This window comes from Columba livia, chromosome 1 (genome assembly GCF_036013475.1).
Source record: "Columba livia isolate bColLiv1 breed racing homer chromosome 1, bColLiv1.pat.W.v2, whole genome shotgun sequence".
In the NCBI taxonomy this organism is placed as follows: Eukaryota; Metazoa; Chordata; class Aves; order Columbiformes; family Columbidae; genus Columba; species Columba livia.
In genome coordinates, this window is record NC_088602.1 from 132,890,203 (window position 1) to 133,034,381 (window position 144,179).

Below are 144,179 nucleotides of genomic sequence, written 5' to 3' on the forward strand. Positions count from 1 at the left end.
TGCGCCAAGCGCAGGGCCCAGCACGTGGCCTTGTTAAACCACATACAACTGGCCTCAGCCCAACGATCCCCCCGGTCCAGATCCCTCTGCATGGCCTTCCAGCCGATCAACACTCCCAGCCAATTTGGTGTCGTCTGCCAACTTACTAAGGGTGCCCTCAATCCCCTCATCCAGATCATTGATAAAGAGATTCAACAGAACTGGTCCCAACAGTGAGCTCTGGGGAGCGCCACTTGTGACCGGCCGCCAACTGGATTTGGTTCCGTTCACCACAACTCGTTGGGCCCGGCCAGCCAGCCAGTTCTTTATCCATTGCCGAGTACACCCACCACGAGGCCACGAGCTGCCAGCTTCTCCAGGAGAATGCTGTGGGATACAGTGTCAAAGGCCTTACCGAAGGCTTAAGTCCACGAGATCCACAGCTTTTCCCTCATCTAGTAGGTGGGTCATCTTGTCAAAGAATGAGATCAGGTGGGTCAAACAGGACCGGCCTTTCATAAAGCCATGTTGACTGGTCCTGATCACTGGATTTTCTCGTAAGTGCCGTGTGATGTCACTCAGGATGATCTGCTCCGTGACCCTCCCCAGCACCGAGGTTTGACCGACAGGTCTGTAGTTCCCCGGATCCTCCTTCCAGCCCTTCTTGGGAGATGGGCGTGAAGTTTGCCAACTTCCAGTCAACTGGGACCTCCCCAGTTAGCCAGGAGTGCTGATAGGTAATGGGAAATGGCCAAGTGACCCCTTCTGCCAGCTCCCTCAGCACTCTTGGCTGTATCCCATCTGGTCCCATAGACTAGCGGGTGTCCAAGTGGGGCTTCATTCTGCTCGCCATGCCTGCCTTCTGGCTCAGGGGGCTGGGAACCTGGAACACAGCTGTTCTGACTATGAAAGACTGAGGCAAAGAAGGCATTTGGTAGCTCAGCCTTTTCCTCATCTTCTGGCACCATGTTTCCCCCCACATTCATCAGGGGATTTAGGTTCTCCTTAGCCCTCCTCTTCTTGCTAATATCTTTCTAAAAACATTTCTTGTTGCCTTTCACAGCGGTGGGCAGGCGCAGCTCTAGTCAGTCTTCGGCCCTCCTAATTTTCTGCATGCATAACCTCACAGGATTCTTGTGTTCCTCTTGAGTAGCCTGCCCCTCCTTCCAAACGTTATACATTCTCTTTTTATGCCGAAGCTCCAGCCGCAGCTCCCTGTTCAGCCACGCCGGCCTTCTTCCCCGCTGGCCTGCCTTCCGGCACACGGGGACAGCCTGCTCCTGCGCCTCTAAGATGACCTTCTTGAAGAGAGACCAGCCTTCCTGGACTCCTTTATCCCTCAGAACTGCCTCCCAAGGGATTCTGCCAACCAGCCTTCAAAACAGGTCAAAGGCTGCCCTTTGGAAGTCCAGAGCAGCACTTCTGCTGACCACCCTTCTAACTTCTCCAAGGACAGAAAACTCAATCATTTCGTGATCACTATACCCTAGGGGATTTCCGGTCGACGTGCTGCCCGCGCGTCCTTCTCCGTTTACAAGCAACAGATCCAACGTGGCTCCTTCCCTGGTAGGCTCACTAGCCAGCTGTGTCAGGAAGTTGTCTTCCACGCGCTGCAGGGGCCTCCTGGACTGCTTCCTTTCTGCTGTTTTGTATTTTCAGCAGACACCTGGTAGGTTGAATTCCCCCATAAGCACAAGGGCTAGTGGTTGGGAGACTTGTCCTAGCTAGCCACAAAATATTTCATCTGCCTCTTCGTCCTGCTTGGGTGGTCTGTAAGAGAGCCCCACCAGGATGTTCTGCCTTGTTGCTCCCAGGTCCTTGGGGCCTGGAGGTGGGAGTGGGTTCGGGCGGAGGTGCACCCTCGCTCTCCTGGCTAGTATGAAGGTGAAGGACAAAAGCTTCTCATGGCTAGTCCTCAAGCAGAGGAACTAAGTCATACTCCTGTCAAACCCAAGTATGTGGCACTTCTCCTCAAGTGGGTAGAGTTCCTCAGACTTCTCTGGCTGGGCGTATCCACAAGTATCTGCTAGAACGGGCATCGGAGTTTTAGCAAAGTCAGGTCATAGTATGGGAGAGTGAAGGGGTGTCTACGTGTGTGCGTATGGGTAGGGGAGAGGCAGGTGGACAGTCCTTTCGAGCACGCTGGTTTTGGAAGGTATTTAAAAACGATGACCTGTGCACATTCCAACGTATTTGATCCTCACACAGCGGTCAAACTCTGAGGCTCGGTATTCAGTCAGGCATTGACCAAAATGGTGTTCTAGAAAGGTGTGACCAACAGAGATGGCAGGAACCACTCCAGCACTAGGAGAATGTAGATTTGGATTGCTGTTTTTCAGCTGGCCTCTGTCCAGTCAGGCAGCAAAAAGCTTCGCGAAGAAAGCCTAAGGTGCCCAAGAAACTTCCAGGATGGTGCCCTGGCGTCCGTCAGGAACCAGAGAGCCCTGAAATCGCGTGGGAGTCCAGCACCCTGATCATGCGGGCATGGTGTACTTAGTACTGTTAGCGACATGAGTACACCTCCCTGCAAAGGCATGAGTGGGACCATCTCACTACCTGGTTAGGTCTCCAGGGTACAGTGACAGCTACTGGCCCTGAGGTAAGATCGCAAGTTTGGAATCCAGAAATTCCTAGGCTTCAGTGCTGTTTCTAGGAGAATTTGACTCCCTTTAAAAAAATGTTATCCAGTTATTGATGTTGCAGCCTTCAAAAGCCACCCAGAATGTAAGGCAGCAGCAAAGCAGCAAGGTGGGCATGGGAATGGAAAGTTTCCAAAAGGGGCCTCCTAGTCAAAGACAGGGACCAGGAGGTGTCACAGGAGGGCAGACGCAGTCAGCCATGTGTCAAGTAAGCTTGGACAAAAGCATTTTTATTCTTTTCTTGTAATTTATTGTCCGGTTATGGAGGTGTGGAGGATGGGAGTGGGGAGCCGTCCGGGAGCTCCTGCGACGCTGGTTGCCGCCGTGTCACGCACGGGAGCCTGGATGGCTGGGGAACAGACGATGCCTGTGGTAGGTGGAGCCAGCGCCATGGATGGATGGTTATTGAGGTGGGTCCACCTCCATGGGCTCCTCGCTGTCCTGTGGTGGCTGAACAGGCAGTGGCCTCATGCCATAGTCTGGCGGATCCACCTCCATGGGCTCCACGTCGTCCTTTGGTGGGATGTCACACCGCGTCCTCAGCAGATGGACACGCCGCGACGCCATGCTGTTCCCCTGCCTGTCCACAGCTGCACGCTGCGTGGCGTCGTTGGCGTGAGCGCGGGCAATGGCTCTCATTGCACGAGGGGGAATGTTCCTCTTCCTCCTCTGCTCCTTTGCCTTCCTCAGGCTCCCGGGAGGTCCCAGTCGCACGATGCGTCTCTCGCGTGTCCTCCTCCAGGGTGGGCAGCCATCCACCTTGCTGCTCGGGATGCTGCCTGGCAGGCAGACACGCTTGGGCTGCACGCCGCCGGTCGCTGGTGGTCCCACAGCCATGTGCTGCATGCCAGAGATCAAAGATGTAATGTCCTTTGTGGTCGTGGCATGCGGGGTGATGTTGCTCTGCCTCCCCCTCGTCCTCCTCCTCTGCTGCCTCGGCTTCCTCCTCCGGGGACGTGTCTTGCTCCTCCATGGTAGCGGGGAGCGGCTTTGTGGCTTCCCGCGCCAAGCTGGGCAGCCACTCGCCTGGCTGCTCCCGCTGCTGCCCGGCAGGCAGACACGTTTGGGCTCCACACCGTTCGCTGGTGGGCCCAGAGTCATGCTCTGCATGCCATCGATGAGAGAAGCGAGATCGATGGCTCTCGCGGCACCAGGTCCGACGTTGCTCCCGGTGGGAGGTGCCGTGCTCCCCTGTGGTGCCGGGAAGCGGCTCTGTGGCGTCCCACCCTGAGGTGGGCAGCCAGCCGCCTGGTTGCTCAGCGTCCTCTTCCTTCCAAGCATGCTTGGCGTCCGAGGGCCTCGCACTGTGGGCCAGCTGCCAGGGCCCCCGCTTTTATAGGGCCGCAACAATGGGCAGTGAGGTGGCTGGTGACAGGCATGATGTCACCATGGTGGTGATTGTGACGTCAGAGGTGGCAGGTGTGGGCGCGGGGGCCTGTGTCCTGAAAGATGCCTGAATGTGGGAGAAGGAGGAGTGTGTTTGGGTCTGAGGGCCCCTCTCCTGGGGCTTGTTCCTGCCTGTCGTGGTTCTTGCCCAAGAGAAAGGCTGCCCCGTGGGCACAGGGACTGCCCGCCACCTCGCCTCATGAGCCCCTGGGCTCCATCCCCTTCTCATTCCGTGAATGGGATAGTCTTGACGAGATGGTGGCAGAACGTTCCAGGAGGGTTGGGGTTCCTCAGGGACCCCCCGTTGACCTTACACCCTGCAAGTGGCACGGCCCCCTGCACTCACCAGTGGCTGAGAGGGAGCAAAGCATCCAGAGATCCCCCCGGTGGGAACGGGGGGCCCAGCCGCCTGCACACGGTCTCCCAGCGCTCCATAAAGGAATTGCTGACTGCCAAGTGTTGCGTGGACTCTTCTTCCCTGGGGATCCCTTGGCCCTGCCCCCAGGGCATGGCCACACGCCACCTCCTGTGCTCCGAGCCCGGGGGAAAGGGGAGCAGAGGGCCTGGTGTCCTTTGGGCTGTTGCGCCGGCCCAACACGAGGAGCCTGTGGGAGGCCACCAAGAGAGGTCATGGAATTGTAGAATCCTAGAATTGTTTAGGTTGGAAGAGCCCCTCAGGGTCGTTGAGTGCAACCATACCCCAACTCGGGTACTAAACCGTGTCCCTAAGAACCTCATCCAGATGCCTTTTAAACAGCCCCAGGGATGGTGAGTCCACCACCTCCCTGGGCAGCCTTTCCCAGTGCCTGAGAACCCTTTCCCTGTAGAATTTTTTTTCTGCTATTCCATGTAAACCTCCCCTGGTGCAACTTGAGTCCATTTCCTCTTGTCCTATCACTTGCTGCTTGGGAGAAGAGACCAACACCCTCCATGCTACAACCTCCTTTCAGGGAGTTGTAGACAGCAATGAGGTCTCCCCTCAGCCTCCTTTTCTCCAGGACTAACAGCCCCAGTTCCCTCAGCTGCTCCTCATCAGACTTGTGCTCCAGGCCCCTCATCAGCTTTGTTGCCCTTCTCTGAACTCTCTCCAGCACCTCGATGTCCTTCTTGTAGTGAGGGGCCCAAAACGGAACACAGGGTTTAAGGTGGGGCCTCACCAGCACCGAGTACAGGGGGACAATCGCTTCCCTAGTCCTGCTGACCACACTGTTCCGGATACAAGGCGGGATGCTGCTGGTGCCTTTGACCACCGGGGCACAGGGCTGGCTCATGTTCAGCCGGCTGTCAATCAGCACCCCCAGCTCCCTTTCTACCAGGCAGCTTTCCAGCCCCTCTTCCCGGAGCCTGTAGCGCTGCCTGGGGTTATGCGCCAAGCGCAGGGCCCAGCACGTGGCCTTGTTAAACCACATACAACTGGCCTCAGCCCAACGATCCCCCCGGTCCAGATCCCTCTGCATGGCCTTCCAGCCGATCAACACTCCCAGCCAATTTGGTGTCATCTGCCAACTTACTAAGGGTGCCCTCAATCCCCTCATCCAGATCATTGATAAAGAGATTCAACAGAACTGGTCCCAACAGTGAGCTCTGGGGAGCGCCACTTGTGACCGGCCGCCAACTGGATTTGGTTCCGTTCACCACAACTCGTTGGGCCCGGCCAGCCAGCCAGTTCTTTATCCATTGCCGAGTACACCCACCACGAGGCCACGAGCTGCCAGCTTCTCCAGGAGAATGCTGTGGGATACAGTGTCAAAGGCCTTACCGAAGGCTTAAGTCCACGAGATCCACAGCTTTTCCCTCATCTAGTAGGTGGGTCATCTTGTCAAAGAATGAGATCAGGTGGGTCAAACAGGACCGGCCTTTCATAAAGCCATGTTGACTGGTCCTGATCACTGGATTTTCTCGTAAGTGCCGTGTGATGTCACTCAGGATGATCTGCTCCGTGACCCTCCCCAGCACCGAGGTTTGACCGACAGGTCTGTAGTTTCCCCGGATCCTCCTCCCAGCCCTTCTTGGGAGATGGGCGTGAAGTTTGCCAACTTCCAGTCAACTGGGACCTCCCCAGTTAGCCAGGAGTGCTGATAGGTAATGGGAAATGGCCAAGTGACCCCTTCTGCCAGCTCCCTCAGCACTCTTGGCTGTATCCCATCTGGTCCCATAGACTAGCGGGTGTCCAAGTGGGGCTTCATTCTGCTCGCCATGCCTGCCTTCTGGCTCAGGGGGCTGGGAACCTGGAACACAGCTGTTCTGACTATGAAAGACTGAGGCAAAGAAGGCATTTGGTAGCTCAGCCTTTTCCTCATCTTCTGGCACCATGTTTCCCCCCACATTCATCAGGGGATTTAGGTTCTCCTTAGCCCTCCTCTTCTTGCTAATATCTTTCTAGAAACATTTCTTGTTGCCTTTCACAGCGGTGGGCAGGCGCAGCTCTAGTCAGTCTTTGGCCCTCCTAATTTTCTGCATGCATAACCTCACAGGATTCTTGTGTTCCTCTTGAGTAGCCTGCCCCTCCTTCCAAACGTTATACATTCTCTTTTTATGCCGAAGCTCCAGCCGCAGCTCCCTGTTCAGCCACGCCGGCCTTCTTCCCCGCTGGCCCGCCTTCCGGCACACGGGGACAGCCTGCTCCTGCGCCTCTAAGATGACCTTCTTGAAGAGAGACCAGCCTTCCTGGACTCCTTTATCCCTCAGAACTGCCTCCCAAGGGATTCTGCCAACCAGCCTTCAAAACAGGTCAAAGGCTGCCCTTTGGAAGTCCAGAGCAGCACTTCTGCTGACCACCCTTCTAACTTCTCCAAGGACAGAAAACTCAATCATTTCGTGATCACTATACCCTAGGGGATTTCCGGTCGACGTGCTGCCCGCGTGCCCTTCTCCGTTTACAAGCAACAGATCCAACGTGGCTCCTTCCCTGGTAGGCTCACTAGCCAGCTGTGTCAGGAAGTTGTCTTCCACGCGCTGCAGGGGCCTCCTGGACTGCTTCCTTTCTGCTGTTTTGTATTTTCAGCAGACACCTGGTAGGTTGAATTCCCCCATAAGCACAAGGGCTAGTGGTTGGGAGACTTGTCCTAGCTAGCCACAAAATATTTCATCTGCCTCTTCGTCCTGCTTGGGTGGTCTGTAAGAGAGCCCCACCAGGATGTTCTGCCTTGTTGCTCCCAGGTCCTTGGGGCCTGGAGGTGGGAGTGGGTTCGGGCGGAGGTGCACCCTCGCTCTCCTGGCTAGTATGAAGGTGAAGGACAAAAGCTTCTCATGGCTAGTCCTCAAGCAGAGGAACTAAGTCATACTCCTGTCAAACCCAAGTATGTGGCACTTCTCCTCAAGTGGGTAGAGTTCCTCAGACTTCTCTGGCTGGGCGTATCCACAAGTATCTGCTAGAACGGGCATCGGAGTTTTAGCAAAGTCAGGTCATAGTATGGGAGAGTGAAGGGGTGTCTACGTGTGTGCGTATGGGTAGGGGAGAGGCAGGTGGACAGTCCTTTCGAGCACGCTGGTTTTGGAAGGTATTTAAAAACGATGACCTGTGCACATTCCAACGTATTTGATCCTCACACAGCGGTCAAACTCTGAGGCTCGGTATTCAGTCAGGCATTGACCAAAATGGTGTTCTAGAAAGGTGTGACCGACAGAGATGGCAGGAACCACTCCAGCACTAGGAGAATGTAGATTTGGATTGCTGTTTTTCAGCTGGCCTCTGTCCAGTCAGGCAGCAAAAAGCTTCGCGAAGAAAGCCTAAGGTGCCCAAGAAACTTCCAGGATGGTGCCCTGGCGTCCGTCAGGAACCAGAGAGCCCTGAAATCGCGTGGGAGTCCAGCACCCTGATCATGCGGGCATGGTGTACTTAGTACTGTTAGCGACATGAGTACACCTCCCTGCAAAGGCATGAGTGGGACCATCTCACTACCTGGTTAGGTCTCCAGGGTACAGTGACAGCTACTGGCCCTGAGGTAAGATCGCAAGTTTGGAATCCAGAAATTCCTAGGCTTCAGTGCTGTTTCTAGGAGAATTTGACTCCCTTTAAAAAAATGTTATCCAGTTATTGATGTTGCAGCCTTCAAAAGCCACCCAGAATGTAAGGCAGCAGCAAAGCAGCAAGGTGGGCATGGGAATGGAAAGTTTCCAAAAGGGGCCTCCTAGTCAAAGACAGGGACCAGGAGGTGTCACAGGAGGGCAGACGCAGTCAGCCGTGTGTCAAGTAAGCTTGGACAAAAGCATTTTTATTCTTTTCTTGTAATTTATTGTCCGGTTATGGAGGTGTGGAGGATGGGAGTGGGGAGCCGTCCGGGAGCTCCTGCGACGCTGGTTGCCGCCGTGTCACGCACGGGAGCCTGGATGGCTGGGGAACAGACGATGCCTGTGGTAGGTGGAGCCAGCGCCATGGATGGATGGTTACTGAGGTGGGTCCACCTCCATGGGCTCCTCGCTGTCCTGTGGTGGCTGAACAGGCAGTGGCCTCATGCCATAGTCTGGCGGATCCACCTCCATGGGCTCCACGTCGTCCTTTGGTGGGATGTCACACCGCGTCCTCAGCAGATGGACACGCCGCGGCCCCATGCTGTTCCCCTGCCTGTCCACAGCTGCACGCTGCGTGGCGTCGTTAGCGTGAGCGCGGGCAATGGCTCTCATTGCACGAGGGGGAATGTTCCTCTTCCTCCTCTGCTCCTTTGCCTTCCTCAGGCTCCCGGGAGGTCCCAGTCGCACGATGCGTCTCTCGCGTGTCCTCCTCCAGGGTGGGCAGCCATCCACCTTGCTGCTCGGGATGCTGCCTGGCAGGCAGACACGCTTGGGCTGCACGCCGCCGGTCGCTGGTGGTCCCACAGCCATGTGCTGCATGCCAGAGATCAAAGATGTAATGTCCTTTGTGGTCGTGGCATGCGGGGTGATGTTGCTCTGCCTCCCCCTCGTCCTCCTCCTCTGCTGCCTCGGCTTCCTCCTCCGGGGACGTGTCTTGCTCCTCCATGGTAGCGGGGAGCGGCTTTGTGGCTTCCCGCGCCAAGCTGGGCAGCCACTCGCCTGGCTGCTCCCGCTGCTGCCCGGCAGGCAGACACGTTTGGGCTCCACACCGTTCGCTGGTGGGCCCAGAGTCATGCTCTGCATGCCATCGATGAGAGAAGCGAGATCGATGGCTCTCGCGGCACCAGGTCCGACGTTGCTCCCGGTGGGAGGTGCCGTGCTCCCCTGTGGTGCCGGGAAGCGGCTCTGTGGCGTCCCACCCTGAGGTGGGCAGCCAGCCGCCTGGTTGCTCAGCGTCCTCTTCCTTCCAAGCATGCTTGGCGTCCGAGGGCCTCGCACTGTGGGCCAGCTGCCAGGGCCCCCGCTTTTATAGGGCCGCAACAATGGGCAGTGAGGTGGCTGGTGACAGGCATGATGTCACCATGGTGGTGATTGTGACGTCAGAGGTGGCAGGTGTGGGCGCGGGGGCCTGTGTCCTGAAAGATGCCTGAATGTGGGAGAAGGAGGAGTGTGTTTGGGTCTGAGGGCCCCTCTCCTGGGGCTTGTTCCTGCCTGTCGTGGTTCTTGCCCAAGAGAAAGGCTGCCCCGTGGGCACAGGGACTGCCCGCCACCTCGCCTCATGAGCCCCTGGGCTCCATCCCCTTCTCATTCCGTGAATGGGATAGTCTTGACGAGATGGTGGCAGAACGTTCCAGGAGGGTTGGGGTTCCTCAGGGACCCCCCGTTGACCTTACACCCTGCAAGTGGCACGGCCCCCTGCACTCACCAGTGGCTGAGAGGGAGCAAAGCATCCAGAGATCCCCCCGGTGGGAACGGGGGGCCCAGCCGCCTGCACACGGTCTCCCAGCGCTCCATAAAGGAATTGCTGACTGCCAAGTGTTGCGTGGACTCTTCTTCCCTGGGGATCCCTTGGCCCTGCCCCCAGGGCATGGCCACACGCCACCTCCTGTGCTCCGAGCCCGGGGGAAAGGGGAGCAGAGGGCCTGGTGTCCTTTGGGCTGTTGCGCCGGCCCAACACGAGGAGCCTGTGGGAGGCCACCAAGAGAGGTCATGGAATTGTAGAATCCTAGAATTGTTTAGGTTGGAAGAGCCCCTCAGGGTCGTTGAGTGCAACCATACCCCAACTCGGGTACTAAACCGTGTCCCTAAGAACCTCATCCAGATGCCTTTTAAACAGCCCCAGGGATGGTGAGTCCACCACCTCCCTGGGCAGCCTTTCCCAGTGCCTGAGAACCCTTTCCCTGTAGAATTTTTTTTCTGCTATTCCATGTAAACCTCCCCTGGTGCAACTTGAGTCCATTTCCTCTTGTCCTATCACTTGCTGCTTGGGAGAAGAGACCAACACCCTCCATGCTACAACCTCCTTTCAGGGAGTTGTAGACAGCAATGAGGTCTCCCCTCAGCCTCCTTTTCTCCAGGACTAACAGCCCCAGTTCCCTCAGCTGCTCCTCATCAGACTTGTGCTCCAGGCCCCTCATCAGCTTTGTTGCCCTTCTCTGAACTCTCTCCAGCACCTCGATGTCCTTCTTGTAGTGAGGGGCCCAAAACGGAACACAGGGTTTAAGGTGGGGCCTCACCAGCACCGAGTACAGGGGGACAATCGCTTCCCTAGTCCTGCTGACCACACTGTTCCGGATACAAGGCGGGATGCTGCTGGTGCCTTTGACCACCGGGGCACAGGGCTGGCTCATGTTCAGCCGGCTGTCAATCAGCACCCCCAGCTCCCTTTCTACCAGGCAGCTTTCCAGCCCCTCTTCCCGGAGCCTGTAGCGCTGCCTGGGGTTATGCGCCAAGCGCAGGGCCCAGCACGTGGCCTTGTTAAACCACATACAACTGGCCTCAGCCCAACGATCCCCCCGGTCCAGATCCCTCTGCATGGCCTTCCAGCCGATCAACACTCCCAGCCAATTTGGTGTCGTCTGCCAACTTACTAAGGGTGCCCTCAATCCCCTCATCCAGATCATTGATAAAGAGATTCAACAGAACTGGTCCCAACAGTGAGCTCTGGGGAGCGCCACTTGTGACCGGCCGCCAACTGGATTTGGTTCCGTTCACCACAACTCGTTGGGCCCGGCCAGCCAGCCAGTTCTTTATCCATTGCCGAGTACACCCACCACGAGGCCACGAGCTGCCAGCTTCTCCAGGAGAATGCTGTGGGATACAGTGTCAAAGGCCTTACCGAAGGCTTAAGTCCACGAGATCCACAGCTTTTCCCTCATCTAGTAGGTGGGTCATCTTGTCAAAGAATGAGATCAGGTGGGTCAAACAGGACCGGCCTTTCATAAAGCCATGTTGACTGGTCCTGATCACTGGATTTTCTCGTAAGTGCCGTGTGATGTCACTCAGGATGATCTGCTCCGTGACCCTCCCCAGCACCGAGGTTTGACCGACAGGTCTGTAGTTCCCCGGATCCTCCTTCCAGCCCTTCTTGGGAGATGGGCGTGAAGTTTGCCAACTTCCAGTCAACTGGGACCTCCCCAGTTAGCCAGGAGTGCTGATAGGTAATGGGAAATGGCCAAGTGACCCCTTCTGCCAGCTCCCTCAGCACTCTTGGCTGTATCCCATCTGGTCCCATAGACTAGCGGGTGTCCAAGTGGGGCTTCATTCTGCTCGCCATGCCTGCCTTCTGGCTCAGGGGGCTGGGAACCTGGAACACAGCTGTTCTGACTATGAAAGACTGAGGCAAAGAAGGCATTTGGTAGCTCAGCCTTTTCCTCATCTTCTGGCACCATGTTTCCCCCCACATTCATCAGGGGATTTAGGTTCTCCTTAGCCCTCCTCTTCTTGCTAATATCTTTCTAAAAACATTTCTTGTTGCCTTTCACAGCGGTGGGCAGGCGCAGCTCTAGTCAGTCTTCGGCCCTCCTAATTTTCTGCATGCATAACCTCACAGGATTCTTGTGTTCCTCTTGAGTAGCCTGCCCCTCCTTCCAAACGTTATACATTCTCTTTTTATGCCGAAGCTCCAGCCGCAGCTCCCTGTTCAGCCACGCCGGCCTTCTTCCCCGCTGGCCTGCCTTCCGGCACACGGGGACAGCCTGCTCCTGCGCCTCTAAGATGACCTTCTTGAAGAGAGACCAGCCTTCCTGGACTCCTTTATCCCTCAGAACTGCCTCCCAAGGGATTCTGCCAACCAGCCTTCAAAACAGGTCAAAGGCTGCCCTTTGGAAGTCCAGAGCAGCACTTCTGCTGACCACCCTTCTAACTTCTCCAAGGACAGAAAACTCAATCATTTCGTGATCACTATACCCTAGGGGATTTCCGGTCGACGTGCTGCCCGCGCGTCCTTCTCCGTTTACAAGCAACAGATCCAACGTGGCTCCTTCCCTGGTAGGCTCACTAGCCAGCTGTGTCAGGAAGTTGTCTTCCACGCGCTGCAGGGGCCTCCTGGACTGCTTCCTTTCTGCTGTTTTGTATTTTCAGCAGACACCTGGTAGGTTGAATTCCCCCATAAGCACAAGGGCTAGTGGTTGGGAGACTTGTCCTAGCTAGCCACAAAATATTTCATCTGCCTCTTCGTCCTGCTTGGGTGGTCTGTAAGAGAGCCCCACCAGGATGTTCTGCCTTGTTGCTCCCAGGTCCTTGGGGCCTGGAGGTGGGAGTGGGTTCGGGCGGAGGTGCACCCTCGCTCTCCTGGCTAGTATGAAGGTGAAGGACAAAAGCTTCTCATGGCTAGTCCTCAAGCAGAGGAACTAAGTCATACTCCTGTCAAACCCAAGTATGTGGCACTTCTCCTCAAGTGGGTAGAGTTCCTCAGACTTCTCTGGCTGGGCGTATCCACAAGTATCTGCTAGAACGGGCATCGGAGTTTTAGCAAAGTCAGGTCATAGTATGGGAGAGTGAAGGGGTGTCTACGTGTGTGCGTATGGGTAGGGGAGAGGCAGGTGGACAGTCCTTTCGAGCACGCTGGTTTTGGAAGGTATTTAAAAACGATGACCTGTGCACATTCCAACGTATTTGATCCTCACACAGCGGTCAAACTCTGAGGCTCGGTATTCAGTCAGGCATTGACCAAAATGGTGTTCTAGAAAGGTGTGACCAACAGAGATGGCAGGAACCACTCCAGCACTAGGAGAATGTAGATTTGGATTGCTGTTTTTCAGCTGGCCTCTGTCCAGTCAGGCAGCAAAAAGCTTCGCGAAGAAAGCCTAAGGTGCCCAAGAAACTTCCAGGATGGTGCCCTGGCGTCCGTCAGGAACCAGAGAGCCCTGAAATCGCGTGGGAGTCCAGCACCCTGATCATGCGGGCATGGTGTACTTAGTACTGTTAGCGACATGAGTACACCTCCCTGCAAAGGCATGAGTGGGACCATCTCACTACCTGGTTAGGTCTCCAGGGTACAGTGACAGCTACTGGCCCTGAGGTAAGATCGCAAGTTTGGAATCCAGAAATTCCTAGGCTTCAGTGCTGTTTCTAGGAGAATTTGACTCCCTTTAAAAAAATGTTATCCAGTTATTGATGTTGCAGCCTTCAAAAGCCACCCAGAATGTAAGGCAGCAGCAAAGCAGCAAGGTGGGCATGGGAATGGAAAGTTTCCAAAAGGGGCCTCCTAGTCAAAGACAGGGACCAGGAGGTGTCACAGGAGGGCAGACGCAGTCAGCCATGTGTCAAGTAAGCTTGGACAAAAGCATTTTTATTCTTTTCTTGTAATTTATTGTCCGGTTATGGAGGTGTGGAGGATGGGAGTGGGGAGCCGTCCGGGAGCTCCTGCGACGCTGGTTGCCGCCGTGTCACGCACGGGAGCCTGGATGGCTGGGGAACAGACGATGCCTGTGGTAGGTGGAGCCAGCGCCATGGATGGATGGTTATTGAGGTGGGTCCACCTCCATGGGCTCCTCGCTGTCCTGTGGTGGCTGAACAGGCAGTGGCCTCATGCCATAGTCTGGCGGATCCACCTCCATGGGCTCCACGTCGTCCTTTGGTGGGATGTCACACCGCGTCCTCAGCAGATGGACACGCCGCGACGCCATGCTGTTCCCCTGCCTGTCCACAGCTGCACGCTGCGTGGCGTCGTTGGCGTGAGCGCGGGCAATGGCTCTCATTGCACGAGGGGGAATGTTCCTCTTCCTCCTCTGCTCCTTTGCCTTCCTCAGGCTCCCGGGAGGTCCCAGTCGCACGATGCGTCTCTCGCGTGTCCTCCTCCAGGGTGGGCAGCCATCCACCTTGCTGCTCGGGATGCTGCCTGGCAGGCAGACACGCTTGGGCTGCACGCCGCCGGTCGCTGGTGGTCCCACAGCCATGTGCTGCATGCCAGAGATCAAAGATGTAATGTCCTTTGTGGTCGTGGCATGCGGGGTGATGTTGCTCTGCCTCCCCCTCGTCCTCCTCCTCTGCTGCCTCGGCTTCCTCCTCCGGGGACGTGTCTTGCTCCTCCATGGTAGCGGGGAGCGGCTTTGTGGCTTCCCGCGCCAAGCTGGGCAGCCACTCGCCTGGCTGCTCCCGCTGCTGCCCGGCAGGCAGACACGTTTGGGCTCCACACCGTTCGCTGGTGGGCCCAGAGTCATGCTCTGCATGCCATCGATGAGAGAAGCGAGATCGATGGCTCTCGCGGCACCAGGTCCGACGTTGCTCCCGGTGGGAGGTGCCGTGCTCCCCTGTGGTGCCGGGAAGCGGCTCTGTGGCGTCCCACCCTGAGGTGGGCAGCCAGCCGCCTGGTTGCTCAGCGTCCTCTTCCTTCCAAGCATGCTTGGCGTCCGAGGGCCTCGCACTGTGGGCCAGCTGCCAGGGCCCCCGCTTTTATAGGGCCGCAACAATGGGCAGTGAGGTGGCTGGTGACAGGCATGATGTCACCATGGTGGTGATTGTGACGTCAGAGGTGGCAGGTGTGGGCGCGGGGGCCTGTGTCCTGAAAGATGCCTGAATGTGGGAGAAGGAGGAGTGTGTTTGGGTCTGAGGGCCCCTCTCCTGGGGCTTGTTCCTGCCTGTCGTGGTTCTTGCCCAAGAGAAAGGCTGCCCCGTGGGCACAGGGACTGCCCGCCACCTCGCCTCATGAGCCCCTGGGCTCCATCCCCTTCTCATTCCGTGAATGGGATAGTCTTGACGAGATGGTGGCAGAACGTTCCAGGAGGGTTGGGGTTCCTCAGGGACCCCCCGTTGACCTTACACCCTGCAAGTGGCACGGCCCCCTGCACTCACCAGTGGCTGAGAGGGAGCAAAGCATCCAGAGATCCCCCCGGTGGGAACGGGGGGCCCAGCCGCCTGCACACGGTCTCCCAGCGCTCCATAAAGGAATTGCTGACTGCCAAGTGTTGCGTGGACTCTTCTTCCCTGGGGATCCCTTGGCCCTGCCCCCAGGGCATGGCCACACGCCACCTCCTGTGCTCCGAGCCCGGGGGAAAGGGGAGCAGAGGGCCTGGTGTCCTTTGGGCTGTTGCGCCGGCCCAACACGAGGAGCCTGTGGGAGGCCACCAAGAGAGGTCATGGAATTGTAGAATCCTAGAATTGTTTAGGTTGGAAGAGCCCCTCAGGGTCGTTGAGTGCAACCATACCCCAACTCGGGTACTAAACCGTGTCCCTAAGAACCTCATCCAGATGCCTTTTAAACAGCCCCAGGGATGGTGAGTCCACCACCTCCCTGGGCAGCCTTTCCCAGTGCCTGAGAACCCTTTCCCTGTAGAATTTTTTTTCTGCTATTCCATGTAAACCTCCCCTGGTGCAACTTGAGTCCATTTCCTCTTGTCCTATCACTTGCTGCTTGGGAGAAGAGACCAACACCCTCCATGCTACAACCTCCTTTCAGGGAGTTGTAGACAGCAATGAGGTCTCCCCTCAGCCTCCTTTTCTCCAGGACTAACAGCCCCAGTTCCCTCAGCTGCTCCTCATCAGACTTGTGCTCCAGGCCCCTCATCAGCTTTGTTGCCCTTCTCTGAACTCTCTCCAGCACCTCGATGTCCTTCTTGTAGTGAGGGGCCCAAAACGGAACACAGGGTTTAAGGTGGGGCCTCACCAGCACCGAGTACAGGGGGACAATCGCTTCCCTAGTCCTGCTGACCACACTGTTCCGGATACAAGGCGGGATGCTGCTGGTGCCTTTGACCACCGGGGCACAGGGCTGGCTCATGTTCAGCCGGCTGTCAATCAGCACCCCCAGCTCCCTTTCTACCAGGCAGCTTTCCAGCCCCTCTTCCCGGAGCCTGTAGCGCTGCCTGGGGTTATGCGCCAAGCGCAGGGCCCAGCACGTGGCCTTGTTAAACCACATACAACTGGCCTCAGCCCAACGATCCCCCCGGTCCAGATCCCTCTGCATGGCCTTCCAGCCGATCAACACTCCCAGCCAATTTGGTGTCGTCTGCCAACTTACTAAGGGTGCCCTCAATCCCCTCATCCAGATCATTGATAAAGAGATTCAACAGAACTGGTCCCAACAGTGAGCTCTGGGGAGCGCCACTTGTGACCGGCCGCCAACTGGATTTGGTTCCGTTCACCACAACTCGTTGGGCCCGGCCAGCCAGCCAGTTCTTTATCCATTGCCGAGTACACCCACCACGAGGCCACGAGCTGCCAGCTTCTCCAGGAGAATGCTGTGGGATACAGTGTCAAAGGCCTTACCGAAGGCTTAAGTCCACGAGATCCACAGCTTTTCCCTCATCTAGTAGGTGGGTCATCTTGTCAAAGAATGAGATCAGGTGGGTCAAACAGGACCGGCCTTTCATAAAGCCATGTTGACTGGTCCTGATCACTGGATTTTCTCGTAAGTGCCGTGTGATGTCACTCAGGATGATCTGCTCCGTGACCCTCCCCAGCACCGAGGTTTGACCGACAGGTCTGTAGTTTCCCCGGATCCTCCTCCCAGCCCTTCTTGGGAGATGGGCGTGAAGTTTGCCAACTTCCAGTCAACTGGGACCTCCCCAGTTAGCCAGGAGTGCTGATAGGTAATGGGAAATGGCCAAGTGACCCCTTCTGCCAGCTCCCTCAGCACTCTTGGCTGTATCCCATCTGGTCCCATAGACTAGCGGGTGTCCAAGTGGGGCTTCATTCTGCTCGCCATGCCTGCCTTCTGGCTCAGGGGGCTGGGAACCTGGAACACAGCTGTTCTGACTATGAAAGACTGAGGCAAAGAAGGCATTTGGTAGCTCAGCCTTTTCCTCATCTTCTGGCACCATGTTTCCCCCCACATTCATCAGGGGATTTAGGTTCTCCTTAGCCCTCCTCTTCTTGCTAATATCTTTCTAGAAACATTTCTTGTTGCCTTTCACAGCGGTGGGCAGGCGCAGCTCTAGTCAGTCTTTGGCCCTCCTAATTTTCTGCATGCATAACCTCACAGGATTCTTGTGTTCCTCTTGAGTAGCCTGCCCCTCCTTCCAAACGTTATACATTCTCTTTTTATGCCGAAGCTCCAGCCGCAGCTCCCTGTTCAGCCACGCCGGCCTTCTTCCCCGCTGGCCCGCCTTCCGGCACACGGGGACAGCCTGCTCCTGCGCCTCTAAGATGACCTTCTTGAAGAGAGACCAGCCTTCCTGGACTCCTTTATCCCTCAGAACTGCCTCCCAAGGGATTCTGCCAACCAGCCTTCAAAACAGGTCAAAGGCTGCCCTTTGGAAGTCCAGAGCAGCACTTCTGCTGACCACCCTTCTAACTTCTCCAAGGACAGAAAACTCAATCATTTCGTGATCACTATACCCTAGGGGATTTCCGGTCGACGTGCTGCCCGCGTGCCCTTCTCCGTTTACAAGCAACAGATCCAACGTGGCTCCTTCCCTGGTAGGCTCACTAGCCAGCTGTGTCAGGAAGTTGTCTTCCACGCGCTGCAGGGGCCTCCTGGACTGCTTCCTTTCTGCTGTTTTGTATTTTCAGCAGACACCTGGTAGGTTGAATTCCCCCATAAGCACAAGGGCTAGTGGTTGGGAGACTTGTCCTAGCTAGCCACAAAATATTTCATCTGCCTCTTCGTCCTGCTTGGGTGGTCTGTAAGAGAGCCCCACCAGGATGTTCTGCCTTGTTGCTCCCAGGTCCTTGGGGCCTGCAGGTGGGAGTGGGTTCGGGCGGAGGTGCACCCTCGCTCTCCTGGCTAGTATGAAGGTGAAGGACAAAAGCTTCTCATGGCTAGTCCTCAAGCAGAGGAACTAAGTCATACTCCTGTCAAACCCAAGTATGTGGCACTTCTCCTCAAGTGGGTAGAGTTCCTCAGACTTCTCTGGCTGGGCGTATCCACAAGTATCTGCTAGAACGGGCATCGGAGTTTTAGCAAAGTCAGGTCATAGTATGGGAGAGTGAAGGGGTGTCTACGTGTGTGCGTATGGGTAGGGGAGAGGCAGGTGGACAGTCCTTTCGAGCACGCTGGTTTTGGAAGGTATTTAAAAACGATGACCTGTGCACATTCCAACGTATTTGATCCTCACACAGCGGTCAAACTCTGAGGCTCGGTATTCAGTCAGGCATTGACCAAAATGGTGTTCTAGAAAGGTGTGACCGACAGAGATGGCAGGAACCACTCCAGCACTAGGAGAATGTAGATTTGGATTGCTGTTTTTCAGCTGGCCTCTGTCCAGTCAGGCAGCAAAAAGCTTCGCGAAGAAAGCCTAAGGTGCCCAAGAAACTTCCAGGATGGTGCCCTGGCGTCCGTCAGGAACCAGAGAGCCCTGAAATCGCGTGGGAGTCCAGCACCCTGATCATGCGGGCATGGTGTACTTAGTACTGTTAGCGACATGAGTACACCTCCCTGCAAAGGCATGAGTGGGACCATCTCACTACCTGGTTAGGTCTCCAGGGTACAGTGACAGCTACTGGCCCTGAGGTAAGATCGCAAGTTTGGAATCCAGAAATTCCTAGGCTTCAGTGCTGTTTCTAGGAGAATTTGACTCCCTTTAAAAAAATGTTATCCAGTTATTGATGTTGCAGCCTTCAAAAGCCACCCAGAATGTAAGGCAGCAGCAAAGCAGCAAGGTGGGCATGGGAATGGAAAGTTTCCAAAAGGGGCCTCCTAGTCAAAGACAGGGACCAGGAGGTGTCACAGGAGGGCAGACGCAGTCAGCCGTGTGTCAAGTAAGCTTGGACAAAAGCATTTTTATTCTTTTCTTGTAATTTATTGTCCGGTTATGGAGGTGTGGAGGATGGGAGTGGGGAGCCGTCCGGGAGCTCCTGCGACGCTGGTTGCCGCCGTGTCACGCACGGGAGCCTGGATGGCTGGGGAACAGACGATGCCTGTGGTAGGTGGAGCCAGCGCCATGGATGGATGGTTATTGAGGTGGGTCCACCTCCATGGGCTCCTCGCTGTCCTGTGGTGGCTGAACAGGCAGTGGCCTCATGCCATAGTCTGGCGGATCCACCTCCATGGGCTCCACGTCGTCCTTTGGTGGGATGTCACACCGGGTCCTCAGCAGATGGACACGCCGCGGCCCCATGCTGTTCCCCTGCCTGTCCACAGCTGCACGCTGCGTGGCGTCGTTGGCGTGAGCGCGGGCAATGGCTCTCATTGCACGAGGGGGAATGTTCCTCTTCCTCCTCTGCTCCTTTGCCTTCCTCAGGCTCCCGGGAGGTCCCAGTCGCACGATGCGTCTCTCGCGTGTCCTCCTCCAGGGTGGGCAGCCATCCACCTTGCTGCTCGGGATGCTGCCTGGCAGGCAGACACGCTTGGGCTGCACGCCGCCGGTCGCTGGTGGTCCCACAGCCATGTGCTGCATGCCAGAGATCAAAAATGTAATGTCCTTTGTGGTCGTGGCATGCGGGGTGATGTTGCTCTGCCTCCCCCTCGTCCTCCTCCTCTGCTGCCTCGGCTTCCTCCTCTGGGGACGTGTCTTGCTCCTCCACGGTAGCGGGGAGCGGCTTTGTGGCTTCCCGCGCCAAGCTGGGCAGCCACTCGCCTGGCTGCTCCCGCTGCTGCCCGGCAGGCAGACACGTTTGCGCTCCACACCGTTCGCTGGTGGGCCCAGAGTCATGCTCTGCATGCCATCGATGAGAGAAGCGAGATCGATGGCTCTCGCGGCACCAGGTCCGACGTTGCTCCCGGTGGGAGGTGCCGTGCTCCCCTGTGGTGCCGGGAAGCGGCTCTGTGGCGTCCCACCCTGAGGTGGGCAGCCAGCCGCCTGGTTGCTCAGCGTCCTCTTCCTTCCAAGCATGCTTGGCATCCGAGGGCCTCGCACTGTGGGCCAGCTGCCACGGCCCCCGCTTTTATAGGGCCGCAACAATGGGCAGTGAGGTGGCTGGTGACAGGCATGATGTCACCATGGTGGTGATTGTGACGTCAGAGGTGGCAGGTGTGGGCGCGGGGGCCTGTGTCCTGAAAGATGCCTGAATGTGGGAGAAGGAGGAGTGTGTTTGGGTCTGAGGGCCCCTCTCCTGGGGCTTGTTCCTGCCTGTCGTGGTTCTTGCCCAAGAGAAAGGCTGCCCCGTGGGCACAGGGACTGCCCGCCACCTCGCCTCATGAGCCCCTGGGCTCCATCCCCTTCTCATTCCGTGAATGGGATAGTCTTGACGAGATGGTGGCAGAACGTTCCAGGAGGGTTGGGGTTCCTCAGGGACCCCCCGTTGACCTTACACCCTGCAAGTGGCACGGCCCCCTGCACTCACCAGTGGCTGAGAGGGAGCAAAGCATCCAGAGATCCCCCCGGTGGGAACGGGGGGCCCAGCCGCCTGCACACGGTCTCCCAGCGCTCCATAAAGGAATTGCTGACTGCCAAGTGTTGCGTGGACTCTTCTTCCCTGGGGATCCCTTGGCCCTGCCCCCAGGGCATGGCCACACGCCACCTCCTGTGCTCCGAGCCCGGGGGAAAGGGGAGCAGAGGGCCTGGTGTCCTTTGGGCTGTTGCGCCGGCCCAACACGAGGAGCCTGTGGGAGGCCACCAAGAGAGGTCATGGAATTGTAGAATCCTAGAATTGTTTAGGTTGGAAGAGCCCCTTAGGGTCGTTGAGTGCAACCATACCCCAACTCGGGTACTAAACCGTGTCCCTAAGAACCTCATCCAGATGCCTTTTAAACAGCCCCAGGGATGGTGAGTCCACCACCTCCCTGGGCAGCCTTTCCCAGTGCCTGAGAACCCTTTCCCTGTAGAATTTTTTTTCTGCTATTCCATGTAAACCTCCCCTGGTGCAACTTGAGTCCATTTCCTCTTGTCCTATCACTTGCTGCTTGGGAGAAGAGACCAACACCCTCCATGCTACAACCTCCTTTCAGGGAGTTGTAGACAGCAATGAGGTCTCCCCTCAGCCTCCTTTTCTCCAGGACTAACAGCCCCAGTTCCCTCAGCTGCTCCTCATCAGACTTGTGCTCCAGGCCCCTCATCAGCTTTGTTGCCCTTCTCTGAACTCTCTCCAGCACCTCGATGTCCTTCTTGTAGTGAGGGGCCCAAAACGGAACACAGGGTTTAAGGTGGGGCCTCACCAGCACCGAGTACAGGGGGACAATCGCTTCCCTAGTCCTGCTGACCACACTGTTCCGGATACAAGGCGGGATGCTGCTGGTGCCTTTGACCACCGGGGCACAGGGCTGGCTCATGTTCAGCCGGCTGTCAATCAGCACCCCCAGCTCCCTTTCTACCAGGCAGCTTTCCAGCCCCTCTTCCCGGAGCCTGTAGCGCTGCCTGGGGTTATGCGCCAAGCGCAGGGCCCAGCACGTGGCCTTGTTAAACCACATACAACTGGCCTCAGCCCAACGATCCCCCCGGTCCAGATCCCTCTGCATGGCCTTCCAGCCGATCAACACTCCCAGCCAATTTGGTGTCGTCTGCCAACTTACTAAGGGTGCCCTCAATCCCCTCATCCAGATCATTGATAAAGAGATTCAACAAAACTGGTCCCAACAGTGAGCTCTGGGTTTTCTCGTATGTGCCGTGTGATGTCACTCAGGATGATCTGCTCCATGACCCTCCCCAGCCCTGACGTTAGACTGACATGTCTGTAGTTCCCCGGATCCTCCTTCCAGCCCTTCTTGGAGATGGGTGTGAAGTTTGCCAACTTCCAGTCAACCGGGACTTCCCGAGTTAGCCAGGAGTGCTGACAGATAATGGGAAGTATCCAAGTGATCCTTTCCACCAGCTCCCTCAGCACTCTTGGATGTATCCCATCTGGTCCCACAGATTAGAGTGCAGAATGACTGGAAGATGTCTTTCAATTCCAAGAGAGAATCTAGCCTGTCCAGCCTTAGCTTTTGTGCTAAGGCATGTTTGCAACCTGAAACAGGAACACTGCACCCTTGTAGCGCACCTGTCCTTATTGCTGTTGCTGTGGCAATTAGCTGTCCTTGATGGCACATGGGTGCACTTGGTTAGTGCATATATAAGATCTTACCTTTCTTTAAGCTAATTCTGTTTGTAGTATGTATGCATTATAATGCTGGGAAATCATATGAGGCTTCATCCTGTTGAAACTACTATCAAGCGGAGTTTTGCATTTATTAATAACTTCAATGAAAACCATTCTGGTCCCTTAACATTGTTCACTGTAATCTTTGGTAAGCTCTGACGGGTAAGAGAAGAAAAACAATTTTTGAGATCTGCTTTTAAAAACCTTTAAGACATGCGATTAACAATTTAATGTATTTTGCTTGCTGTTTAAGTGAATTACCTCATCTTTCCCCACGTTCTTGCCCGGGTGACTCCCGCCTGGGCAGCCCCGTGTACCAGACGGGACCACGAGAGGGCACCCGGGACCCACCGCTGGCTTTTTCATGGTTAACTCCAAAGCAACTGACGAACTTCAGCTGCTTTATCTCATCCTTCTGCAGGTGAGGGATGAACCACAGGTATGCACATCCGCATCTCTGCTTGCTAGTATCAGCGGTTTGTTCCCTGAAAAACACATAGGCAACCAGAATTGAATGGTCCAACTGCCTGTTCTTGCACTTGTCAGAGCATAAGAGCAATGATTTTCTAGTTGAGTCGGGAAGCTCAGAGAAATATTCAAGCTTGCTAAAGCTAAAAATGAAGTGAGACTGTATTGCTTTGAAGTTCCAAGTTTAAATGATTATTCTTGTCTTACTGGACAAACTTTAGTGATTTGCGCAAGGTACTGCCATACATACCATTGATTATGGCAATCATTCTCTAACTCCTAGTTTGGGTCATAAATTTATAAAAAATAGTCTTAGAAGCAGGCATCTCTCAAGAGAAGACGTAAATCAGGTAATACCAATCTTCTGCATTTTCCCTTCTTTTTGCCTTGGCTGAAATCACAAGCCATTGAAAATGGCTACTGCTGGAAGTAGAAAAAAAAATGTTGGAAAGGTTAGCGAGATTATAACATGATTCTTCCAGGTCCCCTAATGTCTTGGAAAGGAATGGATGGAATCTCATATTAGCTGCCTAAAAGCTGTAGTCCAACTAAGTCATCAGTGTGCTGTGTGTCACAGAAAGAGACACCTAGAAATCCATTCTTCCTGTCTATCTTGAAATAGTCTTCTACAATGAGAAGAATTGCTCCTTGATTTTTTTTTTTTTTGATCTCTTCCTGGGAATCATAGAAAAAGCCTAGGAGCCTGAGTTTTAGGTGGCTTATCTGGCCAAGATGAATGTAAAATGAGAGGACCATAAGTGGCTAGAAATATGTAGGTGAAGAGAATCAAGGATTCTTGTTATCTCCCCAACATTACTAACCTTGTCATGCCATGCCTAGCAGGTCTGTGAAAGCTTCATGAAGTGATGTTTATTTGGCTGATACCATTTAATATTTAAATTCTGGGACTCTCCTCAGTGTAAACATATAGTTTGCAGTTTGATTTTTATAGAAGAGGATGGGTCTCAACAAAAGAATAAATACTACATCATGAATAAGATACCCGTTTTTACTTTTTCTTTTTTTTTTTTTGTTTGTGTTTTGTTTGTTTGGTTTTTGTTTTGTTTTTGTTTTGCTTTTGTTTTTTGTTTTGTTTTGTTTTGTTTTCTTGTTTTGCTAGAAGTTTTTGGGGAAAAAAAAAGTGACAGTGATTTTAAAGCTGTGGGAGAGTTCACAGCTTCAGAAATAGGAAGCTAAGCTTTGAGGCTGTGTTGAGCCTGCAGAAACACTATACAGGAGTTAAGAAGACAGTGAATGTATTCCATGGCCTGAAGGCAAGACTGACACTAAACTTTCTACGCATTTCTTTGACTGTGAGTTCCCTGGGCAAAGCCTGTCTCTTTCTTTGTGTTATATAAAGATTCAGACAGTATGAGAGGAAACCCAACAAGACTGAGACTGTTTGTGGTCTTGAAATAGGGGTGATTAATGGCAAACCACATAGATAACTGGTATGCTCTCCAACACTATAGCGTCATAGTCATCTTGTCCTGGGTTAGGCACAAAATGATTTTCATTAATATAGGGAGATTTATATACAGTGTTGGTCACTTTTTAAGTACCAGCTTCTAAAACCACAGGACCAGACAATTCTAAAATGTCAAAAGTCAAGCAGGCTTGGCTAAGTGGGGATTTTCTAGAACTACAGAGAAAAAGGAAAGCATATGGTCAGTGGAAGCAAGGTCAGGCATCATGGGAGGATTAGAGATGCTGCTTGCCACTGTACAGAGGAAATTCATGTGGCCAAAGCTCAATTAGAGTTGGAGCTGGCCAGTACTTTGAGGGACAATAAAAAGGTTATTTTTAAAAATATGTTAATGGCAAAAGACAAGCCAGATATTACACTGGCCCATTACCTGATGAGCATAGTCACCTCAAAAATAGGGACATAGACAAAGCTGACATGTTTAATGCTTTCTTTGCTTCCGTCTTCAACAATGAAGATGGGCTCTGGGGTCCCTAGAGCCATGGGCTAGAGAACTATGGCTGCATGAATGACAAACTCCAAATAAATCTTGAACCCATGCAGGATTTGCTATGCCAGCTAGATCCCTATAAGTCAATGAGGCCTGATGAGACTCATCTGAGGTTCCTTAAAGAGGTGGCTGATATCATACTGAGACCTGTTTCCATGATTTTTCAGTGCTCCTGGGAGTCTTGAGAGGTCCCAGTTGACTGGAAGCTGGAAAACATCCCAGTCTTCAGGAAGGGCAACAGGAATGACCCTGGCAACCACAGGCCTGTCAGTGTCAGTTCTGTGCCTGATGAAAATATGGAGAAGTTTATTCTGAAACTTATTGAAAAACACCAGAATGACAACGCAGTTACTGGTCCCAGTCAGCACAGGTTCATGAGGGCAAAGTCTTGCTTCACCAACTTAATTTCATTCTGCAACAAGGTTGCCCACCTAGTTGACCAAGGGGAGCCTGTTGATGTGATCTTTTTGGATTTCAGTAAATCCTTCGATATTGTCTCTCACAGTATTGTCCACGCAATGCAGTAGGTGAGCAATTGGTTGATGGGCTGGGCTCAAGAGGTTCAGGTAAATGGAGTTATGCTGGACTGGCGACCAGTCACTAGCAGAGCTCTGCAGCCATCTATATTATGGTGAGCACTCTTCAATGTCTTCATAAATGACTTGGATACAGAACTGAAGAGAATACTAAGTAAGTTCACCGATGACACAAAACTGGGAGGAGCTGTTGAAAAACTCAAAGGCAGAGAGGCCCTGCAGAGGGATCTGGACAACTTGGAGAACAGGGCGATCACCAACCACATGAAGTTCAACAAGAGCAAGTGCCGGATTTTGCACCTGGGACACAGCAACCCTGGCTGTATATAAAGACTGGGGGATGAGATGCTGGAGACCAGCTCTGCAGAGAGGGATCTGTGGGTTCTGGTCGATGGCAAGTTGACCATGAGCCAACAGTGTCCCTGGCAGCCAAGAGGCCCAACCGTGTCCTGGGGTGCATCCAGCACAGCATTGCCAGCCGGGTGAGGAAGGTGATTGTCCCGCTCTGCTCTGAACTGGTGCAGCCTCACCTGGAGCACTGTGTGCAGTTCTGTGTAAAAGGATAAAAAGGATATAAAGCTACTGGGGAGTGTCCAGAATGGGTCTACGAAGCTGGTGAAGGGTTTAGAGGAGAAGCCATATGAGGAGGAGCTAAAGTCACTTGGTTTGTTCAGCCTGGAGGAGACTGAGGGGAGACTTCATGGCGGCTACAGCTTCCTCAGAAGGGGAGGAGGAAGAGTAGACACTGATCTCTTCTCTCTGGTGACCAATGATAGAACCCGAGGGAATGGCAGGAAGATGTACCAGGGGAGGTTTAGGTTGGACATTATGGTGGTGGAGCACTGGAACAGCCTCCCCAGGAAGGTGGTCATGGCCTCAAGCCTGACAGCATTCAGTAAGTGATTGGACAATGCCCTCAGACACATGGTGTGAATTTTGAGGTTGTCCTGTGCAGGGACAGGAGTTGGACTTGATGATCCTTTTGGGTCCCTTCCAATCAGGATATTCTATGATTCTACAAAAAAAGCAATTAATATGCATAGAAAGTGCGTAATTATAAAAATATGGACAGATTACAGTTTTGTTTTCCTTCTGGAAGTTGGACGTTTTGAGACAAACATCTAGCCTTTAATCATGTTTTCATAAATTTTCAAGACACAAGATTCAAGAGATCTCTGATCACATTTTAGTTCATCATATCCTTTCTGTAGTAGTTTTAAAGAAGTTTTCTTTTTTTCTTTTTAACCTACTGCTTGGTTTATTTTCTTCATGTGCAAAATGAAGATAACTGTTTTTCAGGGGTGATTTGAGGGTAAAATCCATTAATGATTATGAGACATTCATATTAAAGTTCTGAGGACCATATAAGTACTGAGATGTCAAGAAATATTAAACAACCTGCTGCAAATGTCTCTGCTTTTTTCGGTGTGGTTCATTAGTGTGCACTCAGAGATGACCTTAGTGTTGCTGGTGGCACTCTTTCAGATCCTGTTTGGAATGACTCACTGTTCTAGGAATATGGAAAGTTTCCCAGAGTGCATTTATACTCTAGTGTCTTAGACTTCAGGAGATGGATCTGATCAGGAAGACTGTCAGAGATGACTGAATGTACTTAGAATGGGTGGACTATTCTCCTGTGCTTTGGAACATCATCTGATGCTTTTTTTAATAAAATAAATTTAAAAAAAATGTTGGCTGTGCCTGGTAGCAAGGAAAATACAGATTGTTTTTATGTTGCTGATGATGTATCTTCAGAGGATTACACATGCCAGTTGCCAGTTGCTTGACTTCAAGGAAAAATTTTTTTTTTATCTAAAATAATTTTACTTTTTTCCAGTATTTCTGTTCTCTCTTTGCTACTTTAGATGTGGCCCTAAGCCTTACAATTCAAATCTGAGCTCCAAGTTCTTAAAATTTGAGTGAAGAAGTAGGTTTTTCACATGGGTTGTTTTCAAAATTGGCATCTCCTCCTTCCCCCAGCCAGGTTCTTTTCTTCTCCAGGGAAGTTTACAAGTCCATGTTTTTCCCATGGCATGCTGTCACTGTGGAAATTAATATGTCATAAACCTGACATTATGACTTCAGATTCAGAGGAAACAGACTGCCAAAAACAAACAGAATTTTGTTGAGTATACAATTGTGTTGGAGACAGATGAATGAAACCTGAACTGACAATGCAGAATGTAAAATCTAATGGGAATTTTCCCAGAACTGGAAAGAGGGCAACTCAGGTTGTGGTCTGCAGATTCTGAAGGTCTTGGAAGTGGCAGACCACATCACAGTTATCTGCTGTCTATGAGTTTATTTAGAAAAAAAGAGAAGTTAAACAGATATGAGTGGCACCTGAAATTTTAATTTCAAAATGAAAAGCACGAATAGTGGGATCTGTTTTCTTATTTGAATTGCCATTTTGCTTCCTAGATTCTCATTTTCTCTTTTTGCTTTCCCCCCCCCCCCCCCCCCCAATGACTGAAAGTCTTCAGTAATTTGCTTGGGAGAAAAACTTTGCAAAAAATGACAGAAGTGCTCATATCTGCCTGCAAATAAAGGTATTACGAATCATTTGGTCTGGAAATGAACAACCTAATCTGGAATAAAGGTAAATATCTGATCTAAGGATCAACATTAACTATTTCACTGCTGGTCGAAACAGTAAAGAAGAGAAAGATGATCAGTGGAGGAAAATATGCATGAGTCCTTATCTTCATGCAGCCAGTGAAAAATACTTACAAGACTGAGTAGATAGCTTTTCTGAGTTCTGATTATTATTGCTTTATTGAACATGGAGAAAGAAAAGGGAAAAATATTAGTTAAGTTTGTTGTAACCTTTGGACCAATTAATTAGTAGATGATGTTATAAATCCGAGCTCAACAGAGAAGCAAAACCCCCTGATGCTCCTAAATTCTGCTAAGAATTAAGGATACTAAAAGTAAATTATGTACATTTCTAGTTTGAATATCTGCTGCTAAATCACACTAACAACTTTCAGCTGAATTCAAATACTGAAATATAGAATCACAAATTAATGTGTTTAGCTTTAGCAACACTCTGAGTGAATATATTGGGGGAAAGGATGAGCTTATCTGCTAAAAAAGTATTTCCAAAACTGGAAAATTAAAGTATGTTGTGCTTTCCCTAAGATATTCCTATTACATGCAAGTACCACTGCCTGGACAAGACACTGGACTTAAAAGAATGGAGATGGCAAGATCACAGTGATGAATCATATTTTGCTTTACAATGAAAGAAATAAGATAGTTGTAGTTTGTGAAAAAGAAATGGCTTATTCTTGGTATGAGTGCTTGCATGGTGGGAAGATAATGACAGGTGTTTGAACTTAGCAGCCAGAGTTATCACAAAATTGTAAAGAAGAAAAAAATCCTCTTAAATTGAATGTAGAGTGTGTATGTTAAGAGCAAATGTGCACAGTCTATTTAAGCACCAAATGAGTAGTGAAGATTCTTCTATTGGAAGACTGTAATATTCATGGAACATAGTTCTTAGTGATATGCGTTTTGTAGTCAGAAATGTTGGACTTGATATAAGAGTTTCATCTATGAAGTCTGAGGCCTAAGACACAAACTGAAATATTGTGTCCAGTTCTGGGCCCCTCGGTTCAGGAAGGACAGGGCTGGAGAGAGTCCAGTGCAGGGCAACAAAGATGATTAAGGGAGTGGAGCATCTCCCTTATGAGGAAAGGCTGAGGGAGCTGGGTCTCTTGAGCTTGGAGAAGACCAAGGGGTGACCTCATTAATGTTCATAAATATATAAAGGGTGAGTGTCACGAGGATGGAGCCAGGCTCTTCTCAGTGACAACCAATGGTAAGACAAGGGGTAACGGGTTCAAATTGAAACACAAGAGGTTCCACTTAAATTTGAGAAGAAGCTTCTCAGTGAGGGTGACAAAACACCAGAACAGGCTGCCCAGGGAGGTTGTGGAGTCTCCTTCTCTGGAGACATTCAAAACTCGCCTGGGCACATTCTTGTATAACCTCATCTGGGTGTTTTTGCTCTGGGAGGAGGATTGGACTAGATGATCTTTTGAGGTTCCTTCCAATCCCTAATATTCTGTGATTGTCTTTTCCCAGCCTTGCAATTCATGAGTCTTGAATATATTGTTGGTTTTGGTAAAGAAAACCCATGTTTATATTACAGAAGGAGAGTTATTCCTATGACTAGACGTGATAATAGACACACATTTCATATGTGAATATGGTTTACAAATGCATTCTTGTACTTAGGAAATTAAGAGGGAAAAGAAAATTAGTCTTTAATATATCAGAGATACCATGAGAAAATAAGGTCAAGTAATGATTTTGAATGCCCTTATTAGGCTTCGTTGTGTTGCATCTCTTTACAAGAGTTTTGATTACATTCTAGGTCACTATTTTGTTAATCATAGTTTTATTGGGTTTTACTGTTATTATGATTGTGATTGTAAAACTTTACAGTATAACACAATAAAAACTAATGAGCTGTTCTGAATAAGGTATCAAGGCTACTAGGTTTAAATACTATTTGGAAGACTGAATTTGGCTCATGAGCTGATGTGACCTGAATTTTCACTAGATACGGTTCATTTTAAGCTAGTGTGAGGCTATATAGCTTGTTTAAATGTTAGCAAGACACTAGTTTCAACTTGCGAGAAGAATCTCACTGCATTTTCAGAGACATCTTTTTCTCTTAATCCTTTATCAATAGGTTTTATTTTTAAACTTTATATATATAAAAACTACATATGTCTATGTGCATTTAGAAGTTAAAATGTTATTTTTATTGTAAAAAGTGTATTAGTGAAAAATGTTCCCATAGTCCAAGAATAAATAGTACCCTGCAAACAGGATCAAAGACACATCAAGGACATTTCCTTGGATGAACTTCTTCTGTGCTGCTTGTTGATCTTATGTTGTGAAATGTTCTGGCAATTTGTGAAGCAGTGAACAGATGAGTTTCCTGTGGTTCTAGGAGGTGTCATGGATATTGGACCACAGCATTTCTTCTAATTACTGCTGAACATGTCAGTGCCTTGTGGTCAATGTGACTTAAAAAGGAGAAAATAAATAAGCCAAGTCTTTGTGCATATTCGTTAGACTGATGTATTAAGAGAGAATTATTTATGAGAACATACCATCTCACTGAAGTTATCAGGGGTCTTTTGTTTGTTATTTTTTAGTCCTTTTTTTTATTTTTTTTTTTCTGAAATGCTGCCAGGAAAAGCCATGTTCTAATACACAGATAATGAGGCACTGCATCAAAAGTATTTCTTAAGTGCAAGTAGTTACAATCAAAATTGCCAGGAGAGGTGAATTATCTGGAACACTTGCTTTTTAAAATAGCACTATAGCACTCTTTCCTACACACCCATATAGATGTACTGAAACAAAATGCTGTGGTCCCACTGGACTGTATTACAGAAGTCCTGCTCTGAATTTCCTTTACTTTTGATCAGGATCAAAGAGAGTTATGCTATTGCACAGAATGCAGGGTGAGGTATCTCCTTCATCATAACCTTGCCATGGCAACCCTAAGTGTTGCAGTGAAAAAACCTGTGGTTCCTATGGATAATGTATAACCATTTATACTGAAAGTATATTTTCTTTCGTGGTTTCAGGTCTGCAGGCAGATGCATGCTATGAAGCACAGTCAGGGTTTTGCCTTTTTCCTACCTTCTGACAGCAAGGTTAGGGTGAAATATGGACTCATTTTACTATTTCAAGGTTTTAAGTGCAGATAGGCTGCTCTTTATATCATACCTTGGATTCAGTGTGGACTACACATTGTCCTTTGAAATCAGCAGGACAGCTGATGGAGGTATGTGCAACTCATCAGAATCTGGGGAGGAAAGGGGAAGAGAATCAGGTCAATTGCTGGCATTTTTAGCAGAGGCATCTAAACGGCTTTTGAGGATGAATTCCTTTTTTGGTTCTGCAGCTGGCTTGGCTTGGTCTCAGTTGAAAAATACAGGAATGGATCTCATATTAGAGTTTGTCTTTGGAGGAAATAATTTGAAAAATAAATCAAGGCATGATCTCAGGTCAGAATCATTACTCTGCAATAACTTTCACGTAGATGCTTCTCTTATGTTTTGGCTTGTGTTAATTTTGAACACAGATTAAATCAAATAGTGTGAAGGCAGGTTTACTGTGAAATAAGAATGTCCATATGGTGAGCTAGTGCCAAGTTACTAGTTAGAGCCATATCCTAATATTAGACAAGCTCTTACAGGTGTTTATATAACCCCTCTCCTATGAATAATAAAGAATACGGGTCACTAGAGCTGTCAATCAGGCCCTTTCATTCTATTAATTTCTGAAAATGTTGGGTTTGTTTTTGGCTTTGGTTTTGCTATTATGAATTGAATGTGATGAGCTAAAAGCCATGATGAAAAACATGGTCCAAATCTTCAAGCTGCTCAAACATTCATACTGAAAATGAGACATTAAAATTTTAGGTAGATAAAGAAGTTTTTTATAGAGTAAGTCTAAAACATAAAAGAAACTCAAGCTTATAATATACTCACAAATAACTGTAACTGTTTGGCAAAACATTGCTCTTAAATGGCAGCCCAAAATATTTATTAAAGAAGAAGTTGTGATTTTTTATTATAAATATTGAAACATATCAAAACATCTTTGTGTTGCTTCTAGATAGACTTTCAAAAGTCATTTTGAAGAGTATGTAGGAAATTGAAGAGAGAAATCTGATTGTCTGTTTTTTTTTTTTTTTTTTTTTTTTTCCCCAGGAGAATTGCCTAAAGAATAAGAAAAAGAGATTTTTCATCTTCTCCTTCACTACTAATTTCTACTTCAAGTTTTTTCTTTCTGTTTTTTTTCAAATTTTTCTTTAAAAAAGAAAGATGAGTGGAGAGAAAGGAAGAAAATATAAATTCTATGTGAAAATTTGTAAGTTCGCACTTCTGCAAAGTGTCTTCAAAGAACATTTTCACAGAATCACAGAATGGTTGGAGTTGGAAGGACTTCTGGAGATCATCTAGTCCAACCCATCTACTAAAGCAGGTTGACCAAGAGCAGATCACACAGGAATGTGTCCAGGCGGGTCTTGAATGTCTTCAGAGAAGGAGACTCCGTAACCTCTCTGGGCAGCCTGTTCCAGTGCTCTGGCACCCTCAAAGTGAGGAAGTTTCTCCTCATGTGTAGATGGAACCTTTTATGCTTCAGTCTGCGCCTGTTGCCCCTCATCCTACAGTTGGGTGTCACTGAAAAGAGTCTGGTCCCATCCTCTTGGCATCCACCATTGAGATATTTATAAACATTGATGAGATCCCTCTCAGCCTTCTCCTCTCCAGGCTGAACAGACCCAGTTCTCAGTCTCTTCTCATAAGAAAGACACTCTAGGCCCCTAATCATCTTCGTCGCCCACTGCTGGACTCCCTCCAGTAATTCCTTCTCCTTCTTAAACTGGGGAGCCCAGAACTGGACACAGTACTTCAGATGCAGCCTCACCAGGGCAGAGTAGAGGGGGAGGATAACCTTTTTGACCATTAAATACAACACCATTTAAGAGGATTTTTTCCAGCTGTGTTTTCTCAGCCTATGTGCTCTAATAAGAGCTTCTAGAAGTGTTCAGGAGTATAGCTGACAGATCAATACAACTAATCTTTTTATTTATACTAATCAGCAACCAAAGTCAGTCCCTCAGGAAATTATTTTTTTGATTATGAAGTTAAGTCCTCCATAACCATACCATCCATTAGGAAGGATTTTTTCTGTTCCTTTGGGTGTCTAACAGTGTTCATAACTACATCAGCACCTATGCCTTTACTCTCCAGAATAACCTGCTGTTCGAATTTATTTTCTGTGTGTTGTAGAAGTCCTTCCCATTAGAATCAATAGCCTGTCTAGGAGCCAGACCTAAACCAAAGAATCTGTTGCAATATTTTGGTTCAAAACAGGTGCTGGTTAGTACCATGTGCTAGGAGCTCCAGCTCAGCACATGGATCCCTTTATACTGTTAGTTCACATGTATATTAAGGACACAGACTTTTCATTAATACTCTTTCATTTTGAACTACCCATTCTTTTGCTGTATTTAGTATTTCTGAAAGTTGTTAGATAAATGGTGTCCAGTCTTTCTGATGCTCCCAAGCCATCCTGCCACTGTGTTTCAAAGCTCTTATTGCAGTGTTTTCTAACTAAATGGCTTGTTTATAGGTAAGAGGCTTAGAAGAGAGACCTATTCAGATCTAGATGTTCTCAGCTGAGACTCATGCCCAGTCTAATGTGAATTCTAATAGAAATAGTTACAAGTATCATCTTCAACTGTAAAGAGGTGATCTGAGAGAATTATCTGTCTTCATGCAAACCATCTATTGTACTTACAAACATGAATAACTCTTGGTCACTATTAATAGTGTTGATGATTTAGGAAATAGGCACATCTCTTTAGGTTGTCTAATACAGTATATTGATTGGAGGAATTCCTCAGAGGAATGTGTATTGGCCAGAAAGCAACTGTCAATTCACCTGGATAAAGAAGCAAAAACTACCAGGATTAAAAGAATACACAAGTGGTGAAAAAAGCTGTACTTCTGGAGCAAGATATTTGATGTCAAGTGTGTATTTAGAGTTTTCTTTAAAATTTCAGAGCAACTATCAAATTACTCCTCAAATCAAAATTGGAAAGCTTTTTTTTCTAGCACATATTCATGAACCAATACAGTTTAGAAGCCATGACAGGGAGTGAAAAGCATTTATGACAAGAACCTAGTCTTTTCCCCAGTTCCTACTAGCACTCTGGACACATGACCTGTTATTTAAAACGGGTGAGATTTAATCATCTCTCTGCAGGTGTAACTGTCATGGTTTGATATTTTTTAATCTCATTAATTCCGATTAGTATGGAGCTGTCCCAAACTATTTTCCTTAAGCTCATTTTGTCATAAGACATGTGACGGAGCCACTAGAATAAATTCCTGCCATGTAGACTTTACCTGCAATGTTTGTTTATACTCATAGACTCTAGGAAACTTCTTTATAACCATCTTTCTATTATCAAGATGTTGTTACTTTGCCAACTACAATTAAAAAGAGGAAAGTTGACTGTAGCTCCCATTTTAGATACCAGATATTTCACAGCTGACTTAATGGAGGAAATATTAAACTTGTGAAGTGACATTTTGGAGAAACATTATTTGCAAAAATTGGCCATTTTACACAAAAATAAGTTTTATGAAGAAAGAAGCTGCATATATTTAACAAGGAAGACACAGGTTTGAGATGTGTGTTGGATAAAGGCATTGTTTTCTCTGAAGTTCGAACTTTAACTTTCTGTCCTTATATGCATTTCTCCGTGTCACATTCAGAAACAGGAAAGCCCTGTGTTTTCATGGATCCTGTGTTGTGGTAACCGTTAAATTTGTCTTTTAAGTAACAACTGTTGTACGTCTGATTTTATGAAGCTGATGTTCTCATAGCTGGCAAAGTAGACTAGACTTTCACAGCTAGGAAATTAACTTCTGCTCTATTTGAGATTCCTGTTGAGTAAATAAAGTCATATATTCATTAAATTTCCCTCACTCACGTTGCAAGTCAAATTATAGTGGTTGTCTGTAATGGTCACTGAAAGGAACTAAAGAGAATATTTGTGGGAAGGAAATTTTAAGTTCATAATAATGACTATTTGCTCTGGAAAGTGGATTTAGTTCTGCTCATCTGAAAAAAATAGAACATGTGACCTGTATGTTAGAGTAATGAAGGTGGTTTTGAAAAAGCAAATGTTACAACAAAGTGAAAACAGAAATTTTGTGCTGCATATGCCTGGAAGTGCCTAGCGTTTAGACAAAACATTTCTTTCTTCTTTATGCATATGAGTTATTGCTTTTGCTTTCTTTGAATTAAAGTATAAGGCTGAAATAAGACATACTTATGAAGAGGTGGATCTGAAAACTGTGGGAATAGTTACACATTCAACTCTCACTAAACTCACTTATACTCTGTAGCAACTGCCTTTGATTCTCTGGAGTTACTTACCTGGGGGACTAGTCCCAGATAATTTAATTTGGATTTTAATATTGGATTGTAATTATCCAGTATATCATGCAGTACTTTATGACAAAATATATAGTAAAATCTGTATTTCCAGTTTAAGTACTGTCTAATGAAGAACGCTATTACGTTTCATACCTCTATAATAAATGTACTGTTATAGTGACTAGAAGCTTCCGTACTAGGTGTTGTTGTTAAACACAAATGAAAATCTCTGCCGGAAGTGTTTTACAAACTTAACCTCCAGCATGAAGTTCTGTATTTTGTTCAAATGTACTCTCTCTGCTACTGAAGTTTCTGTATTGTTCCACTAAGTTCTGCTTTCAGAATTTAAAAAAGCTTAACTGATATCTAGGCTTCATGCTTGACTCTCACTGGCTTGCAAAAACACACAGTTCGGGGAAAATACATTGTAAATTCAGTCACTGCTTGCAAGACTCTTTTACAGCCCTGAGTACTTTCTATGACTTCCATGCAGCAATTTGATTCTGTTTTCCAGATGCATGTGTAAATTAATTTAAGTGGAATTTATGGGAAATTTAAATAACATTTTTGCAAAACTTGTATTTGCAAAGTTGTTTGATTGTTTGAAACTATTGGTCTATTGAGAAAGATTCAGACCAACTGCTTAATTATGAAACAGTGGCATTTGTTCTGCCTGAGAACATCTCAGGGATGTTTTGTACAGGCTGTTTTCAGAACCTCATTGGTTCAGACGCTGTACCAGCATGACAAAGGCTTTGCTTCATCATATGTTTACAAAAACATATCATATACTGTCAAAAATTACAGCTTTTCGCAGGACTATAATCTTGTACCCTAACTGGCAAATCTCTTAGAGTTCTTAAACTCTGTGTACATGGAGATGAAGTGTATGTGTATAAACAAACACTGCAAACTCTATGAACAGCACTTTATTATCAAATGCTGTAAATAAGTATGATAATGTCTCATTGTGATTACAGATAAAGGTAGGCTGAGATTGTTTTTTTTATATCAAGAACATGGCAGAAAACGACAGTTACTAGAGAAGTGTTTGTTTACCATAAGCCCAAAATTTAAAGGGATCCTTTAAAAGCAACGTACCTTTTATTAAACCTGAATGCTTTCAGAATAGGATTTTTTGTTATTATCTGGCAAAGAGGAATGTAAATGGATAGTTGCATGGTTTTCTTTTGTAATAGTTAAAAATTTGAAAAGACCAAGGATACAGAGCCCTACTGTGCTCCATAGTGATCACCCCAGTGGTATGACTTGCCTTGATAAATGTGTCCATCCATCTGTTCATATACTATACATAGACATTGTAAACTAGCCTGCAGCTATGCACTTACGCCTTAAAAACAGAGCAAATTTTTCCCATGTGTATTTTTTCTGGCCATGAATGCTCACACAAAGCCACTCTTTTCAAATCAGGAGGCAGACAGATACAGTTTTCCTGCAATGGAAGTTGTTGCTTTGCCTGAAGGATCAGTGTAATCATCTTTAAGTGTTTGCTAGCTACCATGACAGTTTGAGTCTGGAAGACAGAAGGTCTAACAACATGCTTCACCCAAGTTTCCCCCACTAGTCACTGAGAAAATCAAGCATTTAGCCTACTTTTCTGTGTTGCAGTGAAATACCAATACCCCTTTACTGCCTCATACTACTAGTGCATACCTCCAGCAAAGAGCAGATGACAGTTTACTAGTAAAATCTACATATTCAGAGATTATCAGACCACATCTGTGAAGAAAAACTTGGCCCTTCTTAGTGCTCTACAAGTCTGATTAGATATGGCACCCACATATTACCTAGGTTGACAGTTTCTCACACATCAGAAGAGTCTGATCTCACTCCCACTGAAACTGTCAATTTTCCATGAATTTCTATGGCAACTCAACGAAAAACTGCTTTTAACAGGTACTATGATATTTAAAATATTGATGAATCTGAAGGGTGTTTGGAGACTTGGCATGACAGAAGAGAAAAAATGGTGGTAATAGAAAAATCTATGCCCTGAACAGTCTTGAAACAATTGTTAAGTAGTGAGGAGTACTTGAAACTTGGAAACAAGGAAACTTGAGAAGGCTCCTTTTATCAAAAATGGAAGTTGAAATGTTTTACAATTCATTAGTAATTAAGAGCCGTTTTATAGACTATGCATTTTTGAGACTTATAAAAAGTGGGATTCTTGGCACTATCACGGAGTATAAAGGTAGTCCTTTCAATCTGCTCCCTGTGGGCCTGATTCTGCAACAAGATTAGTGGCATAGATTTCTTTATAACTCTGCAGTGTCTCTTGAAGTTAAATATACTCTGTAAAGACTCAGGGTTCTGAAAGAATGTGTTTAGTTGTAAGGATGAGACCAATGCTTGTAAAACCAAGGTGACACACACAGAGCAAAACATGTATCTGAACTCTAAGCAGGGTAGGTGTCTTTTAAGACTGTTTACTAGCAGGCTTAAAGGTTGGTAGTACCTACCACTAATTCGCTATTCCTTTTTCTTTAAAAAATCTTTTAACGAGGTGTTTCCCTATCAGCTCCTATACATTACACATAGGATAATATAGTCAGAGACGGCTCCCTCATGTAGTTTCGGTGATTGTAACATTATACATATATGATTGTTGTGTAACATCCTAACACCCTTACTAGAGAAGAAGACAGTTCTGGTATCTCTCCCAGCTCCTATATGTTACAACATCCCTAAATGCAATGCAGGAGGCAATACTCTAATACTATTTTTAACTACTTTTAAAGCTTTTTTGCTTATTGAAGAACAAATGTGTTGGTTTTACAACTTGGTAACAAAAAATGTAGAATGATTACAGAGATATTCCTAGAAACTGGTATCAGTTCAGCCAGCAGAGCTGGTAAGTAATGTCTGGTGCTGCAGTGAAAAGACAGTGGTAAGCTTCCCTTTTGTTAAGGGACACCTATAGTGGAAAATTAATCTCATTTAAACTAGCAGTTCTTACTTCCATACACCCAGTTTCAAAGCCTTTGCATCTAATCCTAATAATCTTGAACTGAACCCTACTGCATTATTGATGCTTTGTTGAAGATGGTTTCCAGACTCTCTTTTTCTGTTTCCAAAGTAGTTATTTTTCCTGTCAGATAAGAACATATTGACTGACCATCTAATTATGAAATGTTGTTGATACAGGTAAGTCAAAAAAGGTATGAGGCTGATAGATACAGAATAACACTACTGATAACTTGCTCAAATATTTTATTTGTATTAATTCATCTTTGCTAGCTTGTATGTTTGAATATTACAAAAGATTGAGCATGTGTGAGCAAAAAAGCTTCTTTCTGTAATCTATGCTACTAACAGCCACTGTGTATAAAGGTTTGCAGTCCAGTTTGCTAACATTGAACTGAATTTTGGTCCTCCAGTTTACACCTTTCCCTTGGTCCTGTGCGCTAACACTTATCATTAAGTGAAGCTAAGATTCTTGTACCAATTTTGCAGCTGGAGCTTTAACAGTTATCAGATCTCATGAGATTCCACAATAACATGCAGGAATGGTTAGCAATAGTTGTTCCTTTCTTTCTTTAGGAATATTTTGTGGGAACTTTGAGCTATGAAGTTGTGTAATCTTTGGAATTCAGTGTGGATTATAGTCAATGTATTCTAGTTAATCAGGACCAGTAAATTAGTGAGATCCTTTCTGTGGCCCCCATGGATAACTGTGCCTATGGTGCTGACATGGAACAAGTGAAGTCACCTGAACCTTTCACTCTGATGAAAGACTGGGAAAATGAGTACAAGGCCTCTATGCTTTCCTAGATGCAAAGAAGGCTGAGTGGCTGATTGCCAAGTGTACCATGCCAAGAGTTACTGGGATCTCTGACACATTCCAGTGGGAATATTAACAGGTCTGCATATTGCTGGATAAAGTCTTCCAAACTTTGAAGAGTGCTGTGAATTTCTACTGTTTAATGTACATACGGTTTGTGGTCCCTAGCTATCCAGAAAATCTCAAAACTTTGCAAATACCTCATGAAACTCTTACACCCAGACAGCTCTCCAAACATTCCTTCTGCCCTCTTTGAGCATATGTGGTCTCAGAATCCTAAAACCATCTGGAAGTATAAGCTATAGGCTTCCAATCATCACCTTGTAATAGGATTAGCACCCCATCAAGCCCACAGATGCTGGGCATCTGCTGGAATAGCTGTAGTACTTTGAAATTGAAAATATCATTAAAAGGGTGTGTGGAACCTGATCCAAAGCTCACCAAAGTCAGTGAATTCTGCTGCTCCACATGTCTCAGTGAGGTTTGGGTTAACCCGCAGTCAGCAACAGCTTTGGATCCTCTGGGTCTTTATTCCATCTGAATACACTTTGAAGCAGCTCATCAAGACCAAATGAAAGGTATTTTGCCCCTTTATGCTGTGTGAAAAGACTGAAATAACATAAAGTTGCTAACAAAAATCTACTTCTGGACGAGGCAAAGACACTCTACAGAGAACCTCACTAAGAGCCTTTTCAATCTGTGGCCATACGAAGGCAAGAGAGGAGTGTGTCAGGCATCGTCAATGCCATTGCCAGACTTGACTGACTCCTGGTAGCCCTGTAGCCCATAACAGGGTAGACTCCAGAAAAGCTCTGTCTTAGGTTTTGGATTGTCTAGACTGTGCTGCAGGCAGAAGTCTAGATGTTCTAGATTTGGGGTGTTTGAAAGCTTCCTTTACTTTCTGTCCTGCTGCACTGTGGGTGTTGTGCTCTGCCTTCCAGAAGGGCAGCGGGGAAACTTGGCCCCAGGCTGTTTGGCACCCATTGAACTTAAATTTGCTCTATAATTTTATTAGAATGGCAAAAGACTTCAATTCTAATATTAAAAAAAAAAGAAGTTACCGTTGAAGACATACCCTTTACTATTTTGGAAGCTCTACCTAAGCCCATATCTCTCTTAAATGTCAAGAACATTTTAAACAGTTATTTGTAGCTTGTTTGTCCCAGTTTGATAGATCTACTAGTTTCCAGTGCTTCTTTGCCTTTATTTTATATTCCTTCTTGGACATCCCATGAAAAAGTATCACCTATGTTGAAAAATCAGTCCTTCCAGCAAATTATAACATGTATCGAAAACATCAAAAATAGTCCACCTTATACCAGGAGATGATAATGGCTCTGTCTTCCAAGAGGTATAAAAAGGTTTTCAAGTACTATCACTGAAAGGATGGCATGAGTGCAAGTACCTTGCTGGATCAGGAATACACTGAAGAAATATACATCCATCACAGCAGGAGGTTGTTGAGTTGTTTGGTGGGTTTTTTTGAGCAATGTGAAGTTTCTGCTGGAAAAGCTTTATATCATTCAGGATCTAAACTTCTGCGAGGAACAGTAGGCATCTGCTTTCTTGCTCAAATTCATGTTTTCATTTCACCCATCAGGGGAAGGAATCTAATGATGCTTGTTTCCAGATCTGAACATCATATGAGGACATTTGAACCTCTGTCTTTGATGTGGACCCATATAGTCTTTAAAATAAAGTCAAGAGAATAGTAAAGGATTGGAACCAAAAGTCACATTAGAAAATTTTCAAAAGGAAGACATGCATTACCTGACAGTGGAGGAATTTCAAGAGGCAAGCACCTGCTGTTACACTAATGGAAGACAGAACACATTTGACCTGGCAATTGTGTGGGGACTTTGCGGTAGTGGAACAAAGGGAGAGTCTGAAAGCACATGAAAACTCTTATGCTGGGGAGTGTGAAGGCGAATGATATGACAAACTGGCCTGGTCCCAAATGGAAATTAAGATGCTTTTTTTTTTCTTTCCTCATAGACCGAAAAACTTACAAAAGCAAACTCAACTCAGTGTGTTCATGTTTGGTTTAATCTGCTCATTGAGTTGTGTTTTCCTGGGACAGCTGAAGTTGGTAAATGCTGCTAGAGCTGTCACCTTCTGTTGAAGTTTTATGCCAAAGTGGGTACCCTTGGCTGGCCATAGGATTAATTATATCACTGCTTCACCTCATCTGCCCACAACAACAGATTTTTGGCTGGCACTGCTTCTTTGGGTCAAACTGGGTGGCTGTGAGCCCCCAGCAGAAACAGGTGATGGAGACACCAGAAAAGCGTGTACCCAAATCTCTAGAGAGGTTTTCTGCCTCCTGAATTGTTGTGGTAAATATCACTAAGCTGAGGAGTATCAGAATTTAATATTAGGTCTCTTCCTGAGTGACAGAAAGATCTCTTGCGAAATTTGGATCAGATTTCTGGCTTAAGGTAGCAATTATTTGAATCTGAGATTTTGGTCTACATTCCTCTGTAGCAGGAATGAAGAAAAGTGATTTGGGCAACATAAGAAAGAAATCAGTGTTCACTCTCAAAGCGAACTGAAACAGAATATTTTCTTGCTGTTTGAAGTTGCTTTAACTTTACATTACTTGGGGAAAAAAAAATACTTTTCATCCTCTTTTGCTTCCAGATTTGGTAAGGAAAAGTGCCTACTCTTTCAGAACGTCTTCTGCACTGGTCTTGTCAGCCAGGAAATGCACAGTTGTGTAAGTGGTAAATAAATCATTGTTTTGCTCACTTAATATTTAGACTGGTCATTTGTTAATGTTATTACCAGTAGTTAATTAAATAATTTGGCAAGTTGAACAAATATAAAGCTATGCATCTAAAACTAAAAAAGAGGTGCAAATAATAGAAAAAGAAACATAAGGAAAGGTAACTTTGAGATTAAAAAGTTGAAAAATGCTTAGAAACAGTGACATTTGGACAAAATAATATTTGTAGTTAGAAAATATTTCAGTGAAGTATCTCCACTGAGCTCTGGTAGCCACATTTTTTGCAGTTATTAAAAAGTAACTGTGTTATGTGTAGAACGTTGGATTAATGGATGATGAAGTCAGCCACTCAGTTCCAACTGATTGTGAATCAAGCCCTAATTGCCTATAGACATTTCCTAAAATTCTTTTGTATATCTTATATGGCAAAATAAACCTTTTCAAGGGTGGCTGGTACTGAGTTAAGATGAACAGTTTTAGAAAAGAGAGAAGTTATTGAAAAGGCTGCTGTCTCTTTTTGGAACTTAAGCTCTTGTACTGGGTAAGATGGTAATTATTTCTGTACAATAACTAATGTGGAAAAATAAATGCAGGATGAGTGAATATGGAAGATCAAAAAAAGGATGCCATTGGCATAATTTAGGAATGACTTTGTTTTAGAAAGAAGGGATGGGATTTTAAATCATATTAGGAATAGAAAATTCCCTTGTTTATTATTTCAGTGATATATTTATGAGACAGACCAAATGTAAACTGAAAAATTCTGTTTAACATGCAGTGATCACTGGAGTAATGTGAACCTTTGCTTTATTTCTTTCTGTGATGCAGCTCTTTTGCAACTCTTGAATTTTTCTGACAGTAGCACATTATGAGGTGCATAAAGCCTACTAATTATATTGTACAGCTACACAAGCAAACTAAAACTTCATAGTGCTTTAAAGAAACTGCAGTTCATATTTTCAGTTTGGTGTTTGTAGTTGTAATGATCATGTTGTTACTTCATTCATTCATTCATTCATTCATTCATCCATTCATTCATTCATTCATTCCAGAAGGGGTTGATTCAAAGCCCAAGACAGCTGTTGAAGGAACTATTAGTGGTCTTTGATATCATTAAAAATTGGAAGTATTTCAGAAAAAGTGGTAGTGTTAGATTCAGTCAAGTCATCCTATTTCTAATGTCACAATAGGTTGTACTAGGTGATTAAGTTCAACCTCTTTGAATGCCAGAGATTAACTAGAAATTGTCAAATTATTCAGGTACTTGTGTTGATTAAATGGTGGAAAAAGCTGAAGAATATAGATACTAATAAGCAGGGTATTTGTTGAAGCTAGAACGGTGAGGATACCCAATGAATTGTGAAGACTGGGCTGAGGTTCTGAAATAAAAGGAGGAATCCCACCTAATGAGGCCTGAAGTAAGGTAAACTAGCAGAAACAAAGAGAAAAAACATTCATCTTTGCGTGTTCAATTGATTTTCTACCAGCAAGAAAAATACATAATTTGTGATTTCAGTGTCAAGTGAAGGGAAAAGACAATATCGGCAAAGAACTGAATTGGAGGAAGAGCATGACACGGGCCCTCATTCAGTACTTAAAAAAATATAGTTTTACTCAGTCATCACAGGATATGTAGCTGGGTGACAGTGAACAAGGAAGTAATGGAAAGCTGTTTCTGACCTTTGTCCGCAACCTAGTTGTGTGGTAGCAGTTGCCTGGGGATAGCACGCCAGGGTTCAGCTGTCCTGCTTCACAGGGATCAGCAAATTTGCTGCCAAGGAGGAATCAAACCAAGTGGGTTCCCACCTCTCCACACATCATTTGGGTATTCTCCAGGGTTAGGGAGTCTCCATCAACCTCCGAGACTCAGTTCAGGAGCAGATGGCAACAATACCTGGGACAGCAGAAAGAATTGTTTCTTGGCAACGGTAAATCCATGTGCTTGTGAAGAGCAGTAGGCAGTTTTTATCACAGGAGTAACCCATCATATGGAAGCAAGTTAGTCCCACATCCTGTAACTATTTCAATGTTGCACTCATCATCTGCATGATAATTTTGAGCAGGCCAGTTAAACTGTTACCTCTCTTGCCTGCCTCTTTTTCCCTCCAGTCTATCCTATTTGCAGACTTGTATTTTTGCCTTTTCTGTACTATTCCTTATGTATTGTACTTAAATGATATTCTCATTTGTTTCTGTCCAGGGAGGGAGAGCAAGAGGAAGGAATATGCCACAGATACTTTGGTAATAAGAGTGTTGTTGGAATAAAATAATCAAGGATTGACACACTGACCTTTTCCACAGCTCTGTCTGGCAGTAATGTCTATCAGCTGCTTTGAAGGCAGTTTCAGTGAGATCAATGAAATGGCAGCCCCACTGCAACCATCTACACTGCCTCAAGTAACTTCTTGTCGGCCAGCAAAAATCTGCCTTACAGTGACTCTCTTTTCTGTTCTGCACCAAATTTTCAGTTAATGGAGGCATAACATTTTTCTGTTGTCTCCACTGTTCAAGACAATTTTGCATCTGAAACATTAATCTCCTGTAAAGTTTATTACGTTTTTTTTTTTCTGTGTATCTCAGGAAATGGTATCTACGCTATTCCCCTGTGTGTGTACCCTGGCCATCCCCTGTGAGAACTCCAGCCAGTTTGCAAGACATGGACTCCTTTTCCTGAAGTCTGGTTCACCATCATTAATCAAGCTGTTCAAATAGTTTGCTTTGTTTTAAAATCAGCTTCAGCTAATGTGTGTGTAATTTCCTGCTCTGTTCGCAGGCTCTCTCTAAGACAGTGACATGATCTGGGACCTTTTCTGTTTGCCCAAGCTGCTGAGGGATCTCAGCTGTTATAAAAGTCATCTCTAAGGGAGCGGCACCCTCTTCCTTATTCCTGTGTGAGTGCCATGCTACAAGATGATGATGTTTTTCTGAGAAGGGGAATGAAGTCTCTTGATTGCTGTGGGGATGCAGGGTACCCTTCCCACGCATGCACCAGCACTTTGTGAGAAAAAGCACTCTCTGTGTGGCACCTGGCTCTGATGGCTCTGTGGCAACTTCTCTGAAGTGACTAACGGACTTACATGCGGATTGTTGGCGGCAGAATCTGTTTTCTGTTGATCTTAGAGCTGTGTTAATTAATACCCCAGCTGAAGGATATGAAATAGTTAAATCATGAAGAAAAAACTAAGCTGCACCTTTTATGAATATTTGAAATTAACCTTGGCAGGAAACGGAGCCTAGGGTTGCAACAGTTTCTCTCTTACCACTAACCTGGAAAAAGAAGTAGATGGTGTAGTGAGGACTCATGTCAGTTTTACCTTCTACCCATGGGATTTCTGTCCTTACTGATGTAATCCAGAGTTTTATGTGGTGGGTCATCCTGCTATAGATATTCCACTTCAGTATTGAATATCCACTGAACGAACCAATGACAGAACTTAACTTACCTGCAACAGGAAGTTAAATATTTTCCATTGATGATATAGTCTCTTGCCCCGATGAACATTCACTTATTTAAGCAAAACAAAACCTTCTTTGGAGAAATGAAAGTGTGCATGCAGTAGCACCTGATGCTTTGATGAGAATGTGAGAAGATATCATTCATGCCTAATTAGGAAAACAGAGAAGTAAACCTCAGTTTTCAGTATCCCGGACATGTCCTATAGCTCGCCTGTTCTTGTGTGGAAGGGAAGCAATCACAAGAACTTCAAATGTAACTCTTTATTTGCTTTGTTTTTCTTGGTCCTAAAAGAAAAATTTTCTTATTCAATTGTAGGGAATGTTTCATTTGACACAAAACAGATTTCTCTCTCGTTTGCGCCCCCCCCGCCGCCCAGTGAGATATTTTATGTGTTTTCAACAGTTTTATGATGAGATATTTTTTTCAGATAAGTATTTTTGATTAGAATGCTGAATCAAAAATTATTTGTGCAGCCGCGCTTAATATATTCAAGATATTACTTGGGTGAAAAAGAAAATATAATACCTTTTTTTTTTTTTTGGTATATGAACTGTTTCTGTAGCTTTTGGATGCTCTTTCTCTTCTACATAACCAGGAACTGCAATGTGTTGTAACACATTCTATTTAGTTCATTATTCGTTCCCTTCCACTTGTGATCTTCAAAGACTGAGTGTTTCAAGTGAGCACTAGTGCTTATACAGTGCACTGCTGTTGTGCAATATTGACCAAATAAGTCTGTGAAATGAGCCATGAGAAGAACTTTGTAAAAAAAAACATTAAAAGTGGGTTTGATTTGCAAGAGTTCCTGCTATTTATCTTCTTTCTTTCCTTTTTTTTTTTTATAATTCCATTTTTTGTGATAAAACAATTAAAGGTGGCAAAGATGTGGTACTGTCAGACAAGTAGGGTTGCATCTCCTCAAAACCACTCAGTCTTTTTGCAAGCTGCAGTTTCACATCAATAGACATGTAGCATAAGAGGAGCTTCTTTTTCTGTAGGCAAAGAATTATCTGTGATTAACAATAGAGGTTAAGGTGGTATGAAATAATTTTTAAGCTGGCAAAACGCCTGTCAATCTTAAACTTACATCTTACAACAATATTCACTTTATGTGTGAAGCATTTTTTTTTTGGAAGGTCTTTTAATAATATAAAGCAGTTCCTATATGGAATCTTAAAAACTCTCTTACCCTCTTAACCTTTCACATTCTTCCAAAATCCCTCTTTCAGAAGGCTGTAAAATATATGTCAGTCTTCTGCATCTTGTCCTGTCGTTTGGCAGGCAGCTTTTTAAAAGAAGAGTATATTATCTATCCGTAACATCTTACAAAGTAATTATATGCATTTTGCAGAATCATAGTATCATTTTGGTTGGAAGAGACCCTCCAGATCAGAGTCCAGCCATTAGAGTAACACTGGCACTAAACCACGTCCCTTGGCCTTGTTGAACCTCATACAATTGGCTCAACCCATTGATCCAGCTGGTCCAGATCCCTCTGTATGGCCTTCCTACCCTCCAGCAGATCAGCACTCCCACCCAACTTGTTGTAGTCTGCAAACTTACCGAGGGTGCACTCCACTCCCTTGTTCAGATCATTGCCAAAGATATTAAACAGTACTGGCCCCAATACTGAGCCTTGGGGAACACCACTTGTGACCAGCCACCAGCTGGATTTGACTCCATTCACCACAACTCTTTGGGCTTGGCCATGCAGCCAATTCTTTGCCCAGTGAAGAGTACAGCTGCCCAAGCCATGAGCAACCATTTTTTCCAGAAGAATGTGGTGGGGAACTTTACTAAAATCCAGGTAGACAATATCCACAGAATTTCTCTCATCCACTAGACAGGTAACCTTGTCGTAGCAGGAGATCAGGTTAGTGAAGCAGGACCTGCCTTTCATAAGCCCATTCTGACTGGGCCTGATTGCTTAGTAATTCAGCTTATGTAACTGAAAAAGTGTCAAGACTTTTACAGAGCACCATGATGGACACCACCACTATGATAAATATCCATGCAGGTGAGGTATTTTGTGGTGAGAGGATGCATTATCAGCTTGCGGACAGAGGCTGTGTGTGAAACCAGCTCAAGCCTTTGGTGAGACAACAGGTTGTCAGAGCTCCTCTATGCCTTTGGCAGCATTGTGAGGAGGCTATGAGAGGTAACTCCTCACTGGAGCTGCTGCCTCATGCTGTCTTCCCAGGTAGCAATAGCTGCTGCCAGACTGATCCTCCAGAGACCTTCCTTTGGCTCATTGCCCATTCCCATGGCAGGAACAGCCTTGCCCAAGCTATGTCTGGGCAAAATTAAAAGCTGTCTGAGCTGTTAAGAAGCCTTGACTTCACTCAGTCTGTGAGAAAACTTTCACAGATCTGCAAAGAGTGGAAAAAATTGAGAGGTAGCCCATTCTGGGCTGAGGGTGCTGAGCTCTTGTCAATACCACGTGCAATGGGACAGGTTAGGTGGCACCAGTGGGCACTGGAGGTGGTTTTGGTGGTCTGAGCAGGCTCCCCAGGGGAGCCCAGGGGAATGGAGAGATCAGCAGAGATGTGTGAGGAGAAATATGTAGAGAAGGGTGCAAAGCTTTAAATCCTCCCCATACTGTTAGCAGTGTGACACTTCTGCTTCCTTGTGGAGGGTGGTGTAGCTTCTCTGGTGCTGCTGGGGACAGTCCCCGCAGCCACTCTGCTCTTAGAGAGCCTTTTATTTGTTTTGAAGGTCTTTCTTGTTGTGCTAAAATGCTTATCAGCTCCTCAAATACGCAGGCTGCTCAGTATGGAAACTATACTACTGTTTGTATAGAGGTTTGTTTACAAAAACAAATAATAGTTAAACATAATTTATCATAATTATTCACCAGCTGGTCATTTAAACACCAAAACCCCTAGTACTATGTGCTTAGTGCCTGAAGCTGTTCAGTTTAAACCTTTATTATTAATGTTCTCATGGCTCTTTCTTTTAATTCCCATAATGGCCGGATACTGTGCTGCACATCAAAGGAATTTTGGTTTTAAAAGCAATGGTAAGTGCTACGTGCTGCATTCACTCCGCTTTGATCACCATCCGCAGCACAAATAAATCTCATTAATCAATATTTTCTCTATTTCCTCCTTGCCTTTCTGTCAGTGCCAGAGATCTGTTTCTGATTTGCTATGCTTTGTTTTAATTGAGGGGGAGATTTCTATGGCTATCTTCTGCCTAAAAGGTAAATTTCTCATTACTTTAGGAATGAAACTGTATCTGTTGTAACTATGGCTTGATCTAAGCCTCCTCAGCTTGAATGTCAAAGCAGGAATATTGAAGCAATTAGAACAGACATAAGTCTGTGAGCAATCCGTTGGCCAGGATTCATTCACATAAAATATTTGGTTTACCCTTGCCAACTGGAGACAAATTAATAAAAGTCACAGTCTGTTAGCAGACAATTCTTGAGAAAAGTGATAAATTTGCTGAACAAATTGTGACTTGCTCATCCACTTCCAGTTGTGACTAGAAATTACTATGAGTAACTGCAGTGCTTTCCTCACAAGCCTTTAAGACATAGTCTATTTTAATTTCCTCCTAAACTGCTTTGGAGTTTTGTGACTTCACACACTCAGTGCTACAGTGTGAATGAATAACCTGAGAAACAATTTCAGTGTAGCTTGCAAGTAAATGTGAGGAGGAACTGAAGGTATCTTTGCATGAAAGCCTCTGTTGAAAACTTCAGTCATTAGCAATCTCCTTTTCCACATTACCCAAAACCTAACTTTCATCAAAACAATATATGGACCATGTATACATCTTCAGTTATATGGGACCATTGGGTGTTTCAGAATGCTGTCTGCCATTGACAAATGAGTGTGGCAGAGAAAATACAGAGGTGGTAAGGAGTTACATCTGCAAAACTCATTTTGCAGACTGGGAGTACACAATGACTAAAATACAATGTTTTTAAGGTAAAATTATTTGCTTCCAGCCTCAGAGGTGCCTCTTTCTTAACATTTTACCATGTTTTAGCTGTGCTGTACTGACCATTACTACGTTATTTCAAATGCATTATTTGTTTTAAGACTTCAGGGTGAAACACAAAACACAGCTTCACCTCTCTACATTACATACACTTGTGGCTTTTTTCTTCCCCCTTGCCCCGTATGTTTTCTATTTGTCTTCAGTTTCGTGGTGCCAGACATTTTGGTGCATCTGCTGCCACCAATGAATGGCTGTGTCGGGAAAATCCAACTCCTTGGAGGCGGAAAGGCAGAGAATGGGTGATTATTTTTCCATTTTATTGAACAAAGCTGGCTTCTGTTGCCATTTTTAACACTCTAGTATTACTGGAATTAATTTGATGCGTCTGTTCCTGAATTACCTCCCATAGTTCTAGTACTTAATCGACTTCCAAACCAGTGTTGATTTAGCTCTGTTTGTTTCAATCCATATTGCATTCCCATAAAATATTTGCTATTTTAAAGCAGTAAAATTGCTTTTTAAATCCTTCAATATTACAGTTACAATACATTTTAATCTTCATTATATTATTAAATATATGTCTCTGGATTCTTTCTAGTGGTGTATAAAACCTGACACGTATCACTTTGTCTGAGCAAGCAGTGAATATTCAGTTTCTAGATCCTGGTCAGGGACAGTTTCATTGGAAAACCCCAGTGTGTAGTGTTCTTTCTGTAGGGACTCTCCAGATTCCAACATAATTCGAACCTATTATAGTTGACTTAAACATCATGAATGCTGAGCGAATAAACATCTGTTGGTCACAAATAGTGTTTTCTCACAATTAAACCTTCCAGGTAGCATGCCATTGACAGATAGTTGCGTCACCTTGAATTTACTGTTTTTGTACTTTGACCTGCTGGGAGATAAAGATTCATTTATTCAATTTATATTTGAGTTGATTTTGTTGAACACACATAATTTCATTTGGCTGGTGTCACTGCAACTCACCCTCTGTGAGTTTCCAGAATTCCATCTCCTCTTGGTTCTTATGCATGGATTAATTCAGAAGCAGGAGGAGCAAGGTGGGAGAAAAGTATCTTGTAGGGAAGGATTAAAGGGAAAATGACGAAACTTAAAAACAAAGGCATCCTATTAAAAATCAGTCTTTAAACATGCTGCTGGGGAGATACGTATTTTCTGCTTTCTCCAGGTTAAATCAATTTATAATAACTCTCTAGTCAGTATTTGTCTCTTCCCTTTCTCTTTCCCCTGCCCCAGGAAACAGAGCTGAAAACACAGTGGGAGACTTAAAAACTTCCCTTAATCTTGATCCAGATTGGGACATAAATTTAGAACAGCATTACATTACACTTCCTATGGCCTTGAGAGGCTGATGTGATGGCCAAGAATAGCTGAAAAAGAGCTCTGGCCATGTTCCCTCAACCTCTCTCACACTGGGAACCTAAGAAGGAGAGGTACCAAACTATTGCAGAGGTCCCACGCTGCCCAGAGAAGCCAGCTACACTAGTGGTGCCCTCTCTGCCTCCCTCCCTTCCTTCTGTGAATGCTGACACAGGTGATTTACACCACCAGGGGTAGCATGCGTGTGACATGCAGAGTAGCTGCTTTGAAATAGGCTGCCTGTGTCAGGAGTGAGAACAGTGAGGAGTCCAGAAGAAAAGATTTATTTTAGGGTGGAAAGAGGTAAAAGAATGTGGGCTTGATACATACCTTTCTCTATCATTTCCATTAAATTTAGCCAGAGTTTCACACTCTTCACAGTTAGGCTAAAATCCATTGGAGATTCTTTTTTCTTTTCTTTTTTTTTGACCTAAAAATCGAGGTAAAAATAACGACTTTACTCAGCCAAAAGCATTTTGAATGTCAAGTGATTAGGCTTTTTAGTGAAATGAAGCATGTGGCTTATTTAAAAAACAAACTGTGAAGAAAAATATTTAGCCATTTCCATTCTAAAACTGGATATTTAGAAATTAAGTAAAATACACACATGTATTAAGGTGTCTTAGCTTTAGTTCATTGATACTGCTTTTCCTTTGTATGTGTGAAAGAACAAGAGTTTCAGATAGGTCACTTACAAACAATTTTAAGGAAAGCACCCACTCTGTCAACACATGACATCACTCCTTTTAAGGGATAAACTTGTCCTTAAAACATTCCCTGAGAATCAACCATTTGAGCAAGTATGGGAGAAGAGATGGTAGGGTTCCACATAAACATTTCTGCCTTCTGTCCCACACTTTTAAACCCTAAACTAGGCTGGACCTTTTCAGTACTGCACTGATTTTGACCAAAAAGAGGTTCCTATGAGGAAATGGAACTACTGAAGTTTATTCTTGTGGAAGAGGAAGGCTGGTGTTAATCCTTCTGATTTTGTCTGGGGAAAGCAACAGTGAAAAACTGTTCCATATCATACTCAATGGAAATCCTATTCATGGTAACTTTACTGTTTCTATAAACTGGAAACCATCTGGTGTGAAATTAAACCTGTTTCCTTCTGCATCTCTGTTCTTGCCCTTGCCAGTTCTTCTTGTGATTTCTTCCCCGGCCAAAGCCTTTATTACAACAAAAGCATGGCAGTTGACATGCAGTTGGAGGAAATAAAATATAAATTAACTTCAGTCCTGCAATTTTGGAAAATCTCTTCTTGGCTTTATGGAGGAGATAATAAATAACCTTGGCTTCCTCTTCAGCCAATATTTTACCTGGGAAGATCAACTGAATACCTCATTTCCCATTTCTATGGTTGTTACTAGTAGAAGACAAAAACAAAACAGTAAACCCACTGGAACTACAAAAATGCTTGAGATTGCCAGGAAGTGCAGGGAAGCTACAGAGGGAAGTGTCCTCTCTAGTTGTAGTTTACAGTTACTTCTTTCTGTGTATGGCTGCATTACTGAAGAACACGTCATGGAGGAACACCCGCTGATCCAGGTGTAGCTCAGTCCTCCTGGGTGAGGGATGGAGCACCATGTGCAACCTCCCAGCTAGGGATGCCTTTGTATTGTACTGGACCACAAAGCCTTGCAGTCTGACTAGGCTCTGCTTGACTGTTGTTATTTCTGGTTTACCTCTGTGTGAGCTAAACCAGAGGGATGTTAAGTTCATCCAGGTTGAGCATTTCATTTGCTTTACATTAGCATAAGTCATATACAGAAAGTCCCTGGTTCCAGACTCACATGGTAAATACAGCACTGTATTATCTTTCACAGCTGCTGATTGATGAGCCAGTACTGAGAGCTATGGAACCTACTCTGATTTTTGGATGATTAAGTGAGTTTGGATATTCACAAAATTAAATGGAAAAAAAATGTGTAGAAGGCTTAGGCATTTGTCCCTTTTTCTTTATGCTCCTTATATAGTAATACGAGAGATAAGTTAGTGCTTTGCATGACTGAAGAAACAAACCATCAAATCCCACCAAATCAGAGTAGGCTCCTGGCTTATGTATCCATATTTAGAGACTTAACGCAGAAGGTGTGAGCAATTAAGGAAGAATTTATGTGTGCTACTAAAATGCATGCCTATTTAGCTAAGCACATTTTGATAACCAAGTTTGAAACTGGTAGGAGATGAGTCTCCAAACAAAGGGATGATACAGGAAGGGATGATACAAGGAGCAAGTAGGTTGTTGGGTTTTGGTTTTTTTTTTTTTTTTTTTTAATGGGTTTTTGTTGTTGTTGTTGTTGTTGTTTTGGTTTGGTTTTTTTTGTGTGTGTGTGTTTTTTGTTGTTGTTGTTGTTTTTGTTTGTTTTTGTTTTTGTTTTCCCCCCTGGCAGAAATATTTATGTGTCAACATCTTGCAAGCTGAATCATTTATTTAGTGTTTTTTTCAAAGTCTGCTGGTTGTCTTCAGAATTCCACCAACTGAAATCTGTGGATTTCTGTAGTTATCTCGTCCTGCGCCTTGTATTTTTTTGTGAGCTGGAAAGAAAGCAGAGATTCTCTCGAAGCAAGCTCGTACTCAAATTTCAGTATCTTCTGCTGAGTTAGATTCACTGTTTGGCTACAAAAATGATCCCCAACCTATCAACAACTTTGTTCACTGACAAACCTATTTGGAAGAGTACTGATTTTTTTTATATACACAGTAGATTTTAAAGTGCTTTTTATATATATAGTTCAGTTCAGTTTACATCTAGTACAGTTTAAGTGGTTAAAGAGAGAAAGCATGAGAAATGTAAATATTGTTGACATGAGCTGTTTTCTATTAATTAACTTAAACATATTAAACAGAATGTTGTTTCCAGTACTTTGCATTTTGTTCCCTTTCCCCAGAAGCTTGTTTGCCAAATGCAACACAGGTTAGACGGTGGGAAAAATAATCAGGGGAATCAAGTCTTGATCTAAACTTCTACTGCTATCTATGTGTCTGGCACTGACACAGCTGTGAAGACATTTATAGGAGCAACTATTTTTACTACATAAACACAAGCATCTAGACTGCTGAATTACCTCACTGAAGATTTATGATAGGTGTATTTGGAGGTTTGGGGTACTAATGCTAAACAAGATCTCTACACTGCTTCATGCCTTCTTGGATAACTGATAATCAAAGACTATGCTGTTGGCTGGGTACTTGCAGCCTTGCTCCTTGGCATCCAGCCCTGGTATTCTTTTGTCTCGATTCTGCATAGTGGTTATCACACTGGCTTGGCACAGAGAAGGAGCAAAAACATTTTTTAAAAGTGCAAAAGAAGAAATAGAATTAAGATAAACATTTACACAACTGGGGAAAATTAGCCAGGAAGGTCTGGAAATCTGTTGACATTCTGTTTACCTAATGCAGTATTAAAACAGTTTGTGAGAGACACAAAACAGAACACTTTGTATAAATCACTGTGAATGTAAGGACCTGTGAAGCAAGACAGTAAACACTAAAATTATCAAGCTGGCTTAGCATAATAGAATTTACTCAAGACAATATTTTGCACAATAACTTTACTAAAGCTCTTTTGAGAAGGGAAAATAACAAGATGGCACACAGCTTCATGATAAGAAAAGGTATTATAGACTGTATATGTAGCATCTGCAGATGCTAACCAAATCTAGGACTTGCCATTCCACAAATGTAGAACTTTCTGAGACTAGAAAAGGTGCTTTCTTGCTTTATTTTTGTTAGGATACTATTACTAACACTAGATAATCACAAGGTGTGTTTGCACTTTTCACCCATTTTGGCCAGTAGAGGTACAGTTGTGTAGAAATCTAGGCTTTATATGGACCACTTCACTTGTCTGCTTGATACAACCTGACTTCGGTGCCTCATAAATGTATTTACCCTTCTAAGAGATTAGACTCCATCTAAGAAAAGGACCCTGGTTTTCTAGGAGCAGAGGTTTCATTTGGAAAACTGCCACAATATTTGGCTTCACTTTCTGAAGCTACTCTGAAATTTTCATGCCCTCAAGTTAGATTAGATGCATCTTTTCTCTCAAGACTTCATTGTAATCCTAAACAGGATTTTTCAAGAGTTAGAATTCAGTGGCAATACTGGATGAGGTGCTGGCAAGCATGGGAATGGCTGTTTCCTTTTTCGGCTGGGCTAGTCTAGCAACCCTCTCGATTACAGCATGTGGTGTGTGAAAGTTAGCATCAAATGAATCAGATAGGCAAGGCCAGAAAGAGAAGCAGCTAAAGAGGTCTGGGAAAAATCCACAATTGGGAAATCTGAGCAAAAAAGAAGTGGAGAATTATTAATGTGCAGATGGATTAAGAATCCTTCTGCAATGGGGAAGGACCGCAGCAACCACAAATTTCACATTTTCAAAATAAAATACAAAGGCCACTTCTTTAACCAAAGCTTCCCAATAATAACATAAGACAAGCATATTCATCAAAATAACATATCCACCCTTCTCACTGCTTGGGAAGAGAGAGAAATAGTTTTGTGCACAACTTAAGTTTTGTAATAAATACTGTATAAGAACATAAGCTAGATAACATATGTCATGATAAATAGAGTCTAGTCTACTCAGAGGCATTTATTAATAAAAACTACAGTGACAGCCAAAACAAACAGGCCTCCACATGGCTCAAATTTCTGTTTCATGTTCTTTATCTGCCAGTGATGTCTAGAGCTCTGTATATGGCAATGAGACATATAGTAGCTGAACGATAAGTCAGAAGATGAGAAGATGGATACAAGCTACTCAGTTACACCAGGAGATATGGAGACATGGGAAAGAGTCTGGCACTAGATGAGAGAGCAGAGCAGAGAAGAGGAAAGTAAGGCTAATGAAGCCCATTGAACAGGGAAATGTGACAACTGTGAAAGGAGTTCTGGGAGGAGGAAGGATGAGTTATTTGAGTGCTCGAGCCGATTTATTTGCTTTTTGTGGGAATGAAAACTAGCTGCATATCCCAGTCCACTGTCAGTTCTGAACATCTGGACAGATTCTGGACTTGCATCCAAACACTGTGTTTGTCTTTTCTTTTCGCAGTTCCTTGCCCTTATCTTTGTCTTATGTGTCTCTGCTTGCTCTAGTGGTAGATGTATGCTCCTTGAGGATGTAAGCTTAAGGATTTCCCCATGGGAAATGTTTCTGGACTTTCTCGATTCAATGGGGAGCTGCTTCTTGGATAAGTACACGTCATCATGTGGCACAGTGCCCAGCCCTCTTAGCTGGCAGTAAAATGTAAATGCACCGTTGTTCATCCTATCTTTGTCAAAGCAGCAGTGTTCAGAAAACCAGGATGATATCAGAGGGTGCTCTAAGCATGTTCATGTCATATTTTATTTGGTTTTATTGTGTTTCATTTTTTTTCCCTTTGTAAGCAGGTTTTATTTTTTTTTCCATTTGTATGTGAACAATTGATTCCAAGGCCAGTAACAAGGTAATTCCATCATAATGCCTAACACTGAGCCTTTTCCAGTAATAATATGGCAGGTTATTGTTCTGTCATTAAGATTATAAACTTTTTTTGGTGCTAAAATATAAACAAATAAATAGTAAAGTTGTATGTGCCCACAGGGGGCACTTGGCTATGAAAATAAAGAGTACAAGTATATTTCTCATGACAGAAAGAAGAATGGGGATATGTTCGGAACAATAGTAGTCAATTTCAGAAATGCTGTGATTTATTAAGTGTGACATTTTCAGATTTTTGAGGCATGCAGAATATAATCTTTATCCCTTTCCCTAAACTGATAAAACTTTTGGTAGAATTAGGACACAGTTTACATGATGTTGTATGCTAGAGGAGCAGGGAAATATTAATTTGTAACAATTTGCTCTACTCTTTCTGAAATGGGTTAATAATTAATTGCCTTACCAAAATTTTGGTGTCCACTATAGTAACTTTTTTTTTTTTTTTTTTAGATACGGTTCACCACTTCCCAAGAGGTTAAAAAACATGCACATACTACTGAAGATGAGAAATCTTCTCTATCAGGCCAGCTGATATTCAGGCACATGACAAATAGATGTCTCTATTTCCTCTTTAAGACATAGAGTATCATAACTCAGTTTATTTGCCATTGGGGTGGTGTTAAGTAACTGTTATGAATAACATAAATTAAGAGTGCTGTAATATAATTATTCCATAGAAGTGACATTTGAAGAAGTTTCTTCTTAGATGGGAAGGCTTCCTGGTCCATAGTTTCCAGGGGTTGATTTTTCACATAAAAAAGTCTCCCTCTCAGTACACAGAGCTGAGCTTGCTATTGGATTTACTGGTCTGTTAATTTTTGGCACTTGGAAGTAGAACATATAAAACTGATTGGTGTTGAAGCTTATGTTAGGGAAAAAAACCCCAACAATTCATATCTGATCTCTTGCTTAGCTTTTATGCTTGGGAGGTCTTTGGCTTGCTATAACAATCAGATAAAATTGGCTGCCAAAATCAAAAGTCATAACAATCTACTTAGCAGACTTGCCACATTTGCTGGAAGATCTAATCCTCGATCTATGGACCCTTGCCTTTATTCTCTCAGTCACTCAGTAAAAGAATATTTTGTTCCTAGTTAGGTTTGCTTCTCATGCTCAGCAAGGCCATTTTTGTTGTCCTACCAGAGACTTTGTGGCCCCACGTTGGTTGCTGTGGCTAAGAACAAGCATTCTGACTCTTGTTAACTGTGAAGCTGCTGCCACTAAAAGTGATAGCCTGGACTTTTGTCGTCCATTTTCACATGAACCCCTTAGTTGTCTGTAGCTCACGTCAAATCCTACTTTACCCCACTATAGCTACTCTCTGGAAGCTTGCTGGCAGAGAAACAGTTCTTGTCACCTATTAAGAGATCAATCATCTTCACCCTGAAAACTTTACCTTTTGGCCAAAGGTTGTGATCTGCCACATCCCCTCTGTTCTTTCTTGCTTGCTTCAGTACTGGGCAGGGCCAGTGTGATACCAGCAGCCAGAGGGGTTGTTCTGGGACAATGGAGACAGCAGATGTAGCCAGAAGCAGGCTATGACTCACTGCGTAGAAGAGTCCTCATGCCGTGCTGGATGGGGTCCTGGCATGCTCCACTCTGTGACTGGGAATGTCATGGCTGGCTTTGGCAAGATGTGCACAATAATTACCAAGTGGGTTAAGGAGGAAACATAAAATAGCTGGAGTTTCGGCCCTAATGAAAGCAGGGCTATTTTGTTTCAGTGTAACTGCTTTCCCTCAAGCTAACTCATGTATTGCTTTTTGTAGTTGTAACATGACGCTTACCCTGTTTCACCCCAGAATGCTAAATCTCCTTTTTACCATGCAACTTCATCATCTAATTGTTGGTTGTATGCATTATAGGAGACAGTGCTTCAGCGCAGCAGGCAGAACTGATCCCTGCTGCAAGTCCATTAACTTGGATGGAGCTACCTCCAGAGATTAATGTGTATAAAACTTCAGCATTACTTTAATCAGAGTATTTTAAATTCATGAACCTGTGTGTAAAGAGAGCTGTGTAATTAATATCATTCATGATGCTGCAGGGTATTCAAGCTAAGATAAGGTAACTTGTTTTTTAAGGGCACAAATCGATCTCCTGCTGTGGTTAGGAAAGCTCGAACCAGTGTACATGTTCAGAGGAGGTTTTAATGGTTATGCTGCAATTTTCTGTGTTAATGTAACAAGAAGACCATTTTATGAGAAATAACATGTTCATTTTGCTTAGTGTTGATGGCTGTAACCAAGGCTAAAGCTCAGTAATATACATAAAAATTGCACTTAACCAATGCCATGCTTGTCTATAGCCCCCTTCTGAATATTGGGAAAGGACAAAATTTTGGGGGACAAATATCTGTGCCTTTCTCTTCTCTTAAACTCCTTAGAATTCCTCGGCATATGAGAATACATACATCTTTTTCTGCAGAGGGAAAAAACACAGCAATTGTAAGACGTATGCACGTTCTCATAGCGCCTCTCTTTTTGCCTGACTCATTCAAAACCTAAGAAACACTCCTCAACCTAAAATATGATCTACTGTGGGAAAGCAGAGTTTTGTCCCTGTGAGACTGCAAATGGTACTTATGGAAGAGTTTTAAAAATGTTTCCTTAGTGTTTTGAAAGAATCATGCAATTTTAAATCAGTTATGTATTCCCCTCTGGCTTAAGTGATGAAGGAAGGAGGCATTTAGCAAGGCTCTCCTTACTTTCCACAAATCTCACTGCAACTTGCAACGGAATTGTTCAGGAGAGAGGCCTGAGAGCTGATGTGGGGAGGCTTGAGAACCAGTTTGTCTGTTGTTGCATAATGAACCTTCTGCTTTTTGAGAGTATTTGACACTTTCCTTAAGAAAACTCATCTGAGGGAAAGACTGTTGGATAGGAATCATGACCTCCCTCATGTCTTGGTGAAGGGCAGATCCTAACTGCAGAGGGAGCAATGATTTTTTTCTCTCATTTCCTTGCATCCAGGAGACAAACTCTCCATCTTCCATGGCAGCATCTCTTAATGCATTGTGATATTAGTCCCTTCTCCCTTCAGAGTGAAAATCTCCAGGGGACTTGTGTGTCCCACACCATGCACCAGGCCCCCTAGTTCTTGGCAGTCTCATGTAGTCACTGACTTCATGCATTTTGTGAAAGTGGAAATGGTATTGCCAGATTAATCATATGGGAAGCTTTGTAGGTGGATCTGATGGGATGGTTTGGGGTTTAAATTTACAAAAATACCGGTGCACTCATTTTTGTATCCCTTTACAGAAAAAGAAAAAAAGGCTTAATGAGTCTGATTTTTGTAGTACCATTCTTATTTCCAGTCTGCTAGTTTTCTGACCTCAGAAAAGACCATTTGCAGTTTCAGTGAATGCTCAATAGCAGTTTTTCTGACACTGTACTTTAGGAAATGTAACTTGATTTTTGCCGTATTTATTTTTATGCCTGACACAAACACTGTTCCAAATTACATCAGGAGACCAGAAAAGCAGATATAATTTAATGTAGTAATGTTTATATCTCTGCACAATGAAACAGGCAGAAAAGCGCCACTCTAAAAGTTGTGCATGGATGAGATGGTGAATTTTAGCTTAAGCCAAGACAAATCTGGGTGCCTCAATATAAAGATATCAGCATGTGAGCCAAGAGATTGTGTTTCCATTTTAGTCAGCACAGGTCTAGTAAGTGCCATCAAGACTGATGTCAAGAAGTCATTACAACCTTGTTTTCTACACAGGCACCAGTGACAATGTGTACTCCCAGCAGCACTGTACCTGGCCTCCAGCTACTACTCAAGGAGAGCCTGTGTCTTACATTGCCCCTGTGACACATTTGCCAGCCCCACCTGGAAGTCTCAAATGGCAGCAGGTATCTGTGCTTGGACAACTTAACTGAGCCCTAGATGTCTACTTTGGGATGAGCTGAGATTAGTGAGCTACTTTGGTGAGAGTTCTCAAAGCTCAGTTGAATGATTTGCCTAACTCTGCACTAGGCTGTACACAGAGCTGAGTCTTATTCTGCAGCAAAACCCTACCTTGAATGTCAGGAAAACACCAAGCTGTTTCACAAGAATAACCATACTGTCTCTGGTGCCTTTGTCAAGTTCTAATCAAGATTATCCTTGATCTGCAAAACTTACCAGATGCTGTGAAATGGCTGTCACGCTTTATTGTTTATGCGTTCACTGGTGGGTGAACTGACCCAATGTTTAGCTTACAGAGCAGTAAATCAGGTTTGCAAAGGAGTTTGGGATTCTCTAAAGAAAGAGAACATTGAATATCAGATTATAATGTTGAACAGAGCAGTCCTTCCAAATACACTGCATGTTTCATTCAGAAAATTTACAGCAGCTGAGCAAGAACAAATGATGGTTGTACATTGCAACACTTACAGAAATTTATATTTTAATAAAAATAAACTTCTGAACTTTTTTATTGGCATGTGAATCCAATAAGAGTTTAACTTCCAATTCTGTTCTCATACCTAGAGAAATACCTTGGCAGTTTATTAGGGCTTGCTGCTTTGCAAAGTATAAACTGGCAAATGAGAATGATTTTGTGCACGGCATTATGAAGTAATGAAGGTTTTGAGTGAAAGCTAAAAGATTTTGCCATAGAATTTTCCACGAATTTTGATGGAAGATGCATGGTTAAACCACACATAACCACAACCCTTATTCTCTTTAGAAGTTCTACCACTACCTTCTTTCCTTCCATTGATATCTCATTTTTTTAATTTTTTTTTTTTTCCTGCTCCAGACAAATACCACAGTGATGAATATGGCAGAATAACTTATAAAATAATTGAATTTCTACAGTTTTTCACTGTTTCCCCACTTTATACTTTACCTACTCTTATCTAGTGATATTTGCAAATAGATAACCAATAGCCAAACCAATTATTTTCTTCATAAGACTTCAAGCAAACCATTCTGAAGATTCTAGAAAGCTCAAATAATTTATTTCACAGCAACTCACATATTTCTATCCCTGGGCATCTCCAAGTTCTGGAAAGAGAAAGAAACATCAAAGTACTGTGTCACATTCACTTCTTTTATGACATTCCTGCTTTACTTCAAGTGGGAGAACTTGCCATCTAGACAAATGTCCTAACCACTTGAATCTGTTCTAGTATGAGGTGCTCTAAGTTTCTACGAGAATTTTCAAAATGTTGGGATTTGTTCTCAATAAATGCTTTAAAGTTTTTACCTTCCTAAGCCATTTCAGGACAAAGAAATGGCTTTTCAAACTCTCCAAGCCTTTCCTAATATTAGATTTTATAGGTAGGTGAATCAGTACTGTTTTGTTTCTGAAAGCAATAACTGTTAAAATGCATTTCTAAGTAGTTTTCCAAGCAGTAAACATATTACTGGCAAATTATTTAATCTGAAAGCAAATAATATCTAGCTAGTGTTTTATATAATTTTGGTGAATATGGCATAGTGAACTAAGTCTTTATCTAAAGAGCTGTGCTTTGGAAGGAGGTCAAATAGAGTTTCTCTTCTGATTGCAATTTTGCTTTGCTTCAGTATTTTTTTCGGGGAGATCTTAACTATTATAGCTGAATAGAAAAACATATTTTCCAACTGATTTGAAAGCAAAATGTAAATCATACTGATGTTGTAATAAAACATCGTCCACAAATACAGAAAAGGAAAAAGGAAGGTATACCCTCAGACTAAAAATTAACCCCCACACTTTTTTTTTTTTTTTTTTTTTTTGTGATGACATTCAGTGGTTGATTAATGTTGCATCAGGCCACATTTTGTTTAGCTACATAATATTTTAATATTTTTCTGCAAACTCTTTTCATGTCTTTCTGGATGGTGACAAGAGCTTGGGTTTTCCTAGTGATGATTAGTGTCTTGGGGCTCTTCTCCATCTGGTTGCCTAGTCTCTTCAGGCAACATTAGAAGCAAGTGCTTTATGGAATATTTCTTGTGCCAGAGGATGTGCATCACTACTCCAGCTCTCTGGTTTCTCCCCTCTGAGATTCATTTAGATCTGCAGAGTTGTCCCTTGCACATGAACATTCTTTGTGCAATTGCATATATATATCACTTCATTCTGATCTCTCAATTGTACCTATTTGTACAAGACATGGTTAGCATTCACAAAAAAGATTTCTTCTTTCTCCTATAGTTCAGGCACTGAATCAGGCTAGGTAGATTCTGCTAATGCTTCTGTCTCTTCTTTTTCTTTATATGTTCTAGCATAAGTGACTTGGCCTTTCAGTATCTCAATTGCCTCATGTATCAAATAAGGATAAAACACATTCCTGCCTTCACTCATTATTGCTATTTCTTAAGGTCAGACCAGACTGAGAATGGGGGAACTGCAGGGTAGAATCTAAATGAACAGGGAATAAGGCAGAAGCCTGAGTGAACCCAAAGAGGAAAAACAGAGAAACCACATTGTTGTTCGGCCTGCGTGGTGAGCTGCTCCTCCCAGGCAGCCCACCTCTATTCCTTGGTTCCCTCCTATTCATGCACTTGGGTTAGCCTTTGCTGCGGTGTGGCACTCAGAAGACAGCTGGGGCTACCTGCCTACTTCCAGATCTGCTGGCACTGGGGCTCTCCTTACACGTTCAGAAGAAGTGTCTAAGACGTGGAATATGTCAGAAGAACAGTCAAAATCAGTATGTCTGCTTGGGTAGTACCCATGCATGGAATTCAAAGAATAGAGAATTATTTATTAGAAGTGTAACTTTTCAGAGACCAACTAAAAAGAACAGTAGATAGTATATAATATACTCTGAAGTATATTTTGTAATTTTTCAGAATTTTATAGGCTGCTCTCCAGAAATTACATTTAAAAGATTTTTTAAAAATTTGGTTCATTTTGAATACTCTATATTCTTCTCCTTCGTTTTCATTGTGTGGTAAAAAATCACACAATTTTCCTTCAAAGATTGGTGTTGCTTCATTTCAGTATGAAACATAAATGCATTCCTTTTCTATAAAGAAACATGTTAATTTAGTTAATTTAATCCATTGCAGCACATATGTAAATGCAGATTTAAAATTTGAAAAAAAAATATAAAGGTTTGGGTCCCACAACAGAATCACAGAACAGAATCACAGAATAGTTGAGGTTACAAAGCACTTTTGGAGATCATCCAGTCCAACTCACTTGCCCAAGGTAAAGTCAGATACAGCAAACTGCTCATAGTTGTTTCCAGTTGAGTATTGAGTATGTCCAGGGACAGAGACTCCCTTACAGTAAATATATATGTACATATGTATTTAAATGGAATTTTGTGTGTGAGAAGAGTCTGACTCTGTCTTCTTTACTGTCTCCCATTGAGTAAGTTCCTCTGACATTGGTAAGATCCTCCTGAGCCGTCTTTTCTCCAGGCTGAATGGTTTCAGCTCTCTCATTGTCTTCATATGACAGATGCTCTAATTCTCACCAACTTCATGGCCTTTTGATGGACTCAGTCTGGTAAGACCACATCTCTCTTGTACTTAGAAGCCCAAAAATGGATACTGCACTGCAGGTATGGCCTCACCAGTGCTTAGTAGAGGGGAAGAATCACCTTTCTCAGCCTTGCTGGCAACACTTTTCCTAACATATTGCAGGATATTATTGGTTTTCTTTGCTGCAAGGACACATCGATGGTTTATGTTCAATCTGGTGCCCACCAGGACCCCAAGGCTCTTTTCTGCCAAATTGCTTTGTAGCTGGTTGGTTTTCAGCATGTCCTGGTGCATGATCTTATTCTTTCCTGGACTTCCCTCCGTTGAACTTCATGAGGTTCCTTTGCTCAGTTCTTTAGTATGTTCAGGTCCCTCTGAATGGCAGCAAAACCACCTTATGCATCAGCCTCACCTCCCAGTTTTTCTAATCTCTGTAAATTTACTGAGGGTGCACTTTGTCCATCATCCAGGTCATTAGTGATAATGTTCAATGCTATCAACCCTCAGAATAATGCCTGGAGAACAACCCTAGTGACTGATTTCCAGCTGGATTTTATGCCACTGGTTACAACCCTTTCAGCCCAGTAAGTCAGCCAGGTTTAAAATCTACCTCGCTGTCCACATTTCTGGCCTGTACTACTTCAGTTTGTGCGTGAGAGTGTGTTATAGGAGATTGTGTCAAAAGTATTGCTAAGCTCAAGTTAAACAACATCCACTGCTCTTCACTCATCTCAAAAAACAGTCATCTCATTTTAGGAGGCTATCAGGTTGGTTAAGAATGATTTTCCCTTCATAAATCCATACTGACTACTCCAAATCATCTTATCCTTCTACAGGTTTGGAAAGGGTTTCTATAATTATTTGCTCCATCACATTCTCTTGGACCTAGGTAAGCCTGACTGGCCTGGACTTTTCTGGATTCCCCTTCCTGAAGATAGACTTGTTTTTTTCTTCCTTTTCTTACAGTCCTCAGGAACCTCCCCTGATCACCATGACCTTTTGAATGTAATTGAGAGTAGCTTTGAAATGATGTCAGCTAGCTCCTCCACACTTACAGGGGCACCCCATTGTGTCCCATGTGTATGTCCAGCTTGTTTCAATGTTCTGTAATCTAATCTTCATCCACTGAGGGTAAGTACTCCTTCCATTAAACTTCCCTGTGCATCTCCAGGACATGGGATTTATGAAGCCAGGTCTTTCCAGCAAAGATTGAAGCCAAGAAGGCGTTGAAGTCCTCAGACTTTTCCATATTTCCTGTCACCAGACCTCTGAACCAGTCTACAGTGGGCCTATATTTTCTCTAGTCTTCTTTTGTTGATGATATACCTGTAGAAACACTTCTTATTTCCCTTCTTGTTCATCATCACAGTTAAATCTAGGTGTGATTTGACTTTTCTCAACCCAACAGCACATACTCAAACACTGTATTTTTATTCCTTCTGAGTCACCTGTCCCTGTTTCCACCCTGTATGTTTCCTTTTTGTGTTTGACTCTAGTAAGGAACATCTTATTCATGCATGCAAACCTCCTGTGACCTCTGCTTGATAGCCTTCTTGCTAGAACAGACCAAGCTTGAGTCTGGAGGAGGTACTCCCCGAATATCAACCATATCTTCTAGTCCCTTCTGTTCTCCAGAACTGTCTCCCATGAGAGTCTCCCAGGCAGATCCCTGAAGAAAACAGTGTGTTCTTCTGAAGTCCAGGGGTTGTGCTCCTACTTTTTGCCTTGTTTCCTTCTTACAGGATTCTGAACTCCATCATCTTGTGGTCATTGCAGCAAGGCTGACTCTGACCTTCACATCCCTGACTAGTTCTTCTTTGTAAGTATGAGGTCCAGTAGAGTATCTTCGCTTATTGATTCCTTGATCATATCTACCAGGAAGTCATCACCAATGCACTCTAGAAACCTCCTGGTTTGCTTGTGTCCTTCTGTGTTGCCCCTCCAGCAGATGCCAGGGTGGTTCAAATCCCCCATGAGGACCAGGGCCTGTGAACATGAGGCTTTTTCCAATTGTCTGGAAAAGGGTCTTACCTTCTTGTTCTTGTTCTTGTTCTTGTTCTTGTTCTTGTTCTTGTTCTTGTTCTTGTTCTTGTTCTTGTTCTTCTTCTTGTTCTTGTTCTTGTTCTTGTTCTTCTTCTTGTTCTTGTTCTTGTTCTTGTTCTTCTTCTTCTTCTTCTTCTTCTTCTTCTTCTTCTTCTTCTTTTTATTTCCATCTTTCTGATCAGGCAGTCTGTGGCAGACATCCATCACAACATGATCCATGTTAGTCATTCTCAGCTGACTCATCATTCATCCCAAGGCACAACTGCCTGCATTCCCATTGCTCTCTCAAACTGCTCTCTCTCATTGTCATCCTAGTTTGTCCTTCCCTAAGAGCCTGTATCCATTTGTTGCAGCACTATGGTCATGTGTCCTATTCCACCACTTCTCTGTCATCTTAGCAGGTTTGCAGCTCTGCAACTGCACACAGACCTCTAATACTGTTTGTTCCCTGTACTGTGTGCATTAGTGTACTGGCATTTCAGAGACATATTCACTCATGCTGATTTTCCAGAAAAAGTAGAGAACTTTCCTCATAATGTCCTCTTGTAAATTTGTTTTTTTGTGTGCACACACTTGGCATGAGCATTTTTCTGCCCCATTGTGGTGCTCCAACTCAGGAGCATGCAAAACAGAAATGTTAATTGTTGATAGTCTTAAGTGCATACCAAAACTTATTTTCCAATTATATCACCACCACTGGATATTCAGGAAAGGTGACTGACTTGCAATTGCCAATTGTGGCAATCTTCTTTAATTTTTCTGGCATCTCTGCATTTACAGTCCCAACCCTATAGCTAAGTTGATTAGAACTAGCTGTGGTAAGAACCGTTCTGCTGGCTTGCTGCACATAAATAATATTCCATCATTTCCGGAGGGGAAAAAGGTCTTGTAGACTCATTGCCATTTGTCCTCACATCTATTTGCAGCTCCTTATTTCCCTTGAGAAGCATCCAAGACCATTTGGAAGTTAAATTTTCCGATGTCCTCACTGATCTCCACCTCCTTTCCCCTCCGTTTCTTGGAAGGATCAGCTTATGAAGACAAATCTCCCACGTTGTTTAATTTCATTATTCACTACTATGTGTCCATTTTATTTCAACTTATCATACAGCATTCTTTAGCCTCTCCTTTTTCTGAACTTATTTGGAAATCAGCCCCTTGTAACACTTACAGATGCATAAACATATAAAAAGTGGACACTTTATCATGTTATAGATCTTTTCTTATTTAACAGCAGATTCAGCTATTAGGTTATCATTAGGTAATGTGTTGACATATGCGTTCCTGAGGGAGATGATTGAGAACTGCTGGAGGAAAAATGATCAAGATTAGTCTGCCAAATATATGGTAGGTATTAATCATCATCAAATAGAAGCTGAAACAGCATTTTTTCTCAGAAAAGCAGCAAACTATAATTCAAATCTTGTCCATTTGTCTGCAGAATTACTGCAGCTTGTAGTAAACTTTTTTTTTTTGACTGAATCAACTTAGACAACATATTGATCTAATAATTTCACAGTTGCTTTCTAGAATTTTGACGTTTTCTCTTCTCCTCAGAATTCCCCTTCAACAGATAAACACACAGATTTTGATGAAATTTGACTGAATTAACATATAATTACATTATCTCCATTAAGAGATTTCAAATAAAGTCTTTTCTCTCTTTCATTGATATTTCCTATTACTGGAAATAATATCAAAACTACTAGACCTTTTCAATATGTGTATACCTTCTTATGCTTGGAACAGAGCCTACTTAACATTGCATCTTTGCATTCTATATCCACTAATGTACACATAGGATAAATGTTCATATACCTGTATGAAATACTTGAACTTAAATTAAGACTTGATATCTTGAGCCTGATAAGATTCAGATCCCCAAACAATCAATGTTAGCAAACTGAGGTTCTAAAAGCATGTCATTAGACTCTTTGTAAAATAACATCTCCCCATCCCCCACACATTAATGAAATATTCTGAAATTCAAGTAGATATGTAGAGAAAAAAGATGCAATAAAGAACCAAGACAGTTTTTATGTGATCATATTCAAATTTTTCCTTGAGTAGATTGAACTAAAGCTTGAATGCAGTAAATGACTTAATTTTTCATTTCTCATTATAACCATTTCGCCCTCACTACAGATATCAGTCTGCCTTTCTTTAAAAGAAATGCATCAAGTGTTACATATGGTGTCAAGGAGGGAGCTCTAGTCAGCTAATAATGGTTTAAGTAGCATGATGCAGATCACAGTATGTCCGCTGACACCAACAGAATACAAAAGAAAAAAATGTTTTGTTGTTATCTACTGCCCTTAAATTTGCAACATCTTCAAATAAATATTTGTGAATCTAATAGATTGTGTGCTGTGGACACCACTCAAGACTGAGTGATGAACTCATTATTGTCAACAATTTGCCAATAAGATTTTGCCAGGAGTCACTAAATGGTGCAATTAAATTTGTTGTGTTCCTTCAAGGCTCATTTCCCTTGAGGGAAAAATCAACTGTCAAATAGAACAAGAGTTGTTTTAGAGAAAGAGGATAATCTATTAGCGACTAGTGGAGCACTTTTAGCCAAATGATCTTATCCATTAATATAATATTGTTCCTAGTACAGTCGAAGAATGCTATTTCATCTTAATAGTTCATGTTGTTAAACCTCAGTGCCCAGATGAATTTCTAGTTTCAGACTGGGAACTAAACATTGCAGGGAGCATAAAGATAACGATTTTGTGAGTTTTGACCAAAAGAGTCAATTCCTTCTTAAGTGACCCTTTTGAGGATAATATCTTCTTCTGTGTAAAAACTGCTGAACTATAAATATAATACCATTAAAGTTCTTTTAGTTCCTGCATATCAGTTGGCATACGGATCTTATGTTATTCGGCTGTCAGCATTGCCATAAATGATACAACACAGAAGTATGTTAAATATATTAGTGTTTCCATTTAGATTTGCAAGTACTTACATCCGAAAAGATGAGCTGAAAGGATGGCTATTTAAAATGTTTTTCTTTCCTCACATAAAATAGTTTAATCCAATGTTGAACAGATCAAATTATTACTATATTCCTGTTATGAACATGAGGTACCACTAAGCACTGCTTTTTAAAAAAAATCTTTTGTAGGAGACCTCCTGAGAATGAATTAGGGAGTGTGTGATTTGAGTAGCAGTAGCTGGAAGAAGAAGTTGGTTTGTTCTCCTGCCAAACAGATATATATTGACTTGTACTGGGCTTATTCAGTACATGGGGACCAAATCGTGTTTTTGTTGAAACCAGTGACAGAACTCCCATTGACCTGAACAGGATCTGGAATTAACGCTCTTTTTCTCTGTAACTTACGTTTTCACATAATTTACAAGATGGACCTTTTTCATCTTGGTCAACATGGTAGGAGCTTGCCAGAACATCATGGAGATCTATGAAGTAACTGCAGATTAATGTGACTGGAAATTAGAGGAGAGGTTGACCTGCTCTCTGTTGGAGAGGAAACTTGAAGTAATGAAACCAGAGTGCAAGGAGACCACTGGAACTGGAAGATGGGGTCCTATTTTGAAACAGAATGGCAATATCGTAATAGCTGCTGGAGCTGCAGGATTGCTGGAGCTTATATGGTTTTTGAAAACGGGGAAATTTCTTACCTCTCGTAGTTTCTCTTAACTGCCTAGCACAGATTCTGAGAGAGAAAGAGCTGGGCACATAAAACAGCTTGAAGGCAATTGAAGCTAGAAAATGTTTGGCTGTAGTATTTCTTTCTAAATTCAGGCAGAAATTATAGCAAATAGGTACAACTAGTGGTTTCCCTCAGCAAATGGAGTGATACTCAGCCCAGCTTTTCCTGTTCTCTCAGTTCCCTGGAAAATTATGTACCTCATAACATGTTCAGAGATGACACTGATGCCAGGTCACACAGCTACTACTGTCTGAGAAGCGCTGATGTGCAGTCTGAGAATGGTTAACGTTTCTTTTCATTGCACAGCCAAAATAAGACAGAACTATACTGCAGACTCTTTCCCACTTATACTCTGGGGATTCGGAAATATTCCACTTTTCCTGGTGGCTATATGCAGCAAAACAAAACATCAGGCAGTAGTTTACATTCTTGCTGCCTGCTTTATTTAGCACCAACCCTGAAGTGACTCTGGGCATTTATAAAAAGAGAACTATCACAACACTAAGCCCATGTGAAAGATGGTGTTGGCTTCCCTCTGTGGAGATTAAAAACAGAGGGTGTGCTGTACAGTTCCAAGCCTAACTTCATGGCTATGGTAAGGCAGTGAGCCTGTTTTCTGTACTGTTGTTGACTGTGTAATGCTCTCTGCAAAAGTGCATTGTGGGTTAATGGTATAACGTTTCTTGACAATCTTTCTTTCCATGTGAATTCACTGGTTTGAGGATGTGATTGATACTTAAAAATGAGCCCTGAATTTAGATCAAAATGGGACAGTCTTTCCCAGGAGAAGGACATACTGCAAAATGGATCTGAATTGCCATTGGCCAGAACCTTGTGCTAGTGAAACTAGTCCTAGTTTAGAATATAAACGTTTTATGTCCCTAAAAGTTAGAGAATTGGCCCTATCAAAATGAGACAACATTTAATAGAAAGTGTAAGCTATAACCTGTTTCCTTTCTGCATTCCAGTGTCTTCATGCCAATAAAAGACAGTGAATAGCACATTAACGTTAGGAAAACACTCAGGGTTTTTTTCTAGATATCTTCAATTCAGTTTAACATCTAAAAGCAAAGAGTCTAGTGGTAGTTTTGCTTAGGTCACTATTCAGCAAAGGTCACAGGTCAGAACTTACCCAAAGAGCATCAATGACCCTATGAATAACTTAAAACAACCTAATGGCATGGAGAAGAATTACCTGGTGGTAAGGGCTCTACAGAAAGCATTCTCTTTTGCTTACAAATGTGGGTGCTCAAAACAGGAATCTCCTCTTTGAGAAGGGGACAGAGCAGAATACAAGTAAATCAATACACCAGAAATGCTTGTGGGACAAAATATTCCAGTCTTTCAGGCAACTGAAGTCCAGACATTCAGGGGAAGTAAGTTAAATAACTGGTGGTGCATTTGAATGAGAACATTCATCTTGTTTGTCAAAGTCCCACTGATATTCTTCAAAATGACAGAAGTGTCTGACCACATTTCCCCCCTTCCCTACCCTGAATGAACTTGTGAACTAGTTAGGCGCTGTCTGGGTTCCGGACATTTCAATAGTTTTGGCTCTATTCTAACATTCAGCTTAGAGGAATTCCTGTTAATTTTGTTTATGCACTTTATTAAGCTTTTGTTTTGTTACTTCAGGCCTTTTCTGTGCATTGAATGCACTAATGGGAAAACCATTTTATCCAACGAAATCTACATTGCTGTAATTTTGAGCAATGGCTACTTCCTCTGAGAACATCCTACACAAAGATCCAGAGTCCAAACATTCCTGAACTTCTTGTTGTTTGGGTTGTTCACAAGATACATATAGACCTAGACTTCAGTTCTGCAAGTGGCTTTAAATAGAATGGGGAGAAACAAAAGCTTAGTGCTCTAAATCTGATTTTGTTATGGATAGCTCTAACCCCCAAACAGTTTTGTGGTTTATGCCTTTAAATGCGTGACTATGTTGCAGAACAAGTGACTGGGCGGAGTGCTTGCTGCTTCCTTAGCAGTGGGTACTCAAGTAACTGAACATCTGGGGTGTGCTGGGTATTATTATGTGGGAGCCAACAGCAAATCCAGAAACTTTTGTTTCAGGCATGTTCTCTTGGCAAGTCTTATAACATCACGATAACCACATGGAAGAGCTTAGAAGAGATCAAGGTTTCTTTTGCAAAGCATGGTGTGGAAATAGCCAGCCATCCTCAGACCACAAGAATTGAGTAACTGGCACTGCCAAAAGGAACATTCTTTCAGCTGCTTTTCTGGATAAACATCATAATGCAAATGTCAAGATGAAATTATGACAAATCTGTCAATCTCCTTGATCTTGGATTAGTCTGAGAGGTGCATATAGTACCTAAATGCACTTTATTTGGTGTTTGTTTAATGTAGTGAGGCAATCCTTCTAAGGTTTCTGACTTAGTAAGTTTGTAGTTGTATTGACCAGTCCACTGAAACTTCTCATCAAATGCTTTTAATATAACTCAAGGCATAACTACCATTTTGCCTGATTATGTTTTTAAATATGGCCTGCTTTTCAATTTTTATTTCGGACATGGCAGAAAGTTTTGCAAAAATTTGTATTCAAATGGTTAAACTTGGCTCAGAGCCTATGAGCAGATGGGTTTCTTGTTTGTTTGTTAGTTTATTTGTTTTCTATACTTTCAAAGTCTATAAAAATAGAGAGATTTAGAAGGTTAGGTTTAGGCTGACCATCTCTCTTTTTCTGCCTTTGTTTTTATCTCTCAGAATATAAGGCATAAACCAACATAATTACCCTCCGACTATAAGAAAGATCTTGAAGGCAGTAAAAAATCTGTTTTGATGCTCTTTAAAATGTATGTAATTTTACATGATCCTGCTATTCTCCCTGGTAGATAAAGCTGAAGTATAAAGTGTTAATGAGGACTGCACCATATTCAAAGTTTTTTCCTCTCTGTCTATCTCATTTACCTGGCTAAGACCGATAATTCTGAAGAAAAACACAGGAGAATCTGCAAATCCTGAATCCACGTGAATGGTACATGCTTTTTGAATGACATTTCAAAGGAGCTGAGCAACAGCTGACTGAGAAAGCAAAAAGAGTCAGTTTAGTATCAGTCTACTGCTTATGAGACTCGTGTATGTAGAAAAAAAAAAATAAATTTTTGCTTGATTCATGTTACCCTCCTGGCTGTGTTGACTCATCTTAATTTCAGTGAGTAGTGCCATGTGCAGCACCTCTCAATATTTACCTGAGCTGCCTGTGCAACATCTGAAGGAAGAGAGTCACTCCCTTTTCTGTCGCCCTATACCCAGTGCAAGAGCACAGAAAAAGCGTTTTGACTACTGTGTTGATATTCCAGGCACCGTGACTGACACTTGTCTGAAGCTTTCAGATAGAACTGGGAGAAACAAATCTACTGCAAACTACAAAATGAAAAAGAAGTGTATTTCAGTTGATTAAAAATGGTGTTTTCTCATTACTTCACCTCAGGCCATCAGGTGGATGATATGTCTGTTCTTCCCTTAAAATAACTTGACAGTTCACTTCAGAAACTGTCTTCTAGCAAAGATGAGACTGCATCAAGGGCTACGTGATGAGGTAGTGGTCTGTTTGGATGGGAACTAGCAGATTAGCTCGATGTATTACAACCAAAATTTATAAAGTTGGCTTTGACTTTACCGGGACAACAGGAGCCTTATTTGAGCAGCTGTCACCAGGACTGGCACTAGTTATAAGACTGGACTTGCTCTTAGAGTTCACTGGGGAAGGATTTAGACCAAGAAGTCTCCATTTGCTTGCCTCCTTCTGTAATGAATGGTACATCTCCTTCTTTACTATTTCAGTTTTTTCCTGGCTCGCACAGCAGCATCTTGTAATATCATAACATCCCTTATTTAGACCCATGTGAGGAAGAACTCAGGTTGGTTGTTTATTTATGCTTGAAACTGGGTTACTTTCTTCCTGTGCAGCTTTTCTTCACTGTAGGGGTGAGAAGGGACTGACTCATCTCAAAATAAGGCAAATTAAACACTGGCAAAACTAGGAGTAACTCAGATTTCACCATGAGACTACTCTAAATGATAATGTGACCTACTGATTATTGGAAAAGTTATTTCAAGAAAAAAATGACTTGACTTGGTTTTGCATTTAAAACTTGAACAAAACTATGTCTTGGAATTTTATCACAACAAACCTCTCTTAAAAATTTCCTTCCTCTATTGTTTTTCATGTGTCTCTGCATTTCTTGATTCTGACCTCAACTGAAACTAGCATGAATCTGTCCCCTCAGGAAGCTTGGATGTTACAGTAGGTACTGGATAACTGTCCTCACCTGGTAATGATATAGGTACATGTATCATAAATCAATCCTCTTTCTAGTCTTAAGCCCATATCTTATGTTGTATGAACAGTGTTCACAGATGTGTGTTAATACTAGAGAATCATAGTACGACTGAGGAAAACTTCTGTAAGTGCTGCCTTTATTATGTAAGAATCTTTGGTTGGATTGCTCAGAAAGAAAAAAACTTGATGATAGGGCCAAGCTCAGTTGTCTTCCTCAGCTCTAGCTTTGGCTACAATTTGGGTTCTTCCTGGGTGTGGTGGGAACAGCATTGGCACGGATCTCTGTTGTGAGCAAGTTGATGTCACCTTCAAGACTTCTTTTCTGCCAGTAGAACAGTGCTCATGACATTTCAGGTGACTGTGGTATGAAGGATCTGCCTTGCTGCTTGAAGCTGTTTGGTTGTCAGGCAGACATAAAAGCATCTTAACCTATGTCAGTTAGGTCTCATCCTGCTCCCATTTAATCACAGGCAAGTCTCCAGTTGAGTTAACTCGGCAGAATCCAGGCCATTGTGCTTGTGGCTTTGTTTTCAAGAGCTCAACTGAGACCAGTAATTCACCCAAAACAGATGGTGAATTAAATTAACTGCTTTTTCAAAGAGAAAATGGGTCTACACAGGCTTTCCTGATGTCATCTCTATCTGTGGTTTGTTTTGCTGTCTCTTTTAAAATCTCTGTTAGTGTTTAAGATTAATATATTTTGGATTTTTTCACTTTCAAAGAAGTATCTGCAATTTAAAAAATTGTTAACCTCTCTCTCCCAAAGTTAGAAGTCCCAGCAAAGTGTGTGCTGCAACCCTTCAAAGATGAGTAGCAAGTTGCTTTGTTCCCAGAACTGCTTTGAAGGGTTCAGGACTTTCCTCCTCGTACAACCCTGCAGAGGTACTGCTCCATGCAGTGCCAATGATCTGATCATGCCTTGCTGGTCTCAGCCAGCTTCCCATGACAACAGATGGAGCCTTTCCAGTGACAGAGATCAAGCACTAAAGGCACTTTTCACCCCCAGCCATGCAAAAACGTCTTTGGACTGAATTATGATCTCTTGACCCGCTTTACTTGCTCATTTATCTTTGCAAAGTCAGTATGAGTAGTCCCATGGAAGCTTACTAACACAAGTATTGTCAAGGTGAAGTGTTGGACAAGAAGTTACAGTGTGGTCTTCAATGTCTTCAAATACAGCTATGCTGCATAATGGTATAAAGTGTGATTAAATCCAAGAAGCTGCTAAACACTTTGTCAAACCTCTGTTATAGTTTGACGAAATATACTTTGTGATCTGTTAAAAACATTTTCAGCTCATTGCAACTGTTTCTTCTAGCCTTAAAATCAACACAGTACTATTTGTTTGAAATATTTAAATGCAGATTTCAAACAACTAGACAGTTATTTTTGTCCTGCCTCTTTAGAAAAGAATCACACACCACCAAATGAATTTCCAGTTTTGCTACTACTAATAGAACTGAATATGGTTACAAATAAGCCACTAAGTTTTGCACCCTATGATGAATGCAGGCAGAACTTGGGATCGTAAGGTAGTTTGTGTTCCAAAGCAGGATACACTCCACCGAAAAAGTCCGTCAAGAAAAAGGTGAATATAGAAACTAACAAAAAAAGGGCTCTTGAATTACTTTATTTATCATTATGTATTTTAGAGACATATTTTGTCTTGTGAGTCAACTGATATGTCCCCGGGCCAAAATTTATACCTGAAAATGTAGGCCGGAATGCTACTGACAGGCAAAGAAAACATTATGCAAGATCTTCTGCTTGTATAAAATTTCATAGTGCTGCTGACCACTAGAACTGTACTGCTTAAGAACTGAGTTTATTAAATACATTGATAAACCCAAACAACTTGACCCTTAAAACTGGAGTTTTCTTGAAGAGTTTAACTCTCTGTTCAGCTGGATTTAATATCTACATATATGAATAACAACTACAAGTTTACACAATAGAGAGATCCCATATTATTTCATTAATGAGGTAAGAAACCCTTGAGAATTAAAAACTTGAATTGCTATAAAGTAGTTTTAGAATCATGGGTATGCTCAAAAACTGCCACAGTAAATAGCCCCAGTTGCTGAGTACAGCAGATATTCTTCTCTTTCATAATGTTTAAAGCATAGCTATGGCCAAACCCAACCAGCAGGAAAGATTCAGATGTGCAGTCTGCTTTGTTTTGTATAGTTTCACACTATGTTAATACTACAGTATCTTCCAGCATGCATAAAACAAATGATTAACATCTGTCTTAGGTGGCTGTTCAGCATGTCCCCAAGAAGAAACACGCACAATATTAAAGTGGTGAGGTTTTTCTTTTTAAAATTAATCCAAACAAATTTGCATGGAGGAGAAACACCAGTTGTACTAGTCATTTACTCTCTGTTAATAACTATTGCTATATGTCCAATGATTCTAGTCTATTTTTATCTTAGGGTATGTTTAAAATGCTGAGAGACAGAAATCAACTTGGTAACTGAACAAATTTTGTCTTGTATTCCTCGACAGGTTGTAAATATGGAAATTATTTTTAGAGTCATATTAGGAGTGTAGACACTTTCAATGCAGATCAAATATTCACCCTAATATACAAATATTAGGTAAAATATAAGTAGGAAGTCAAATGTCTCCTGGTAAAATTTGATATAGTTTCAAAAGCGATGGCCCTTGATGTCAAAAAGTCATTAAATACTTGAGATGTGATTTATTTCAAAGACAGACTTTCTATGAGAAATTCCAAGCCATGCCAGCTGAGTCCAAGAAGAAGACCAGAGACTTTGGAGTGTGTAGAAGTAGAACATGATTTTCTAATTTATAGTTCTAAATGCAACTTATTTGAGATTATTGCCAGTGAAACCATGGTGACATTTAAAGGGAATTTGACATTTCTTGGGTAGCTTATTTAGTACAAAAGTCACAAAACTACTGACCAAATCCAACAGATCATGTATTTTTCTCTGCATTTGCAAACATCTATTCCTGCTCCAAATTAGGAATCTTGAGTACAATAAATTAATCCCAGAATATTAGATACTGTGTTATATATGGAAACCATGTTTGTTCGTTTGTTTGTTTAGTATGTATAATGCCATTTTGTAAACTAGAAAAGGAGACTATGATTATCAGTAATATGTGTCCGTAGAGCCCAATGACAATCTCTAATCGAGGAAATTAACCCCCTTCTGTTACGGACTTGATCCTGGGATGTAAAGTCTCCAGTGTGTTGATGTTGTGTTATATAAAATTTTTATTTGTAAGAAATGAGAACATCTTACAATTTTCCACAGAAAGCAGCTCAGATTTCTGAGTGGGTAAGTCAGCTGGTGGTGTTCTTCATTCTGCCAAATCATTCTGTGGATGATGCTCCTCCTGTTGTGCAAAACCATTGGAATGGACAAGCATGAGCTGACAGGCTACAGAAGAGGTCTTCAGATGGCCTCAAAAAAATAGAGAACATGGGGCAATATGCAAATGTTCTTTCATAAACTGCACTGAGCTGTTTCCTAACTAATACAAAAATAATTGCTTGAAGGGAAGGCATGTAACTGAACTAAGGTCACATATGGTGAAAACGACCAGGAATTACACCAACAAAGACGGCTTTCATAATAAATCTTTAAAATGCAAAATTAGAATTTCTACTTAATATTGGGTGCAGAAGTTACTAGAAGCTGGAAACATTGTTATCTTCCTCTCTACGCATGAGACTCAGAACACACCACTCACTACATATTATTTTAACTCTTGTCGTAGCTGTGTCTGTGTCGTAGCATCTGTCAGCCTGCCTGCTGACAATGGGCAGCCATTAGGTGCAATAGAAGCAGAGAGCAAACCAAAGCAGATGGTGCTGTTGCTGCACTATCAGCAGCAGCTGTACTTTGGGGATGGAGTCACTTTGGACTGGCTTTAGTCTGGTCCACTGCAATGAAAGTCCCAGGATCCATGTGATTTGAAGATGTCCACAGTGCTGATCATCTCCAGGCATTGTGTTCCTTGTAGGAGTTGGAGTACATTTGGTGTACATCTGGAACAAAGTTCAGTTTCGACCTGAAAGAATTTAGTCCATGTGTAGTGAAATCACTTTGTGAATTGAACTAATATCCAGCAAGTAGGGATGACCAGGGAATTTAATTCAAAACTGCCCCACTGCTCTGAACCACTTGGGAGGAATATAAGGCTGCTGTTAGAGGATGTAGGAAGGCAGCTAGGATTGCCAAGGCCTCCTTAGAATTACAGCTGGTGAGAGGGGTCAAGGACAACAAAAAAAACTTTTTCAAATACCTAGCAGATAAAACTAATACCAGAGGCAATGTCGGCCCACTGATGAATGGGGTGGGTGCCCTGGTGGCAGAAGACGCAGAGAAGGCAGAATTACTGAATGCCTTCTTTGTCTCTGTCTGCTCTGCTGGAGGCTGTCCTGGGGAGCCCTGTATCCCTGAGATCCCGGATGAAGCCAGGTCAATGGAGGAGTTTGTTTTAGTTTATGAGGACTGGGTTAGGGAGCAACTAAATAATCTGGACATCCATAAATCCATGGGTCCTGATGGGATGCATCCGCTGGTGCTGAGAGAGCTGGCTAAAGTCATTGCTAGACCACTCTCCATCATCTTTGCCAAGTCTTGGGAAACGGGAGAGGTGCCCGGGGATTGGAGGAAAGCAACTGTCACTCCAGTCTTCAAAAAGGGCAGGAGGGAGGACCTGGGTAATTATAGACCAGTCAGCCTCACCTCTGTCCCTGGGAAAGTAATGGAACAGCTTATCCTTGGTGCCATCTAAAGGCATATCAAGGATAAGAGGCTTATTAGGGGCAGTCAGCATGGCTTTACTAAGGGTAAGTCATGCTTGACCAACCTCATAGCCTTTTATGAGAATGTAACAAGGTGGATGGATGATGGCAGAGCGGTGGATGTGGTCTACCTTGACTTCAGTAAAGCCTTTGGCACAGTCTTGCACAGCATCCTCACAGCTAAGTTGAGGAGGTGTGGTCTAGACAATAGACTAATGAGGTGGGTTGCAAACTGGCTTAAGGAGAGAAGCCGGAGAATGGTAGTCAATGGTGCGGAGTCTAGTTGGAGGCCAGTATCTAGTGGAGTGCCTCAGGGGTCAGTACTGGGGCCAAGATTATTCAATATATCTGTTAACAATTTGGACAAGGGAACTGAGTGTACTATCAGCAAGTTTGCGGATGACACTAAGCTGGGAGGTGTGGCTGACACACCAGAAGGCTGTGCTGCCATCCAACGGGACCTGGACAGGCTAGAGAGTTAGGTGGGGAATAACCTGATGAAATTTGACAAGAGAAAGTGTAGAGTCCTGCATCTGGGCAGGAACAACCCCAGGTTCCAGTATAGGTTGGGAAATTACATATTAGAGAGCAGTGTAGGGGAAAGGGACCTGGGGGTCCTGGTGGACAACAGGATGACCATGAGCCAGCACTGTGCCCTTGTGGCCAGGAAGGCCAATGGCATCCTGGGGTGTATTACAAGGGGGGTGGCTAGTAGATCGAGAGAGGTCCTCCTTCCCCCCTACTCTGCCCTGGTGAGACCCCATCTAGAATATTGTGTCCAGTTCTGGGTCCCTCAATTCAAGAAGGACAGGGAACTGCTTGAGAGGGTCCAGTGTAGGGCAACAATGATTAAGGGAGTGGAGCATCTCCCTTATGAGGAAAGGCTGAGGGAGCTCGGTCTCTTTAGTTTGGAGGAGACTGAGGGGTGACCTTATTAATGTTAATAAATATATAAAGGGTAAGTGCCACGAGGATGTAGCCAGGCTCTTCTCTGTGGCAAACAATGATAGGACAAGGGGTAATGGGATCAAGCTGGAACACAAGAGGTTCCACTTAAATTTGAGAAAAAACTTCTTCTCAATGAGGGTGAAGGAACACTGGAACAGGCTGCCCATGGGGGTTGTGGAGTCTCCTTCTCTGGAGACATTCAAAACCCGCGTGGACATGTTCCTGTGCGACCTCACCTAGGCGTTCCTGCTCCAGCAGGGGGATTGGACTAGAAGATCTTTTGAGGTCCCTTCCAATCCCAAACACACTGTGATACTGTGAACCAAAGCGTAAATGGAGGAGAAATATCTTTTCTCCTTTGTTGAACTTCGCATTGGTAAGTTGGTAAAAAAGAAGGTCTGTCTTCACAATCCAGACAAAAATAGGAATAAAAATAAGGGATTTTTTGGTAGGCAATTTTGCAAGGCTGATATGAAAACCAGCATTTAATTTTGCTGTCTCAAATGCTAGATAGCCAAATCCTATTTAACTTTGAACACAAGTAAGTCGGGTTTTCCCAGCTAAATCCTGTGACTGAGAAGCATTAATAAAAGGAAAAGAAAACTTTTGAAATTAATCTCAAATGTGCATTCACATGTAAATACAGTCATCAGACCTGTTTAAATGTGAAGACTTTATATGTATTCAAATTTGTTTGCTTTATTTTTCTTGAATGCAAATGATCATACATGCAAATAATTGTTTTAATTGGCATAACTGCTGTAATTTATTTTGTTTAACTTCATATAACTTATTTCATTCCACGCTGCAAAAAGTAGGGCTTTTTTCTCCTGACATGGGTAAAACTCAATCTTTTGGAATTGATGTAGAATTACTACAAGTGTCGCAATTTACAGAAAGTTTTGCTGCTGCCCAATAGTCTTGGAGGGAAAGAAAAATTTTTAGTGAGTCAGAGATGATTCTTACATATTTTTAAATATAAAAATGGACTGGCATGTATCAGTATTGAGACCTAACCTTAAAAAAAAAAAAAAGACCTCAAAACAGACATATCTTTTTGATTTACCACCTTTTTAAGGTTACTTTCCTAAACTTTAGCTATACCTGTAAAACTCCTCCTTCCACACCCACTCACTCCCCCTATTCTGGTTAAAAGAGATCAAAAGATTGTTTACAAATTCATAGTGATCATGGTGAACTGCTTTACTCAGAAAAATCTTCTGAATTATTTCAAGTTCAGATTTTACAAAAGTACCTTTTCAGTGTTCTAATGGTTTGAACACAGTTCCAAATTTAAACTGAAATAGTAGATTAGTTTATATGGTCTTTTGAACATCAAGCAAAGTAAAATGTGCTCTTTGTGTATTTCACAGAATCACAGAATGTAAGGGATTGGAAGGGATCTGAAAAGATCATCTAGTCCAATCCCCCTGCTGGACCAGGAACACCTAGACGAGGTTACACAGGAATGTGTCCAGGTGGGTTTTTCAATGTCTCCAGAGAAGGAGGCTCCACAACCTCCCTGGGCAGCCTGTTCCAGTGCTCTGTCACCCTCATTGAGAAGAAGATTCTTCTCAAATTCAAGTGGAACCTCTTGTGTTCCAGTTTGAACCCATTACCCCTTGTCCTATCATTGTTTGTCACTGAGAAGAGCCTGGCTACATCCTTGTGACACTCACCCTTTATATATCTGTAAACATTAATAAGGTCACCCCTCAGTCTCCTCCAAGCTCAAGAGACCCAGCTCCCTCAGCCTTTCCTCATAAGGGAGATGATCCACTCCCTTCATTATCTTTGTTGCTCTGCACTGGACCCTCTCCAGCAGTTCCCTGTCCTTCTTGAACTGAGGGGCCCAGAACTGGACACAATATTCCAGATGGGGTCTCACCAGGGCAGAGTAGAGGGGAAGGAGAACCTCTCTTGACCTACTAACCACCCCAATTTCTTAATGTAAACTCTCTGGCGCGCTTCCAAAAGATCATTTTTACACAGTTCTTCATGTTGCCACGTGTGGCAACATGTATGTAGTGTGTAGGTTGTATGTATGTAGTAGGAAGATGGCCAATCAGAGCTTACTATCCATTCTTAGTAGAGTATGGATAGGAGGTGAGACATCTGCAAAAAGTGTGAAAGGCAAGGACCATGAACAACCAAATGGGGAAAGTGTAGTGGGAAGTGGGATGGAAAAAACATCTAAGCTCCTATCTGCCCCAAGGAGTCTGACATTGAGGATTCAAGTGTTCTTGTGGTGAGTATTTGGGTTTAGAAAGGACATGGCAGGGAATTCTGACTTGCTCAACGGAAATCTTGACAAAATGTCTGGTTAACTCATTTTGCTGATAGTCACAGAGATTGCTCTGGTCTAGTTTTCCCTATGCAAAGGCATTCTTTCCCCTGTCTTACTACAGCCCTGAGAAATAGAAAAGAAGCTGTCATCTCGAGCTGACTCTATAAACACTGCTATCAGAAAAGACATTTTAAACTATCGTAAAAAGACCTATTGTGCAACTGGAGTCTTGGAACAAGAATGGGTTGCAGCTCAAATGTTGTTAAAGGTTAATGTTTCTATCATTGCGTTCCTTTTTCTAGTTCCCATAACCAGGCTGTAATGATAGAAAAATATATGAGCTATTTCTTTGTGTTGGCAAAATCACAATTCAGAAAGACATAGTTTCCTAAGTTATTTTTAAACTAATATGCTGGTTTATAGCTAGATGAACAAAACCATCTTTTTTAAGAAAAAAAAAAAAAAGAGCAAAATTTTTTATGTTATGCTGCTCTTGCAGAAAGCAAGCATTTTTGTCTATCGAAAGAGTAACAGCTTTCTGAAGTCAACTCATGAACTGAAAAGGAAACTAATTGAAACAATAGCATTAATTTTATGTTGCCAAATGTTAACCAATCTGGTACTTTCCACAATTATTTTTACTGTTGTAAAATAATTCAAATGTCTTTGTCGTTGTTTTGTATTGTTATGTTCCTGTAAGTGTTGAACACTGATTCCAGGGCAGAAATTCTATTTACTGTTAGTTGACTGAGCAACAGAGTCTGCATATCTCTCTTCCCAGCTGTTCTCATTTTGATACAAGGAGCAAAGTAATGTCTCCTATATTTTAGTGAGCTGCTGTGCTGCTTGCTTAGTGCATGAAGAGTACTCTGATAAGAAATTATAACTTCTAGGCAACTCTACAGATTGAGGCCTAAAAGTTTTCTTATGATATGGCAGTGGCAGAGCACCTTCTTAGCCCAGGCTTTCTTTAAAAGTCAGGACAGAGGAGATTCACCCTTCACAGTCTCTCCAGATTTAGATGAGCTTCTGAGTTTCCATAAAATTAATCTGACCAAACACTACTAGTCTGCTCAAACACCCACAAGATCTCAGGTTCTTCTGAGCTGCTAGGCCCTAGTGGTGAAACTTGTATGTTATTCGCCCTGTGTTTTGAAGGCTATTTTCTGGTGAGTCCTTAACACAGCATAGCTATGCTGTCCTCTGTGACTATTCAACAAGGTTGAATGCCATAGTATTGTTACTGGTCACAGGTTTTCTAGTACAGGGACAAACTGAGAGGAAGAAGTAGGCCAGCTGCAGCTACCTCCTATTTTTGGAATCCAGTCTACTGAAATTGTGTGTTTCTGAACTCAAAGTAGCCCCAAATCAGTATTGTTCCATGGAAGCAAAGCATTCTGTTAACTCTTTCCTATCTTTTGGTGGATTTGAAAGGAAGTGAATAATTCCTCCTTTAACAATCTCAAGGGAAATAGCGAGAAAGGTAAATCAGATGAGACTTTGCTCCGTGGCAGTAGTATCCTAGTGAACACTCAAACTGGGGTGCCAGATGGTGTTTGAGTAGATGGCCCTTGTTCCCTGCAGACATCCAATGTATCAGGTTGTTCTCTGGAGTGTGTGTTAAATGTCCTTAAGCAAAAGACGGATGGTAAGCCCTGTTAAGGAAACTCTCATTGAAACATTCTTGCAAAGACTTTGTATTTTTTTCCTACAGAAAGGAATAATGAAGGTCCTCTAATCCTGTTGACGTAACTTGTTAGGTAACTTTTACATGGAAACTTTAGCCTATCTTTGAAAAACAACCAACCAACCAAATTAAAACCAACAAAAAACACACTAAAAAACCCGACAAAAACCCCAACCAACCAACCAACCAACGAAACCCAAACGAACCAAAAAATAACCTCCACAAAACAACTAAAGAGAACCTTTCAATAAAGAACAAATACTGCTAGTGCATGCCCATGGACTGTGAACTGCCCTTTAATAATTTTCTGAAATTGTTAACTCTGAAGTCTAAGAACCGCTGTAAAATTATGAGCACTGGCTATTTGGTTTCTGCTATATTGATACTGAGTGCAAAGAACCTATAATACACAATTTTCAACTTTCTTATCATTAATGAAGCTTCCTGCATTTGCTCCTTGTGCAGATCTCCTGCCAGTGGTGCTGTGTGTTTGTTTTTTATGTGGAGGAGCAGATAATACTGCTTACAAGCCTCATGTGGATACTAGTTAAATTTATCCCGTGTTAGCACTAAATTAACAACTCTAGTGTGTTTTTCAGGCTATACTTTTTCTCTATAACTGCATTTAAACTCCTGTGCAACCCTTCTGCTGTGTCTATCAGAAACATTAGAGGAAAGAATCTATGGTATTTGAGGAGGAGGTTATGAGAGTGTGGCAGCAGTAGTTTGGACTAAATATGTTTTAATAGATACAGTGATACACAACTGTTATTTCCATATCATTTGCTTCTCTTTCAATACGCTAAAAATTTGAATTTACCATTTTATTCTCACTTGTGAGGTTTGCTGTATTAAAATTGGATGAACATTATCTGGTAGTATTCTTTTATTTGCTGATGCACCAGATACCACTGAAGGATAAGACAAACACATCATGTATGTACAGCAGGAGAAACACAGGGAGGGGATACCTGCACTTTTAAAGCACTTATGTGGCAAAATCATGTTAGTTCTGCTTTACTCATCAGACTCCATGTACTCGACTCTTTCCAAAACTTAAAAATACAACATCACACGTTAGTGTCTGGTTTGCCTTCACTGTGATATTAAAATTAATATGGTTTCAGATACTACTTTGGATACAATCTCTTCAATATCTAGTGAACTATGTAAATTTAAAGCAATAGATTTCAAGGGCTATAGATTTTGGCCTCTGTTAAAATAATACTAGTACTAAGACTAATACTAAAAATAAGTACAGCTAATTACATGAATGTTTACCCACAACATGCAAGTACCTGTAAGGAAAAACAAAGAGATCAATCAGGTCTCTTCAGAGTGTGGAAAACTGTAAAGCTGCATGCTCTTTGTTTACAAAAAATACTATGTTTATCTAAGTAAGGTGATACATAGTATACACACTTTAGCTGATGACATATACTGTATAGAGCTGGGACATTACATAGAAAGTTACATATAATTATCCTGCCCTCTCAATGTTGTTTCCTGTTTTCAAAGCCTGCACAATTGCCAGATTTCATGAAACTGCATGTAAAATGACACCTATACTTATACCACATCAGTATATTTCTCCAGTTTTTACTGAACATAATCCTAAAAACTGAGGTTTTACAAAATACAGCATGATTCTAGTTTTTCCTCATTTCTATTCAGAATAAAAATTAACCTACCTCAGAAGCATACTTCTGATTAAAAACAGGAAAATTATAATGCATTTTTTTTCTAAACTGAAAGTTAGTATGTGATTTGCTGGCATCAGAGTTAGAGACATTATTTTGCAAAATCCAATTTTGTTTTAGTTTAACTTCAGGTTTTTAAGCTCACTTGTGACATTTCCATACAAAAAGTGGAATATTTTTCAAAGTGTTAGATTTTTACTTGAACTGGTAATGAAATTTAGAACTTCAGCATGGAGATACAAATTTTAACTTTTAAACCTTTCACAAAAACAAATAACAATGTAAGGAGCTGTAAGAAAGTAAGGAGTGTATTTTTTTTTTCACTGTAAGTATTCTAATTAGATTTTTGTAAACCTAAAAACATGTTCTAAAAACAGGTTTTGCAATCCATCCCATTCTTTCTGAAAGTACAGTGCTTTAAATCAAAACAGTTCAATTTGTCTTAAAAAAAGTAAACACTCAAAATCTTGCATCAAGGGAAATTTTGACAGATACTTCTAAATTATTACATCTGATTAGCCCATCATGTTAAAAAATATGCAATATGGTTTGCAAGTGGATATGAACAGCTTCAGGTGGATTTTTTTATAACACTTGTCTCACTTCCATAAAAAAAGGGAAACATATCTTATAGAAATTTTTGGTTTTTGTTTTTTTGTTTTTTTCATATTATAAAAATTAAAGCATTTATCCTCCATTAACTCTTAGATATTATTAAGTATTAAATATTTTAAATATACGTATAATACTTCTTGATTGCAAAGTAACTACCCCTGCCTTGGAATCGGTAGGAGTATTAGTTTTTAATTATCTGAATTATTTTAACTGCTTGGGGATTTAAGAAAAAGAAAGTAGTCTTATATTTCCAGAACGGGACAGTGTTTGTTGTGATGTTCTTTGGTAGGAGAAATCATCTTCCATTAAATACAACGTAATATGTTTACCTGTGAAGTTTGAGTTCAGAGACGTGAAAAAGTTAAACACAAAGAGAAACTGATAACCCACAGTCTCAGTACACCTTAATTTGTTGGCAAGATGTTATGGTACCTCCTGAAACTCTTCTGTCTTGTTCTTGTTTTTAAAACATGCTTTGGATTTTGCTCAATATAGATTAAACCCCAGAATTTTAACTGTCAGAAACTGCAACATTTTGAAACAGATTTTTGCTTGACAGAGACAGTCAAGAGGTCTTTTACAAAGAAATTTAGAGGTGCTGGATAATTTCAGGTAAATATCCAGGATGACCGTCATGTTCTGATGACAGCACTCTCACCGGTGCAAGCTTCCCCACCAGCCCTACAAACCACTGAAGCAAAAGCCCCACATCACGCATGTCCTGCCCCTCTCCACAGCATGCTGCAGCCTTCTCTTTGGCTTTTGTGCACTGAAAAGATTTGGCAGTGCAATCATATTTGCATCGTTTGGAATTTTGATTGCCACCTATGGCAGTATGAAAAAAGGTTGCTGTGCACATACAGCTCTATTTCATGGTGGAGTTCTGCAGATCTGCAAACTGATTTGAACGTGTATTCAGAGACCCATGGGTTGGACAAGTGTACTCTACGCTGGGTTAAGAACTGGCTGGAGGGCCGGGCCCAGAAAGTGCTGGTGAATGGGGCTGCATCCAGCTGGCGGCCAGTCACTAGTGGTGTTCCCCAGGGGTCAGTGTTGGGTCCAGTCCTGTTTAACATCTTTATTGATGATTTAGATGAGGGGATTGAGACCATCATCAGCAAATTTGCTGATGACACTAAGTTGGGAGTGAGTGTCGACCTGCTGGAAGGCAGGAGGGCTCTGCAGAGGGATCTGGATAGACTGGAAAAATGGGCTGATTCCAATGGGATGAAGTTCAATAAGGCCAAGTGCCGGGTGCTGCACTTTGGTCACAACAACCCCCTGCAGCGCTACAGGCTGGGTGCAGAGTGGCTAGAGAGCAGCCAGACAGAAAGGGACCTGGGGGTACTAATTGACAGGAAGCTCAACATGAACCATCAGTGTGCCCAGGTGGCCAAGAAGGCCAACGGTATCCTGTCCTGTATCAAAAATAGCGTGGTCAGCAGGACAAGGGAAGTGATCCTTCCCCTGTACTCTGCATTGGTGAGGCCACACCTGGAGTATTGTGTTCAGTTCTGGGCCCCTCAGTTCAGGAAAGATATTGAAGTGCTGGAGCGGGTCCGGAGAAGAGCAACACGACTGGTGAAGGGATTTGAACATAAGACCTATGGGGAGAGGCTGAGGGAGCTGGGGTTGTTTAGTCTGGAGAAGAGGAGGCTTAGAGGTGACCTCATCACTCTCTATAACTACCTGAAGGGAAGTTATAGCCAGGTGGGGATTGGTCTCTTCTCCCAGGCAGTTAGCAAGAGGACAAGGGGGCATGGGCTTAAACTCTGCCAGGGGAAATTTAGGCTGGATATCAGAAAGAAATTCTTTACAGAGAGAGTGGTCAGGCATTGGAATGGCCTGCCCAGGGAGGTGGTGGACTCGCCGTCCCTGGAGGTTTTTAAACTGAGATTGGACATGGCACTTAGTGCCATGATCTAGTAAACGGACTAGAGTTGGACCAAGGGTTGGACTCGATAATCTCTGAGGTCTTTTCCAAGCCAGTTGATTCTGTGATTTAGAAGGCTCTCACAGATTTAACTGTCTTGCTAACAACTTTAGTTCAGTAGTATAAGTGGCTGGCTCTTACCGGCCTAGGAAAGAAAAGGCAAGTTTAGAGTTGGTCCTCACTGGAAAGGGAGGCTGCAGCCCTACTGAAATAACCAAGACTTTTCCCTAGGTTTTAATTGGGACTTTGAGCTGGATGCTGTAGTGCTATTGTAAAGACATGCTCCGCAAGTGAAAACAAAACAATCCTTCCCTTTCACTCCTCTCTCTTCTTCCAGGCCTTCCCTTCAAATAACCTCCTGTGAAAAGATAAAAAACATTATTTAAAAATGTGTGACACATTCTGAGGAATACTGCTGGACTTAATTTCCTTTCTGTTTTTTTTTTTTTACCTCTCCATATAACATTTAATGATTTAATGTCATAGCTTAGAAGCGTTTTTTTTTTTTTTTTGGCAAGAGGAGAGGGTTGTGTCAAAACCAGAGATAGCTAGTGATATGTTTTAGTATGTCATGACATGTAAGTGAACATACCTTGGGTAGCAGGTGAAGAAACATTGAGAACTGCTGGTGAGAAAGAACAGAATGAACTTGGCCAACAAAAGGTGTCTATATAGAATGTCAGCATGCGCTTGATGGTGCAGACCTTGGTTACATCATGAATATTTTTCTTACGATTAATTTTGCTACACGTGTAAAGTTACTTTTGTAGTAATAGACCACATGAAGATGACTGGTGATGGACATGTTTGTTTTTTCCATGTAAACCATATTCAAGTAACAAGAAATTACCGCCTCAGAAGTGTAACGAGTGATATGTTAGCAGTCTTCGGGTGTTCACATTTACAGTGCAATCCTCTCAGCATCATCTTCATCCCAGAATGATGTCAATAGTTGTTAGCTCCCATCAACCATTGTAAATGGCAATGACTCATGTTAAGGCATATGTAATTAATTATGGTTGCATTTTTGATGCTGATACTGCTAGTGGTTCTTTACACACAAAAAATGGGAAAGAGGAAAAGGGACAGCATTCTTCTTTCTGGTAGCTACATTATAAAGTGTTTGTAGCTTTCAAAACAAATGACTGTTTTTTTCCAATTTTTTTGCAGGGAGAAAAAAATCCTCCTGAGATGCAATCTTAGGCAAAGTACAAGAAGTTCCCAAAGGATGCTGACCACAAACAAAAACATTTCCAGCATTCTTATAATAATGCTGTGTTTACTTTGTCAATTAATGATTCATTACCCAAACCAAGTTCTGCATTACAAATGGTTCTGCACTGTATTTATGGGGCTGCAAGCTCTAAAAAGTAAAGAGGCTTCACTTTTCTTGCAGCCATTTGTTTGTCTGAATACCAGAAAACAGAGTTGTAGAGAGTGTGTAGTGTATTATATGGTTATTTACTTCTAGTCTTCTGGTACCTTTGTACTTTGATGACAAGCTCCTATCCTACAGAGTTTACCACCATAGGAACTACCAGATCTGGGTTATCTTTATTTTCCTTTACAAACTGCTAATAGGAATGTAGACAGGGTTTGCAGACTCAATGTATTATACAGTCTGGAGTTAGACATCTAAGTCTAGGAGAATCAGGCAGATAGTGAGATGTGGTTTCTAGTCCTATTTCTCTAGATCTAGAGAGCCTTAGCATAGCTTCTACCACTGCCATGGGGGAACACATGCCTTGTGTTGGCTCTGAGCAAAGAGACCCAGGCACAAAGAACATATTTCTCTTTCAAGAAGACATGTTGCCCCATTACCTGCATGAGTAGAGGGACAATGTGACCCCATTATTGCAGTGTGCCTAGAAACTAAAGGCACAAAGGCAATTGGTTTCTAAGAGCCATTATAAGTTGGCCAAGTAATTGCTACAGGACAGGAAAGAGGTCAGGCCAAATATTCAGTTGGTGTAAATCAGTCCAGCTTGTCACTGACTTTAATGGAATTGTTTGATTTATATCAGTCAAGAATCTGACCTATCGCACACAGAGATTGAAAATGTAGCACAGTTGGCCTCAGTGGGAGTTGTGCTTCCCTGTCCAAGATGCAGTGTAATCACATGTATAATATAACTGAGGTCCTGCAGCTGTGGGATATATATTTCGGGTTTTCCCACTTTGGTGTTCTGAAAATTATAGCAGAGCTTTTCAATCACGAACATTTTTATTTTATTTTGTGACCATTAGATCATTTAAGCTTGGATAAACGTGGTTGTAACTTTATTAGACTTTTTCTAAAATTAATTACACCTCTTTCACCCTTGATGGTTTCCACATCAATATATTACGTCATAAATGGACATGGAGAAAGCTGGAATCTTCTAGCATTACTCTAAAACAACAGGTTTAATGGTTTTGATTTGCATATGATGGTTACAGAATTTCATCAAAAGCCCAAAGCATAGAAACTCTCTTGTCTTCAAAAAGCCATACTAAACAGACATTGTCATTGCTGGTGCCAAAAGGTTCAAGTTGTTTATTTGCAGTCTTATCTTCAGTACAGTTTGTCTGGCATTCAGACACACGTCCACAGAGGGATGTACTCAAAAAGCCTCAGACATTCAACTCTTCCAAGAGAGTCCGAAGTGCACAGACTCCATCTGTAACATTAAAAGGTAGAGTCAGTACTTTGAGATGAATTTAAAAGCATGCAGCACATTTCATACCAGAAGGTAGAGAAAATGGAGGGTAGCAAGTAGCTTCTATCTGAAAATGAGGGGAAGGACACTTTGTTCAGCATCACCAGGCTATTCTTCATGCCACTTGTGTTTCATGTAATGGAGCTCACTTGTGAGCTGTGTGAGAGAAGAGTTTTGGATCCCCTTACAGAAGCTATCATTGCAGTAAAAATTAACCTGCCGTTTGCTGACTGTGCAGTATTTGCATATATGTTGAATACTAGTGTATTAACAGAGTTATATTAATCAATATTATCAGGTATCACAGAAACAAAGAATGTTAGGGATTGGAAGTGACCTGGAAAGCTCATCTAGTCCAATCCCTCACCAGAGCAGGAGGACCTAGATGAGATTACACAGGAATGTGTCCAGGAGGGGTTTGAATATCTCCAGAGGAGACTCCACAACCTCCCTGGGCAGTCTGTTCCAGTGTTCTGTCACCCTCACTGTGAAGAAGTTTCTTCTCAGGTAGTGTCTGCAAATCATCAATTTTTTTCCCCCAGAATTATTTTTTGTTCTTATTGTCATCAGTTTTTATGAGCATTATGTATCTAGCTAACTAGAGTGATATAAATCTTAAAGCTGTGAGAACTCGAAAGATACTTGCAAGGAATTATGCAATAAGCATATTAAAATAAAACAAATTGGTGCCAAAGTCTAGACATTTGCCTTTCAGTTATGTGCTTCTTATCTCTGTCATTCACTTTCTCCATGGAGGTTGTCAGTAAAGTCTTCCCACAGAAGAAATGATAAAAGTTCACAGCAGAGCTGGCCAAACAGTCCAGTTTAAACTGGTATTGTGTCATTTTTCCTTATTGAGTTCATTAAAAATGTAAAGCCAAATTATGTATTATTTTATTTGATAAGCCTTCTCTGTATTTCACTAATAGCTCTTCTGAAGTCCAGAGAGTCCAGGTCTGGATCCAACATGTTTTAGAAAGCAGTAAACTGATGCTGGTTTCCAGCTGAACAAAGGTTAGACTCAGCTATGGAAACTAAATAATGACTCTACCCTGAAGGCTGGGATTCTAGTGAAATTTCAGTGTATCACAGGCAAGTCCATGCTCTCCAGTTGGTGACACACCATCCTTCAGCAGGACTACTCTCTTCAGAATTTCCAAAGACTTCCAGACATTTAACCAATGTTAACATAGAATTACTGCTGTCTCCCTGGAAAGGACATATGAGGAGTTGGATGGATGTTGGATGGCCATACAAAATCTAGATCTTCTTTTGAAGAGCTGCTTCTGTGAGTACGCTGTGTGTCTTTTCAGAATCTTGCTGGTAGCCTTTAATTTCTTCTGCAGAATTTGGCTCAGTGAGTTGGTTCAAGGGCTTTGCATGAATTACACAAAACACGAATAGGCAAAGAGTACCTACAGGTACAGAAAAGACTGCTCAAGAAGTAATCTATATAGAGTATGCTGTGGCCTTAGCCACATTTGCTTACATTACACAATTTGCTTACATTAGCAGTCCTACAGAAGCTACTGGGTGTTGTCACGTAAGTGAAATTAGAAGAATTTGGACTCCTAATCAGATTTTACAGCTCTAAAGCTATATATTGTGAAGTGCTTTGTGTGCTGTAGAGGAGCTTCTGTCCTCAGAGGATATAGTGTGGGAAAGAGCAAAAATAGTCAGTCTTCTTTGGAGAAACCAAAATCAAGGGAAAGCAAGCAGTCTGATGGAGTTGGTATTGATTGTAAGTCTGATGGGATCCACTTGTCTGTTTTTCCTGAATACTTCTCTCTTTTTCCATGGGATTTTGATTTATGAAGAACACTTGTGGAAGCTTCATTTTCTGGCAATGAAAGCTAGATAACTTCAGAATACTGCTGATCTATTGTTTCTTCAATGTCAGACAAATAGAATGGTGGAGAAGTTCCATGTTCATACCTTTGTTTCCAAAATCCTGTTACCTCAGGCTATGAGAGGTACCAAGCTACAGAGATATTAAGAAGAAAGATGAAGGACTAGTGGCTACAGAGGAGAGCTTATGACAGGTTGGATGGCCTACTGTTGTGGTTTAACCTGAGCTAGCAATACAACCATGATAGCTACTTGCTCACCCCCTTCTCCGCCCCGCCCCCCAACAAGGAAGAGAATAAAAAGGGGAGAAACTTGGATTGAGATAAACACAGTTTAATAAAATAACAAAATACTAATACACTACTAGTAAATATAAAAAATAGAAGTAAAAGATACTCAAGGTAATTCCTCACAAACTCTGTCCACAACTGAGTAGTCAGTCCCAGTAAGCCACACCTGGTCCAAACAGCCGATCCCAGATAGAGAAAAGAGAGGAAAAAGGCAGAAAAGCTCAGAGGCCTCTGCAAAATGGCAAAAGGCTGGGTTAAATGTCCTGACTGAAACTTCCCCGGCTACCCCCAGAGAGAGAGAGGTAGCAGAAGAAGAGAAAAGGGGCGGGAAACTGGAAAGCCCCACTCTTAAATCTGAAGTATGATGCCAATGGGATGGAATATTCTCATTGATCAATCTGGATGTCAGTCAAGCTCTGCCTCGCTGCCTCACACCTGTGGGCAGAGCACTCAGAGTGTCCTTGGCTCTCACACCAGAGCAATTAAAAATATTATCTCTGTCCTGGGGTGTTATCTGCTTATTCTCAAACTAAGTCCAAATAATGAGTATGCTAGCTATGAAAAAGAAAGGTTTCTAACTGCATGAAGAAAATTAACCCATTTTCAGTCAAACCAGCACACCAATTCAGCCACTTCCATAAACTTGGACTAGGGCCATTGTCTGTAGACTATCTGGGTAAGTTTGTATTGCATTCATTGACATCATGGCACTTCAGCCATATCTCTTGATAACTTTTTTCTTTTAATTCGAAAGCATACTTATAAAGTATATTATTTTTATTTAATGGTTCCTCTCTTTGAAAATTCTGGATAACCATTAATGTGCAGGTACTATTGATGATTCTTTTCTACCAAATTTTTACATTTTTGGTACTGGAGCTATTTTATTTAAAGCTTAATGGTCTGCTTTAAGATACAGACCATTCTCTTGATCTTTTCTTTTTTGAGGGGGAATTAGAGAACAATTCTTAAGAACAAATATTTTCATATGTAATAAGAAAGAAGATCACATGATAAGAGAATGGCAGGAGAATTGCTCACAACACCTAACAAAGCTAGGTCAAAGGATTCATTATTAGGCAGTAGGTAAATTTACATGACATTTTGAGGCAAAAGGAAAATGCTTAAGATATGGCAGAAACACTGATTGTTAATATATAAAATGAGAAACTGTGGTTCTCATGGGTTCTTATGAATTGGCAAATCCACATTTTTTCACTGTTTCCACAAATTTGGTTGGTTTGAGAACAAAAGATATGTGAATGTGTTCAGACAAAACCATTATGTGTTTTTACAATCAGTTTCATGATTCCAAGCTCAATTTTATCAATCCCCTCCCACCATGATTTCTTGTTGCAAACAAATAGTCAAGAACTATGAATAAATCTCCTGCTGTCACCTCAGACATATGAGTTTGAGGTTGTTTTCTAGCTTATTTCTGTGTTGAAGTGTCACAGTCACATTTCTCTCTCCAGTCCCTAGTACTGTTTGTTTCCTGAATGTTGTTCCTTGAACTGCTTGAGACTGTTGACAGAAAAATGACTTACTGAAGAGCTCTACCAACACCACTCATAAGAATGCCAGAGTAAAAAAGGCAGAAGATAATATCTTTCTTGATTGAAATATTTTAATCAGTAAAAATATTAATCGTCTTCTAGAATCACTAGATTTCATACTAAATTTCCTGTTTAGCACTGAGCGGAATAACCATAGAAGTTATTTCTTCTTGTTTAATTCTTTTTTGCACTTAATTTAGGTGGAGATCATATCTTGGAATATTTCTCTCACTGTTATGTCTCCTTCCTTCAAATTTCTCAGCTAGTGTGTTTATAATCACAATTAGTCTCCTACAGAGGTCTTCTTTTGGATGTCTTTTTGAAGAAAGTGATTCATGGGATTACCCTGATCAAGTAATGAAAATGTGTTTTATTGCAGGACAGATACAGTTCAGCCTCTCTCACAACCTGACTTGAAGCGTTGGAGCCAGCAACAATCTTTTCAGGGATTTTTATTCAGTTAAGTTTGCATAGGAGCTGTGTTCTGTCTAGTATTCATGTAGGTCTGTGAATACAGGCAGAAAAAGAGTGCCAGACCAAACATTCTAAGCACCTTCTGACACAACCTCAAGAGAGACAAATAATATTTTAAGTTTTAAAATACAGTAATTTAATAACCCACCACTGCTAAGATTGGCACTTGACAGCTTGCATCCACTCTGATACTGGCAGATGAGGGACTTGGCATGTGAAACATAAAAAATCTTTCTCTTTGAAGTCCACATTGTCAGTGCTATGCTTGGATACAAAATTTGTTTTAAATTTCATACCTGCACTCCAGAAGTTGGCCTATTAGCATCTGAGGTTTTAGGTTCAGGCTTATTGCTAGTGGATGGCTTCTCTCTTGCTATGAACCACAGAGAGTACTGCAATTAAAAAACCTGAGCTGTTCCTATGTTCTAACATTTTCCTCATCTCAGTCCTGGACCAAAAACCATGGAGAAGTAGCATATTTCAAACCCTCTAGAAAATAACTTTTGTCGTATGACAGTTGAAGCTCAAGATAGTCCATATCTCATCCCACTGTGTATTTATAATGCTTCTTGAATTCCAGCACATTTTGTTTTGACATTTTTATCAAGAGTTATCAAGACTAATATGAGTAGTTTCAATCTACTCCAAAACTGTGATACAAAATAAAAGACACCAAAGATTAAAATCATATAAATAGCTATTTAGTGAATACTTAACTATGTCATGACAGGAAAGCTCAGGGACTCAGTTTCAAAATTAAGTTTTGTTCTTTTTCAATATCTGTTATAAATCATTTAGTCAAACCATGAAGCACAAAGTCCTCAATGTACAAGGCATCCTTAAATGCCTAATTTTAATACTTAACAGACATATAACAAACAATCTGGGGCTTTTTTTGACATTCCACCCTCCTGCAGGAGCTTTGCTAGCAGAGCAACCACCTTTGTGGCACAGCTCCTTTCCTCTGTCCCCATGGTAGCCTGTGCAGGAGATCCCACCAGGGTCTCATGCAGTTCCTGCTACAGTAATTCCTGTAACATGCAACTCAAATAATGGGTTACAACAATGTAAAGGTTATTTCCATTGCAGTCTCCACCTCTGGCCGCTTTGGACCAGGCCACAGGGTTTACCATTGCAATGAACTCCTCTCCTTGCCCCTGCTCTGGCTTGGACTTGTTCACAGGCTGCAGCCTCTTAGGAGTGTACCTGCTCCAAATGGAGCCTGATCTGTGAGCCACAGTCTCTCCAGGGGTACATGTGCTACAGCATAGACTTATCCACGGCCACAGTTCCTTTGAGAAAATTAACTCTGTCCCAGCCAAAACCAGCACATAACCACATCTTCATGTACAATATGCCCAGTTAATTACCATCTCCAAAGATAAATACTGATTCTGATGTTAGCTTTCTGGATAAGGGAGGCTACCTTCCACCAAATACACATGTTCATAACTAACTTGTATAACAGAAATAAAACAAATTCATTATTCATATTTCAATTATATGAAAGGTCTTTATAATTTATTTTAATTCTATTCCATCCTGTTATGGTTGCTATGGGGTACTCTTCATTTCTATCGCTGACCCACTTGCAATAGTTCATTAAGCTATGTGATTAACATCTGTCACGTTGTTTGTTCTCTCATCTTCTCCCCAGGGATGCAAGTGTGTGCAGTGAAGTGTCCTGTTGATTTGTTATTTTAAATATGTGTGTTGCTATGTGTATATTAATGAAGGTAAGGTCAGGGAAATGGGCCTTACATTTGGATGAGGAAATGAGCAGGTTTGTGATGCATTTTTTCCTCAGTCCTGATGTAAAATAATAGTGAGTAAAATTAATGTAGATATTTAAAATTACAGGAGCCATGTGATGTCACATATTCTTTTTACAGGTTCTGTCAGTGCTTTGTTTTACTGTATTTGTTCTTACAGAAATGCACGTCTTCTTACCAGGGAATTATCCTGAGTCCAAAATGCTTTTTGAATCATGTATTATCTTTTATCTGCAGTAGCAACACTCAAGACATAAGCACATATATGTATGGTAATATCTAACAGCATTTTAACCTCAGAAGGGTTAGGTAAAAGAGAAGGCTTCATCAAGTAGTGACGGGCACAGTTTTACAGCAGTTTAATTTTTACCTTATTTTTTTTTCATCTGTGGTTTCTGAAGTGGCTCCTCATCCAGCTTGTCTTTACTTTCCTTACTCATTTTTTATCCAGTTTATTTCTGGTCAGACTGGCCTGCATAAAAGCTAGAAGCTGTGAGACATTAGCTTCTAAAAACAGGAACTTGGTTTTGTAGTTATTGGGCTGTTTCAGATGAGTGTTGGAAACAGCTGGGAGGCTAATCAGTAACTTTCTGAGAAATACTAATTAATGAAAAATTTAGTGGTCTGGATGGCTTTTAGAAAAAGTGGCTCATTCCTTGTCAGGTTTCTATATCCACTGAATGTTTGCTTTGTTATCCTAAGAATGCTTTCTAAATGGAAAAAGGAAAGTTTGAAGAAGAATGCATGATAACTGAAAATGAGAAGATTATAAATATGAACTCTGGCTATCCTAAACTGAATGGATAAAATTTAATTAACCTCATTGAGGCCCAGATTTAATTCCAAAGCTTTATGATAATGTTTTTCAAGCCACAGAGTGCAAGTGTGAAGTAATACTATTACTGATGATATACAAAAGTGGAACATGTCAAGAACTACAATGTATTTTATGAAATTTAGAAAGTTTTTTGTGTCTTTGCACCGTCACCAGACTTCCCACATAGGCCTGATTTTGTTTGTCATAATCAACTCTTTAAAGCCATCACAGTTACGAAATTTGGTATATCAGGTTTCAGTGCTGCCTCTTATATCCCTTCTCCTCCACTCTTCATTGCCTGATTTAATGTAATTGTTGATCTTGTTCTGGTTTTTGACCAGGATAACCCACAAACTGCAAAAAAATCCATTAGCTTTGATCAGGATTATCTTGGTTTTCAAAGTTTGGCAAGCTGATTTAACAGTTCCTATTTCATGCCACATTTTTCAACTAAAATGAGACCTCTGACCTACCGTTGATGTAGTGAGGACAGTTAAGATTACAACAAGGAGAAGACCTGGATACAGGAGAGACTATTTTTTGACAAAATCAGTTTCATCATTTACCAAGCTAGGCTGAGAAGCTGTTATTCATTAAGCTGCTGTGACAGGATACCTTTGAATGACCACATTCTCAGAGAGAGACACAAGATTAAACTGTTGTGTCAGAAGTAAAACAAGATAGAAGACGTCCTTAAAATTGAAAAGAATTTTCAAAATTGAAAAGAAAATTCCATTCCTGATGTTAAATTGAATGGCTGTCACAGCTTCAAGAGCATACTTGAATTAATCTTTCTCTCCCATATCAGGAAATTAGGAGACCAAAAGAAGGTTTATTTTGTGCCATAGGCTCTCTTCTGTCTGCCCCTAGGATTCAGCTCCCTCTTCTGAATCCTCTCATGTTCTGCAGCAGTAGATGATGTAAGTCTTTCACTTGCAATAGTTTAGTATTACAGACACCTGGGTACCCAAAAAATCCCACACCTATGTGGTCTGCATGCTGTATCTTCGAGACCTTTGTGTATTTAATCACTGATCCAGAAGGAACTTTGTGACTGCACTGCGTGAGTAACTGAAGATGCTGTTGCTTCCTGTTGGATATTAAGATAGGCATAATTTCTCATGTAGTTAATTACATCTAATCTCAAATTAGAACTACCTGTGTTGATTATAATTGATTGTGTTTTGCTGCACATGGAAATTCTTAATACTGCGTTGTTTAAATCATAGTTCTGGAGTAGCAGTTAAGAAGGATTCTTCATAGTGAAGAATTGACAACTGTAATTGTGCCGTGGATTAATTGAAGCAGATTAAGCAATTAAGGAATTCTATTTATAACCAGAATACTTTACTCACTCTTTTTAGCATCTTCCTTATTTGTTACATTATGTACAAGAGAAAGTAAGTTCCCGTAGTCTTAACTAGAAATGTTGAATGTTTTGCGTAAAGGTAGATTCAGGCTGCAACAGTGAGATCTGGATTAGAATTTATCAGGGTAAGGGTTCAGGCCCTGGTTTATGAGCCAAAGAATGTGGCAAACTTCTTGATGAGATTTCTCATCAGAATGGGACCGCCACCCCTTATGCTCATGTTCTGGGGCAGTACTCGTCTTAAGCAACGTCGGTCACCTGCTCCTTTATGAAAGTTTCTTCCCTCATCTCAGTTTCAGGAAAGTGACAGGCTGTTCCTTAAAGATTTTGGCCATAGCTGAACCTCACTGGAAGAGTGGCCTCTGCATTGTTGCACAGAGGCCAGGGCCAAAACCGTGAACATGGTTTATGAATCAGGGACTGGAGTTTGAATACTCTGGAGGAATTTGTATTCAGAGTTCTGATTTTGGCCTATTGTAGCTACTCTCTTGTTTTGTTTTGGTTTGGTTTGTTTTTCTTATATATTGATGAGGTGTTTGAGCAGTGTAATTCACAATGAATCAAGAAATAGATCACAGAGCCTGAGGCAAAGAACATGGAGTTTTGCTTTGTCCTCCAACTGCTACCTATCCCTTGGCTCCTGTTTCACGATCCTAGGAAGACAGGGTCCACTTTCATGGTACAGGAGATTATTATCACTAACACAGAGAAGGATAAGAGGTTGTAATGAAAGAGCTGAGGTCATAGTCCATGGCAAACAGGTGAAATAAAACTTTAGCTGCTGTAAAGTAACTTTTAGCAGTCAAAAATCATTTATTGTGAATTGTACTTTAGTTTGCTATTGCAATTTTGTGTCAGAACAGGGTGTATGTAAATGAAAATCACTGTGATATCTCTAATACCCCATTTATTTTTAAGGTCTTTGAGGTTTGACCCAAAGTAGCACTTTTCTCTTCTGGAAATATTTTTTTGTTCTGCTTTGCAGAGCAATTACTTGTTTTTGTTGGTTTTCACTCCAGTGAGATAGGCATGAAACAAGTACTGCTGTTCCTGTGAGAAGCCCGGCTAACTTGTAGCCTCAAGAAAGGGGAGCTTTCAGTGTGCACAAGAGGGCACCCTGGCCTGTCCACTGGTTAGGCTTGCTGTGGAATCAGCCCTGTGCCCCCAGGATGCTGTATCTCACTCTGCAGAGAGAGCAGACCAGACCTGGTTCTCCCACTCTCTCTTCACATGGCAGCAGCAGTTGTGGACTTACAGGAGGGTCCTGTGTTTGTGCCATGGTTCACATTGCTGGAGATTAGAGTTAGGCTTGTTTTCTGCTAGCTGCACACACTGATACCAGGTTGTGGGAAGTATGTGGGTGAGCTCTAGAAATAGGACACCATTGCCTTGAGTACATCTGGGAAGGTTTCTGGGAAAAGGCTTTTATAGGGGATCTGAATGACAGTTAATCTAGAACTTGGTATGGTGAGACCATGCTGAGGAGTGTGACTTAAATCAGCCAGTACTGTGGGAATCACATTCATGATATCTTGCAGCAAACAAGACAGACAATCCCAGACAAAAACAACTGTATAGTCAAGATATTTGCCATTATACTGTCGCTGTGGGCCTGCTGTGCTTAAGGGAGAAATCATAATCTTGTTGAAGGCTCCCTGATTGCCTACACCATTTTTCATTGCTCAGAGCTTTCGAATTCACAAATGAAAATTAGGAAGCATCATTGCCTTTATTGCTGAGCTGTGCTTTGCTGCTAAGCATTTGAACTTATATATTTTGAGGCTAAGATCAAGACAACGGGCGTCAGTGTAATCTCTTTGTTAAATCAATCTCTGATGTTTAAGTGTTTATGGTTACAGACAAAAGGACCTAACCACTGAGTCAGCCTGAATATGTACTAAGATGACTTATGCTGAAGAAATATGAATGCTGCCTTTCTAAACAGGAAGCATGATCTTCATCTGTCAACATACTAGAACATCACAAGTATATCAACATCATGGTGTAGGACACATGAGACAAGATGACCATCATTATTCCTTATATAGATTTAAAGATGCTGACTTGTACACTTGAAAAACAAACAAACAAACAAAAAAACACCCAATAAGAAAAGTCTGTCAGTCAGGTGGCCAGTCAAATGCTAACAGATAGAAGCAAAAGTACCAGAGGAAAAAATCTTGTCTGCAGGTGTCAAATCAACAGCTATTTCCCTCGAAAATGAAGTGGACAATCTTTAGAATGTTCAGAATACCCAGAGCAAGGGCCTGGAGACTCAAAAGAACTAAACTTGTGAAGTCACTCAAAAAACTCTGGGTGAATTGGAGAAATCAGGTGTTCTGAGTTAAGAAGGAAGAATATGCAACTAGGTGAATCAATGTTGTTTTCTTCAGCTGTGGCAACATAATAATTGACAATGATGTGTCTGAGATAAATTCAACAAAGGTAAATATAAGTCTTTCATCCATATTGAAAAAACTCCATGCAAATTAATAGTTTGGAGGCCAGGTGGCTTGAATGCAGCTTTCCAAAAAAAAAAAAAAAAGATCTAGGGGACAACAAACTGGACCTGAATCAGCAGCATGCTCTTACAAGAAAGAAGGTCAAATACATACTGGGTTGTATTGGTGAGAGTGGAAGCAGGTTGAGGGAAGTGAGCCTTCCCCTCTATTGCTCTAATCACTACTACAATGACTCTGTTTCATAGAAGTCAGCAATTATTAAAATGCCTTACAGTCTGTTAGCAAGGGAGATACTTAGAGACAGATTTGCCAGCATATAGAGGCATGAAAAGATATCAAGCAACTGCTGTCCAACTCCACAGTCATCCATTACAATGAAGAGACGCTGTTGTTGATCACTAGCTATGCATCTTTTTGTGGTTTTGGAGCCATTCTCAGCCATTCATTAATAGGTGGAATTGAAGCACCTTTTTCTTTCTGCTGAGGAATGCTGACCCTAAATGAACAAAATACAAATTGATTAAGGGCTTGCTACTTCTAAGGATTTACTTGAAAGACAAGCCAGCAGCTTCAGTCATATTGCTGTGCATGCAGAGTTGCTTATGTGCAGTAATTGAGCTGAGCACTTATGATCACACAACTTTTTGTGAGCCAGGAAAATAGACTAAAAATGCCAATATGTTGAGACGAGTACCATTGCATATGCCAGATGGTGCTCTTCTACCTGCAGCTGAATTCTCCGTTCTGGAATTCCTCCCATGCCTTTTGAAGCCAACCATGTCATGAAAATGGCTGCCAATGATCTATCCAGAGCTTGGCATGAGTCCTTGGCTGGGTGGGGAGAAAGAGGTTGGCCAACAGAGCAATGTCGGCCATTCAACAGAATGGAGTTGAAATAATTTTTAACCCAGCAATCTGATCTGTCTTCTTGCTAAGAAAATCTTTTATTTTGTTGTTCCTACAGGAAATAAACAGATTATTTTGCTTTTAGCTGCATTATCTGCAGCAAATTCAGATACAGTGCACCTAAAACATTGACCAGAAGTTGTTTATGTTGCTCTGGAATCAGTACTACCATGATCACAGTTGAGTGTGTCAGCCACCAATAACAACAGTATTTCCTTGGGATATGGTCAAGAATCAAATTTACTAGCCTCTTCTTTTGAGGTAATTTCCTGAGTGTTATAGGTTTCTAAGTAAAATATCTTGAACTGTTTTTTCTTGTCACCTTGAATATTCATTTCAAGAGCTACTGCTGTTTCTCAACTATTTGCACATCACAGTTACTGAATATGCTGTATCATATTTGACATCAGAATGGCCTTCAGTTCTGGTAAGTTCAGGAACTTTCCCAAAAGCAACCTGATTTGAACTTTTGCTGCTACATCATGCCTTTTCCACGGAAACAATCTGATCAACTGACTCAGTCAGATGTTTAAAAAGGATTATAATAGGCTCACTCCTTATGAGTATAATTAACACTTGTCCAACTGGTGCAGTCAACCCAGATGTGCTGAACACAGGACAGGTCAAGCCAAACAACAGTCCTCTCAACCCTGCTCCGTCTAAAATCATTATACAGGTGAAAACAAGCTATGAAGTAATCTCTATAATTTTAATTCATTTGTATTTGCAGAATAAACCAGCTCAGAATTGCAAGAATATGGAAAGCTGGACCAAATTAAGTTCTTCTAACACTTACTGATGTAATCTTGTTCAAGCTCATTGGAGTCTTTACTTAGATGGGAGGAATACTTCCAAATTTATCATTTAATGCCTTCAGTAGGTGTTACAGAGGATGTTGCTTTGGTGGGACTGATACCAGCTCCTTTGCTGGTATGTTTTTTTGGCAAACCCACTTGAGCCCTTAGATTTAAGCTCCTACTAGAAGCTGGGGGTGGGAGGAAAGATGAACTGCAATACTCCTGGGGTCTAGGCTAGTAAGAAGATTATTTTGGTGGTTCCAAGAATGCCCTGTCCATTGTTACCAGTCCTGATATGGACTTCTGAGGCTACTCGTCACGGAGGCACCCCGTAGGTTAATTTAAGGGACAACAAGGTCCAAAACCAACTTTTATTAAACCGGTGAGAAACAGGGTTTTAGCACTCCAAAAGTGACTTAAATAAAGGTTCGGATATCAGTTGAGGAAAATTATTGAGGCAGCAACTAATACAACAGGCGGTCCACAGTGTGCATGCACGTGGCTTCACCCAAAACAATGCCGGAGCCGTCCCCCAGTCCCGGAGAAATACACACTTACCTAAACACGGTGCAGGATTATTTTTAAAGAGATACACGCACTCGTGGTGAGTACGGGAAGTGTACACTCGCAATTCCGTGAGGGTAAATTTATAATACACCCGCAATCCTGCGAGAGTTAATTTACTTACATGTGCAAGTGTGCACGGAATCCTACACGTGCTTATGTGGAAGCATGGGAGGAAAATACACTCTCGATTGTGTGAGGGGCTCTCGGCGGCCACTTGCGATTGTGCAAGGAAATAATTTATACATGTGCTCGTATTGGGCACAGAAAGTTACGCGTGCAAGTGTGCACGGAAGGAAAATACACTCGTGATTGTGCGAGGAAATAATTTAAAGTACACGTGCAAATGTGCACGGAAAGTTACACATGCATATGTGCACGGGAGGAAAACACACCCGCGATTCTGCAAGGATTAATTTTACACGCGCTCGTATGGAGCGCGGAAAGTTATATGTGCACATGTGCACGAAGAGTATAAATATACTCGCAATCCTGCGAGAAGTTTTACTCACATCCGTGGCGGCAAGGCAAGCGGACTCCCCATCCCGGGGAGGGGGGCTCTCGGCGGCAGCATCTTGCTCGTGCTCCGAGAGACCCGCGACAATGGGCGGAGTCTCGACGAGAATCCCGTTTTTATACTGGCTGATCAGATCTGACTGTAGTCATTCTAGAAGCTTCTCTGCACCCCCACACTGTCTGTGGGTGCCCCTGAAGCCTCCAAACATCCTCCACTCTGGGCATGGCTCAGTGTGCCTTGGCACTCCCTTCTCCTAATGGCCCTGGCCAGGGTGCTCTGGGGCCAAACAAAAGAAGCTGTTAGCCTCAAGTAGCAGGGAAAGAGGGAGATGTGCCCACTCCTTCCATACTGAAGGAGGGAGGGGGAGATAGGGGGGGTTGCATTCTGCCATACTACTTAAGTGTTAACCTCAGTTTATAGCATGAACTTCCTTCCTCTGAACTTAACTTGCTAAAATAGTTCTCACATAGAATATTTAAACTGCAAACAGTCTATAAAATGTTAATGAAAAACAATCTCTTTTCTCTGACATAAGATTAACAAATCCAAGCAAAACTACCAAATGCTGTACAGCTGTAACTAAGCTGAACAACATGACCTCTTACAACAAAATTCAGCACATAAATGAAATGAAATTTCTCTAAGAGTTTATTGATGTTTCCCATTATGACACAGTGCATATGGTTCAATTTATTCAATAAAGTTTTATATAAAAAGAAAATTAACCTATAATTCTGACATTAACTGCCAACAATTAATATTACTTCTGTAGAAGGAAAGTCCCCTCAGTTTCATTCTTGACAATTCAGCCCCAGAAATTGGTAATTTATCTTTATTGCATAAGTACACCTTAATCAAAAACAGAGAATGCGACTACTTTAAATGATTTCTGATTTAATTATATGCTTTTAAGAAAAGGATATTTCATATTAGTGATTTCTTACGACGGGAGAAAAAAAATCACTCTGTAGCCTTTCAGAAAACACAGTATACACATAACAAATCTCCTAATAATATTTCTCTATTCACAAAACTTCATCTATTAAGTGTTTTGAGAATTAATATGTAATCTGTTCATCTGAGTAATGCCATAGTGGAATTCTGTTTTATATAACCTCACTATAAGAGACCTATGATCCTTCAGAAAAGCTTAGAAGATTACTGTTGCCTTTGCAAATGTGTTGCCAAGATAGTAATGTTTTAGCTTCTAATTATAGATTAGTGATTCTTTTTCTTCAAAGGCTGCAGAATTTGGACCATATAAAAGTAAGAAAGGAATAATAAAGTTAGACATTTCACCAAGATAGAATTCCCCTGAAACCTTTTTGTCTTCATAGGAGCAAATGAAATTAGATTTACAACTAGCTTTTTAGCCTTTTCATTTTGAGGCATGTGATATAAGGTTTCTTACAATGAAGGATATTTCTACGTAAAATTATTTTTATCAACAGTGAAACATCTATGCTACAACTGCCTTGCTAATAGTGTGTAGTACAATATTTTTTCTCCTCTTTTTTAATTTCTAGTAAATAGTTGTGTTAACTTGTAAACAAAATTATATGAAAAATCATAAAACAAAGAAAACATAAAAATAACCCCCCAAAATAAATAACCCTGTGTACCTGAGGTAAGTTTTGCATAAGGAAGACTGAAAGAATGCACACATATTTTTGTTGCTGACTCACTGGAGGTCACAAGAAGAGCAGAAGTTCAGAAACATTACTCTAAATGCCAAAGCTGCCACCCATCTGATGTATTACACCGGCTTGCCCATATATCCTCATTGAAGCTCAGGAGTGCTTCATGGAATGCCCTGGGGTCCTGACGCAGTGATTATTCAGAGCGAGCTGGAGCATGCTCCGTATCCATTCTGGTCCCCTCTTCTTTCCCCAAGAGTAAGAGTGTTGAGAAGGAGCTGTTATGCATCTGGATTTTATCATAACGTGGGACAATATGTTCAATGTTTTTTTTTTTTTTTAAGCACTTGCAGAACCAACTATTTATATATAGCTGGTAGAGAGATAAAAATGAGTTACAGATTGACTCTGATAAGATAAATGAAGTATTTTCACAGTATATGATATATTCCAGTTCTATAATGCTGGAAAAGAGCCCTGACCAATGAGCCCTGGCAGCTGCAGTTTTGTTCAGTCAGTCCAATGCTGCCAACTCCAAACCAGTGCCTAAAGGAGGCTATGTAAGAAAACCGTTTTGTCACACTGCCCAGTTTAGTGAGTAGCATCAGAGGGTGTGGGGAAAAATCTTGTGCTGACCGTACCCCACCAATCCTGCTACTCGTAGTTCAGATATCCCTATCAGATTTACAAACTCCTAGAAGCAGAGGGGTCTAAATTACTTGCTACTTGGAAGAAAAGACCAACACCCTCCATGCTACAACCTCCTTTCAGGTAGTTGTAGAGAGTGACAAGGTCTCCCCTCAGCCTCCCTTTTTCCAGGTTAATATTTTTTTAATTAGTTTTTTATTTCTGTCATTCAAATCTATCAACCAGAGCCATGAAAAGAGTAATCTTCTTTCTTTTTACAACATTTTCTATAACTGAAAATTTTTGTCTTCTTTAGGTTTTTTGTGGTTTTGCTGTTGGTTTTTGTGTTGTGTTTTTTTGTTTTGTTTTGTTTTTGTTTTGGTTTGGTTTTTTGTGTGTGTGTGTGGTGTTGTTTATTGTTTGTTTGTTTGTGGTTTTTTATTGTGTTTTGTTTGTTTGTTTGTTTGTTTGTTTGTTTTTAATGTGGAAAGACCCCATTCAGCCTTCTCTCACATGTTATGTTTTCTTCACTTCTGTCTATATTTGGTGTTTTGCCCAGAGTCTCTTCACTTGTTCCATTTCTTTCTTGAAATGTGGTGCCCAGCACTGGACAACTACTGCTGGACCTAAATAGTGTGAAAAGATAGACTGTCATTGTGCTTTTGCTCTGATGGCACATCTTGTTACATTACATGCCATTTTCAAAACAGTGTGGCCCTGTTGATGTGCAACTGGAATGGCCAGGACAACCTCTGTGTCTTCTCTGCAGAACTCAGCCAGTGTTTCCTCCCTCCTGTTCACTTTTTCAGTGCAAGATGAGAGTGATATTGTTACCCCTATGAAATATTGTCCTCTTTTCTCAGACCTTCAGTCCTCCAATTTGTCATTCTGAGTTGTCCACTCTTCCAGCATATTGGCAGAATTTCTCAAGGCAACCTATTTGAGAAATGTCTTTTACTTCATCTTTCTACAGTTGCTTATGGTGATGATGATGATGTCCCTTTTTGTAGGTTTTTTCAAAATATTGATACTGGGAACAGAACCCAGTTATAATACTGCAACTGAAAATATCCCTGTACATCCTGGAGGTCAGATAGATCTTCAGCTGAGCGATCTGGGAGCTGGTGTTGCAAAGCACCTCATCTTGTCAAGAAGCCTCCTTTGGAAGCTGTTAACATATGAGCTGTTCTGGGTTTTGGTGATGGAGAGAGAACTCTTAATTAAGAGATAGCATATTGTCATGGTTGTATAAGATACTGTCTGAGTTTAGTGGTGTCTACAGGGACAGTGGAGCCTCCGGTGTTAATTTTGAGAACTAAGCTCACGGGAGGCTGCATTGACACTATGACTACCTCAGGTTAGTTGACTAAAACTAGATGTTGTAGTAGCATCCACTCTGTACCCCAGCTGTCATGTGGATTCAGCTGCCCAGAAACTAAAGGTGTCTAATTTAAGCTGGATGTCTAAAATCACACTGTTGCCAGGGGACCCTCCAGAGTATCATTCATCCTTTCTCAGCCATTGATCTCACTTTGGAATGACTTTTTCCCTGGACAAGCGTATTATATTTCCTTGGGCGTTGAAGGGGGCTAGATGACTGAGACTGTTTACATTAAATAGGATTAACATAGGCTCATGTTTGAGGTTATTCATATGTGAATCTAAGTAATTATACTTCTTTAGGACATTTAAAGCCTATGTGGTGCTTGCTTTTGGAAATGGTCCATGAAGTGACAATGAACAGAAGAGCCTCCTGGTAAAACAAACAACTAATGCATTCTACTGTACAAAAATATGTTCCAATTAATGGAACAATATGATGTGGTTCTACAGGCTGGAGAAAGTTTAGCAAAAGTATATTAGGTGACCTTTGTTGTCTTTTACCTTTGAGGCATTCTTCAGCACACTCAAAAAAAGTTTAGTTTAGTGCAATTAAGCTTTAAGAAGTTTGGTTTTCTTCCAGTGAGTTGAATTCTGTCCTGCATTTTGTATGCCAGAAGATTTTAATCTGATTTTTTTTAAAAAAAGTCTGATTTAATGTCTTTAAAATCAATAACTTTCAGGGAAAACATTAAAATAAAGCAGCAGTAATTTATGGATGGTCAAGGGATTGAGAAGAAAGTGGGACGTGAAAATAGGAGAAATAATGAGACTAGAATCATTACTGCTCTTATGGGTTCAGCATGCAAACTAAGTTGTGCCAGTTACATAGTATTGATACTGAATTGAAAGAAAAGTTGTTTATTGAGAATCTGTGAATAAAAATGGAGGTTTGACTGTTGTTTTACATAGAAAAATGCTGTGACATTGAAAAAACTATATAAGGTTCTAAATAAACAATTATCTTAGAACTGTCATTATTCCATCTGATAGTTTAATTTTACACATTCGTTACTTTTCTGGATAGTGGAAGATGATAAATGAGTTTCTGAAACTGGGAAATAAGCTGCGTTTTTTATCAGGTATTACTTACGAAATAATAAAAACGTGAACATAAAAAGACTGCTTATCTCAAATAGACATGTGCTGAATAAAGTCATCTGAACAATCACTATACATTATCCATGTTTTTGGAATTATTTTTTTTCTTTTACAGAATTCATCCTGGCGGGTAGTGGATCCTAGAGAAATCAGAATCCTAGAGAAAACAGAATCTTAGATGGGCAGAAAACACTGACTGCATGAATATTTATGAAAATTATTATTAGATTTAGGTACAAAAATTACATCTTGATTAGAATTTACTAAACATTTATGAATGTTTGTCAAGGTATCCCTGAATTAACACTTGCATAGGCCAGTTCACTACTTTAAAGTTGAGAGTTTTGTAGTTACTTTTCCACTGTCTTTCTGGAAGGTTTTGGATTCAAGGGTCCACCCCTGATCCACAGGAACCATCTATTTCCATATGAACAATGAGTATTCAAAGAACCGAGTAGTCAAATATCCAAATCATTCTTTCTAATTTGGAAAAATTGACCTCTGAGTAATGCATAAGCCTTACATGGCTTAGTTTGGGGTATCCCAAATATCTTTTTTTTTTCCCCTGGAAGCCTTGAAATTAACATATACTCTCTATTTCCAGCCTATTACATCCCACAAGACAGTCTCTGGCTTCTGTGCAATGGTTCTAGGGTGTTTCATGTGAACAAGCTGGGAGTAGGAATGCAACATCAATACATCATGTTACAATAAATAGTTTAAAACTATGATACTGAGGTTTTTTTGTTTGGTTTTGTTTGTGTTTTTTTTTTTTGTTGTTGTTTTTTTGTTTTTTTTTGTTTTGCTTTGCTTCTTAGGTTAACAAAGGCACCATTCACTTTCTGTATTTATATTCCTGCTCTGATGTTTCCTATGTTTGGAATCTCTAATCCCTTCAGTTCCTTTCCCACTTTTCTTTGAGATAAAAATCTGGCATTTGGGATAGCAAAAGCTTCAGACACACTGTGTGAACATCTGGGAAACTTGACAGCTAAGTGTTGAGTCCAGCAACCAAGAAGTTGGTTAAGCCCTTTGCACTGCTGGGTTATCTCTGTCCTTGGAGACCAATATCAAGTGAGCCTTTTTTTAAGAGTACTGGTAGAAGTATCATCATGGAAGCATTTGCTCATCCTTTCTGACACGTTATCGAGTTCAGTGAAGGGTTGGAAGGTGATCAGAACAAACACTGTAACAGGAAACTTTCTGGTTCATGTTATGCCTGGCTGTAATTCCGTCCCCGGGCCTGATGTACTGGTGGCACTAAGTGCACACTGTGTTGATCCTCAGCTGTTCTTCATTTCCCTATGTAGCAGTGGGAGTAGTCTTTATGTTGGCATAAACTTTCACCAGAACTAAACCCAATCCCAGTCTTAGCCCTGCAGCCTAATAATTTTAGTTTTTAGTATCTTTACCTGATTTTTAAAATTATTTTTCATCAGAATCACTGCTTACCATCAATTTAAGTTTATTGCCTGACAAAAAATTACAGACTCTTCGGGCTTAAGACGTGCCTAGGTTGCTTGTATTAGCACACCATACAACTAAAACTAGGCAAAACAGAGAAAAGCACAAGGCAAGGGAGATATTTTGCTATTTGTCTTCTGCCATGCAACACTGCCACCAGCATGGTTAAATGTTCAAATGAGATGGATTTAGAGATGAAGAACAGCTGGTAACAAGTAAGCCAGAGGGAAACAGGAAAACACATGCAGAAGTTTTAACCTGCAAAAGTTGTGCCTTTGCATTTGTTTCTTTTCTGAGTTTTGTGGTTCTTTTTATACTACCCTTTAATCAGGTAATGTACTTGTTACCGTTCAGTAAATCAGGGGTGATCACACCACTTGATTAAAAGTAACAAATCTAACCATGATTATTTGGGATGCTAAAGAAGTTACAAATTGAAATATATGGAAAAGTCTACAGAGAAAGTATGCAAGAATGCTGTAGAGACATTAGCAGGGAAGAACGCAGATCAAAACACCAAAATGACAGGTGAGCAGTCTGTCGCACTTTCACAAAACTTACCACATTGTACTGCACTCTGAGTCAAATCAGGTATTTGTTAATGCTTGCACAGTGCATGGGGATGCACACTTGATTTAGCACAGGTTGTATCCTTTGGTAGAATAATCTCTCTGCAGTGTAACTGGTATCAGATCTAGTTTCCATAAAGTCAAAGCTATGAATGAGAATTTAACTATTTGTCCCAGGGCCTTGGAGGGGCTCAACTGCCCCTGCACAACTCCTGTCCTCCCCCTGTCCAGCCCACAGCCCAGGACCCTGTTTCGGCACCATCTGTCCCGGTGCCCCTGGCTGCCCTCCTGGCCCAGGGATCACCTGCAGCCCCTGAATCCCAGTGAGCTGCCCGTCAATCTGCACTGTTATGATTTCTCCAAGACACAGATTTTTTTGCCTTAAATTCACCTCAGGGAAGCATTCACAGTTTCCTTTCTCTCTGAAACTTCTATCTTACTACATCATACACTGAAATATGTATTAACAATATAATATATATGATGTACATAAAATACAATAATATAACAAACTAACATAACATAATAATACATTAAATACGTGCAATATATAAAATCATACCATACATAATTAAATATGTGTTGATAGATAAAAATATACTATAGTCACAATATGTTTAATATAATATATCATATATATTTTATAGGGATAATGTATATAAAAGGTATAGTTATATGGAGACACTTGATACCTTCAACTACAGCAATGTGTTTGTTCCTCATTCCTGAGAGCTAAAGACCCAGGACTTTTAAATATCCACAAAACACTCCTTTCAATACTAATAATACACAGTAAGTAATTTTTTTTAACTGTGTTTTTTATGATACAGTTCCACACTGTTGCAAGCAAGGATGGAAAGCATTACCAAACTTAACTCTTAAATGTTGTTTTTCATTACTGATCTTTTTAATAATTTCCAGAAAATAAGACAAAAGTAAATATACAATAAAAAAAAAAAGCTTTTAAATATTTATAATTACAGATAAGTTTAATTAAGTTAAACTGTATACCTGTTCTGAGGGATATATCTGGAGTATTTCAAGTACTGTTAAGCAGAGTGAAAATATAAAGGAAAAATTAGATAAGAGCATAAAGAAACTCTGAATGTTCACATTACACCATTAGCACAACTAGCTAAGTCACAGGATATTTGAGAGGCAAAGAAAATACACAGATTTCTTAACATATTTTATACAAGTACTAACAGTCTTATTTACATCAATATGAGTATTTACTGAGTGTAAATGGCAACAATCCACGAATTACATTTCATGCGTTGAATGGAGTTCCTGCTTGCACTAGGAACTTCTCTGCACCTTATTTCACTTACTGGTAAAGATCCATTGTGTTTGTCTGTTTTTTTTTTCACCCATCACAGCACAGAGATGTGTTTGTTCACAGAATCACACAGAATGTTAGGGATTGGAAGGGACCATCTGTTAACCACTTATTAGTTTGGCCTTTAAAAGTACAATATTTTCCATGAAAGCCTCCTAAAAACTGTCCTGGTTTAAATTAATTCCTATAAAACCTGCAACTGGACTCACACTCTTGTTTCTCTGCTCTCTGCTAAGAAATGGGCCTGCTTGCATACCCTTTTGTATTAAACGCTTAATGTGAGGTTCCCAGCTTATCCAGAGGGCTGACAGATCGAGGTGCATCTGAGAAGAGATGCAGCTTTTAGACTTCTGGGGGATGCTAGAAAAAAGCTGGCTACCGTGTCCCTCTTTTACCTACCAGCAAAGCTCGAGCTCAGAGGTGGTCACCTTTAGATGTGGCTGTATGTAGGTTATCACCAGGACTGAAACAAACCATTTGATTGTGTATCTCTGCCAGGAGTCTCCGAGTGCTCTTTGAATATTTTTATTCTTTTGTTTTGAGTTTTTTAGTTTGCTTTTGCAAAACCTCCATTGCTGTGTCTTGTAAGCTGTTCTTAACAGTATACTTGACTCTTATCTCTGCAAGTGGACAACTTACATATCTTTCTAAAATCTCTTCTCTTCACAGTTTCTTATTTAAGTTCTATTTTAACAATTCTGATGTCTTTTTCTTTTCTTTTTCCCAGACTTCACACTAAAAAGTCCTCCAGTTGAGTTATGCCACTTTGCCACAGAATTCACACCCCCCCACACCACTGATGCAAGCTTTGGAGGGCAGCTCTACAGAGAGTAACCTAAGTACTGATTCCAGAGCTAAGCGTGCTGTCCTTGTTTGTTATTGTAACTTTGATATACATATCTTCCTTGACTCATTTGTTATATCCTCATGTCATTAGGACAAGCCTGCAGCAATTTTAAAAGCTGGCTACACAACCTCTTTGACGTCATTACAGAAAAGATCTCGGTTGCAGACCCTGCATATAGTGTCTGTGATATAGTGTATAAAAATCTATGTCTGTGCTGGCTCTTGGGGAGCACTGGAAATGATTCAGCTCTCTGGAATGGGCAGATGGCTGCTATCAAAGTTTTATTATCACCATAATTATTATTACAGTGGTCTGTGACACATATTGAACTTTCAGACTGGTGTTAAAGCTTAAGTATTTGAGCAACACTTTCTGAAATTCAAATCCTTCAAATCTGTTCCAATTTGACTCCAATAAGCAGGAATAAGTTTAAAGCTAATTAGACAGATTGCTTGGTTCCACTTCCAACTTTCAGAATAATTATCTCAAAATTCTTGTTCTTATGTAAACACAACTGTTAACTATTTTTAATTGCCTTGATTTATTGCAGAACTTAAATTCAGTACATGTTGAATGTTCAGCAGGGTGGAAAAAAAATTTGAGTTAGTTAAGAGCGCATATGGATTGGATTGTCTACCATAGCCTCTGTTTTGAAAAAGCTTGTAGTTAACCTAGGCTACTAGATAACGTGTGCCGGAGGCATCTATTATAACTAAGCATACTGAGGGATATAGGGCTAATTGATATAGGTTCCTATTAAACTAATGAACTTGCAATGTGAATAGATTTGCCGGGAATACTATAAGAGTGACATCTTGGTTTTATCTTTTAGCTGCTGCCTCCATTCTGCTGGGTATTTGGGCACTTCACCTCTCTCATGTTTTTCTTGTGATACATCAACAGATGGCTGATGCTTTTTCTGGTTCATCCTGATAGTGGCCCAGACGGGGTTATACTGACTGTGTGTCACTGTTTTTTACTTGTCTTTAATTTTGTCTCCACTGCTGTCCTGTAGGTCACTCTTGTCAGGTATACATATATTACTGCTGTTTGTGCCTCTGCCTTTTGTGATTCCTTTTGTGGTTGTATTTAGTCAGTGACCTGAATGCAATGGTGTTGACTTTTGGATTCTTTGTTCTGACTAAGTTTCCTGTTTAACCCAGTGTGCTTTTCACTCTGTCTGCAACTGTCCTGCCAGAAGAAGACCCCTCAGCAGAGGTATGATTCACTGGCATATTAATCTTTATTTCCAGAAGGGCGAGAATTGCTAGGCAGACATCTTCTCCTGTTTGTTTTGTCTTCACCATCAATGTCTTCCCCCTCACTTAGTGATGCCTTGGGCAAGGTATGTAGTGGGCATACTTTCATTTCTTATTGATTAGGAGCTGGTTTGTATCACGATTATCTCCTCTTCTTACCATCATCTTCTCCACTACCTTCAAAATGCCCTGGAGTGCCTTTCAGAGTCAGGTTCAGTGTCAGAAACCCTGATATGCACCCGAAATTATTCTTCTAGTTTAGGTTTGGTCTGATACGTGCTTTCACAGAGACAGAAGGAAATAAAACCACTTTTCATTCATTCTCTCCCTAAGTCTGGGTCTATTCTATCTTCTGTAACAGAGTTTTACATCCAGATAAAAACAGGGTGTTTCAAAACAATGGACCCAGTTTCAAAGAAATATATTTCATAATGTTACACAAAAATTTACGAATGGTTTAATGAGGCATCTAGCAGTAATCATTTGAAACTCTGTGCCACACCCTTCCAAGTGGTAAGGGTTTCATTCATGGGCAATTTGTGGCTGCAAAGGTATCGTGATTTCAAATTGGGACTATCTTTTTGAAACACCTGGTATAACAGTAATTACAAGCATCACTTCACTAGCTTTCCTCTATGCTACAGTTGTAGGAAAGTCCATTGCAAATAAAAGTCTGATTGTGAAGGCAGGGAGAAGGGTAGTAGTATTACTTGACTGACTAGAACTGCTGTACTCTGCATTCAGCACAGTAATTTATAAACAATTCTGAACACAGTTTTCCCTTAAAGAAGATTGTCCAGGGCATTGATTGCCGCCAGTGACAGAAGCTACAGCCTGTAAGGAATCTAGAGACTGGCTGCCAGTGAGGCAGTTTTGAGGAACATAAACAGAGCCAGTTTGAGCTCCAGAGAATCAGCCACAGGGAAATAACTTCCAGTTTGTAACCATCAGAAGCGGTGGCAGCAATGTGGCATTACGTGGAATTATCCTACGGCTAAGTGTCTTCTTCCAGAAGAGCAGAGTAAATCCCTCTGCAGCCATTTAGACTCTGTCACCTGTAACCAGAGATAGCTGAGCTCTTAGAAAGTTCATGGGAGGAAGGACTACTGAATGCCACAAATGTTTATTTTTCTTCTGTCGTAACAGTCTGGAAAGTTACTTCTCTTCATACCTGTCTTTCAGCAAAATCAGCTGTGTAACTCTCAGTGGTGCCAGAGCTCATCTCCTTCTGTTGTTCAGGGAAACTCACCCTGTCTCTGCCTTGTTTCCCCGCTTTGCTCCCTACAGAGCATGGCTCTCTAGTGAAGGTCACAGGCACCAGAAATCCTAAACCAGGAAGGGAAGTGTATGCTACTGGCTATTCCAGACATGACCAATCTCAGAATATCATTGAACATGCCTTATCACACTACATTTAAGTGAAATAGAATCTCCTGAGACATTTAAAATAACCTAATCACTAAATGAAGGCAAGTTTAATGAGCCTATGTCTGTGTTGTTTCCAGTTAACTTCCCTAGCAACCTTGAGCTGTCTGTCTGGGGAACTGTGTCTGTACAGCCTAAAATTTTTCTCAGACCCTACTCCTACTAGATAGCAGGCAAAAAATATGTTTTGCTGACTTCTTTCGTATACACTCTCTTGTCTTCCCCCGATAATTAACATGACGGATAGTGGCACAGAGAGAGAGAATGGCTCATGTGGACTAATATACACAGTGCTTAGAGTTCAATGGATAGCTTACTAGGATATGTATCCTCTTTCCTACCCTCTCGATAAAATATTCAGCCTGATTTACTCAGATCCCTACCATGACAGCTTACTTCTACAGTTGTGCAAGAATAAGCTACTTGTCAGATACATATCTGACCTTGCATTCAGATGAAAACGAGGCTGCAGGATTTGCAGTTGAAACCAGTTGATGATGAGATGAAACTGCATAAGAAGTATTGACTTAAAAGGATAAATGAGCTCAGGTTGAATTGTGTAACGCTGCAAATGGCCTAGTAACTGCACCCAAGCTAGTTCACTAGCACCTAGTTGAGGAAACTCCTTGCTCATTTCTGGGACACACCTTCACAGGATGTACACAGGAGTGGCCAGCTTTTCACATGTTCTGAGCTGCATGCTCAGATCTTCGTATGATCAAGACCACAGATGCATATTTCTTGAGCTATGAAGAAGGTGATCTGTAAGAGACTTTCACAAGCAAGAGATGATGTTAGCTACTGAGAGGTCCCATTGCTGCACCCTAGGGCAGCGTTTGGTGTGCAGTGGAGTACCACAGCAGGCTGTGTGGTACTTCTGTCTCCCTTGGCAGCTCCTTATGGCCCACTTGCCATCATAAATGGGTCTGTGGACTGTCTAAAACTGTGCTACTCTTGGTCATGGCAAAGCCATGCTTTGACTGCTCATAGATAGCATCTGGCTTCGTAGCAGTAGCTGGAACTTCTAGAGAACAGAGGTGTCCCAGGGAATGGAGAAGTGAATGAAGAGTGAATTATTTTCTGTAGAGGTTGTTTCTGTCCCTGGCAGGTTAGCTCACAACTTAGGCCACCTCCAGCAAGTGGTGCCACTGTGCTGGGCTTCTCAATTCCAGTCTGCAGTCAATAGCATGTTTCTTGATCACTCATAGTCTCCAAAGACTGCTATGGTGGGCTGGAACCAGGTCAGACCATTCAGATTAACCTGATTGTGAGCTTGAAGTCTACATGGTCTAAGTGTGTTCTTGAAATAGGTTTGGCCCAGACCAAAAGGAAATAAAGCAGAGTTTGCATATTTTGCTATAGGATTAGAATCAGAGAAATCTGAACAAAAACACTTCCAAATTTTTTTTTATGTTTGAATTTTTTTTTTTTTAATGGAAATCCCAACAGAGTGCTTCTTTTCTATTTCTATAAAAAATATTGGTACTTGACCTATTTTCTTCTCATGTTTACCTTCCTACAGCATTTGCTGTAGCTCAGGAGAACATGTCAGCTGCAGACAAGAAGAAAAAAGCATTAGCCCGATAAAATTACAGTATGATCTCTGGGTTTGGCTGGTGGCCATACTCTAAAGGCCACAATAGTCAGGATGCAGAGTCAGCTGTGAGAGACAATACTCTCAGGCCTGTCCATAGAAAGAAGAATAAAACAATTCCTTTATGAACAACGAAATTGTGTGTGAATGCACATGCAGGCACACAAGTTTAGTGCTTAGGAAGGCAGAAAACAATGTTTTTCTGTAACAAAATAGTAGATGTTCAAACTGGGGCTCAGTATTTCATAGGTATCTAATTTCATGGATATATAACAAACAGCATTTTTGTAGATGCTAGAAACGTGTCCCTGTGTACTTTTAAAAACCCTGCAAAACAAACAATAATGAGATTTTTTTTTTTTTTTTTTTTTTTTTCTGAAAATTTACTGTTGAAAGAACCCCAAAGACTGGGAGATGACCTGGCCTTTGAAAGAGATTGGTGAATGGGACATTAGTTTTCATTTGACATCACTTGGCTCCAGCACCCAAAAAGAACCTTTTAATCAGTTATTGCTCAGTTAGAATCTAAGAGTATGGGTGGGAAAAAAAAAGGCAAAAATGACTGTGAAATACAGTCTCTAGACACAGTTAAATTTTTGGCCATCCTGACTTCCTGGTCCTCTGTATTCTACACCCAATACTATGGCCAGAACAAGCTACTGTAGATGTGAGAAGAAAATGCACATCATCCTAATCTAAAGCACATGTCTCAAGCACTCCATCTTTCCTCAGAATTTAGCCAGTGGTAACATTAAAACATGAGGCCATTCAGCACAGGGCTGTGTTACATATGTATTCTGGCCTATCCGTTTCAATTCCTGAGTAGTAGTGCTTTAAACCTGCCTACTACAAGGACTTTTTTGTTTGGATAGTCCAGGCAGGCTCATAAAAGCATGTGCTTTATATTCCTGATCCAAATCTGCAACAATAAAGCTCCTTAAAATTACATACACACAGAACTAAACTGAATGCCACAATATAAAGAAAACTGTCAAAACCCCACACTATATTCTTAAACTGCCAGATTAATCACTTTCTGTAAGATTAGTGTCTGTACACTGGCTGAATTAAAGCAGGTTTTATATTTCATGGCTAGAATTCCGGTAAAAACGAGACATGATAGGCAAATATTTTTCTCTCCATTGAAGAACTTATACTTAGCCTCAAAAATAATTATTTCTGGAAAGAGGGTTTTTTTTTTAAGAAATGTAGCATGAATAAGTGCTTAAACCAGGCTAGCAGGACATATAATAGACTACCAATAATCCTTTTAGTTAATCCATCTATTTTATCATTCTCACCTGAGAAGAGGCCTTTTTTCTTCACTTCTCAAGGAAGGTTTAATGTTGGATTTGCACACTCTACAAAAGGCTTAAATGTGTGTATGACATAACAGGTTTGTGTAACCCTGCTGATGTGATAACCACTGTGAATGAGGTTTCAGACCTTGTCTAGAAAGTCTAGAAAGACTTTGGTTTTAAGATTTTTTTGTTTTTCGAAATGATGTACAGAGTACTTATTGGATCAAAGTGAAGTAACTAATGAACCTGTCTAACTAGTTAAGACAAGAATAGATGATACAAGTTTCCCAGCTAAAATGACTGTCACAAAAAATGGAAGAATTGTTGAGTCCTGGATTATGGAAGAATTTCTGTATTTTTTTGTATCAAGTTTGACTTAAATTCTCAACCACTATTATCTTATAAAGATATACATAAACACGTGTACATTTTTTAGCTTATATGTACAGTCTATAAATTGTACCTTTTGAAGGTGATTCTGCAACTACCTAGAGACTTTGTAGCAAATCCTGTAATCTAGGAAATGCAACAATGATGATGAGCAATCCCTGGTGTTTCCATATGATTTTAATTTTTATATTTCTATTGATATTCTTCTTTAAAATTCCCTGCATTTTCACTCCAACATTTCCTACTGTTTTTTTTTTTTTTTTCTTTTTCTTTTTCTTTTTCTTTTTTAATGGATTATCCATAGTTTGAACAGCTCTTGGGGAGGTACACAGATGTTAGTGAGGCATTTGATCTCCAAGCATCACTGCAAGGGCAGATTTGCAGTGTTTTGCCGAGCGGTAGCAGCCTATGCTTGGACAATTAGTGGAAACTTGCCAAGAAGAACCTTTACTCTTTCCACTCCCTGTAAAACATGATGACAAGTGCCTGTGTTTATATGTGTCACTTGAATTTCTGGTGTTTCCTGGATGATATAGGTAGTCTCTACCCTCCTTTTTTTGTGAGACCTAAAAATTGTATGTCCTCTGTCTTTCTAAGTTTTCTGCCTGTCATGCTGTAATGTTCCTGTACTCAGTGCTGGTTTAAACTAGTCAAACCTCGTAGCAGTGCAAGCAATACAGTGGTGATAGTGCAAAGCCTGGTGTGCACCAGCTGCTTGGGTCCTTACCCAGCATCTCAGGCAGGCCTGGGGACTATGTTTGAGTTCTTCATCCCATCAGCTGCATGAAGAGCACTCTACCTGAGCTGTAGTAGCTTTGCAGGGGTGGTTGCAGTAGGTGCCCATGGAATTTCTTCCAGATACTCCTTCAGACAGGAAATCTGAATGTGACAGATATCAAATGCAGTTTGGTTTTTGACTTATCAACATAATTTATTATTTCCACTTAATAAGCTCTGGACTCCAGTAGTTCAACACATGTCCCATTCAACCTCATCCTGGTTGAAAGAATTATGGTAACTTCTTGGAGAAGAGCAAGTAGGAGGCTGGGAGTGATGACTTCTGTAGCTGTCCCAATGCCAAATGTGATGCAATGGATCAAAGCTAGTTTGAGAAAATCTGTGAGTTGCACTTGATGAAATGTCAACTCTGCAGGTATCTGCTTGGAAACACAGCTAAAAGCATCTTGTTCTACTGGGGGAGTCCTAAATAAGACATGGCATTAGGTTTACTGTCGTATGATTTTATTTAATCTAATAAGATAGGCTAAAGGAGAAAAGGCCCTTCATTTTTTATAGCTACATGAAACGAAAGGTAAAACAGACTTAACAAGATTTCTCCTAGCTGTATGCTTTTCTTCTGAACTATTTAAAAAGCAAAGAAATTGATTTTGTCGGGAGGTGTTGCACAAAAGCTCTTTTTCCTTTTCCTTTCCCACTTGCTGATAAAGCTGCTGGACTTTGCAAGTAGCAGGGCATTCTACAGGCAGGGACATTGCGGTGCAAATTACCTCATATAAATGTCAGAAAACCCTGGTCTTTCTGTAACTTCCTTTCATGCTGTAACCAGAGAAGATGGCAGAGAAAAAGTGTCTGCATCCAAGTTTTGTCACATGAAGAAAATCTGGAGCCTTTCCCTTCTCACAGATCTGAGGTTCATCCTTCCCCATTCTACACTCTCCATGTTCCCCTATTTACTGCACCCGGCTTTACAGGTGCTAGCTTAGGCTTTCAATATGAATGAATCTTTGACTAACCTTCCTCATACCTTTTGCTGTGGCATACTGCTCTGTCAGGTCTGAAGTAGTATGTGGATTTTATTTGTTTACACAGCTCCAGTGTGAAGATTACTCTGTGAAAGTTCTCAGAGCATCCTGAGTGAAAGCAGGATTTCAGCTCTTCCTTCAGGAATCTTTACAATTGATAGATTTTGGAAGAAAAAAAGTGTTTTGGTTTCGTTTGTGGTCTGTGGTTTGGTGTTGTGGGTTATTATTTTTTTTTTTTTGTTTTTCTCCTTGTAGGCTATCTGGGAAAGTCTTACTTTCTCACAGTAAATATTAGAGTACCTTTCATTTTTGACCAGTCAGGTGGCTTAATGACAGGACTATGGTTTCTGGTGTATGTAGTAAACTCAGTCTGAAACTCATACCCTGTCCATCACATTGTTATTACAGGCATAAATTTAAATAATATATATCTGTTTCAAATAAATTGTGTAGTTATGCTCTTGCCTTGCTTTTTTTGCAACATCTGGGATCCATCAAATTATTACACAACTGGTCAGATGTAAAATTCATTTGTGTACTCAGTGCCTGTATTTTCTGTGTCTGTGAATTATTGGTGGTTTATTATTGGTCTCTTTGTTTCAAATAAGTTAAATTTTAATACTCTATATTTTGATTGTATGGACAGCTTAATTTTGTAACTTATATCATCCTAATGAAATTTCTACTATGGAGAGAACCAGGTAGCATTTTTTAATGTGAATCTGTCATTAATTTGAGTCATTATGAGAAGCAACAGATAGTGTAACTTCTCATATGTATAAATATATATGCAAATACAAACTAACTTTATTCTGTTTCTGTTATTAGAAATAAATTATATTAATGCTTAAAAACATAGCATTAGTAGTTTTAATGTTATGGTTCCCAGATTAGAGGAGCTAATTGGAGAGAAGAATTAATCTTAGAAGCTGAACCAGATGGTGGCCAGGCCAGTGGGGATACGTCCTCCTTCACTCTACCTGCCCTCCCTCAGACTGAAAGCAATACATCAAAACTAGTAATACCAAGTTCCATGACCTCTGTATTCAATGATGGCTTTCTTACATTCTTACAATTTTTTTCAATCTCCTTTATTTCTGAAGACTTACTCATAATTTTGGAATTGCTGAGGTTAGCAGGATGGGTTTTCATCCAGGTTAGTGACTATAGAAGGTGTTTGAAGTCCAAGTGTTTTTGAGAACATAGGAAAGGCTTTCTTGCCTTCTCTTCTTTATACTGCTTCATTCACTGACACTCTAGCAATCCAGACGTTACAGTCAAGGGATGAAAAAAATCCTCTCTCACTAACTACGAAACCAATTTCTTGTCTTCATGAAACAATTCTGGTTGTCTCACTGCTGGTGGAAGAGTTTAGGAATTTTTCACTGATTTTGAGTTTCATGAAACAATGTCTTGCTTTCTTTGCATCATGAGCCATCAGGTCACTAACACTGTTTCAGAGCACTGTGGTAGTGAAGCTTATGCAGTTTCACAAGGGATGCGTTGGCCATCAAGAAGAGTATGTAGTTTAGGAGAGTCTTCGATGAGCTTGGCAGGCAGAATCTCAACTCCTAAAGGCAGTTTGCTGTGGGATCACATGGCATTTGTGCAGTGATGTGTTTGTTGACAAATGTGACATAAAGACATTTTGGAGGAAAAAGAAACCACATATTCTTAAAGCATTTTAGATCACTTTGTGGTCTAACCACATGCTCAAAAACTTCCTGAGCTGGAAATAGTCTCCAGATGACCTACAGGCTTTAAAACTTACCAAACCAAAAAGTTCTCTACCACAAAAGCATTCCAATGGATGTGCTCTGGTAGAAAATAGTTTCTCATCATATGCTTTAATACTTAGAAACATTCTGTTTCCTCGTCACCTTTTCTTCTTCTGCATAAAATACAAACTTGTTACAGTTTGACACAGCTTTTGGCTAAAGGGATAGCTTTGTATACATAGCAATAAATTGGGGCATACACTAAAACTTTTCGGTAACTTGCCAAATTATCTCCAATGTCAGTCAGACACCACTGTTTTTCTTGGCACCAATTTCAATAGCATTTAAGCTGCATAATACACATTTCTAACATCTCTTTCATGGAAATAGCAATTTCAGTGGAAAACTTTAATCCACTGGGAATGTGAGGAATAATTGACCACCATGTCCAACAGTAATTTCAATTTAACGATCTAATTTATCTTTGATTTCAGTGGGGCTTTGAGCTACAGGATTTATCATTGAGGGTAACATGGGTAGAAATATTTTTCTGATCTTTGAGCTGCATGCTTTCTTTTTTACATGCTCCCATACTGTGAGGGCATCGACACTTCCACTGTGAAAGACCCCATTGTAGAATTCCTTGGGATTTTGGGTTTCTTTGAACATGCTGAATTGCACAGGTTATGTTTCTCCTCTACACTTCTAAGTGCATCTACACTGTAGTCAGATGTAAAGGCACCTCATTTAGACTTACCTGGCTTTAAACCAAATACCTTGGGACTGATAACCTAGAGCTCTGCACAGCCTACATAACCTGTTAAAGAAATTCGGCTCTAAGCTCCCAGGGCTATATTGTTATTGATACTGGAAGCAGCTGGTTTAAACCAAGTTTGGAACTGCTCCTGTGAACTATTCACACCTTTAATTACAGGGTAATACACTCTTAACAATCTAAATGTTTATTGAAAACCAAGCTAACATTTGGAGCCTGATTCTTCCTCTAGTCACCTTGGTCTTATCTTGGTGTTTCAAAGGGACCTTAAATGGGATGATGGCTAAATTTATGTGAATCTATGCAATATTGAAGCAGGAGTAACATTAAAGCTAAGGCTTATGACCTTCATATTGTAGAAGTATCCCTGCTTATAAGTATACTTCTGCCACTTGTGCAACCATCTGCAAGCTTAAATAGGTGCAAGTCTTCAAAAACTGTTGTCACAGCTGCTAATGAACTGCAACCCTTCCCTCCCTCTTTCCCAATAAGCAGTTCATCTTGTCTCTGCTCATCTGAGAAAATAAACATAGGGCATCTTTCAGTCCAGGTCCCTCCAATCACAAGTTACATTGTATAATGATTGTGTTTTTTACCAGCTAACATGGGTTCAGTCTGAAATTGTGTTCACCTGTCTTCCAGTCAATATCCTTAGTCATTCTGAAGGATGTATCTTTATGTGTGTCAAAGATCTTTTAGCTACCTCAGTTTTATCTGTGACTGCATGTCTGCCCCTAAAAACTTTTTTTCTTTTAAAACCTGGAATTTAAATTCAAATTGTTCAACAGAGTGGCCTCAGCTTTTCTGTGAAGATTAATATCAATGATCTGAAAAGAAAAAAAAAAAAAAAAAAAATTAAAAGTTGCAAAGTCAAAAAGGAGCTAACTTTTTCAATCTTCTTCAGCCTGTCAAATTTTAAAATTTAGGTTGATTGTGGACATAGAAACCTGCAGAATTTAAACCAACTGGCAGCATGTTTATTAATTACTTCTGACTATTGTGTATTCCTTAGAAATAGTCTGCAGACTGTGAGAGTTGAATATCATTGTGTTAGAACACAGACTGCAAGGTCTTGTTCTTGGGGCCATTCTGATCTCTGCAGGAGTCGGCTTCTGCTTCTTGCTAGCTATGTGGCCCTGTTTTTACTTTGTTTAGGCTTGCAGGTCTGTAGCACTGGGAGAATTGGCTACCCCTTTCTAAGAGACATTGTTAAGCATCATTATTAGGGAAACATTGGCATCTTTCAGAGTAAAAGATTAAGCACATTAAAAATTAAGTAAAAGCGATTCACTTAAAGCAAGTAAAACCAAACTCAAGGTTTAAAAATGTTAGTAGTGGGACAAACTATATCCAACCTACACAGTTCTAACACTCGTAATTCTGCAAGATGAAGTGATGCTCTAAGTGGAGGATTCTTATAACCTGTTTTTAGATGCCAGCAAAACATCATAAGATGCTTCCTGAAATATCATTTGTTTCCTTTTTGAGGTAACATAAGTATTCAAAATATTGCCCTGACTATGGCAAATATACTAATCCCATTTCTATGATATATTTCAAATTTCGTTGAGCTTTATATTAGTCCTGACCAGCTGTACAGCTAGTCCCACTAAAAGCTGGACTATAACAAGGTCTCAGGAAAGAGCATGCCTTCAGTACATTCATATGCTTGTGGTATGAGGTCCTGCTTTCTGCTCCCAGGCTCTGTAATTTTCAGCTCTGTTGAACATAACACCTCTGCCATTCTGCTGACATTTTTGCCTGAACTTTGTAGTGTGTTTTTTATAGTCTTTGTTATATCTGAACACAATAGTTTTATAATGGTTTAGAGTTAAATGTACAATTAACTGTTCTCTCCAACAAGATAAACAGCATTGATTATTTCTTTCTGTGTAAAGATAAATCACTGTAACCAATTCCTGATTCTTTGTCCTGTGTAATACATCAGTCTGAATACTCAGTTATACAAAATAGAGCAAGCAATCATGTCTAATTTCCCACTTTCCTTTTTTTTTTTTTTTTTTAATGAAAAATGTGATACGTGAATTAGAGGTTACATTTTAAAAGGTGATCTTTTTAGAGTATTATTTCACTAGGCAGATTCTATGCTATTTAGGAATGAATGGGACAAGAGTATTGACAACAACCCAGTTTGCCAGACTTGTCTTAGTAAGAATGTCTGTGTTCATTATTCAGACTCAGTGCTACAAGTGCTACCCTGGAATCTGTAGAGAGTTACTTTGTTGCTTTTGTTGCTTTTGTTTTATCATAGAAAATCTTATATGCAGGTGAAAGGTGTATATCTTTCTGCATAGTCGCTGTTTATAATGGCAATATTGCTTCAAAATCCCTCATATGATCTAACAGTTTGGGATTGTTGATATTACTTAATGAATTACCTAAAGTAAATAAAAACTACTAGTTCCATTCCAGATATTTTATACTGGGAAACTACTCTGCCCTTGTGTAATTTTTTTTCTATTTTTGATAAAGCAGTGGTTCAAGTTAGTGGTTCTTTCCTTTGTGAACTGATGAGAATTTGTGTGCATGTTGCCTAGAGTAAGTCAAATCAACATACAAGAAATATGACATCCCTAAACAGTGTTCCCTTCTCTCATTGTGATATGTTTCCTATACTAGAATTTTTATAGTACGTGAAATGTGAAGCAGATACTCAACATATAGTAGGTTTCAGTATCACTTGAAGCAGAGGCTATGGGGGTGACTGATCCAGAGCTTGCAATCCTTGATTTAAGAGTTTCAATAACTTGTCATGCTCTATTGCTTTTCATATGCCTGCTTGTTTGTCATACCATTAATATTCATACTAAGAAATTTCCAATGAAAAAACCACATCATTTATCTTCTCTCCAATTTTTCTGCAATGCCATCAAATGCAATTTTTCTTCAAGTAATGCACATTGCTTAAAAAAAAAATATGTATATCTCTTTATGTTGCCATTGATTTCAAAAGAGATAAGGTCTTTTATTGAACCCACCACAGACTTGGGACTTCTGACATATAACACACACCCTTGAGTTCACAAAGGGACAAATACACCCCTGGGCAGTGGGTTATCATAAATCTTACTACTGTATAAGTGTCTCATAAATCTTCAAAATAGGAATTTTCTTTTTACGGGGATGAATTTTGTCTAACTCAATGTATACCTTGTCATAAATGTGTATGTTTGGAAAGGTCTTTGAACTATGATTACAGTTAAAAAGTTGAGAATAATGCAGATACAGATATTTCAACCCACTCTTTATTAATCAGTCATTACAATATGGACATATTAATGAAGTTCAAAATATCTTACTAGACCAGACACTAGATGTTTCTGAGTGCCTAAGTGCAGATTTCCCATTGTTTGTTGCATAGCCAGGATGAGTCACTTAAATTTTGTAGGGATGAAAAATGCACAATAGTATGCACAAGAATATTTTCTTTGTGTCTAGCATGGCAGTAGATATTAATTAGTTAATGTGTCGGCAGCTTTATAAGGTATAAGTAATAAACAAAAGTAGCTTCTGTGGGGTTCTTTCCTAAAGGCATAGAAAACCATGTCTACTTTGGATGAATTTTATTTTCTCCACGTCGACATTTTAAATCTTAAAGGGCTGGAATTCAAGCTGTGTTTCTGGATTATGACTGGTCACAATCTGTAAGACTTGTCTATCTCTGATTATGCAAAATTAATTCTGATCCTATGTTTCTAGACAAACTGCTTGTGGAAAGAAGATTTAAAATTTGACTTCCATTAGTATTTAAGCTTGAGATCAAAATTTGTGCTAAAGAAATTCAGATGCACAATTTTACGTAGGAGCTGAATATGGGAGGATCACCAAGCTGGCTGGGAAAAAAACAACAGATAAATATTTACATGAAATAATTAGACATTACTTACCCAGGTCTAACAGACAATTTAGAAACAAAAAGTATTGTCATGGATTTTATTACGCTCCACTGTCACCTGAGGTTTTTGTTGTCAATTGTTTGTTTTTCTGAGGTTGGATTTATTTACATTCAAGCTAATTTGGGATCACAGAGCCACAGAATCATGAAGGCTGGAAAGGACCTCTTCAGATCGTCTTGCCCAACCCTCTACTCAAACAGGGTCACATATGGCAGGTTGCCTAGGACCTTGCTTAGTCAAGTTTTTAATATCTCCAAGGATGAAAACTCCACAGCCACTTTGGACAACATATCCCAGTATTTGATCACCCTCACAGTAAAAATGCTTTCTTGTACTAAGAGGGAATTTAATGTGTTTGAGTTTGTGCCCATTGCCTCTCATCCTGTCACTGGGCACTACTGAGAAACAATCTGGCTTAATCTTCCACATTCCATGTACTGGTGCGATTCCTCCTCAGGTGTGGGACTTGGCACTTCCCTGTGTAGAACTTCATGAGATTCCTGCTGGCCTGTTTCTCCAGCCAGTCCAGGAACCTCTGAACAGCAACACAACCACCTCGTGTATTGCTCACTCCTCTACTTTTCGTATTATATGAAAACTCACCGTGGGTGTACTCTGTCCCATCATCCAGGTCATTAAAGAAGTAGTTAAACTGTAAGGACACAGTATTGGCCCCTGAGATACACCACTGATGATTAGTTTCTGTCTGGACTTTCTATGGTTGATTACACTCTTCTGGGTACAGCTGTTCAGCCAGTTTTCAATCCACCTCACTGCCACTTATCTAACCTGTGCTTCATCAGTTTGCCTATGGGTATGTTATGGGAGAGAGTGTCAAAAGCCTTACTGAAGTTGAAGTAAACAGCATCTGTTGCTCCTGTTATCCGCCAAGTTAGTCACCTCATTGTACTAGTTTATCAGGTTAGTTATGCGTGATTTTCCCTTTCTAAATCCATGCTGATTGCTGCTGATAACATTTATCTCCTTCATGTGTCTGAAAATGGTTTCCAGGATTACTTGCTCCATCACCTTCACAGAGATGGAGATGAGGCTGACAAGCTTGTAGTGCCTTGGATCCTCCTCCTTTCCCTTGTTGAAGATAGAGATGTCATTTGTTTTCTTATGTTCCTCAGGAACCTCTTCCAATCACCATAACCTTTCAAAGATAATCAAGGAACAATATCAGCTAACTCTCTCAGCTCTCATGGCTGCAGCTCATCAGGTCTCATGGACTCGTGTATGCCTAGTTTGTTTAAGTGTTCCCTAACCTTGCCCTCCTTGATTAAGGGCAAGTCTTTCTTGCTCCAGAAGTCCATTAAAATCAAGATAGAGCAGCATACAGCCATTAATATTAAGCCTTTTGATTTAATCTGATGGAGAATACATTTTTTTTTCTCATTAAAGTGATCCTGGAAGGTGCTAGGGATCCAAATTTCCTCTGGCAGTCCCTTGGCATCTGGATTCTCAATACCATTTTTTAGGATCAATCTCTACAGAATTGCTTAAGAATTTCATGTATAAACTTAAGAAAAGAACCTTGTGGATATGACGTACATTTTGTTTGTTATTTTAGGTCTCTATGCTCGATCTGATCTTCAAGGTCAGTGTTCTTTTCTCTTTTTTAGAATAAACAAATATGTATCCTCCTTTGAGCAGGACATCACATCTTGTGAAAGTATGTGTGACGAAGCTGTAGTTTACATTACAGCTGTTCCAGCAGTTGGTTCTGATAGCCAATAGGAAAGGAGCATAGTGCTGTTCCCTGCCTGGATTTATGACTGTGCCTTCATCATTTCTGTAATTCTTTATTGCAGCAACGTTCTGGGAAAGTTTTTATCTGACTAGGGTAGGTGATAACACAGTGGTCACACCATTGTGAAAAAATGGTAACATTAATGCACAATTGGCAGGGTTTGCAAGCTGTTTTTTTCCCTCAGCTCCATATTAGTGCTCTTTAACAAGAACCTTCACATGGAAGGATACCCTTACACTATTCTAAAATTTCCATGGTAGGCTTTTAACAGAAAGAATTTGTGACAGTTATCCAGAAAATTTATATATGTCTCAATATATTTATGTTGCAGTTTCTGTTTGTGATCTTTTTGTATCTTGTTTTATTACTCTTCTCTCACTTTTCAGTTGCTCCACTACGACTTTCTGGAGTTTTCCTGCTGTGTGGTCCCCATGGACCAGAAAGCTCATCTAAAATCTTGGTCAGTAAATAGAATTTCTGGTGGGAAATGCGAAATTTCAGAAATTCCCAAAATTACAAAAGGTCACCTTTCATTGTGATTCATCGTTTAAACAAAGCATTTTATGTAAGGTTTAAAATAGTGGTGGCACCAAAGAAAACAAAATGACAGAGTCCAAACTATGTGCTTTCTTTAGAAAAGCCAAATAGGGATACCAAACCATAAGAAATTGTCACATTTCATTTGAAGATTTTTTTAATGTTGAAAATAGACTAGATTTAGGACATTATTTTTAATTTTAGTAATTTCTCCCTGGGAAATGGATCCTTCTTTTATTACCATTGTTATTTTATCAGCAGCAGCATTTGCACAGGTTTTTGCAGAATATTTTGTGTTCTGATTGGTGATCAAGAAATGATAAGAAAAATTCTCTGTGTTTGCAGAGAGTTTCATCCAAATTCTGTAGTCTGTTCTTCCCCACTTTTCTCAGCCATTTAAAAAAATTCTAGATATATTAACAGCAGGTCATTTCTATGGGATACTGCTGGGAAGAGCTGGTAGTCTAAACAAAGAAGAGAAAGAGAGGAAGAAATGCAAATGTCACCATTTTACTAATGGAGTTATGATAAACACACTGAAGTCACTGATTAACTCTGTGACAGAGCCACAAACTGAACCCTGTGACCCAGCTCCTGGCTTTAGCAAAATAATGCCATCTTTTAATAAGGAGGTTTGCCATAGGTGACAGTGAGTGGGAGTCAGTAAATCTAAACAACCTGCTGTTTATTTCTTTATGATGCTTACATCTTATAGCCGTAGCATCAATACTGAAATACACTTGTAACGATTAAATTGAATAACGCTGTTGTCTCAGCCATGATCTCTTTACCATTTAGGATCATTTTATTTCCTTATTAAAACACCTATATGATTTAGTACTCCCCCTGGACCTGCCAACAGTCCCCCAAATATTCCTTGTCATGGTCTGACAAAAGTAATTAATGAAACATTGGCCCCTACTTCACATTGTAAATAGGTCTACTCCTCTGCTTCAGAAAGTTACCGTTCTAGTGAAGCAATGAAAACTTCCATCTATTATTTGTAAACTGGAGGAGGCTAAATCATCTATTGCATTGTAAACAGCACTCACACACAAATATTCACATATGCTGCAAAGGAATTTGTGCTTTGTCTGGACTAAAATGAAGTCCCAGAGGTAATATCTGTACTGTGTGGGAAATAATGTCTCCTGCAGGAAATTTATAGCCATTATTGTTTAAAAGAAATGAAAAATATACTATTAAATGTTTTTAACAAAAGCATTCAATTGTGTCATATTTTTCATCTGACTCCTAGCACTGCCAATTTACAGAAGTTATACATCCTGGACAAAGTTTTAGGTCACTTCATAGGAACTAGTTTGACTAATTCCAGTATATTGTTTTGGTCACATTATAAAATGATTTCTTGAATATCATTTAATTTGAATTAATTGCTAACCTACACTGAAAATAATAGACTTTATAGCAAAGTTCAGAAAAAGCCATTCGGGAATAGCATCAGAAAATAGTAGAAATAATTATTTATTTCATTTTATTAATGACATTAAGAGTTGTCCAAGAAATAACAGATTTGTCTTGAGAGGGGTCTTTTCCACCTTTACTTAGATGTGATTAAATGCTATAGGTGTGATGATGAAAAGGGCGAAAGTCTGTCACTACAAATCCTGAGGCAATCATTCAGTTCTCGTCCTGGGCTGATACCTTCAGCCTCCTCATATGACCCTGCTGTGGCTGGGTGGGAGACTTGAAGGTCATCAGATATTATAAAAGTTATATGGTCCCTTGCACACTGTTTCCTATAGAAACTGCCATCGGTATGCTTAGCCTAATGAGTTTTCTCATCTCCATCTGTATAGAAAAGAGGAAGTTCTGAAATGAAATTCAGGTTCCTACTCGTTTTCTTCATTCAGAACTGAGCATAATGATTTTTTTTTTTTTCCTGAGAAGAACAAAATATGCTTTCCCAACTTGATTGCTTTCTGAAAAAAATTAGAAATAATCCATTTCAACATGTCTTTTCCTCTACTTATCCCAGAGTCCTCAGCACACTTGGGGTGGTAGATCAAAAACCACTCTCTTACCTTTACTGTCCTTTCCTTTTCCAGCTGTCCTTCCCTCTAAGGTCTCAGACAATGTTTCTATGGAGTTTGGGGTGATTATCAGCACGTGCACAATTTCTCTTTTGCTTTAGCTTCTTTGTCAGTAAAAAGAGCATAAAAACAGCTTGGCTGTTCCACAACAGCTGTGAGCCAAAGCTCATGCTTATAAAGCACATTAAGCTCGGTACATGCTAATGTCAGATAAGGGTAGGTTAATGGTTATTGTTTCTTCGGATTAATTGATAATAGAAATAATTGAAGACAAAGATAAAGTTTAACCCTTTGGACTTAAGTAGGTTTGAGAGGCTGTGTAATTTTAGTCCACTGACTCTTTCTGCTGAGGTGAATATTATCCCTAAGGAAAAACAAAACAAAGCCAGAAAACAAACCCACCAATCAATCAATCAAAACAAACAAACAAACAAACAATCCAGCAGTAACACTATAGAGAAATCCTGTAATATGCAGGGAAAAGAAAAAAAACTCCTACATGCCCTTTAGATCCTCTGTGCCTTTCTCCTTAAGTCTGAATCCACTTTTCCTTTATAGGAGACTGCCATTGAATTGCAAAAAGCTCAAGATACTTATGGTCTTGCAGTTGCCACTTAAGGGCTGCAGGAAGTCAGACAGAAGCACTAAATTGCTTGCCTAGTGATCAGCCAAAGCTGTCATTCAATGCATGGGGTTTGGACCAGGCAAGGGACTTATTTTAACTCTCTACTTGCAGAGATTCCTCATGGTATCTTTTTTACTGCATTTAAATCTTTTACTGTTATCCAGGTAGCTCACTGAAGCCCAGAGCAGCTTTTTTGTTGGGCTTTGAGGAGAGCTGGGAATTGTAGATCGATGATGCAGATAGAACAAGGTGTTTCATTGCAAAATATCTATCCAACAGCTATTCAACCTCTCTTGTTTAGTTAAACTAATAATTTAGAGATAACCATCAGGCATTTTTCAGTGAACCCCTCACTGAAACAATTGCATGTTTCATAGTTTCCAAAAGCTTCCACAAAGCCAGCAGATTTATGATTTAAAGAAAAACACCATATCACATTCAGCAGCTTGCAAAAATAAACTTCCTCCCAAACCTGACATTCCCTGATCACAGTGTAAGCCTGTTTAAAGGGCAATTACTGCATAGGACCTTTGTAACTGTTTAGTTGAAAGTTGCTTGTTGTCTCAGTGAAGTGTTCACACTGAGTATCTACTTCTGTTTGCTCTTGTAATGCACTTGAGCTATGCTTACTCACAGCACTAAATGCAGATCATTGCGAATGGGTTGTGTAAAAGCTGACCTTTAGCAAAAAGGAAATAATCTTCAGCCCTTGAAGATTTAGAAACTTCCGTAGAAATTAATCATCACTTCTCTAGTAGGTCACCAGTCCTTTTGGCTTTGGATTATGCTTTTGGGACCAAGCCTTAATCTCACAGGGTCACAGTTCTTCCCACACCACTCTTACTCTTGAGAAAAGTAACTGTGAGCAGTTCTGGAAAAGGTGCAGATTTTTTCTCTCCAGGTACCCAACCCAGTCTCCCAGGTGGGAGTATCTCCATGATACTCCCATTTTTTTACTTAATGACTGAAAGTGATGTGCGGAAAATTCAGCATTAGACCCAGCCCAATATCTGGTTAGTGTGTTAACTTAATAGTGTCTTTACTGTCTTCTGCCTCTTCCTTATTAAAAAGACATGTCCTTTCTTCTTTGCATAAATAATCTTCCTTTGCCTGATGCATGTACTTGTCAGTTATAGTCCCAGTGTTTCCCTGCCCCTTAGGGAACTAAGTCTACTTCCATCAAAAGATGGCAGCAATGTTTGAACTTGCTTATATGGGCTTGGCTAAAACTAAGAGTGCAAACAAAAATGCTTTCAATTGCTCACCGAATCATAGCCTGCAGAATGTTGCATAATACTTGGGAATATAACCACAGTAAAATCAGTAAGCTAGGAGATCTCTCAGAAAACAGAACTGGACTCTATTTCACTTATTCTCTGAGGTACCTTTAAAAATTTAGTTATGTGATAAATGTGGTCAAGAATTATTTGTTGAAATGGTGAAATGGTTTATATGTGTGTTGGAAAGCGACATTTTGTCAGAACCACAACTTTTTTTTTTTTTTCTGAAATATTCCAGCTACAATGAAACTTTCAACAACACAAATTCTTTGAGTCCAAGGCAGAATTTGGTAGCACTAGAACTGGGGCTGGTAGCTGGGAATGCCTGCACTAGAAAAGTTGCTAGCCCAGAGGCTGCTGTGTTTGCATAAAATGAGAAAACTCATACTCATATTCGTGGCCTGATCAAGCATGAGTGTCCTAACTACTAATAGCTAGTCTACTATATACATTTCTCTCTTGCTTTCATTGATGTAAACAAAAACAAGCGAATGTACATGGCCCATAAATGTAGTTTAACTGGAAATTAAAAGAGAATGTGCAGCAGTGAGAAGATTAATGTAGTGGAACGGCTTTGCAACAGGACTAGCAAAAATACTAATATGCTAAGACACAAATACTAATTTAGTTAACAGAGGACATCATAAAGTTCTGTTTGTGAAGTGGATTATGTATATATTTTCCTACAACTGCAGAGATGGAATGAGATATGCCAGCAGGCCCATTCTAATAATGTATTTTTTAAAAGCCTCCTAAATTGTTGTCTTCATCTTACTGCATCATATGAGGACAGTTTTTGAGCTTAAGGTGAGATGGAACAATAGAACTGTTCGCTTTGTGTGTCTATTGTATAGAGTTGTAAACTCAGGCTTCAGACAGGTGTTGAATTAGCCACCCAAATGGTAGCTCAGCCTGCTAACATCTGAATTTTGTGCATTTTCATGCAGTTGCATTCGTGGTTAAACTTGGTTTTCTTGAAGTACCAATGCCAAGATACAGGGAAGATGTGACAAAGAGCTGATGTGAGAGACAGAAATTATCAGCATGAGAATCCTGAGAAGCTTATAATGCTCTTCGTTAGCATAAAAACTATTCAGTTTCTCTTTTCTGCCTATTTCTGGTCCAGAAAACCTGCAAAATTTTAAAAAGGAATGCATCATATTTTCAGCAGGAAAATCTGTGAAAACCTTGAAAGGCACAATTACAAATGCAGTAAGGGACATTATATTCTCTTTCTGTTCCTTTGAAATGAAAGGCAGAATTAAGAAGTTGTTATTTATGTATTGTGCTATTTTAGAGCTTCATAAAAATAATAGTTGAAAAAGTTATGGTACAGTGGCTCCCACTGAACATAATTGTCATCACAAGGCCAAAACTGACTCTAAAATTAAATTTAAGGTCCATCAATTTTAGTCTTCAAAGACAATATAAAATAAATTGAATTCTAAAAGAGTAATAGAAAATGACAGAAGGTTTGTTCTGCATTCTCAAAAAGCAAAAATCTTCTGAGAAAAGAAGAGTGTGAGAATTAGACAGCCTATTCTGATAGTGATGTGTTATGTGGAGTACTTGTTTTCAAACTAACGCAGGAAAACACGAAGATTTACAATTAATTAATCTAAAATAGTTACACGTACATCTTATGTGCTGAGTGGTTTGTCATTCACATTCTATAAAACTAAACAGTTTTAGCACCTAAAATGTTAACAGAATGAAATATCTGATAAGATGTACTAACAAACATTTATAGAAATGGGTACTGCATAAGGTGAATTTAGGCCTTTAATAAATAAAGTAACTATTAATGAGCTCTCATTTTTTCCTTCCACCTTTGAACACATGATGATATTATTCTAACAGGATACAAAAGAGCCCATTCCTTCTTACATGATTTATGGGAGGTTGGTTCCGGTAATGTGCCCTAGTTGTATCATTTTTAGTTGAGAGAAGAAAAATGTAAGATTTTTACCAAGTCTTAATTTAACTTAACTATGTCCATAAAATACCCAGTGCCATGAACACAGCCATGTTATTAATTCCTCCCTCCTCCACAGTACTCTCAACCAGCCCAAATCCTGCATTAAAGCCCCGACCCAATTGCTGCTATGCCTGGGAAGTTTGAATTTGACGGTAATTTTTCTAAATTTCCTAATTTCTCTTCTGCAGTTCCAAAATACAGAGGCTATGAACTGACTTTACCATCCTAACTTGGGCCACCTGAAAGTTGGGCCTCAGTGTAAGCTGGCTGTCCATGCTTCTAACTTTGTCAACAGAACAGAGAAAACAAAACAAAACAAAACAAACAAAAAACCTCAACCAACAACAAACCCCACAAAACTGTCAGAGGGCAATATCCTTGTATTATTTTAGTACTTTAGGGATAGACTTAATTTCTCCATCTCTCTCTATTGGTCACACAAAGGGCTTAGATCAGTTGTAAAACTTCATGTGGGAGAGGTGTGCTGCTGCCAAAGCCATGCTACTAAAATCCAAGATAGACCTTCTGGGGATACAGAGCTTTAATAGCAACTGCAGTCTTTGTGTTTACCTGAAAAGTACAGCTCTGGAAAACATGTGATGAGATTGAATCACTCTGAATATTGTTCTTTTATCTTCATTGTAATTTTTTCTAACCACAGCCTAGATTTTGGTTGTTCAGGCTGTCTTTTTGGGTCTTTTAGGAGAAACATAATCACTCAGTGCAGAATTACATTTCTTTCAGAGAGCTATTTCTTTGCTATTCCTAACATTGAAACAGACTTTTGCTTTAATGAAAGCATCATAGTTATTGCTTCATGTGCCCCATTACATGAGCAGTTTGGATTTCTTCTGCTTGTTAGGTCTCTGTGAAGTTCAAGATTTAAAGTGCAATTCTGAGAATGGTCAAGGACAGGTCTAAGTTTGGGTTCACTAATAATCTTGTTTCCTTGGGACTCCAACCTTCTTTAGATACTTCCTCGTTTTACTTGAATTAATGCCTATTTCAATAACACTTAAAATAGATTATTCATTTTGGATTTTTCTGTACTTCTAAAGCCAGGGCGGGGTGGGGGGGTTAATCCTAAAATAGAAAAGGTGGTTGACACTGTGGTTTACCAGTTACACAACCAATGGTAGTAGCACTCAGAACTGAAAAAAGACACTACAGCCATGCATTAGAATGTGGTACCATTAATCCTACTGTGGCACTTATTGGTTAGGGACAAGACATAAAGATTTCCCCAATTTGTCTTGGATAGCTGTTTATTTTTATTTTACTTTTTGTTGAATGTTGCAGAACCCTTCCTATTGAGATGAGGAAAGGAGTGTGTTTGAAACGGCAATCGCAAGAGGATCATCTAGGGTTGGGAAATCTGTGCTCAATTTCCAATGCTGAAAGGCTTTATTGACTCAATGTGAGCAGTTAGCTTTTCCTTGGATTGCTTCTGCACTTAGAAAATGAGCCCACTCCTGAACAGAGAGACTACATTAATCTTTGTGAGGTTCTCAGACATGGCACACTAAGCACCTGGATAAATGGCTAACAGCCAAGGCTAGGAAGCTTATTAATTGCTTTCTCTCAGCTCAGGTTTTTGGATTGCTTTGTGACCTTCTGCGTGGAAAAACAGCAACATATGTGATTTAACCATTAAGTTTTTAACTATAAAACACAGGTTTGTTTATGACAGAGCCGTGATATTACTCAATGACAAAGAGATGCTTCACTTTTCTGCTCTATTACCTTTCTTTACACAGCAGAATGAGTGTTGGTTACATGAAGATTTGAACAATACTGAGCAGAGACAAGATAGGAAGGAAACTGAAGAATTCTGTCAAGACTACCTTTCTGGGATGTGATCCCTCTTCCAAATCAAATTCATAGTGTGATATAGTTACGCATGAATTTCTGCAGAAAGTAGCAAAGCCAGCTTTTGACTGCCTGCTTACAAAGGCTTGCATTGAGCTAGAGCTCTTCCCGGCATAATTTTCTTTTCAAGGAAATCTATAATGCACATTTTCTTGACTAATTACCTACTGTATCTTTGTATTTTTGTCTTACACTAGCATCTGATTTGTTTCATTGAATACTTTGTTGGAGTTACTGTTCTACAGAAAAAAATCCCTGGACCTCAGAGCAATACATAATCATGCTTCTGACACAGCCATTGCTTTTAAAATGTAAGTGTTAACAAAACAAAAGAAACCAAAAATACCTGGAGTACCAGTTCTGGAGGTGAATCCTCACAGAAATATTGCTACAATATAGGAAATCTGAAACTCCATTTTCATGCTAAACATTAACAGCAGCAACATAGTTACTGTTACTGTAAAATGTTGACAATGGCAATTGAGATGTAAGTTATATATAGGCTTCAACCTTTTGGGCTTTTGACCTTTTCAGTATTTGTTTACCATTTCATTCTTCCACCTATAAACTGAAGATTTATGGCAGAGTAAGTTTATTAATCCTAACAACCATATTCTCATTTGGAAGCTGGACCGACTGTCAGCAAACATCAAAAGAAATACTTGATGTTCAGGAGATACCTGTTAACAGAGAAGGTTCATGCGTCACACTGAATTGCTAGAGTAAAACACTTTTATTGTGCTGCTTGATGGCAATTATCACTTGGGAACCTTGTAGGTCTTCCCAGACATTTTTTTCTGCATATGTCACGCATTTCAGTAAGGTCTTCATCTTTCATACTAATCAGAAGTGGATTTTAGATGTAGGTCTACAAGTCCTCCAAAGACAAAGAGTCTTTACAAAGTTGACTGAAGTTGGCTGATGTTGGTGAGTATGCCTCCCATGCTATGGACCCAGTCCAAAACCCATTAAAGTCAACTATGATCTTTCCACTGACTTCTGCGTATTTTGCCTCACATCCTTGGGGCAAAATACTACCATTGTGAGTCACATGATTGTATTTTGCCCCACAAGTAATTAAAATGTATTGAACTCCTGAGATGACTCATGAGATCAAAATGGTAATCAAGGCAAGAGTGAGGAATCTGCAATGAATGTTGTCATTATCACTATATAGTCCATATTTTACACATATCCTTTGACTTCTGTGTTATTTTATGATCAGGAAGTAACACATTTATTTTGGGTGTATCCTGCATACTTCTGTTTGTGAAGTGTGCATTTTTATAATATTTATTCACCGATGGAATTTGTGATATTTAGTTGAAGTTATATCTCTTTAAATTTTAAGCAGCTCTAGTGCAGAAATCCTATGACATTGCAAAGATGTATAAAATTTAGGGCACTAGAATTACAAGCAATACCATTGAAGTAAGTGGTCTGAGCTTCAAAAATATTCAGTCCTTTCAATACAAGGATAATAATTTAAATATTTGTGTTTGAACGCATCTTTTAAAAATTATCTTTTTTTGATGAAGCTTAAGCATCTTGACAAGAAATAGTTTTAGACTTGACAGGCCATGGATTTTATGTTCCATTTATGTGCAGGATTTCTAGGTGCCAAACCCTACTCTTAGAGAAATGAAAGTTGGTTATCATTGGTGCCAGCAATTCAAGTACTCATCTACATCTTTTTCAATATTTGTATTGTTTAATTATGATGTTTATAAATAAACAGCTTAATGCAACACCAGCTGTGAAAAAAATCAGTGGGGAATGCTACCCACACTCTTTAGTAATATTATGCCAAGTGAAGTGTGCCTTATGTTTTCTCAGACTGCTTCAGAATGGCCTCGTAGGCAGACTGGATTATCCTACTTCCTAAGTGTTCCAAGTCACTGCCATCAACCTGACTCCTGCAGCCCTCTTACCTTGGATGCCTACCTGCCATCAAGGTGACTCCAGCATGGAACGGCATTCCCAAGCTTGCTTGGGTCTTGGTGGTTTGCACAAGACTACTATGATTTGCAGTCCAGTGTGGGTGGCATGTGTGTCTCTGGGAGTACTTGAGCAGCTCTGCCCTCTACTCATGCTCATGTTTGGGAGAATCCACGCTGCACTGACACTTCTTGGCCACTGTGTATGTCTGTCTGCCAGAACATGCCATCCAATGAGTGTGAGCACAGCATCCAATAATAATATTCTATGATGTTGAACAGCATTTCCATTTCTGGTTATAAACAATTTGCCACAAAACTGAAAAGTACCTACTGTTCTCGGAACTTTTTTTTTTTTCCTGCAAAATCATACTTCTTTAATCTTCCTAGGATTTTTCTTAGTTTGCTTTTTGGGAATTTATTTGATTTATGGTTTTATTAATTTTCCAAGAACTTCTGCTAGTAGCATGATTTGCCTGTGTTTTTCCAAAAGGAAATGAGATCAAGAATGGTGCATGATGCCAATTTTCAAAATTTCATTAACAGCAGAGAAATGTTTCTTGGAGAAAAGTGGAGTTTTACCACCTGTGTTCTGAGTCCTGAAGATAGTTTTCTGTTTCTTGGGCAAATCTCTTCACAGCACTCCATCTCAGTTTTCTTCTGCATAAAATGGGGATAATAATGCTTTATCCAGCCTAGAAAAACACAGTTGAAAGTACAAATGAAAAGCCTGATGATAGGAATGAAAGCTGTTCTATCTAAGCCAAATCTTGGAGCCTTGTTGAGGTTTTAACAAAGTAGCTTTTTATGTGCTGATCATGATTCTCAAGAGCTTAAAAAAACAAACAAACAAACAAATAAAAGACAATAAAGCCAAACTGAATTTGACATAATCTTTCATGCCCTTTTCACTTGGACAACACCTAAATTGTCAGCCAGAGTTTGCTTCCGTGCATGCCGAGCAAAAAATATTAGGCCATTATTGCTGGAGTCCCTAGAGGAATAAACCATTTTTTATTGTAATCTGTGAGAGTGTCCTCTCTGACATCCACTGAATTGAATGGGTTGGATTGAATTGACAAGAAGAGAAGAAAAAAGGCAATCAAACCCCAAACTCAAATACTCAGTGGAAATTTACTTCCAAATGTTTTCAGTATTTTCAGGGTTACCCTTGTTAAAGAACAACACTTGCTTCTTCCAGCCAGATAGTACAAAGTGTCTCCTTGTACCAAGATAATGCTAGCAAAACTTTTCTTGACTAAAATATGCTAGTTCTACTGTGGTTCTTTTTTTTTCTCTTAGGTTACAGTTATCCTTTTTAGAATTAACACAAGTCTCCTAATACAGGTAAAGAACAGAGTTCTGTTGTCTGTCTTAAAGTTGTGCCTTGAGTCTTCTACAAATTCAGGGAAAATGCAAGGATGGTTATAATCCAATAAGGCTGTGAGATATTTTGGAACTTTGATAGTGGCAAGAGATGGACTAGGGACTCACAGTGAAAGGACAGGTTTGTTAGCAAACTCCTCAACAGGACTATACTGGCTTTATTAAGATAAACTAAAACAGATATTAATTGGAACCATATCTAGCCTTAACAAAATAAAAGAAAGAAAATATGTTTTAGGGAGAGATAAAATCAAATGAGAAGATTGTGTGTAAAACATATATAACATAATGTTGACAAGCCTGAGCAAATGCACTGGAACATGAAATATAATCCAAAACAGATTTAACTGAGGTTCTGAAGTTGAAGACTATAAAGCATATCTTGTAGTCTAACAGAAAAACCGATAACTGTTTGAGTGTTTGGCACTATGTCATCCAAGTATTGCTTTTAGAGAAGATAGTGAGGGTGTTACAACTCTCAAACTGCTAGAATTAATATTTAAGAAAATTACAGTAGACTAATTAATCTTAAAAACTATGTCAAAGAGATAGTTTTTCTTCCTGACACCACTAGCAACAAGAAAAATATGAACGCAAGTGCTCGTCTTTCCATCACTAATCAGAGAGCTTTTCTTGTCTCTACTGGATTGGTTCACAAAGTGTCTTTTTAGAACAGGTTGTTTTGATTGCATTTTCTGCATATAAAACTTTCTTCTGTAAAATATGTATGTGTTTGCATTGCTAGTTTATTGTACTCTAGTCGCTGTTCTTAGTGGGCTTGTAGTATTTACAGGGTGAAAAGAAGAGGGAACTTGTTTTTAGTATTATATTCTTTGTGTCATTTGACGCAGAATTAGGGAAGACTGATTTGGGTGTGAAAGTTGTGCATGACAGGTCTGAGATAACATACTGCTCTTATATCCACAGGGAGAAAGCAGTGAGAAAATCCTTGAAGCTCTATATAAATAAAATCAGGATTTTGATGGCAATATATGGAAATTCACATTTTCTCTCCAGAATTTCTTTCTCCTATGAGTTTTGGAAGAAAGTCATGCAGGCAGTAATATCTTTTTTTCCATACCAATGGATCCCAAAACACCTTATAAAAGCACATCTATGTAGCAAAAAATATATGCTTCTGCATGGAATGCAACATAAGCTACACAGATAACCAGTGCAGAGCAAACTTGCAAATATAAGAATTTTTTTTGTCTCCACCCTTTTTTTATCCTTAGTAAAACAACCTACTTTATCAATGTACCACAGACATAACCAGAAGTGTTAAGGTTTGCCAATTATGTTTAAACAATGTAGGTTAAGCAGATAACTTCAGATTTGCTAGTCTGGGTTGTAGACACTGCTATAACTGCTGACACTAAAGCAGTGTAACAGAGAAATTTATCAAGCCCTTTTTTACAGAGGTGGGTTTTTTTTATTCACTGTTATAAAATTGAGTAAGACACTTGTGAATTATGAATAATGGCATTAAAAATTGTGGATCTACATAGCTAGTACTTTAAGGGCTACCTCTACCATTAAGTCAGAAAGAATCTCCTTGAAAAAACACATTTAAGTCTAGCTAACATTTCATAGGAAGCAGAGACTGTGTTATAGAGCTTTTTATATGGAACAGAACCTATTAAGCACCTCACGATGTGGACGCAATTCCAAATTAGATGAACAGAAACTTCTTGATTTACTGGCAATGCTATTTTTCAATGCTACAACTAGTGGCCACCGTCATGGTTTAGAGCCAAAACAACGTTGAAATAGTCCCACCCTGGTAATTTTCTAGCCTGGTTTTGGATTCAGTAACTTAGAATTCCACTTTTAGTAAAAAAAGCAAAACCAGCTTCTCTGTTCCTTCTTCATAGTACAACAGTATTGTCTTTCTGGAAAACATACTCTTGTATCTCAATGCTATATTAATGGAAAATGGCCAATACAATCATCTTTTTAATCTGAATCATATCTCATTTTAAGAATCCACTAAAAAATAGTACACACTAATTCATTTTGGACTCCATGACGCATGCAAGATAGGGCAGAGTTGACCAGCTGCAGTTAGCCTACTGCTAAGCTTGGCCAATAGATTGCTCCATACTCCAAGCAGATGTTTCTCTTTTAGGGTAATGGAACTCTTGTGGACCATAGCCATTCCCAAGAGAAAACACCAACACAGCTGGAAGCTGGAAGAACTCATCTCAAGAACAGAAACAAGGTGCCAGCAGTATCAGCAGCAGTTTATTAAGAAAAATCCATTAATGGAACAGCGATTGTATTTTGTTTTAGCTTGTTGTTTTTGTTTGTTTGTTTTTGTTGTGTTTTGGGTGGTGAGTGGGGGAACAACAACAACAAAACACACAAAAAATCCCAAAACCAACCAACCAACCAACCAAAACCACACACACACACATACACAAAAAAACAAAACCCAAATCCACAACCAATCAAAAAGCCAGATACCAAAAGCAAAACAACACCCATTTTCTTCTCTGCATAGCCCTCTTAGATGTAGAATTTATTTTTCCTATAGCAATTGACTTCTGGATGAAAGAATAGGAAATTAATCTACTGCTAATAGCTGTACTGTTCCTGTGTGCCAGTCACAAAATGGGAAGAGAGAACTGCATTTATGTAAATATTCATTTTATAATTCACACATCACAGATGATAATTGATATACTATAGCTATGTCCTACTTTAAAGTGAGGAGAGCTTTATTATACTTCAAGAGCATAGACTGGATTTTATTTGAATCTTATACCAAAAGTAACTCTGCTAATATCAGTAAACTCATACTTGTTCATGTCAATGTAGAAAAGAGTAATGTTCATTATATTTGCTTTAGAGGATGAATGACAAAGAACAGACCTAGGCTTCTATATTAGACTTTGAATAAGAATTGTTTCCAATTCCTGGAAACCTTTTCTTTTCTCTTGGGACTTGTACATCCATTTTTGTCCAGTCAATGGTACTAAGAGTTACTTATGAAACAGTGATTAATGCCAGGGTTTTTATCTTATGTAAATGTGACCTGAATTATTGGGAGTCAAGTTCCATAGAAAGGACATAAGAGACAGGGAAAATTGAGGAACAGTGTGTCTTGCTCCACTGCTGTTTTCCAGAAGCAGTGAAAAAGGATTGAATCTCTTCTCTTGGTACTGCTGTTGAAGAATACGTTATAAAATTCTAGGAAGTCTTTGGAACCAAAATATCTCTCTGTCTTTCTTTCTTTCTTTGTCTTTTACAGTATTTAACATAGTGTGGTCCAAACTCTACCTGGCTTCTATAATGCATTTGTTGCCCCCTGGGGAGAAATGTTGGAGTGGAATTTTCTCTAATGGCAAGAGGACAAGAGTGAGGAGAAACAAAATGTTTGTATCAGAATACTCTTTTCAAAGTGTTTAGGGAAGGTACAGCACCCAAGAAAACCTCACCACAGAATGGGAGCTGCTGCTCATCCCAGCAGTCCGGACTGGAACTGTTGGGCAACTTCTCTTTTTCTCTTGCCGTACATGTTGTTGTGCTTGTTAGAACTCAGATGTTTGGGTTCAGCTAATCAATGAGGACTACACTGTGTCTACCAGCAACATTTGTAAGCTACTTCGTCCTGTTGAAAACTCTGCTATTAATGTTGAGGGAAGGAGTGGGGAAATAAGTAGTTTCCATTATAGTACTATTGAAGGGAAATGGCAAACAAAACAGTATCTCACTTTTCATTGGTTGCATAGAAGTGTTGGCTTTTAATAACATCTTCTTAAGATTATTTATGTAGTTTGTTTGCCATTATCCATATCAGTTCATGCCCTTTGTGTGTTTTAGATAACATTGTTGTACTTCCTTTGACTTAACATTTAGTGTGCTGTGAACTTGCCAATAGTCAGAGTAGTGCTGGGCTGCCTCTGTCTGATCACTTCCATAAGCTGTTGATTAAGCAACCATTTGTTATTTTAGATTGTAAATTCAGATTTCACACTGGAGGTCTCTGTAGCTACAATTGCAGGTTCTCTTTGCCTGTGTTTCTTCTGATTACATTTATATCTGGTATGTAAATGCTGAGAAATTTTTCTAGAGTGAAAGGGAAGAACTCAGGCAAATCTTAGAATCCTTTCTGATGGATTCTGGGAGACTGTGCAATGATCAAATCTATAATTCCCTAAAGCCCATTCTTCTTCAGTTCTGAGATTAGACTTGGCTTTCCCTAGAAAACTGGCCACACAC